We start from the raw sequence: 121896 nt of genomic DNA, 5'->3' as shown, positions 1-121896 counted from the left end.
AAGCACCCCGATGGAGGTCATTATGCGCCTGCGCATTGACAGAGATTGGGTGCTGCATTATGTTTTGCATGTGCGCTGTAGCTCCTGATGACATGTGAGTTCTCACACATGCGCACTGGCATTAGACCAAACGCCTCCCTGAGAGGAGAACCAAAGCACTTCCGCTGTTACCTTCTGGCGCCTGCGCAATGGCATTGTTAGGACGCCGCCTCATTAAGTCCGAGACTCTCTTTTGCTTTGCAAACGCTCAGCTGGTAAGATTTATTAATTGTTCTGTATATATATATATATATATATATATATATATACACGAAGTGTGACTACAGCATAATAATGCACTGACCTTGAGAAAGACACATCACTGTGTCGATACGCGTGGGTCCCGGGTCCCATGTAACCCAGCCGTGTGCTTCTGCTTAGGGGCTAGCTGCTATTACGCTGGGGGAAGGAGTGACTTCACCCTTACCTCTATGGCCTGCTATGTTGGTAATATGCTGTTTTTGCATGGCACTAATCCACTTTGGCCATATTAGATTTGAGTACTTGTGTTATTTAGGAATATAGCTTGTTCTTGCTTTGATGTGATCATGCTATTCATGGCTTTGTACTTAGTACTTTTGTCTGACTGAGGCTCATATGCAAACAGCATACGGATATACTAATGCTATAGCAGAATTAGGGATATAACAGCCAGCAAGTATTTGTTTACAGCACACTGATTGTACGGTTAGCTTGGGGCTCTATGTATTTTACTGTTTGTCTCTTGATTCATGTCTGTTTTTTTCTCAGACTTTTTAATTGATTTTAAACAAGTGTTTGTTTGTTGTGTTCACTGAAATAAATAAATTTGTTGATTTTGACCATATGACTTGGTGGTGATCCCTATATTCTGGTGCATATACCTTTTTCTTGTGTGTTCTCATGTTATTATATGGTAAAGTAATTAAATAGGACTATTGATTACTACATTTACCTTTTACCCTGCTGTCATTGATTGTAGGGCGCTTCTCATGTCTCGCTAATCTCTACAGCAGCTTCATTTAAAGAAAAGGAAAAATGCCGCAAAAAAATATGATGGCGCCATGTGAAATGGGGTTTCACTGTCTACTGTGAAGGCCAAAAGGTTTCAGACTGACGTACTGTACATTTTGGTTTTGACAGTGTTTGTTTTAGTGTTTTTAGATCTTTTAGTCTCCCCAAATCTCAATCCTCAAAAAGCGGGTGGACAAACAAAAACACAGATTGTAATAAACTGCAGGTGCCGATTAAACTATTTTCCCTGTTAAAAGATGGAGAGGCAAATTGGATGCCCGACCACCACTGGAAAAAGCCCAGTGCTCGGCTGCCACATAGGGAATGAATGGAGCAAAGGCATACTGCTTCTCCATTAAAACAGATAAGTTCCCCGTTCTGCTGATCGGTGTGAGGGCAAGCAATCAAGTTTTCACCTCTCCTGTGCATAATTGGGGTTTTAAGGGGGAACATTTCTTATTATAGCAAGTGACATTCTTGACATGCCGGTATAAGGAGACTTGTAGGCCATACAATGCTCCTCTAGGAAATTAAGTATGCAAATAGCCTCTTCAGAAGGAAAGTGATTTGATCTCTGGCATGATCTATTGGATATAGCAATCCTAAAAGTCAATATCAAACTTTAAAGGGTCGATAATGATTTTTAGGATTGTTACATCTAGTAGATGGCGCCAGAGATCAAATCCTCTTCCTTCTGCAGCGGCTGTTGGCGTACTGTGGATAATTGATAACTTATTTTAATCAGACAACCCTTTTAAAGGAGAACCTCCATCCTCTTTAATACCTGATTCATAAGATAACATCTAATATTACTCCAATAACCATACAGGCTTTGTGAATTTGTCACTCTGCACTGTACACTAGTGTGCGATTTAATGCAATTTTGCATCAATACATTATTGGCGTGATTCATCAAAGTGTTTTCTCCAGAAAACTGCCATAAAACACTTCATAAATGTGCTACATATTGGGGCAAAGATAAAGTTGCGCAAAGCTTTTGCAAACTTTTGGTGTTCATATGCCAGTTAGAATTAGCTCCGCCAATATAGATGGAACTGGGGAGTACCTGGGAAGGGTGTAGCTAAGCCCACAAATCAAATTCAGCAAAAGGTGTGGCGTTGTACACCGGAAATGTTACTTAAGTCTTTGTCAAAGACTGGAGTAACATTTCTGGCAAGGATGCACACCACTGATCAGATGTGCTAAATTCATTAAGTGGCATGGGCCAAAAAGTCAAAGTCAACTAAATCCAGAAGATCCAGTGTCCAGCAGAATCTAAAGTTGCCAGTGATAAGTCCACTGATCATAATCATTATTAAAAAAAAAACAAACCCATAAGTGTATGTTTTATTTTTTTTTATTTTAACTACAATCGGTACAATTTTGAGAAGCAGATAATAAAAGTAAATGTTGATTGCTTCAATTATAAGAGATAAAGCATTGGTGAAATCAGAGTTACGATAACTAGTGTATTACAAAAACATTCAAAACCTCTGCACATCTGTATTTATACAATTTTCGTAAAAAAAAGTATTTATCACCCAAATTATGGCATTAATTGCTATTATTGTGCCAACACGATGCAATTTCACTGTCACTTTATGGGAAAAATTAACCTTTTTTTGCCCAAAATAAGTGCAGAAAAGATAAAGCAATGGTAAGTTCACAATCTGTAAACCATACAAGAGAATAACAAAAATCTTACAAGATAAATTTGTCATACATTCATAATGAAACGTCATGAGATTACAGATGTCAGTTCACAATCAATGTAAAACTTTATAAAGAATCAACAGCCAATACATTAACTAACATAAAAAAAGGAAAAAAAACTACTTAGTTTAACAACAAAATATTCTGCATTTTGAAATATCAAAAAAGGAAATCCAGTATTTGGTTATCATATCTAATATGAAGTGTTCCATACTATGACATCTACTAAAAAAGGGCTTAAAATGGGTCATCTTCTAGTGGACAACCCCTTTAGATTTCCCCCAATGTGCTGCATGAAATGAGAAAATAAGCACACTTACCTCCCAGACAAGAGGGCGGCAGCCTTCATATAGCTGTCAGAGCAGATGTCCTCTCTGATGTGAAGGTTGCAGTCCATCGGTGGTTACTGATGGGCTGCAACGCTCACATGACCTATTGTCCCAAGATCATCAGGAGATACAGCTCTTGGAGAAGCTCCGGTACGGGAAGTAAGCATGCTTTTATTCCTTATTCAGCACGCTAGGGGCATTCAAAAGGTGTTCTCCAGTGGTGTACAACCACTCTAGCAAATGTTTCACGGTGCAGTTGTATTGTTCTCTCTGTTGTATTCCTGGAGAAGTGGGTAATTGTGTTTTCCTTTTGCAATGTCTAATCTCTTAGCTGTTAAGATATCTGAAAGTCCAGTTAGTTCTGAGTACACCTAATCCTAATGAGGGAAAGCTCCCTCTGGGTCACATGGCCACAAATGCATAATAGGTCCTTTCTCTTTATAGGGCCTTCAAGATACGGAGAAGTGTAATGTGATCAGGTGTAGGGGGAATAAAGGCAGATAGGGCTATATTTGTACATAAATTCAATATACTGTATATTCTTGTCATCAAATTTTTTAGTTGGTGTATCACCTTGTTAAACTAATTTAAAAAATGAGTACAGAATGTATTGTTAGATTAAAGGGGTTATCCAGGTCTATTTTATTTTTTTTTAACAGTGTGCCTAAGAACTAACAGGCAGTTGTTAACTACCTGCCTGTTGTGCCAGGTTCTGGTCTCTGCTGGCACAGAGTGATCACAGTCCGCTCCTGCCGGCGATTCTGTGGCTTCTGCCGACATCACATCGGCAGAGCTTGGATTTCACTTCTTCTGCGCTGCAGTGGAGCCCGCTGTCAATCAGCATGACTTCGGCAGTGACTTCTTTTGTGTGGTTTTGCTGCAGATTTCCACCTGCTCCATTGTACAAATCCGCAGGTGGAAAACCGCACAAAAAACGCTGTAAAACCACAAAAAAAAGGAAGAAATCCGCAGGAAAAATGCAGCCTCACTCTTACAAACTTACAGTGCACTTTGTAGATCTTTCTATCTATACAGGGTTTACAATTATCAGTAGTCCACCAAATTTTAAGCTGGTCTACAATAACTGCATAATTGTAATTGCCTGGTAATCCTCCATTATGATGGGCAAGTGTGGGATTATTTCTACACAAATTGCAGAATTACATTGTTGTAGGCAAGCTAAAATAGGAGAATTTTTGGCCATATGAGCATCCTGGTTGCGGAGATGTGGCCTAGCCGTGACATGGGAAATTCAAAGCAGTTTTACACCTCTTTTGGATAGTTTAGGTGAATAGACTAAAACCAGTGTTCCATACGCTTTCAGGTGGGATGGTTGGAGTCGTTCCAAGGCATGAAATGGAACATGGGCTGTGGGTGCAATTGTAAATCCCGGGAGAGGACATCTTTCTTCTAAATGCAATTTATGTACTTAAGAATAAAAATCAGGGCATATGTTATGTAACGTGTATGTAGCTCTAGACTGATTGCTGGATATAGTTAAGTAACATTTTTCTTCACCGTGAAACACATTGAGTTTCATTGAAACACATTCACACCTAACATATCGCCCACATGTTTTACTGTGCAGTAGAACATTCTCGGTGCCATCACCCACATTTCCCGTAGCGTTACCAATCCTCATTGTGCGACTATACACGGAAATAAAGTCAGAATACACTGCTGGTACTTACAGCTTCATCGGCTTTGCTAGTTACAGTTTCTTAATCATCTCTTCAATATACATAAACCTTTCCAACAAATCTTAAATGCAGTTTAAAAAAAAGACAATCAACAAAGCCAATACTATAAAATATATAACAAAATGTTGAATAATAGATATCCCTTTTCTAGCAGGTTAATATGGGTTTTCCCACAGAAGACATTTACCGCGTATTCACATGGCATGCCATAAATGTCTGATAGACGTGGTTCCCCTACCCACTGATCCACCCGCTTTGCCGTTTCTAAAACTCCTATAGCCTAAGCAGAGCTGAGGAAATGTGCAGCCATCTCTTCAATTACCCAATAACTGGAAGCCATGTGAATCAGTGGTCAGATTATGTCATAAATGTGTTTTGTGGGAACCTCCTTAATACAACTCCAGTACGTTGGCTGGGGTTTGCAATTTCTTGGTTGTTTATATGCAGAGAAATCTCTTTCTTAGTTGTAAGAAGCATTTTACACAGTGGGATCCTCCACTTCACCATTGGCAGCTGCCACATTTTCAGGAATGTCTTGATATTCTCTGGTTTCTGGAGGCTCAGACACCATAAGGTTCTCCCGAACTGGCTCCTCTGCTGTCGTCTTTCCTCCTGCGTTGGACATGGTTCTGGTAATGAAAGACAATGTTAGGTGACGTTTTGTACATAATAAAGAATTTTTAGTAATGAAATTGGTTTTTGTGTGTATTAAAAAATGTATATATTTGTATGGTGTTAGCCAGTAGATAGAAGAATATTCAGGATTGAGAGTCCTCAGTGGTTGATACCTTTTAATGGCTAACTGAAAAGGAGGTAACACATTGCAAGCTTTCGAGACTACTCAGGTCTCTTCATCAGGCTAGTACGGGCCAAGCTAGTACTTTTGTATTGCATTGTATCAGTTTGGCACTGCTGACTGGCATCTCATTAGGTTCTTATTTTCAGCATTTAATTCTTTTCCATAAAGAAATAGTCGGCACTACCTCCATAAACGCCAATTCAGTAGCAGCTGCAGCAGGCTCCTTCTGACCGTCTGGTGGTGCTCAATATCAAAAATCCACATATAAGTGAAGATTCCAAAAAGAAACTAGATGGACAGACAAGGTACTCGCCAACTGGATCTTTAAATAATCTGAATGGCTTTATTCGGTGTATAAACACCCACAGATGAGAGGAGGCAGAGTAGACAAGCCTATGGCGGTTTTGTGCATTCAGCGCTTTATCAAGGCATAAGGCCATCAGGAATCATACTACACCAAAGCTGGTTGTAAGTGTGTGTGTAATAAATCTACGCAGTGCTACCAAGTTACTGTAATGATAAAATAAAGGCTTATAAATCCTATTACAGATGAGATAAGAATCTTACTGTAGTTCGCTGATCTTTGTCTGCTTCTTTTTGTTCTTCTTTTTTGCAATCAGGAACCAGATGACTGCAGAAATAATGGCTGCCAGTAGTACTGCCCCGATAATTCCTGCTACGATAATCCCTGCCTCCCCTGCAGAAGTGACAGAATGAAGCCTTCACAATATTTCCTCAAACAGTGGGACAGATTTACTAATAATGTCTTAAAATTACAACCGCCTAGAATTAAACAAGAGCTGATAAATTGTTGTTCATTCAGGATGATAAATTTGGCGCATCCTTTAACTCTATACCACCTCTTAGACCATATTACAATGTTTTAGGGGTTTTTTAAGGCCACAGTTCTAACACAATGGGGTTTATTTTCAGCCATGCCTTTGTGACACGATGTTTTCCCTCTATAGCAGGTGTCCCCAACCTGTAGCTCGGGAGCCACATGTGGCTCTCTGTCCCATGAATTGTGGCTCACGGCTGTCTGCCAGCTTGGTGCATTAGCTCCAGGTCTAGCAAACAGGTATGAAGAGCACATCTCAAAATGGTGTGTCCCTGCACAGAAGTACAGATGTGGATGCACATTTACTGGTCTTAGGGGTTTAGAGATGATTTAGGTATGGCACCCTGGAGAATGATACGTGTTAGAGGAGGCGCTCAAAGCTGGCTGTGACAGTGTGTTGGGAGTCCTTGATGGGTGAATACTGAATGGGGGTGTTGTGGGAACCCCTGGATCTCAGTGTACTTCTTTGGAGTGATTTCTGTGGAAATGCTTTGGTTATTATACCTGTAATGGTGGCTTTGGTTGACACTACTTTGAAGGGGGTGGGAGCTGGATGAGGCTCGCTCCCCTCTCTCAGTGCTGAATGTGGCTCGCTACCCTTTCTCTAAGCTGAATGTGGCTCTCAAGGTCAGAAAGGTTGGGGACCACTGCTCTATACTATGCCCTTGGAGGGACCATATAAACAGGCCTGAATAGTCCAGTGCAGCTTTTTGCAACTTTTGGTGTTTATCCCCTTTACCCCCCAAGGGTGGTTTGCACGTTCATGATCGGCCAATTTTTACAATTCTGACCACTGTTCCTTTATGAGGTAATAGCTCTGGAACGCTTCCATGGATCCCGGTGATTCTGACATTGTTTTTCTCGTGACATATTGTACTTCTTGATGGTGGTAAAAAATTCTTTGATATGACTTGCTTTTATTTGTAAAAAAAAAAAACCCTGAAATTTGGCGAAAATTTTGCAATTTTCCAACTTTGAATTTTCATGCCCTTAAATCACAGGGATATGTCACACAAAATACTTAATAATTAACATTTCCCACATGTTTACTTTACATCAGCACCATTTTGGAACCAATTATTTTTCTTTTAGGAAGCTATAAGGGTTAAAAGTTAAACAGCGATTTCTCATTTTTACAACACCACTTTTTTGGGGGACCACATCACATTTTAAGTCACTTTGAGGGGTCTATATGATAGAAAATACCCAAAGTGACACCATTCTAAAAACTGCACACCTCAAGGTGCTCAAAACCACATTCAAGGAGTTTATTAACCCTTCAGGTGCTTCACAGGAATTTTTTGAATGTTTAAAAAAAATGTTGCAGGAAAGATGTATATCTTTGTACAGTGTTAGTCTTTAAAAAAATGAACATTTAACTATTTTTTCACAAAAAAATTATTTCAGATCCAATTTTTTTTTATTTTACCAAGGGTAACAGGAGAAATTGGACACCAAAAGTTGTTGTCCAATTTGTCCTGAGTACGCTGATACCCCATATGTGGGGGGGGGGTGTAGGGAAGGTGAACTGACGGACAGACCTGTCTGTAGTGGGTAGGCGGAGGTGTAGCACAGTGTAGGTGTGAAACCGCTGAGATAAAGGGAAAGGGTGCAGTATTGTACTTTGACCATTAGAGGGCAGTGGAGAGTGTAAGAGTGGGACTGAATAACTGCCATTGGTCAGGGAAACTGTCAGGTGATGGTGGGCAGAGTTTCCAGAGCTGGAAGTATAAAAGGCTGAGGGAAGGTTCTGGAAAAGTCAGTCAGCGATAGGAGCACAGTAGAGAGGAAGTTCTGCTGAGGAGACAGTAGAAAGGCTCCGGAGGGGACTGACAGTTGAGGCGGTCACAGGGGGTAGCCCAGAGGACAGTAGCCGCAGACGAAGACAGCATGGGGGTACCAAGCGGACGGCGTACTCAGAGTGGTGAAGCACTGTGGTGGATGGGCCTAGGGCAGCCACAGTGAAAAGAGCCACGAAAGACGCCACGCCTACAGTGAAAAAGAAGTGAAGGTACCCGGGCCTGTGTATGGAGAAATGTGAAGCTGCTGTGGTAAATTGCTGTGGTCGTCAGAAGGGCGGCCAATAAAAACGGACCTGTTGAATATAAATTCTGTCTCCGTCTCGTGTCTGTCTGCGGCAAGAAGCGGGTCACCCCCCCTGTCGGTTACCCTACCTACAGGGGAACCACTCTTTGGGCACACGGCAGTACTCAGAAGGGAAGGAGCGCCGTTTGACTTTTTCAAACGAAATTTGGCTGTAATTGAGATCGGACGCCATGTTGCGTTTGGAGAGCCCCTGATGTGCCTAAACAGTGGAAACCCCCCACAAGTGACACCATTTTGGAAACTTGACCCCCTATGGAACTTATCTAGATGTGTGGTGAGCACTTTGAACCCCCACGTGCTTCACAGAAGTTTATGACGTACGTCCGTAAACATAAAAAATCATTATTTTTTTTTTTACAAAATTGATCTTTTCGCCCCCAATTTTTCATTTTCCCAGGAGAAATTAGACCACAAAAGTTGTTGTGCAATTTGTCCTGAGTATGCTGATACCCCATATGTGGCAGTACTCAGAAGGAAAGGAGCGCCGTTTGACTTTTCAATGCAAAATTGGCTGGAATTGAGATCAGACGCCATGTCACGTTTGGAGAACCCCTGATGTGCCTAAACACTGCAAACACCCCAATTCTAACTCCAACAATAACATAACCCTAATCCCAACCCTAGGCATAACCCTAACCACAAATCTAACCCTAATTCCATCAATAATCCAAACCCTAACTTTAGCCCCCACCCTAACCCTAACTTTAACCCTAACTTTAGCCCAACTCTTACCCTAATGGGAAAATGGAAATAAATAAATATTTTTTATTTTATTATTTTTCCCTAACTAAGGGGGTAATAAAGGGGGGTTTGATTTACATTTTTTTTTATTTTTATCACTGTGATAGGGTCTATCACAGTGATCAAAATGAACCAATAGGAAAAAATCAATTGTTGCTGGGTGCCGGCCAGCAGATCTCGGTGGGTGCACTGCACATGCTCCCGCCATTTTCTCCCGGAAGAAGCTAGAGACCCGGGGGACTGCAGGGACAACAGAGGTACCGGGGGGGTGACCGGGGGAACTTATTTCTCTTTCCTCTGATGTGCGATCACATCAGAAGAGAGAGAAATGAAATGGAAAATCTGACTTTTTTTTGCGGTTGCCATTATACCGTTAATAACGGCGATCGCAACACCGGGGTCAGTAAAAACCGACCCAAATCATGTCCTCTGCTTGGGGTAGTCGAGACCCCGGAGAAATTTCGATGCTGGGGGCTGCTATAACCTTAAACCTCAGCGCCGTTAAAAAGCAGCGCTGTGGTTTAAGTACCCGTCACTGCCGCCGTTAAAAGGCGTATCTGCAGTCTTTAAGGGGTTAAATGTAACTCATCATTCTCCCCTGGTCACGCCGATCACCAGCAGAGCAGGGAAGAATGATGAGAGCCGTGTTCAGCACCCTGCGCCGGGGAACACACTGCAACGCTTCTTCCCTGATGCGGCACACACAATGCCACACATGTGCCGCAAGTATTACACACACAGACACTGATATCCCCTCTACCGGAAATATCAGGATGTGTGTTTGGTAGCTGTCACACGCTAAAAGACGCTTTTTATTGCCAAAAATAGTTTTTGCATCACCACATTTTGAGAGCTATAATTTTTTCCATATTTTGGCCCACAGAGTCATGTGAGGTCTTGTTTTTTGTGGGACGAGCTGACGTTTTTATTTGTACCATTTTCGGGCGCCTGACATTTTTTGATCGCTTTCTATTCCGATTTTTGGGAGACACAATGAGCAAAAACCAGCAATTCATGAATTTCTCTGAGGGGGGGCGCATTTACACCATTCCACGCGTGTTGTTATTCACGCCAGTACGATTACAGTGATACCTCATTTATATAATTTTTTTTGCTTTGGTGCTTTTATATAATAAAAACTATTTTATAGAAAAAATAGTTTTTGCATCACTTTATTCTGACAGCTATAACTTTTGAATTTTTTCGCTTATGATGCTGTATGGTGGCTCGTTTTTTGCTGGACAAGATGACGTTTTCAGCGTTCGCCGGTATGATGATAAAGCATTGTTTTTTGTTTTTTTTTATGGTGTTCACTAAAGGGGTTAACTAGTGGGATATTGTTTAGATTTTTTTTAATTCAAATATTGATATAATGATAAATAAATATTTTTTTATTTTTTTTTTAAATATTTTTACAATTATTTATTTATTTCATTTTTACTTTGTCCCACTATGGGACACTCATTTTGTACAGGCTGATCGCTTCTATAGCATGCAGATGAAATTGAATATAGAATATCATGCCTATATTTGATCACAAATGGACTTAAGTCCAAAGTAAAGGAAGGGCAACTCAGTACTAAAGCATACAACAGAGACACAATTGAGTTCAAAAACGCCCAATAAATAAGAACTACATTATTCAATATAAAGTACACACAGAATAGTATCTTGTGCAGAAAATATAAATATTTTATTAGATTATTAGGTCATTAAAATATCAGTAATTACAAAATATGAGTCAGTACATTGGTGAAAGACAACATGGCCAGAACACTCGGTATAGTTACGGTGATCAGGTGAATAAGGGCTAACAAAAGGAAATTATAGGGGAGATGGGTATCCCCAAGTCCTAAATTGGGCACATAGTCAAAAGCTATGTATCAATATGGATGCATGTGATGCCCTGACTGGGGTAAGTACTAAAGTGTACTATTACACGGCTCAGTAGCCAACCCATCAGTCCCATAGTAAATTCCTGAGCTCCTAAAAATTCAACCATCAATACAAGACATAAAAGGATTTTTTCTTACCCATAATGGTAATACCGGGGGTCCCGCCACCGCCCCCCCCGGTATTACCATTATGGCGGGACCCCCGGTATTACCATTATGGGTAAGAAAAAATCCTTTTATGACTTGTATTGATGGTTGAATTTTTAGGAGCTCAGGAATTTACTATGGGACTGATATACAAATATACACAATGGAAGTATTTACATTTAGGAAGGGAGTGGAGTATCACACGGTCCTGGTACATCCCTTACATTTACACCCTCTCTCATTACACAAATACACATCACCTGACCTGCTTCATCCAATTAGCACTCACGTTTATTACGTGGCATTGGAAAATCTGCATAAAATGATGATATGGTCAAAATACTCACTTGCCTAATAATTCTGATCACAGGGTTTCACAAGGGGGGAAAAGTGGATTTTGGAGTGTATTGGTGTCCAATTGAGAGGCAACTACATCTACATCTCCTTCCACATTGGAACAGGATTAGTTTGTGATACATTATGATAACATGAAAACCTTTAGGTCTCCACAAAACCAATTACCGTAATTTTACATAACAAAAATAAGTTAGACGAATATGGGAGCAGGAACACAAAAATAGTGATTTGAAAATAAATGGTAACACAAGTTAAATGTGGATAAAAAGAGCAAATAGCCCCAATAACCATACCTCCTGTATGTAAATCCAACTGGCAGGTTACATTGCCTAAGTAGTTGCTTGCTGTGCATTGGTAGTAGCCATCTTCTAACTTACTCATATTACTTATGATAAGGACGCCGTTCTGCTGCTGTCCTGTCAAATGAAAGATTTCTTTGTAATAATGATTGCACACAGGTTGAATGTCCACATTTTCATATCATGACTTGCAAGAATTTGCCCATTTCTTTCAGTAAGCTGAATTTTTTGGCAATGTTTTTTCCACATCATAACCTGTATTAAAAATGAAAAATAGAAATCTTGCAATTCTCACACATACCACTGAGGCTATTGTAGAATCTAACGTCCTGTTATTTTAGAAAATCAAAGATGGACATAGTCACAATGGTCAGATCCAAACACTATCTTTTTAGTGAGGTGTCTAATGAGCATGTGCAAAGATCATTGATAAGGAAGGGGGAGCAGGAGAGCTGTGACACGACCTATTGTGATTGGTGGATCCTGTGTTATCAGCTGTGTATAGAGGTGTCGCTTGTCATTGTAATCCTACCTCCTAGCCTACTGAAAACTGTTCCTGAAAGAACAGGAACTATGTACCTGATTTTTCAAAGCTTTCATGCCAAAATTCTGGCATAAAAGCTTTGAGAAGTCACAAAATGTTGAGGCCACTCCGAGTTTTCATGCCAGTGTCTCTCAGTTCTAACAAAATAGGTGGAGCTGGGATGGTACACCACAGTCTGTCTAATTCACAACAAGCTATGGTGGTCCCCATGCTAGAAATCTCACTCCAGTACCTGACTGGAGTGAGATTTCTGGTGTGGCACACAGAGGCGCACATCAGTTGCTCTAGATTCATGAAGAGACCTCTTCATAAATCAGAAGCATCTGACTCCATCTCGCCCCCTCATCAAGAGTGGCGTGAATAACAGCGGTTTTGATGAATTGGGCCCAATGAGTATTAAAAAAGTCCCTGTACTGAGTATGAAAATTGCAAACAAAAATATATGTAACACAAAAAAATGATTTAAAGGGAATATTTCACCTTTGAAAATGCTATTTACCTGCAGGTATTGTCTTAACATGCAAGTAAATAGCATTACAGTGCAGCCCCAATGGCAGGAGAAAATGAACTTCCTTCCCGGAGCCGCCAGCTTTCAGTCACATGGGCGCAGCTACAGTAAAGGCTGCAGAGCAGCATTGTAACCAGTGATGAGCGAGCGTGCTCGGATAAGGTGTTATCTGAGCACGCTCATGTGGTAGGGTATCTTCTGCGTGCTTGAATATTATGTTCGAGTCCCAGCGGCTGTATGTCACAGCTCTTCGAGAGCTGCAACATATGCAGGGATTGTTTAACAAACAGGCAGCCATGCATGTGTTACCGCTGTTGGACATGTATCCACAGCAACTCGAACATGGTAGTCGAGCATGCCGAAGATACTCTCCCACTTGGATAACACCTTATCTGAGAACATTCGCTCATCACTAACAGTAACACTATTTATCTGCAGATAAATGCTCTAAGGTCTAAGCTTACCTGCTAATCTCCACTCTGGACCATTTCATTCTTTACTCAGATTTTCCACAACCCTGTTACTTTACTTACCTGCAATAATTGGCTTTAGGATTCCGTTCACAACTCTATTCCAGGTGTACACTGGGCGAGGCATCCCCTGCTCAGAAAGGCAGGCCAGCTTTACGGCATGCCCAGTCACTATGTTGCCTTGAATACTGCAGTGTGGAGTTGATGGAGCCACTGTAAAATAAATTGGGACAGCTCATCAAAGAAGAAGCGGCACTAGGTAAAATGACAGGGGGATCGTGATATATTCATCCATGTTCACACACAACCTTGTAGATTTTACAGATCTTACGTGAAGCTATGGAACAAAATATTAAATGTACAATGAAACACTAATTCCACCTTAAATTGCAAATATGTTGAGTTTCTACTAAATATTCTAATGTTCGAACCTGGGGATTTTTTTTCTTTTTTTTTCTTTTAAACTCGGGTTGTGTGTTTTTTTTTTTTTAATGAAGAATAAAAAGAAATATCCTGTCTCCATTCATACCCAATGATAAGGCAATCACTGCATATAAATAGCTCAAAATGTCCGTACCCTGTACAATCAGCTGAACTTGACCTTGACCATCGGGTTCTGGAAAGTTGGTCACGTAACACTTGTAGACTCCAGTATCCTCCGGCTGCATGTTGGAAATAGTTATTGTAAGATTCCCAGTGGTATTGGTACCCGTCACCCTGTTTTTAAATTTTCCCATTGAGTATACTTGGCCATTTTGGACAGCATATACCTAGAAGACCAGACATAAATAGCAAATCATTACTATAGACCATACACCAAAACGCACATGACATGTTATGCTTGAAAGTGTATACTGTATATGAAAGGTACGCAGCTTAGGAAAGTCAACGCTGGAAACTTCACTACATGTGAGCCGGACTGGTACGTTTTGTGAAAGACATAAATGTATCATTGCCTAATAAGATAAATATGGCAGGAGTCAAAAGCAGTTGTCCGGTCCAAATCAATAAGTCAGCTGTCACTCTGTCACTGCAGACTTATGACTCCCCTCAATGCACGCACTGTGCGCTGCAGGGAATTGCTGGTTCCTGACCTGGGACCGGAGGATATGTATGAGTTATACATACTCCCAGCCAGTGGGCACGGCCTCGCTCCATACACTTGTATGGAGACAAGGCCATTCCCCGACTACTGACGCCGGTAGTCAGTGGGCGTGGCCGACTAGAGGGCGTGGCCTTGCGCATTATCACTGCATGTCGCGCCCACTGACCGGAAGTACGTACAACTAACGCACCCTCCGGTCCTGGCAAATCCTTGCAGTGCACAGTGCATCTGGTGGGGGCATTCATAAGTCTGCAGTCACACAGAGTGACTGCAGTTATGAGTTGGGGGCAGGGTCGGACTGGCCCACCGGAGGATTCTCCGGTGGGCCCAAGCATAGTGTCTAGGGCCCCCACTGCTCCAGGGGCCCCCAGCCAGTGGGCAGCTGCTATGGGGGCCCCGTACCATCGGAGCAGCAGGGGGTGCCAGGAAGCAGAAGCCGGCTTCTGCTGTCCCCCCTGTCATGATCCAGGTGGGATCTGACAAGTTAAATGGACAAATTGGGTGCCAAAGTGGTGTGATTGCCCCCGGTGGCCATTAGAATTATTGCACTGTGGTGTCATTTGTTCTTAGTTGCCCCGGTGGTGATGAGCGGTAGTACACTTTAGTTTCTTTGGTTAAGTGCACGTAATTATAGTGCAGGTGTGAATGCTCTATAAAAGAGTGTCAGGTGTATCAATCACTAGTGATATTGATAGTTCGTCATTTGGGAAGCAAGCCTGGGTGAGTATGGAGCTGAATGAGAGTCCTGGGCAGCCCAGCCAGAGGGGTTGAGACAGCTATGGAGTCTGCAAGGAGTGCTGGCATGGATTGGTGGAGTTCAACGTTGGTGTCTGCAAGAAGGGCTGGCATGGCATGGTGGAATCACAGTTTATGGTGTCAGCAGGAAGTGCTTGCATGGCTTGGTGGAGTGGAGACTATGGTGAGAGTTGCACTCAGCATGCTGGACTTGGTTGCTGAAAGCTGGACTCAAGCATGCTTGACTTCTTGGCAGAAAAGTTGGACTCGAGCATGCTGGACTTTTTGGTAAAAGCTGGACTCATCTTTGGGACTCTGTTTACTGAGCAGCTGCAACTGGTGGTGGACTCTGCTCCAAGGCTGCACTAGAGTGATGGATCCGGTTATTGTGATGGATCCGGTTGGAGGAGAAGATGCACGCAGGTGGTGGGCTCTGTTGCTAGGAGCGTACGCAACAGAGCAAAGCTAAGTGGTGTTCCCCCTGTATTGTCATTTTCCCTTATGTGTGTTTGCAGTGGTGGGATTAGTTTCCGCACCGACCAATTCCCTAGTGAGGGTTTAGGTGCAGGGCGAGTCAGGGTTTGAGGTACGCGTGCGTCGCCCGGTGCGGAACCGGCATAGGGAACGTTAGGAGTGCAGGAACACTGGCTTAGAGGAGTACAGGAGGTCTCCTCGTCCCTATTCCATATCGCAGGGCCCACCATTGTTATTGTTACCCAGGTTTCCCCTTTATTATTTAAATTCGCCTTACTGGAGGCGGGGTTTCCAGACTACTGTATATATAACGTGTATTACCTAAATTCGCCAGTTGGAGGTGGTGTATCCAGCTGCACGTTTTATTATTTAAATTCGCCCTACTGGAGGCGGTGTATCCAGGGTCACGCATGTCATGGTGTCATGGGGTCCTTCTCTGGTATCACACAATCAACAGAGCAAGCGAAGAGTGAACAATTCCAAGACCTTTATTCAGGCAAAAATACGAAAAGGTCCATATTCAGTCCACCACACAAAGGATAAGATAGTCCAGAATAAGAATGCAGTCCAGTATCAGGATAAAATGTCCAGGGAAACGAGATTCCAAAACTCTAGCACCAGAGGATAAAATGGGTCCTTCTCTCTCTGAAGTGCTGTCTGAACACAATCCTGTCCACACCGGAACTGACCTGTCCAGCTGCTGTTCTTCCCCCCACCCCCTTCCTTGTCCAGGGGTAGTCAAACAAGTTGGGGCCGGTTTCCAGGCCTCCCAGAGGAGAACAAAGGGCATTAGGGATTAATGCACTACAGGGGATCATCAAGAGACAGATACAGTGAGGCTGTAGACTTACAATGTAATAAGAAAAACACTATGAAAATGACTGAAATAGAACAATAGGAATATACAAAAAAATGATATCCACATAACATATCACACCATCACAACCTCTCCCCCCCATAATAAGTGAGCACGCCATGAAGTCTACACAGACCTCTGGCCTGCTCACTTTAGTCCACATTGCTCAGTCATTTATAGTTCCTTGTACAGTGGCAGGGGTAGGTCGGCCTGGGGAGCCTATGGTTCTTCTTGTCGAGACAGTCCATCGGCGTTCTGGTGTTGGCTTCCCCGCTTGTATTGGATGGAGAAGCTGTAGGGTTGTAAGGACAAGCTCCACCGCAGCAATCTTCCATTGTCCCCTGATACGCGATTCAGCCATGTGAGGGGATTGTGGTCTGTAACAATCGTAAAGTCTCTGCCATACAAGTATGGCTGCAATTTTTTTAGCGCCCATACGATGGCAAGGCACTCCTTTTCAATAGTGGCATATGCAACTTCCCGATCCAGTAGTTTCCGACTGGCAAAAGCAACAGGATGTTCTTCTCCGGCGGCGTTCACTTGGCTAAGTACTGCCCCAATCCCAAAGGTAGATGCATCTGTCTGCACGAGGAACCTGCGTTTATAATCTGGGGCAGCCAAGACAGGAGCAGTGACGAGGGCAGTCTTTAATGCTGAAAAGGCATCCTCGCATGCCGTCGTCCACGTCACATTCCTAGGCATGTTCTTGCGGGTCAGGTCGGTTAGGGGCTTGGCCAAGGTGCTGAAGTTAGAAACAAATTTGCGATAGTAACCAGCAGTTCCTAAAAATGCAAGTACCTGCTTTTTAGTCTGGGGTCTACACCAGTTGCTAATGGCTTCCACCTTGGCAGGCTCAGGCCTTAGTGTCCCACCCCCTACTCTATGCCCGAGTTACTGCACCTCAGCCATCCCTATTTGGCACTTATCAGGGCGAATGGTCAGTCCTGCAGTAAGGATACAGTCCAGCACTATGCCCAAGTGTTTAAGATGTTCCTCCCAGGTTGTGCTAAAAATGGCGATGTCATCTAAGTAAGCACAGGCAAAGTCCTGACATTGTTGTAACAGTCGATCCACCAGTCTCTGTAAAGTAGCGGGGGCAGTTTTCATCCCAAAGGGCATTCCCAGGAACTCATAAAGCCCAAATGGAGTAATGAAGGCTGAGCGCTCCCGAGCGTCCTCCGTTAGGGGTATCTGCCAGTACCCCTTGCTCAAGTCTGACGTGGTCACAAATTGGGCACTGGCCAGACGATCCAATAGATCATCAATCCTGGGCATGGGATAAGCATCACTCTTGGTGACATCATTTAGTCATCTGTAATCAACGCAGAATCGTGTTGTACCATCCTTCTTGGGGACCAGGACAACAGGAGAGGCCCAAGAACTGTGAGATGGCTGAATAACTCCCAGTTGATTCATCTCCTCCAGTTCGTTCTTTATCATGCCTAGAACAGCCTCTGGAACCCGGTAGGCAGCCTGCTGGATGGGGCGTTGTCCGGGGGTTTCCACATGGTGGCTGGTGAGAGTAGTCTTCCCCGGCTTTGAGGAGAAAGCAGCAGCCCTCGGCCTTAGTACGGCGACAATATCGTCCTTTTGTATATCTGATAAATGGGAGCCCAGGGGCACTTGTTCCAGTGATCCTCCCGTTTGGGCAACCTGGAGGAGATCTGGGAGATACTCGTCGGCGGCGGTATCACTAGGGGGGTGGCAGACAGCCAGAACAGGCAGAGATTGGGGTCGTGGTAGTCTTTCAGCATGTTAATGTGGACGGTTTTCTGTCGTCGACCGCTAGAGTCCAGGGCAATAACATAGTTAGTGTCATTAATTTTCTTGACAACCTGATAAGGGCCTTCCCACACTGCTTGAAGCTTGTTGGCAGGGGAAGCAGTAATCATGAGCACTTGCTGTCCTTCCATAAATTCCCGGTTCCTGGCATTACGGTCATACCAGGTTTTTTTGTCTGGACTGGGCCATTCACTGATGTTCTTTAGCAAAGGTAGCTAGCTGGGCGAGACGGTATCTGAGCTCTAGAACATAGGGAACGATGGGCATTCCGGTATCTGAGATGTCTCCATCCAAATGTTCTTTCAGAAGAGTGAGAGGCCCACGGACCTTCCGGCTAAACAGTAGTTCGAAGGGAGAGAACCCTGTGGACTCTTGGGGAACCTCCCGATAGGCGAAGAGGAGATGTGGCAGGTACTTTTCCCAGTCTTTTTCAATGTCAACAAAAGCCCTCAGCATATTTTTTAGGGTTCCATTAAAGCGTTCACATAGTCCGCTGGTCTGCGGGTGGTATGGGGTGGTGCGAATGGCTCGAACACCACAGGTATGCCATAGGGACTGGACCAGATCTGACATGAACTGAGTGCCTTGATCCGACAATATTTCACTAGGAAACCCTACCCGGGTAAAGATGGTAACAAGGGCCTCGGCTACCTTTACTGCTGTAATACTGGACAGGGCCACAGCTTCAGGATACCTAGTGGCATAGTCGACCAAGGTCAGGATATATTTTTTCCCCGACCTGCTGGGGTGGGCCAGAGGACCTATAATGTCGACGGCTACACGTTGAAATGGTTCCTCAATTATGGGCAGGGATTGCAGGGGTACCTTATGTCGAGCTCCTGGATGCCGCATTCGCTGGCACACATCGCAGGTGCGGCAATAATGGGCTACCGACTGCGAGACGCCCGGCCAGTAAAAACTTTGGGAGAGTCTCTTTTCAGTCCTTTTTCTCCCTTGATGCCCAGCCAAGGGGATGTCATGGGCCAGTTGAAGTAGCTGTGCCCTGTACTTCTGAGGGACAATGAGTTGCCTGGTCGTTGCGTCAGGGTTGCCCTGGTCACTTCCCTTTGTTACACGATAATACAGTCCGTTTTCTCGAGTGAAGCCATCCCCATTATCTCCCATGTGCCCAGTTTCTGCCTTTCGCCTAAGGGCTGCTAAGGTAGTGTCACCCTCTATTTCTCGCCTAAACTCCTCTCTGTCCCAAGACTTTCCCAATGTAGTAGCAGCGAAAGTATTGCTTACCGACTCTGATGCGGTTCGTGGTGGTTGCTCCCCGGTGGGGTCCGGATGACGTAGTGCTTGAAGGGCCTGTAGTCGGGTGACTGCTCCCACAAATTGGCACTGTAACTCCCCAATGTCGTTCCCAAGGAGGATATCTGCAGGAAGTCCTCCATAACTCCAATCCAACACAGTTTTTCTCCACAACCATAATCCAAACGCACAGAAGCTCACTGTATATATTTGCGGGCACCCCCCGCCAGGACAATGGGAATTCCCAGACCCTGGTAAATTGCCTCGGGTCGAACCACACGGGGGTCAGCGATAGTCAAGAATGCCTCCGTGTCTCTAAATCCTGACACTTTGTATCCATCAATAAAGACATCCTGCAGGTGGCGTTGCCGTTGCTCTGAGTAGCTAAAGGACAGAGGCCGGAGTCCGTACACTCCAGGAGGGGTATCTATGGTGCCGTGGTCGGTGGTCCACTCTGGTGGGGGTGGTGGTAGCGCTTCCTCAGGTGTGGTGGAGTGTACAAGATGCACTGGATGAGGTGGGCTGCATGGGGCTCCCTCTGAATCCTGGAGGGACAGCCAGACTGCAAATGTCCAGGTTGCTCACACCCATAACACCTCTTCTCTGTGATACCCCCAGGTCGTGGTTGGAACTGTTGGGGCCTAGGATTGTGAGGCGTGATTGTCATTGGCTTGCGACTAGGTGGAAGGGCAGATATAATTGGAGGGGGACGGGGCGCGGGAGCAGGCCGTGGTTCATTGTCCAGAAGCCTCCTCCATTGCGGCCGGATAGTAAGGGCTTCATCGGTCAGGACTGCAGCTCTATCCACGGTACACGGCGTGCGCTCCCGGACCCATTCCCGTACCTCTGCAGGGCACTTGGCAAGAAATTGTTCTATAAGGAACGCCTGTATAACATCTTCCACAGTAAAGGCGTTTTCTGCTTCCAGCCATCTCCGACATGCCTCGGACATCTTATGTGCATACATCCTAAACGATCCCCCCGTGGTGCATGGGAGGTCTCGGAACTTGGCCCTATATGAGTCTGGGGTGATAGCATGGTAATCCAGGATAGTCCGCTTTACAATGTTATAATCCCAGTTCCGCAGTGCATCAATGGTTCGGTAAGCCTCCGCCATGCTTCCGTTCAGGAGCCCCACTAACAAACGCATCCAGCTAGAGTGGGGCACCTCCATCACAGCACACTGCTGCTCAAAGTCTTTGAAGAACCCCTCCACATCTCCAGAAGCCTCATCAAATGGCTTAAACTCTGTCCGGGTGATTCGTACAGGCTCCCGGATTGTTGGGGTTACACTCCACATTGCGTTACTCCATTTTTCAAGCTCCATTGCTTCCTGTCTCCGCTGTGCCCGGCGGGCAGCCTCCTCCTTGTACTCCTGAGAGACGCCGGGGCCCAGAACCGCCATCTCTTCTTCGTACCACACCAACCACTGGCTTTTCTGGAAGGGGATCCCTGTCTCCAGTGCTCGTCCTTCAGACATCTGGGAGGAGGTGGCCGGGCTAGCGCCCACCAGTATATCGATTAAGGCCTCTTTAGTCAGTCCCTGGTAGTTCAGGCCCAGGTCTCTGGCTCTCTCCTGTAAACTGCATACAGTCCAATTTCTGTTCTCACTCTGTGGGTGGTTCTCCATTGGGTTACGCTCTGTTGATCCCACCGCTGCCACCAGTTGTCACGGGGTCCTTCTCTGGTATCACACAATCAACAGAGCAATAGAAGAGTGAACAATTCCAAGACCTTTATTCAGGCAAAAATACGAAAAGGTCCATATTCAGTCCACCACACAAAGGATAAGATAGTCCAGAATAAGAATGCAGTCCAGTATCAGGATAAAATGTCCAGGGAAACGAGATTCCAAAACTCTAGCACCAGAGGATAAAATGGGTCCTTCTCTCTCTGAAGTGCTGTCTGAACACAATCCTGTCCACACCGGAACTGACCTGTCCAGCTGCTGTTCTTCCCCCCACCCCCTTCCTTGTCCAGGGGTAGTCAAACAAGTTGGGGCTGGTTTCCAGGCCTCTCAGAGGATAACAAAGGGCCTTAGGGATTAATGCACTACAGGGGGTCATCAAGAGACAGATACAGTGAGGCTGTAGACTTACAATGTAATAAGAAAAACACTATGAAAATGACTGAAATAGAAAAATAGGAATATACAAAAAATGATATCCACATAACATATCACACCATCACACATGGGTTCGCCTTGCGGTACTCGCTGCGTCCAGACACACGTGACCGTGACACCCCCCTACTAAAGAAAAATTAATATTCACTGTTCTGTGGGAGGAGCCCAGAGAAGTACTCCTCCCAGCGTGACGTCACCACCACTACTCCCAGCTCCGTGCTCACTGCTCATAGAGCAGTGCGGGCGGGCATCACATGTTCGGCTGCTGCAGACTGGGGAGAGCTATTTGTAAGTAGAGTTGAGCAAAACGGGTTGAAAAAATTCAAAAGTCGCCGACTTTCGCCAAAGTCGGGTTTCATGAAACGAAACCCGACCTTAGCGTGAGGTCGGCCACGAGGTCGGCGACTTTAGCACCAAAGTCGCGTTCCAAAAGATGCTTTAGCGCCCTTTTTCAGCCAATCAGGAAGAACGGACACTGTGGGCAACGTGATGACATAGGCAGCGGTCACCACCATCTTGGAGAAGGGCATGCAACTGATTGGCTTGCTTTGTGGGGCGTCACAGGGGGAATAAAAGGGCGTGCACGCCAACCGCCATGTTACTCATGCTGATCTCAGAACAGGGAGAGCTGCTGATTCTGTAGGGAGAGCGTTAGGAAGGTAAAAAGAAAAAAACCTGCTTCTGCTGATAGCACTTTTCACTGTAGTTACTGTGCAGTGAAAGGTGAAGATTTTTGCTTTTGTGCAGCAGCGCTGGTGGTGATTAGCCTGCCTTTTAAGGCTAGCTGCATTGCTGTGTGCACACTGGTGTTCAAACTGCTTTTTTAAAAGCAATCCAAATTGTATTGTTTTGTCCTGGTGTGGTACTGAGCGTTCATTTTTTCACACACCATACAGCGGTGTACGCTCCTCACACAGTACCGTGTAACGGTTGTTATCACGGCCAAATTGAAGCTAAGTGTGTGACTCTGTAAGGAAAAGCCGAGGAGTTTGTCAGTTCTTACAGACCTACACCTTATAGTTTTGACCGTTTTTCAAACAGTTTAGTATATCTGCAGTTTGATTACATTGAAAACTAGAGAGAGACAGCGTGTGTCAGTCCGTATCCAAAAACACGGAGCTTGACAATTTTACATACACCATACAGCGGTGTACGTGTACTCTCCTCTCACAGTACCGTGTAACGGCTGTTATTACGGCCAAATTGAAGCTAAGTGTGTGACTCTGTAAGGAAAAGCCGAGGACCTACACTCTAGGGAGATTCCAATTCTGCCCAATTCTATATACACCTTGTAGTTTGTCATACACTAGGCAATTCCTTCCTGTCACATTGCGGTGTAATATACACAGGGCCTGACAGAATTCAACTGTGTCCTGAAGTCTAGAGAGATTCCAATTCTCCCCAGTCCTCTATACACCTTTCTTACACCATCCAGAATCTGCCTGTCACATTGCGGTGTAATATAAACAGGGCCTGACAGAATCCAACTGTGTCCTGAAGTCTAGAGAGATTCAAATTCTCCCCAGTCCTCTATACACCTTTCTTCCACCATCCAGAATCTTCCTGTCACATTGCGGTGTAATATAAACAGGGCCTGACAGAATCCAACTGTGCCCTGAAGTCAAGAGAGATTCAAATTCTCCCCACTACTGTATACACCTTGTACCTTGTTTTACAGTACCATATAGTTGGTGTTTTTTTGGGTATATTTTCCCCAAAAATGAGGAAGTGTGGTGGAAGAGTCCGTGGAAGTGGGCGGGGGGTTGGCAGCTGGTAATGTTGGTGTTGGTGGTGGATCTGCTGGTAGTGGCAAAAGCAAAATAGCACCTAATGCAGGAGGTGTTGAGCCTGCGTCATCATCTGGCTCCACAAGGCCTCGAAGGCTCCCTTTTCTGGGAGTAGGTAAACCGCTTTTAAAGCCGGAGCTTCAAGAACAAGTTTTGGCTTACATTGCTGACTCAGCCTCCAGCTCTATCGCCTCCTCTTCTGAAGTTTTAAAAAATAAAAGCACTGAGTCATCATTGGAGGCTCATGGTCATGAACCACACCTTTCCTTGTGTCCTTCACCCCAACCAAAATTGAAGGATGCAGCAGGCCACACAACAGATTACTCCATGGAGCTGTTTTCACATACCATGCCTGGGTTATCAAGTCAAATCGTGAATTACCCAGGCCAAGATGAATCTGACATGGAGTGCACTGATGCACAGCCACTGATAGATGATTCTGCTGGTACATTCACTCAGAGCACAACATTGTCCTCGCAGTGTACTGAGGAAGAATCTGACCCTGATGAAACTCAGGTGCCCCTTCCAGCATACAATACCACCATACATGGTGACACAGAGGAAGGTGCACATGACATTGAAGAGGAGGTGATGGATGACCCAGTTGTTGACCCAGATTGGCATCCATTGGGGGAAGAGGGTGCCGCTGCCAATAGCTCAGAAGAGGAGGAGGAGCATCAGCAGCGGGCATCGACATCACAACAGCTGTTATCTGGCAGGCCCGGAGCAGTCCAAAAACAGGTTACAAAAACAAAAAGAGTTGCAGGACAGCTTGGCCAGACGGTCAAAATAGCACAGCGTGCAAGGCCTCAAAATGTCTTCCATAGTAGGAAGAGTGCAGTGTCGCACTTTTTTGAACAAAATCCTAATGATCAGGCAAAGGTTATCTGTAAGAAGTGCGCAAAAACCTTTAGCCGAGGGAAAAATCTGAGAAATTTGAATACCAGTTGCATGCTAAAACATTTAACCACCATGCACTTGCAAGCGTGGACGGACTACCAAACCTCACGTACCACATGTGCAACTGCTCCCAAAGAAGGTAGTCAGCAACACTACATTGTTTCCCCCACTGTAAGTCCACCGGTTAGCACACCACCAGCAGCAAATGTTGAGTTGTCGTCACAAGGGCAAATCAGTCAGGGAATCACACTGTTATTGCAACGAAAGACTGAATCTTGGCCATCAGAAAGAACACCAACTCCATCACCATCATCAACCCTCTCTCAGTCCACCATGTCCACCGCTAGTTCGACCATATGCAGCTCTCAAGCCAAGCTCACCCTACCAGAGATTATGAGTAGGACAAGAAAGTACTCATCCTCTCATCCGCGTACGCTGGGTTTGAATGCCCACATTGCCAAACTAATCTGTTAGAGATAATGCCCTATCGGTTGGTTGAAAGCGCAGCTTTCCGCGAACTCATGGCCTACGCAGTACCACGCTATGACCTACCCAGTCACCACTTCTTTTCTAGCAAAGCCTCCCAGCCCTCCACCTTCATGTGAAAGACCGCATTGTACATGCACTCAAGCAATCAGTGAGTGGAAAGGTGCACCTCACAACTGATGCATGGTCCAGTAGGCTTGGCCAGGGCCGTTACATGTCCATCACTGCGCACTGGGTTAATGTGGTGGATGCAGGGTCCACAGGGGACAGCGGTGGTGGAACAGTGCTGCCTAGCCCACGGTATAGGAAACAGTTGGCTGTAGGCGTTCGACCCTCGTCCTCTTCCTCCTCCAGAAGCGAAAGCTCGTCCACAGAGCGCAGTCGCACGAGCACTCCATCCGCAGCTGCCAGTGTTGCACACGAGGTGTCCCCCTATCGATCAGCTAGTGGAAAGCGTCAGCAGGCTGTTTTGAAGATGATGTGTTTGGGCGACAGACACGCCGCAGAGGTACTGGCCGACTACTTTCAGCGACAAACTGAGTCATGGCTGGGCAGTCTACATCTTGAGGCAGGCAAGGTAGTTAGTGATAACGGCCGGAATTTTGTGGCAGCCATAGCCCTTTCAAAACTCAGACACATACCTTGCTTGGCTCACACCTTGAACCTGGTGGTGCAGTGCTTCCTCAATAATTATCCGGAGTTAACAGGCCTGCTCCAGAAAGTCCGAAGACTGTGCTCGCACATCCGCCAGTCGTATGCAGAAGCTGCAGCGATTGCCCCACCTTCCCAAGCACCGCCTAATTATCGACGTTGCAACAAGGTGGAACTCCACCCTGCACATGGTTGAGCGGCTGTGCGAACAGAGGCAGGCCGTAATGCATTTGTGGGAGGGTACACTGGCAGGCACTTTGAGAGCAGACATGGAGTTGACAGGTGTGCAGTGGTCGAAGCTGAAAGACCTCTGTAAAGTCCTTCAGTGTTTTGAGGAATGCACATGTCTGGTAAGCGCAGACGACGCCATCATAAGCATGAGCATCCCACTTATGCGTCTGCTCATGCAAGTTTTGACGCACATTAAGGAGCAGGCGTCTGCAGCCGAGGATGATGAGGAAGAGGAGGAGGGAAGCCTTGATGACAGTCAGCCATTGTCTGCTCCGGGAACTCTCCTGGACGAGGAGGAGGATGATGATGGGGATTATTATTTAGGGGAGGAGGATGCTTCTTGTTGGGCAAGAGAAAATGTTGGCGTGGCAAGGTCTGGTACAGGGTTTGTGCGTGACTGGAGGGATGTGAATTTGCCAGAAAGTGCTCCTCCACCCAGCACTCGCAGTGCATCATTGACACCGGGAACATTGGCCCACATGTCAGATTATGCCTTGCAGATCCTAAAAAGGGACCCCCGCATTGCCAAAATGATGAACGATGACGACTACTAGTTGGCCAGCATCCTGGATCCACGCTATAAAGGCAAATTCCAAAACATTATGCCACAGGAGAACCTTGACCTAATATTGGCTAACAAACAAGCAACTCTGGTAAACCGGTTGGTTGAGGCATTCCCAGCACACAGCAGCGGTGATGGTTGTCACACGAGCCGTAGGGGCCGGGGGCAACTTGGAAGAGGTGTTGGTGGTGCACACATCAGAAGTGGCGTTGGAGACAGGGGTTTCATGACCATGTTGTGGACTGATTTTTCAAGTCCCGCTCACACGACTGGTAATACTGCATCGACTGAAAGTGACAGGAGACAGCACTTGTCAACTATGGTTACAAACTACTTCTCGACCCATATCGATGATCTCCCTCACAGGTCATTCCCATTTGACTATTGGGCCACTAAACTGGACACCTGGCCTGAATTGTCACAATATGCCTTACAGGAGCTCGCTTGCCCAGCTGCAAGTGTGCTATCGGAAAGAGTCTTCAGTGCTGCTGGATCAATCCTGACAGAAAAAAGGACCCGTCTCTTGACCCAAAATGTGGATGATCTAACCTTCATTAAATTGAACCATGCATGGGTTTCCAAGAATTTTGTCACATCTTACCCTGATGACACATAGGTTGACAGAAAAATGGCTTTCTTTGGTCCGCCTCTTCCTGGGACTTGACCAATTTCGCTTTAAGCAGCAGGTGAATGTCCCACATCAACATATGCCATTTTGTAAACCTCCCTAACTGGGCTGCCTCCTCCCCCCATGGCCGGGGTCACCACCTAGCGCACGCAACCGTGCGAGTGCCGTTGCCCTGGACAGGTGGGTGGGCCGGCTCTTGGGCACGGGCACTGGCACAGGGTCCCTCATAGTGCAATCAAGTGTCTCTGACGGTGGGGGTGCTGTGATGGTATGCCTAGGTTACTTTAGGCTAAAACCCCGGGAGCCCTGCGGTGTCCCTCAGACTAGGGAAAACCCTGTCTGTCCCTCAACCCAGGGTTTACACTGAAGATGTGCCTGCCTGGGCCTCCACCCTGTCCCTGTCTCCTGTCCAGCCCTAAGCTGAACCCACCACCCTCCACCCAGTGAGGGGACCAGACACCAGACCCCACAAATACGTATGGACAGGGGTAAAAGAAACACCACACCGTTAATACACAAGGGAATACAATACTGTGCAAGGGCAACCAAATACAGTGGGGAAAAAAAGTATTTAGTCAGTCAGCAATAGTGCAAGTTCCACCACTTAAAAAGATGAGAGGCGTCTGTAATTTACATCATAGGTAGACCTCAACTATGGGAGACAAACTGAGAAAAAAAAAATCCAGAAAATCACATTGTCTGTTTTTTTTTCATTTTATTTGCATATTATGGTGGAAAATAAGTATTTGGTCAGAAACAAGCAATCAAGATTTCTGGCTCTCACAGACCTGTAACTTCTTCTTTAAGAGTCTCCTCTTTCCTCCACTCATTACCTGTAGTAATGGCACCTGTTTAATCTTGTTATCAGTATAAAAAGACACCTGTGCACACCCTCAAACAGTCTGACTCCAAACTCCACTATGGTGAAGACCAAAGAGCTGTCAAAGGACACCAGAAACAAAATTGTAGCCCTGCACCAGACTGAATCTGCAATAGCCAACCAGCTTGGAGTGAAGAAATCAACTGTGGGAGCAATAATTAGAAAATGGAAGACATACAAGACCACTGATAATCTCCCTCGATCTGGTGCTCCATGCAAAATCCCACCCCGTGGGGTCAGAATGATCACAAGAACGGTGAGCAAAAATCCCAGAACCACGCGGGGGGACCTAGTGAATGAACTGCAGAGAGCTGGGACCAATGTAACAAGGCCTACCATAAGTAACACACTACGCCACCATGGACTCAGATCCTGCAGTGCCAGACGTGTCCCACTGCTTAAGCCTGTACATGTCCGGGCCCGTCTGAAGTTTGCTAGAGAGCATTTGGATGATCCAGAGGAGTTTTGGGAGAATGTCCTATGGTCTGATGAAACCAAACTGGAACTGTTTGGTAGAAACACAACTTGTCGTGTTTGGAGGAAAAAGAATACTGAGTTGCATCCATCAAACACCATACCTACTGTAAAGCATGGTGGTGGAAACATCATGCTTTGGGTCTGTTTCTCCGCAAAGGGGCCAGGACGACTGATCCGGGTACATGAAAGAATGAATGGGGCCATGTATCGTGAGATTTTGAGTGCAAACCTCCTTCCATCAGCAAGGGCATTGAAGATGAAACGTGGCTGGGTCTTTCAACATGACAATGATCCAAAGCACACCGCCAGGGCAACGAAGGAGTGGCTTCGTAAGAAGCATTTCAAGGTCCTGGAGTGGCCTAGCCAGTCTCCAGATCTCAACCCTATAGAAAACATTTGGAGGGAGTTGAAAGTCCGTGTTGCCAAGCGAAAAGCCAAAAACATCACTGCTCTAGAGGAGATCTGCATGGAGGAATGGGCCAACATACCAACAACAGTGTGTGGCAACCTTGTGAAGACTTACAGAAAACGTTTGACCTCTGTCATTGCCAACAAAGGATATATCACAAAGTATTGAGATGAAATTTTGTTTCTGACCAAATACTTATTTTCCACCATAATATGCAAATAAAATGAAAAAAAACCAGACAATGTGATTTTCTGGATTTTTTTTCTCAGTTTGTCTCCCATAGTTGAGGTCTACCTATGATGTAAATTACAGACACCTCTCATCTTTTTAAGTGGTGGAACTTGCACTATTGCTGACTGACTAAATACTTTTTTTCCCCACTGTATATATATATAACAGATAGGAGAAAGAACAACTGAGAGATATACTGCACCAAATATCAGATGCTCCAAAACCACCACTGCTGACCGGTATTGCTAGCACTAGGCAAAAGCTATAGTCGGCGACGCCCATAGTCAGGACGGACTATTTAAAGACCAAGGGCGTGGCCCAGCCCTCAGCCAGCATGACAACCTGGTTAACCCTATCCCGACTGGAACAGAATACCCAACAAAGTCCCTGAGCATACTGTAGTGGAATAGGGTATTACTGCTGTCTGCCGGACACCCTGGTGTGAACAGTGTCCGACATGACAGGTGCACACCCGCCGTCAGACACACCGCCGTACTATGAGGGGCCCAGTGCCAGTACCGACGCCCACGAGTGGGCCCCCCTTGCTTAGGCAGGGCCCCAGAATTTGCAATGTTTACCTCTCCCTGCTCCTCCGCTGTGTAGTCTGGGCTGTCAAATCCTTCATTGGGACTGCCACTACAAATTTGGTGAACTGATAGAAGATGATGGTTAAGACGTAGCTATGCCCTGTCCCGCTGGCCGGGCTCTAGCTTCAGATGATCAATGGCTTCCATTTTTTATGGACGTCCACTCACAATGAGATGCAGTGGTGGTTTCTCATCAGCTTTCACAGTTTTCCTACCCACAGACATGTGACATTCCAGCGCACATTTTTAAATGTGTCCTCTCATGCCAATCCAATTGAATCGCCTACGGCCTGTGGCTTCTGCGTTTTGCACTCCAAAGTTACGTGACAGATCATGATAGGCAGTGAGCACCATGTTTACATCTCTCAATGTGATCAAAATTGGATGGATATGAGTAACGGCGATGGGATCAACGGTACTGCGATACAGCAACACTTTCTTCACAAAGAAAGGTTTTTGCTGTCTCTACACACTAATTAATTGAGGGTCAGCATCGCCTCTGAGAATTGTGACAGAAGTTTTTCCCGTGAATAGTAATACCTAGATTTCTGCAATCACTAGACTTTATGTCAGTAATTGTATGCATCTCATTTCCTATTGCGGAGAGTCTGGACTGTCTTACTGAGACAGAAATATATATGAAGATTTAAAAATACCACCAAAAGTGTATACTGGTGTACGCTTCAAATGCATTTCCTTTTTTCGACTTTTTAGATTGTTGTCTAATCCATACTGAGAACACGGAGATTTTAAATGTTTAAACTATGCTATATATACCTGCTATCCAGTGATAATGTACCCTTTCTCAACTTTGTACAATCTGGTCAAATCCATACCGGACCTGAGAACGTCTGAGTCTGCCTCCTGATCTATAGACATAGGTTTTTAATGTGTAAACTATGGTATACATACCTGCTATCCAGTGATACGGTACCCTTTCTCACCTTTGTCCAATCACGTCTAATCCATACTGGGCCTGAGACCGTCTGAGCCTGCCTCCTGATATATAGACATAGGTTTTTAATGTGTAATCTATGCTACATATATACGTGATATCCGGTGAAACTGTACCCTTTATCAACTTTCTAGAATCTTGTCGAATCCATACTGGGCCTGAGAACGGCTGCTGAGCTGTTAAGCAAGCTACAGCACCTGTGGTTTGGACACGTAATTTTTTGCATTTTTTCAGGAATGCCCGTTAGGCCTAATTCAGGAATTGCGGTTGACCTGCACTTACTGGGAAATCATCGTTCGCAGGGAATAATTGGAATCACAGATCCCCATCACTAACGGTGTTCAGCGGGTTATCTGCACCTGTAAGCGACAAAAGCTGGTCCTCTCAGTGTAGCACGCATGCAGCCCCGGACATGTAAGGCCATGATAGACCTGTTATTGCCAGAGCCTCGCGTATCCCTCTAGTAAGCTTGACGCGTACCGCGGGGGCATGCCGGAGTCTCGTTCGTTAACGGAATAAAGCTGGCAAATCGCTAGCACAACTACAAACGGACATACCACACCACACACAGAATCGACAAAACTTTCAATGTGTACATCTTTTCTTGAGGTGGCATGGTTGTGGTTTCCCGGGTGGAGTCCAATTAAGCCGCAGGCTCCACTCCTGGTGGTGCACTTTGGGACATTCTTTTAAGGTTCAGCTTTGCAATCATACTGCCCCCGGAAAGCAAGCACTTTGCCATCATGGACGCTGTTTGGAAGTTCGTGGGAATAACGCCGCCCGATCGCCAGTTGGCATAATTTATTGGTGGGAAGTCCGACGGTATATGATCGTGTTCGATTTCAGAATTTTTTTTTTTGGTTTGTATTTTACATTTTTATTCCAGCCTTTCTTGACTTCATAAGGGCATGACAAGCCTATATCTGTGTCTCCTCCACCTCCTCCTTTTACTCCACCACCTCTTTTCTAATGTAGTTGCCCTTTTCCATATGTTAAATTTTGTCTTCTGAGCATTTTTTCGGCTTTGGGACACCTTTTAAGGTGTTTTGTAATTGTTTTCTATGTGTTTGTATGTGTTTGTGTTCGCCTGCCATTGTTTTCAATGTGGTTCGACGAACATTCGACAATCTTGCCTCTTGTGCGACGAACCAAAACACTAGCGGGGTGGCTCAACACTACTCCTGATATATAGACATACATTGTTAATGTTTAAACTATGCTATATATACCTGCTATCTGATGATACTGTACACTTTGTCTACTTTTTATATTCTTGTCTAATCCATACTGAGCCTGTGAGCGTCTCTGTGTGACTGATGGAATATATATGGAGATTGACAATTATCCTTTGAGTAAATAGAGCTGTACGCTTCTGATACAGTGCCATATATCTGATGTCATTTTGTGTCTATTTTGTGCTAAATTTTGAAGTTTGGTGGAAGAGGCCGCGGACGTGGGCGTGGGGGGGGGCCAGCTGGTGCTGATGATGGTGGTGCATCTGCTGGTAGTGGCAAAAGCACAATAGCAGCTAAGGCAGGAGGTGTTGAGCCTGCATCATGGTCTGGCTCCGGAACGCCTGGAAGGCTACCTTTTCTGGGAGTAGGTTAACCGCTTTTAAAGCCGGAGCATGAGGAACTGGTTTTGGCTTACATTGCCGAAACAGACTCCAGCAAATATGCCCTCCTCTTCTGAAGTTTCAAAAAATGCAAGCACTGAGTCGTCAAGTGCTGGCTCCTGGTCAGGAAGAACCCCTTTCCTTGTGTCCTGCACCCCCACCCAAAGTGAATGATGCAGCAGGCCACACTTCACATTAGTCCATGTAGCTCTTTCTATCATACCATGCCTGGGTTATCAAGTCAAATCGTGAATTCCCCAGTCCAAGATGAATCGGACATGGAGTGTGGGTGGCCAGCCAGGGCAGTGGGGTTAATCGGTACCGGGCTGGTGTCTCACAGGGATGTGTCACGGTGGCGGTGACCCGTTCTGTGGCCCTGGGCGTCCGTGCAAAGGGGTGAATTACATTTATATGTGAATGATACATGACGCCACCTGTGGTTTCTGATTAGATTGACCAGCGCTGCAGTGTCGCTTCTCTGAGACAGATGTTGTGGTGCAGCTAAGATGTAGAGGCCCTGCACAGGTAGGGCCGTAGTTGCAGGGCAGATGAAAGAGTAGGTAGATGGTGTGCAGTGCAGGATGCAGCAGAGCCGTGTGCCAGGCGCAGGAGAAAGATGACAGACACAGTCGTGCAGTTCCTTTACCTGTACTTGGTAAGTGCCGTCCAGGACCCAGAGTACAGATGGAGAAGGAGTTGGTCAGCCTGGAAGCCAATTTGGAATTCTCTCTCTGCAGATAGGTAGTGTGGCCTCCGTTCTAGCGCTTATTTGAGGTACTCGCAGTGCTGAGTTCAATGAAGATCCCCCTGTTGACTCTATTTTGGAACTTTCTCGTATGGCAGGCAGCCGTAGCCTTTTCCTTCTGGCTCCCACATGTCGCTGCTGGGGCCTCCGAGCCTTAGTTGGGTACAGAGCATTTACAACTGCTACTTCCTCCGGTTTCAGCTGCAGGAACGTCAGTGTCCTTACAAACTCGGAGACCGGAATCCGGACCATGCGCTCCAGCTAGGAGTGAGCCTTAACTCTGCTCATCCTCCAGCTCCCCTTCTCACGTTCACACACTTCCCCTTCCCTGCCCTAACTTACCTCCTCCCGACCACAGAGAGCAGCTCCTCAGCAGTCAGGTTCAGAGGTCTCCCTGCTGGCCTGGAGTGGGAAATGTGTTGTGTGTTGGTTTAACTACTAGAGATCCTTCGTTGCTCCCAAGCATTACATCACACTCCCTAGGAGGAAGGTAATGCCACTGTGGTGACCGTACTCCTGGGGGCGCCACAAGTGCACTGATGCCCAGCCACTGCTAGATGATTCTGCTGGTACATTGACCCAGACCACTACATTCCCCTCACACTCTACACAGCCAGAATCTGACCCTGATGAAACTCAGGTTACCCTTCCCATATACTGTACCACCTTACACGGTGACAAAGAGGAAGGTGCAGATGAAAGTGCAGGTTCGGCCCACCCGCTGTCAGACACACCGCCGTACTATGAGGGGCCCTGTGCCAGTGCCGTCGCCAACGAGTGGGCCCCCCTGCTTGCTCAGGATCACAGCACTTGCAAAGTTGAAATACTTACCTCTCCCTGCTCCACCACCATGACGTCTTCCGCGTTTCCTGACAGTGATATTCTGATCAGAGAGCACAATGACATCATGTCTGTACGCCCAGACTAGTACAGGGATTCCCTAGCGAGGAGACTTATTTTAGGAGACTTATTTAATTGTTTTCAATGTTGGGACAGCAATTTTGGGGTGCACTATACTCTGGAGAATGATATATGGGGCCCACTATACACTGGAGCATTCCAAAGGTGGACATCAGACACTGGAGCAGCATTTACAGGGCCCATTATACACTAGAGCATTAGAAATGGGGCCCATTATTTAAGGAGCATTATTTGGGCCCATAAGACAGTGCAGCTTCATCCATGGGGACCAACATATACTGTAGCATTATGTGGAGCTCATCATATACTGTTTCAAACATTATATGGGACCAATGATTCTGTATGGAGAAATATATGGGCCTTATTACTCTGTATAGCGCACTATGCGGCGGCCATAATACTGTATGGAGTAATATACTGTCCGTTTTTGGAGCTATTGGAGAATTTAAAATGGATATCAGTCATGAGATGTAAAAAGTGAAGTATTTTTCATTGTACTATACCGCTATTTCTCTGCCGTATCGGAGCATCATGAGTTGTGCTATGTGTTAAAGGGGTGCTCTTTGGCCCAGAGCACATGAAAACCTGGAGCCAGCCCTACCCCCCACAAATTTAGCCAAATAACCCCCATTTTTCAGTGCGTAACTAGTATTATGAAATAAATTAAGGTTGAAATGCTTCAGTAATAAGAATTGATGTTTTTGGCATTCAAAAGGGCACTGTAGGTGTGTTTCCTGTCCTCCCCTCCCTGCCGACTCTGCTTCCCCATTGACTTGCATTGGGTTTCGTGTTTCAGTCGGCCTTCGACTTTTCACAAAAATCGTCCGATTTCGTTCAACCCAACTTTTGCGAAAGTCAGGTTTCATGAAACCCGACTCGACCCGAAAAAAGGCAAAGTCGCTCATCTCTAACTCCCTACTACAGCTGCAATGGTTGAAGGAGGGCCCCCTGCCAGCTTAAAAGTAAGTGCAAATGGGGGGGGCCTTTAGTCTGGGGTGAGAGAGGGGGAGGGGCTAAGTTACTTAGGGATAAATCAGGGCCCCATTACCTCATCTCTCCTTTCACTCCTGACTGACTGCACCCCCTCGCTCCGGAATCACCCTGACTACACCCCCTCGCCCCGGAATCACCCCTGACTGCACCCCCTCGTTCCGGAATCACCCCTGACTGCACCCCCTCGCCCCAGAATCACCCCTGACTGCACCCCCTCGCTCCAGAATCACCCCTGACTGCACCCCCTCGCCCCGGAATCACCCCTGACTGCACCCCCTCGTCCCGGAATCACCCCTGACTGCACCCCCTCGCTCCGGAATCACCCCTGACTGCACCCCCTCGCCCCGGAATCACCCCTGACTGCGCCCCCTTGTCCCGTATCACCCTGACTGTGCCACCTCCCTCTGTATCACCCTGACTGTGCCACCTCCCTCTGTATCACCCTGACTGCGCCACCTCCCTCTGTATCACCCTGACTGCGCCACCTCCCTCTGTATCACCCTGACTGCGCCACCTCCCCCTGTATCACCCTGACTGCGCCACCTCCCCTGTATCACCCTGACTGCGCCTCCTCCCCCTGTATCACCCTGACTGCGCCACCTCCCCCTGTATCACCCTGACTGCGCCACCTCCTCCTATATCACCCTAACTGCGCCACCTCCCCCTGTATCACACTGACTGAGCCCCTCTCTCACTGTATTACCCCTGACTGACTGCACCACCTCCCTCTGTATCACCCTGACTCCGCCACCTCCCCTTGTATCACCCTGACTGCGCCACCTCCCTTTGTATCATCCTGACTGCGCCACCTCTCCTTGTATCACCCTGACTGCGCCACCTCCCCTTGTATCACCCTGACTGCACCATCTCCCCCTGTATCACACTGACTGAGCCCCTCTCTCACTATATTACCCCTGACTGACTGCACCACCTCCCTCTGTATCACCCTGACTCCGCCACCTCCCCCTGTATCACCCCGACTGCGCCACCTCCTTCTGTATCACCCTGACTGCACCACCTCCCCCTGTATCACACCGACTGAGCCCCTCTCTCACTGTATTACCCCTGACTGACTGCACCACCTCCCTCTGTATCACCCTGACTCCGCCACCTCCCCTTGTATCACCCTGACTGCGCCACCTCCCCTTGTATCACCCTGACTGCGCCACCTCCCCTTGTATCACCCTGACTGCACCGTCTCCTCCTGTATCACCCTGACTGTGCCACCTCCCCGTGTATTACCTTGACTGCGCCACCTCCCTCTGTATCACCCTGACTGCGCCACCTCCCTCTGTATCACCCTGACTGCGCCACCTCCCCCTGTATCACCCTGATTGCGCCACCTCCCCCTGTATCACCCTGACTGCGCCACCTCCCCCTGTATCACCCTGACTGCGCCACCTCCCCCTGTATCACCCTGACTGTGCCACCTCCCCCTGTATCACCCTGACTGTGCCACCTCCCCCTGTATCACCCTGACTGCGCCACCTCTCCCTGTATCACCCTAACTGAGCCCCTCTCTCACTGTATTACCCTTGATTGAGCCCCTCTCCCCCTTTATCACCCCTGACTAAAAATTTTCTTTCCCTACTGCTAACAAAATGAGGCTCTTCATAAAACGTTATGGTCTTATAGGTGGCAGAGAGATTTCTGTAAAAAGTGTATGGGGGGGATGTGAGGGAAAACTCTTGATATTACTCCAATGTCAGATATAAGTGATTTAGGACCCCCCACCACTAGAAGAGGGGGCATTCACATAATGTATTTGCTGCAGAAATCAAACAGCAAATTAACAGCAAAAACATCCACACAGACATTGTGCAGATATTGCTGCATTTACTATGTAATGTCGCACCTTCACCACTGACCTGATTCTTTGTATTGCAAAGGATGAAATCGGTGGTGAATTTGTTAAAGGGAATCTGTCACCCCATTTTAGCGCTATAAGCTGCGGCCACCGCCATCAGGGGCTTAGCTACAGCATTCTGTAATGCACTTTGTAATGCTGTAGATAAGCCCCCGATATAACCTACACTAACTCCTCATCCCACCCTCCCTCTGTTGGAGTCCCCCAAGGCTCTCTTCTAGGACCCCTACTCTTCTCAATCTACAAACTTGGTCTGGGGCAACTCATAAAGTCCCACGGATTCCAGTATCACCTTTATGCTTATGATACTCAGATCTACCTCTCTGCTCTCCAGAATCCCAGAGTGTCTATCAGCCATATCCTCCTTCTTCTCCTCTTGCTTCCTCAAGCTCAATGTGGACAAATCTGAACTGATTATCTTTCCCCCATCTCACAGATCTTCCTTACCCGACCTTACTATAACAATTGACAACATCACGCTTTTCCCCGTACCGGAGGTCCGCTGCCTCGGAGTAACCCTTGACTCTGCCCTGTCCTTCAAACTGCACATCCAAGCTCTCTCCACCTACTGTCGCCTCCAGCTCAAAAATATTTCCAGAATCCGTTCCTTCCTCAACCCTCAATCTACTAAAATGCTTGTGCATGACCTCATCATCTCCTGCCTCGACTATTGCAACATCCTTTTCTGTGGCCTCCCTGCTAACACCCTTGCACCTCTCCAGTCCATTCTCAACTCTGCCGCCCGACTAATTCATCTCTCTCCTCGTTACTCCTCCACTTCTCCCTCTGCAAATCTCTTCACTGGCTCCCATTCCCTCAGCGTATCCAGTTCAAATTACTAATACTGACCTACAAGGCCATCTACAACCTGTCTCCTCCATACAGCTCCGAACTAATCTCCAGATACCTTCCCTCAAGGAACCTCCGGTCCTCCCAAGACCTCCTTCTCTCCTCCACACTTATTCGCTCCTCACCCAACCGCCTCCAAGACTTCTCCCGAATAGCCCCCATCCTCTGGAATTCCCTGCCCCAACAAGTCCAGATATCAACCACACTCGGATCTGTCAGACGGAACCTGAAAACCCACCTCTTCAGGAAAGCCTACAGCCTGCAGTGATCCCCGCTGCCTCCTCACCACTACTGGAGCTACCGCCTCACCATCACTGGAACTGCTGTAACCCCCCAACCTACTGTCTCCTTCCCCACCATCCTGTAGCATGTAAGCCCGAAAGGGCAGGGTCCTCTCTCCCTTCTATATCAGTCTGTGATTGTTAGTTTGTTTGCTGTAAGAGATATCTGTAATCTGTATGTAACCACTTCTCATGTACAGCACCATGGAACCAATGGTGCTACAGTTGTGGCCAAAAGTATTGACACCCCTGCAATTCTGGCAGATGATACTCAGTTTCTTCCTGAAAATGATTGCAAACACAAATTCTTTGGTATTATTATCTTCATTTAATTTGTCTTAAATGAAAAAACACAAAAAGAATTGTCCTAAAGCCAAATTGGATATAATTCCACACCAAACATAAAAAAGAGGGTGGACAAAAGTATTGGCACTGTTCAAAAAATCATGTGATGCTTCTCTAATTTGTGTAATTAACAGCACCTGTAACTTACCTGTGGCACCTAACAGGTGTTGGCAATAACTAAATCACACTTGCAGCCAGTTGACATGGATTAAAGTTGACTCAACCTCTGTCCTGTGTCCTTGTGTGTACCACATTGAGCATGGAGAAAAGAAAGAAGACCAAAGAACTGTCTGAGGACTTGAGAAACCAAATTGTGAGGAAGCATGAGCGATCTCAAGGCTACAAGTCCATCTCCAAAGACCTGAATGTTCCTGTGTCTACTGTGTGCAGTGTCATCAAGAAGTTTAAAGCCCATGGCACTGTGGCTAACCTCCCTAGATGTGGGCGGAAAAGAAAAATTGACAAGAGATTTCAACGCAAGATTGTGCAGATGTTGGATAAAGAACTTCGACTAACATCCAAACAAGTTCAAGCTGCCCTGCAGTCTGAGGATACAACAGTGTCAACCCGTACTATCCGTCGGCGTCTGAATGAAAAGGGACTGTATGGTAGGAGACCCAGGAAGACCCCACTTCTTACCCCGAGACATAAAAAAGCCAGGCTGGAGTTTGCCAAAACTTACCTGAAAAAGCCTAAAATGTTTTGTAAGAATGTTCTCTGGTCAGATGAGACAAAAGTAGAGCTTTTTGGGCAAAGGCATCAACATAGAGTTTACAGGAGAAAAAAAGAGGCATTCAAAGAAAAGAACACTGTCCCTACAGTCAAACATGGCAGAGGTTCCCTGATGTTTTGGGGTTGCTTTGCTGCCTCTGGCACTGGACTGCTTGACCGTGTGCATGGCATTATGAAGTCTGAAGACTACCAACAAATTTTGCAGCATAATGTTATTTGAGAGACACAAAAGTCACTGTTTCTATATTAGAGAAAATTCAATGGCAGGCTGATTATTCTTGGCTCTCTTGTGATGTAGTAGGACTTTATCCCTCTATCCCCCATCATGTTGCTATAAGCTGTGCTGAATACTATCTATCTAAGTACAGCAAATATCTAGCACATATTCAGACTTTCCTTTTGAAGGCCATACGATTCTTACTAACGCATAATTACTTTTCTTTTGATGAGAGGTATTTTCTCCAGATACAGGACGTGAGTATGGGTGCGAAATTTTCTCCGTCCCTAGCCAACATCGTTATGTCCGTTTGGGAAGAAAAATATATTTATATTGATGATACTCCCTTTAAGGACAACATTATATGGCTGGGACGCTATATTGATGACTTGATGTTTATCTGGAGGGGTGACACCTTATCTTTGGATGAGTTTGTTGTTTATCTGAATAACAATGATTTCAATTTATGCTTTACTAGTTCTAGTGACATGTGTTCCATCAATTTTCTGGATTTATTGTTATTTGGAGACAGCAGTGGGAGTAAAGTTACTGTGGCCCCTTATAGGAAACCCACGGTATGCAACAGCATTCTTATGGCAACTTCTAACCATCCCAAACATGTTATAAAAAATATTCCAGTAGGTGAATTTACTAGATTAAAAAGAAATAGCACCTTGGATACGGACTTTGAGATGGAAGCTAATAAAACCTGCACTAACCTATTAAAAAGAGGATATTCTAAGTGGTCACTTAGCAGAGCTAGAGGAATTGTTAATAATATTGATAGAAATTTACTTCTTCAGGAGAAAACTGAGAGACGTTCAATGAACTCATTTGACTCAAAGGTGGTATTTAGTACTAATTACAGCCCACAATATAATACCATAGTTAGCATTATAAAACGGTACTTGCCACTTTTAACGCAGGATGATGTTTTAAAAAATATTGTAAACAATCATAATGTGGCGTTTGTAGCTAAACGGGCACCTACCTTAGCCTCTTTATTGTCTCCTAGCATGTTTATTGATCAGAATAAGAAGTCCAATAATTGGTTAAAAAATATACAAACTGTGGGTTTCTTTAAATGTGGAGCTAATGTCTGCATCTGCTGTAGCTTTGCTAATAAATCAAAAGTTTTTTCTTCATTTTCTAATAATAAGGAGTTTAGTGTTACATCTTTCATAAACTGCAACACTGAAAATGTGATCTATTTGATCAGCTGCAGCTCTTGTAGACTTCAGTATATTGGTTGTACTATGAATTCATTGAAAACCAGGATGAGAAAACACATATCCGATGCTAAAAATTTACCTTTGGTTGGAGCTTCAGTTGTTTCACGCCATTTCTCTAAAGTCCATAGTGGTAATTTATCTAGTTTTTCCTTCATGGGAATTGAACAAGTAAAAAAAAACCTCTTAGGCCGGTTTCACACTAGCGCATTTTCAACGCGCGCACGGCCGGGGGTAGCTCCGCCCCCGATCCGGCTCTCTGCCCGGCGTGCCCGCCCCTTCCTTGTAGCGCCGCCTCCTAGCGGACAGCGGCGCCTGCGATCGGCGCACCCTATCTTTAGCATAGGGTGCGCCGATCGTGCGCAGGCCGTGCGCTAGTTGCGCTTTGACCTGCGCTGCGCACTTTTGACGGTGCGCCGTGCGCGCCAAAATCCGAAAAGTTTGATTTTGGCGCGCACGGCGCACCGTCAAAAGTGCGCAGCGCAGGTCAAAGCGCAACTAGCGCACGGCCTGCGCACGATCGGCGCACCCTATGCTAAAGATAGGGTGCGCCGATCGCAGGCGCCGCTGTCCGCTAGGAGGCGGCGCTACAAGGAAGGGGCGGGCACGCCGGGCAGAGAGCCGGATCGGGGGCGGAGCTACCCCCGGCCGTGCGCGCGTTGAAAATGCGCTAGTGTGAAACCGGCCTTAGAGGGGGGGGACTTACGCAGGAAGGTTCTAGCTAGAGAAAGCAAATGGATTTTTGAAATGGGTACAAGAACTCCTTTTGGATTTAATAGCCGTACAGATATTATTCTACATTATTGAGCTTTCAGTGGAGCATATTCTTTATTATTTTTTCTTTTTTTTTTTTTTTTTGTACAACTTCTCTGCACTGTTCATTCTTTTTATCATCCTATTATATATCATTATGTCATTATTTAGGACGTTTATTTGTATTTTTCATTATATAAGAAAAAGTTGTCTATTTTGTAGCAAGGCTGTTAGTCAATCCTCAGTAGCGAATTGGTTAAACCCTTTTTCTGCACATACCGTATATACTCGAGTATAAGCCGACCCGAGTATAAGCCGACCCCCCTAATTTTGCCACAAAAAACTGGGAAAACTTAATGACTCGTGTATAAGCCGAGGATGCACAGTGAGTGGCCTCAGTTATCTGCAGTGTGTGGCCCCAGTTATGATGCACAGTGAGTGGCCCCAGATAATGCTGCACAGTGAGTGGCCCCAGTTATGATGCACAGTGAGTGGCCCCAGCTATGATGCACAGTGAGTGGCCCCAGTTATCATGCACAGTGAGTGGCCCCAGTTATCATGCACAGTGAGTGGCCCCAGCTTTGCTGCACAGTGAGTGACCCCAGTTATCATGCACAGTGAGTGGCCCCAGCTTTGCTGCACAGTGAGTGGCCCCAGTTATGATGCACAGTGAGTGGCCCCAGTTATCATGCACAGTGAGTGGCCCCAGCTTTGCTGCACAGTGAGTGGCCCCAGTTATGATGCACAGTGAGTGGCCCCAGCTTTGCTGCACAGTGAGTGGCCCCAGTTATCATGCACAGTGAGTGGCCCCAGTTATGATGCACAGTGAGTGGCCCCAGCTTTGCTGCACAGTGAGTGGCCCCAGTTATGATGCACAGTGAGTGGCCCCAGTTATCATGCACAGTGAGTGGCCCCAGCTTTGCTGCACAGTGAGTGGCCCCAGTTATGATGCACAGTGAGTGGCCCCAGTTATCATGCACAGTGAGTGGCCCCAGCTTTGCTACACAGTGAGTGGCCCCAGTTATGATGCACAGTGAGTGGCCCCAGCTTTGCTGCACAGTGAGTGGCCCCAGTTATCATGCACAGTGAGTGGCCCCAGTTATCATGCACAGTGAGTGGCCCCAGCTTTGCTGCACAGTGAGTGGCCCCAGTTATGATGCACAGTGAGTGGCCCCAGTTATCATGCACAGTGAGTGGCCCCAGCTTTGCTGCACAGTGAGTGGCCCCAGTTATGATGTACAGTGAGTGGCCCCAGTTATCATGCACAGTGAGTGGCCCCAGTTATCTGCACAGTGAGTGGCCCCAGCTTTGCTGCACAGTGAGTGGCCCCAGTTATCTGCACAGTGAGTGGCCCCAGTTATCTGCACAGTGAGTGGCCCCAGCTTTGCTGCACAGTGAGTGGCCCCAGTTATCTGCACAGTGAGTGGCCCCAGTTATCTGCACAGTGAGTGGCCCCAGCTTTGCTGCACAGTGAGTTGCCCCAGTTATCTGCACAGTGAGTGGCCCCAGTTATCTGCACAGTGAGTGGCCCCAGCTTTTCTGCACAGTGAGTGGCCCCAGCTTTTCTGCACAGTGTGTGGCCCCATCAAGTTGCTGCTGCCGCTGCCTCCCTTAAAAAAAAACCTGTATACTCACCTCAGTTGCTGCCCCCTGCTCATCGGCGTTGCGCTTTACAGTAACTGTGCAGGCAGAGAACGATAGCGCTCTCTGACCTGAATGTCACTGCAGAGGACGCAAGACAGCAGAGCGCAGGGACAGGTGAATATGCCTCCCAACCCCCCGTTCATACTCACCGGGTCCTGGCGCTTGTCTCTGCAGCTCCCCAGCTTGTTCCATGTTGTCGGCGCTGCTCTCTTCCTGGTTCAGCGGTCACGTGGCACCCGCTCATTAAATATGCGCATATTTAATGAGCGGGTACCATTTGACAGATGAAGCAGGAAGAGAGCAGCGCCGACAACATGGAACAAGCTGGGGAGCTGCAGAGAAGGGTGAGTATGATCTGACACCCCCTCCCCCGCCGATCCCCCCGGTATATGACTCGTGTATAAGCAGAGAGGGGGACTTTCAGCCCAAAAAAATGGGCTGAAAATCTCGGCTTATACACGAGTATATACGGTATGTTTGTAATCATTTGTACTAATTTTATTCAGGATTGCCTTTTATATGGCTCCACATACAAGGAGCAGATTAGGTTTGGACCGTGAAGAAGGCGGTTAGGTCGCCGAAACGCGTAGTCCCATTTGCGTTTATTTCTGCCATGCACTCTGGTTCCTGATCCTCGTGGGTCGTTTTTTAACCTTATTGAAGAAATAAAGAAAAGCAACATTTTACTCTAATCCTGGTTTGCGGAGTTCTTGCTGGATTTCCTTTTTGTTCTCATATATATATATATATATATATATATATATATATATATATATGTATTCTATGTGTCTATATCTATTCTTTCTTTCTTTATTAAACCTGTCAGTGTGAGTTTACTGTATAGCACACTGAATTGCCGGCTTTTCTAAAAGACACCTGGTGCGTATTTCTCGCAAGTCACATGTGTGGTCCGTGTGTAATGCGGATTTTTAGTGCACCCATAGACTTTCATTGGCGTATTACGGGCGTAGTACGCTGACAATCGCAGCATGCTGCGATTGGCACGGAGCCTAGAATACGGATGAGAAATATACGGCTGTTGGGAGCAAACCCATAGAGAATAATTTGTCCGTGTGTAATGCGTGCTTTTAACGCCTCTCACTCGTCCGTATTCCTCGCCAGTGTGACCCCGGCCGTACCATTTTTTCCGGCACCGGAATTATCTGGGTGTGTGAAACTGCCCTCAGAATGATTAGTCCAAAGGTTACTAAAATGTGAATGGACATGACGTGTCTGATTTGAGATGTCTAGGATTACAAGCTTGTTTTGTCCCTCACAATGTTGTATCTTACCTGTCTGTATATTCTGGTGTATTCATATGGATATCATCTTTCTGGATTGTTGTATCTTATTTTGAAAAGTTTAATAAACACGTTTATGGAAGAAAAAAAAAAATGCATCGGTCAATTCCCACCGTGGATTTTCTCAGCATATGGATGAGATGAGATGTCATAAAATCCCCTCCACTACACTGGTGCTATAACACATTGGCCTAGTGGTTAATAAACACCAGGGAACATTTATCATTGAGTTTGAACCAAAATGTGGACGCCAACCACTGTTATATCATTAAGACGTGTACTACCTTATGTTATACCCTGATATTAGTGTGTTATATTACACAGTTGGTGGCCTTGTATTTATTTCTATGTAGCTACACAGTGGGCCCCAAGAATGATTTTCTATGGTGGGCCCAAGGTGCTCCAGTCCGACGCTGGTTGGGGGGGTTCAGCCTGGTCTACAGGCATAAGCTAATTGTACCAGTATACTGTACATATTCTCATAGACACACAAATGTAATTTTACTCTATATAACAAAAAACTTCAGTTCGTTTTGTAATTGGTATTTCTGTTATAACTTTAATTAGGGCAAATGCAGACGACTGCTTTCTCCACATGCCACATAAGAAAATGCTAATCACAATCTCATCAGACTCTTATCAGAGATGGATCAGAGTGTGATCCAATTTTCGCAGAGGTCAAGAGAAAAAAAAAAGTTTCTCAGGATTCTCTATAATGTCAGTCCGTGAAAATCAGATTGCACTCGATTGCCGTCCGATCTTTTCCACAGCCCGATAGATGTGAATGGGCGAGTGCCATCCGATTCTCAGGGACAAATGTGCAACTTGGTCAGAGGACAAAAATGGTCATGGGCACAGCCCCATAGAATAACATGGGGACCAGAGCTATCCGTCAATACAACGGCTAGGACTCGTCGGAGTTATACATTCGTCTGCATGAGTCCTTACAATCAGAAGTGAGAGGGTATGGGCTAGATTCACACATTCAGTTTTTACTGCAGTTTTTCAAGCCACATACATAACAATACTTTGCAGCAATCATTTCGACCCATTGGACCCCCACAAATCAAATCCAGTTTATACCTGTTACTCTTTCCAAGTTTGAAGCATTTAGTGCATTTACCACTTTAAAAAAGTCAATATTCACAAATCAATTGATTTTCCACTACTTTGATAATTATGACCTATCCTTCAAAGGGGTCTCCAACATCAGATGGGCCGGGGTTCCAACAACCAACTCACCCACAGAACTACTGTATTTGCAACTTCTGCTGCTCCATCTACTGTGTAGTGGCTGTTGTTAGGTACTACAGCTCAGTCCAATTGAAATGATTCTGAGTGGATCTGCAGTACCTGACAATGGCCACTCCACTTATATATTGATGACCAATCCTAAGGCTAGTCCATTTACAGTGGGGAAAAAAAGTATTTAGTCAGTCAGCAATAGTGCAAGTTCCACCACTTAAAAAGATGAGAGGCGTCTGTAATTTACATCATAGGTAGACCTCAACTATGGGAGACAAACTGAGAAAAAAAAAATCCAGAAAATCACATTGTCTGTTTTTTTTTTCATTTTATTTGCATATTATGGTGGAAAATAAGTATTTGGTCAGAAACAAGCAATCAAGATTTCTGGCTCTCACAGACCTGTAACTTCTTCTTTAAGAGTCTCCTCTTTCCTCCACTCATTACCTGTAGTAATGGCACCTGTTTAAACTTGTTATCAGTATAAAAAGACACCTGTGCACACCCTCAAACAGTCTGACTCCAAACTCCACCATGGTGAAGACCAAAGAGCTGTCAAAGGACACCAGAAACAAAATTGTAGCCCTGCACCAGGCTGGGAAGACTGAATCTGCAATAGCCAACCAGCTTGGAGTGAAGAAATCAACTGTGGGAGCAATAATTAGAAAATGGAAGACATACAAGACCACTGATAATCTCCCTCGATCTGGTGCTCCACGCAAAATCCCACCCCGTGGGGTCAGAATGATCACAAGAACGGTGAGCAAAAATCCCAGAACCATGCGGGGGGGACCTAGTGAATGAACTGCAGAGAGCTGGGACCAATGTAACAAGGCCTACCATAAGTAACACACTACGCCACCATGGACTCAGATCCTGCAGTGCCAGACGTGTCCCACTGCTTAAGCCTGTACATGTCCGGGCCCGTCTGAAGTTTGCTAGAGAGCATTTGGATGATCCAGAGGAGTTTTGGGAGAATGTCCTATGGTCTGATGAAACCAAACTGGAACTGTTTGGTAGAAACACAACTTGTCGTGTTTGGAGGAAAAAGAATACTGAGTTGCATCCATCAATCACCATACCTACTGTAAAGCATGGTGGTGGAAACATCATGCTTTGGGGCTGTTTCTCTGCAAAGGGGCCAGGACGACTGATCCGGGTACATGAAAGAATGAATGGGGCCATGTATCGTGAGATTTTGAGTGCAAACCTCCTTCCATCAGCAAGGGCATTGAAGATGAAACGTGGCTGGGTCTTTCAACATGACAATGATCCAAAGCACACCGCCAGGGCAACGAAGGAGTGGCTTCGTAAGAAGCATTTCAAGGTCCTGGAGTGGCCTAGCCAGTCTCCAGATCTCAACCCTATAGAAAACCTTTGGAGGGAGTTGAAAGTCCGTGTTGCCAAGCGAAAAGCCAAAAACATCACTGCTCTAGAGGAGATCTGCATGGAGGAATGGGCCAACATACCAACAACAGTGTGTGGCAACCTTGTGAAGACTTACAGAAAACGTTTGACCTCTGTCATTGCCAACAAAGGATATATCACAAAGTATTGAGATGAAATTTTGTTTCTGACCAAATACTTATTTTCCACCATAATATGCAAATAAAATGAAAAAAAAACAGACAATGTGATTTTCTGGATTTTTTTTTCTCAGATGGTCTCCCATAGTTGAGGTCTACCTATGATGTAAATTACAGACGCCTCTCATCTTTTTAAGTGGTGGAACTTGCACTATTGCTGACTGACTAAATACTTTTTTTCCCCACTGTATGTATAAGTACTGAAAAACTTACTTAAATCTAAGAGCAAAAAACGTTTGCTACGACGCTCGGGCACAGATAACTCCGTCTCATCCAGCATATAAGATTTACCTGCCATTTTCAACAAGGGGAAAAATGATGTTCATGTGAAATACAGTATATTCAGCACTCCTACTGAACATTTCACCTCAAAAACATTTTTACTATTTAAAAAAGAGATTTATGTCATGGGTGAGACTGGGCTACCCATGACCCAGTGCTTTATTTTCTAAAATTTGTTTTTGTTTTTTTTTTCAGATTTTGGTTGGGTAAATGGTGAGCACAATTTTTGACCTAGTCAGAGGTGGAGAACAATCTTTTTAAATTTCTAAATTCATGGAAGAAGTTTATGGTTGGACATTACATTGAATGTTGCATTGTTTAATCTTGATAGCTCTTCCAGATCTGCTGGTTTGGCTTTGATTTGGTGTACACCATCATCCATATTGGTGAGAGTTGTGTGCTGGGTGTCTTCCCTCATTTTAGAATCCCAATTGTTAAAGGGGTTTTCCTTTTTTTAAATAAATAGCCTATTAATTGCTATTTTAATGTCCCCTCTTGGTTTGGAGCTGTCGATCTTGTAGTGATGGTACCATCTTGTTCATCGGTCATGTGACTACAAGAGTCAATCTCTGCCTTTGAATTAGGAAGAATAGCAGAAAAAAAAGATAAGGAAAATAAATTACGTTGTTTGATCCACATCTAGAAAATCATCTTAGTTTGGAGTGATGCTTATCCAGGTTTTTAAGAGAAGGGGACCTAGGATGTATAGGTTGTTCCATAAAGGGTTTCCTTCTCTATTGCATTTGCTCAGATCCCAATGATCACAGGAATCAAGAGAAGAAGGTGAAAGGCCGGATGGGTTAGGACATTTCAAAGTCAACAAATAAGCTTTACCGTGCTGTCAGACCAATTATATTAGGGCAGCGTGGACTTCTTTGTGTCATTTATTTATTACCATCCATCCAATTTTTAAGCAATATTGGCCTTTGAGTTTGTTCAGCTTTAATTGACACCGAATTTCTTCTTCAAGGTAATGAAGTGGGAAAATTTACTCATATGGCTTGCAAACTGTCCAACATATTTAGGGCTCGTCTGGTTTTTACACATACAAGAAAAACTGATTAATCTGTATGGAGTGTGCTCCAAGTATCATCCGTTTTTCTAAAAAAAACAACCCAGTTTCTTCACCTTCTACATTCTGACAGTACGGGAAAATCGGACTACACTCAGATGTCATCCGATTTTTTCACGGACTTATTGACTTGCATTGTCGATATATATATTCGTATATGATAACCATGGAGAGCACTCACACATAAGAATTGGATGCCTGAATGAGCCCTTAGGCACAGTGAGATTTTGGAGAGTCCTCTTTACGGGAATTGTAAGATGTTTTCAGTAGTACAGAGCTTTAGATGGCTTTTCTGATAAATTAGGATACAAAATGACATTACTGTGCACATGTTCAATCTTTGTCACATCTTTTACCTGTGTCAGGTTTCAGAAACCGTGACATGGTCAAAAGACTCAACGTATTCTTTATAGTTTAAAATGAAGAGAAAAGCCGCCAGTGAAGTCGCTTCAAGAAAAGGAGCGCTGGTGTTTTACGCAAGTGGTATCACCTAGAAAGACTCACGATAAAGTGAGCATTGCGTGCATATACCCTAAAGCTGGCCATAACTAGTGTTCGGCAGACTGAAATGTCTCCAGACTAGTCCATATAGAGAAACACACAGTTTGAGTGAGGGCTCACTGATTCATTGATATGTTCTTCAAGTTGAAGCATGGGGAATACTGTTGTGGAGCAGAAATGATCTAAGAACTTAACCAAGACTGTCCACTTCACATAAGTGAACACATGCGGAATCACCAATCATACAAAAGGGGGCAGTGCTTTGGGCGGAGCAAGGTTTCTGCTGCGTCCAAAGCGCTGACAATTGGACCATGGACACATATCCTTAGGATTTCAGTCATGTAGGCGTGAACCTTTGGCTTGCAGTCATGCAGGCTTGAGCCTCTGGCTTTCAGTCATTCAGGTGTGAGCTTTTGGCTTTCAGTCGTGCAGACGTGAGCTTCTGGCTTTCAGTCATGCAGACATGAGCCTTTGGCTTTCAATCACGCACACATGAGCCTTTGGCTTTCAATCACGCACACATGAGCCTTTGGCTTTCAATCATGCACACATGAGCCTTTGGCTTTCAATCATGGAGGCGTGAGCCTCCGACTCAGTCATGCTGGTGGATATGGAGCAATTAGGTCACCGCTCACAGCACTGAGATCTGCGGCTGTGTGCACGCTCCGACACTGACAGCTGGCTTTGCACTGATGCACTGCTGAGCCGGCTGTCAATCAGTCCCATGTGTTTCAGGTTTCCTTTAAATATTGTCAGGATGAAAATTCCAATGTATACTATAACAACTTCTTTTTTAAAGAATTATTCAACTTGTGGAAACAAACTCAATCCTTTTCATGAACACACCAGACTCCTTCTTGAAAACTTGTTGGTTTGTTCATAAAGTGTGAATAAATCTCAAGACTCGATTTACAGGTGTATGATGGCTTTAAAATATTACCCTTTAGTTATACTATGGTAGATAGATTGCTCCTGGGTGTTGATACTACTAAGTCAATATGGAATATTAAACAAAGCAGAATCAAACAGAAAATGATTAATACTAAGGTCCAAAGTCCTAAGAGCTGCACCTCACCCAACTTTTACACACGAGACATTGATAACACAGTATCAGCACCCCAACATTCACTTTAAAATAGACTTTACAGTATAATGAGATCAGTTTTACTTTTGTAACCTCTTATACTGGATCACTGTATTTTGATAGAAAAATTAAAATAAAATAGCATGGTTAAACACTTCACAATTTGTCATTAAAAGAAGCAGTCACTGTAATTAACTGAAAGAAAATTATCAAAATATGACCATGGTCGGTCAAATAAAAGGAACCTGTCATCATGGAAATCCAGACAGAGTCACTCATTAGAGAGATCTGTTTTTGCTCATTACAAAATATCAAACATGATTTTAAAACAAAGCCCAATACATCGAGAAAAGGCTGGACATGCAGAAAAATGTCCTCTTTTGCTTCCCTCCTCCCAGCTTGAATTGATTGACACATCTGACACTATACACAAAGAACAAGAGACCTGCCAGATTAGAGTAACACATACTGTAGCTCTTTGTAAAGAGGGACCTGTTGGAACGCCCTGCTATTTTGGTTTAGGCTGCATGAAGCTGCTGATAGGTTCACTTTAAAGGGGTAGTATCAACTTCTTAAATGAATTAAATTGCAAGGTGTTTGTAAAAAAAAAAAAAAAGTTAAGTTTGCAATTTACTACTTATTATAAATTCAAGAACACATGGATTTTTACTTTTATAGTGTACAGCACATTCCCTAGATTATTGGCCGACCTGCGGTCTCATAGTGGCTCGTACTCTAGGCAAGAAGTGCTGACTGTATTCTTTATAACCTGACTATGCTGCTCTGAAGCTGACCGGATCACTGGATTTGGCCATTTTCAGTCCTCCTATGCTTTTTCTAAGCTGCAGAAGCAAGGCTGCTTCTTTTAACAGCATGGGGGAATGTAGATTTTAGACCAGCGATGTAACGATGTGGCTAATCTGAATTGTCAATCTTCAGGAGAATACCACCCCTGGTACCAGGAATCTGGGAGGCTGAGAAGCAGTGTAACCTTGAAGAGAACTCAAAAAATTAGTTAAAATACCTTATAAAAATCCCTGAGCTCCCTAGACTCTGCAGCATTTATCCTTTTTCCACTGTGTCAATCAATGGTGGAGATAATCACATTTATTGATTTTGAAATGCAGTATGTGAAATCTCTGCTTGCAGTCCAACTGAGTATTTCTCCAGAATTTTCCATGCACTTTACCTTCCAACAAAGATGCTGCCAATTGCAATGTACTGACAGTCTAGTAGTCTCAGACACTGCTGAGCTATAATTGCCAGCATCTGGGAAAATATGTGGTGAAAACACATGCTTCAAAAGAAGTTTTACTACAAGCAGAGATTTCACAAAGTGCGCTTCAAAAGCAACAAATTTGAATATCCCTGCCATGGACTGAAACACTGCAAAAAAGGAAAAAGCTTCCAAATGAGGGGAACTGGTGGCCCTCTGTAAGGTATTTAACTCTTTTTTTTTTTTATCAAGTGACAGGTCATCTTTATGTGTAATATGGGTAAAGTCCTGGAGACCCAATATTTCAGTACTCTAGCCTTAAAAGAGTTGTATAAGATTAAAAAGCATAAAACTATTGTCATCGGGACAAGCAGTTGCGTTCTGTTCAACTGAGCAAGGTTGTAAGATCAGACACATCTCACTAACAAGAGTGGTGCTACTATTTAGGAAAGACACCCAAGGTCTATCGTGACCGTCGCAATTTAATAACTTCGAATTTAATAAATAATAGAAATGTTAACATATGACAAAACAAATAAAATGCATTTTCCTTCTTTACTTATGCCGCTGTAGCTTGGACAATTATTCTGTGAATTGATGAGACAAATTGAAATTTAAATGTGTTACACCAAGAATAAGCGAAAACCTATGAGCAGTTACTGTGTAGAGTCTCCATCTTGTAAATGCTGCTGTTCATATCAACATCAATTTCCTGCCATTATTCTGAGACATTTAAAGGGTATTTCCATCTCAGTCATCCATGCCTATGGATATGCAGGTGGTTGGCACTATGCAGCCCTGAAATCTTGTTGCCGCCACAGAGATGCATAGTCTTATTTTGGACATAAATGGATGATATGGAAACACCCTCCAGGTAGATTTCTGACAGATGCACTCCAATTACTTCATTGATCCCAAGTCTGTGCAGTGTAAAACATGCCTACTGATACGTATCAGTGATCAAATGTTTGTTTCATCCATGTGTCAAACAGTCCAAAACTTTCCTCCTAATCTGAAGCCACTAAAGTTATCAAACATTTTTGTACAGATGTCACGAGTGTGTCACGTCAACCTGGGAGATCTCTGCGTATTGTGAATCACAGATCTTCCACTTAGCCTGTGTGTTGGATCCCATATTAAATTAATTTGGTTTCCTTTGGTGCTGAATAGGTTACAACCCTTTCTATGCTGATCAGAAACTTGCAGCTCCATTTTCAGCTGTGTCTGTTACCTTTTCCTATAAAACCTAGCCAGACGCTGCTTCCTTGCTCTTTGGAGACGCTGTGCTGAATAGGAGTTTGTTGTTGCTATTGGAGATTCATCTTTCTGCGCTGTGTGCTAAAGCTAAGTGTTTGGAGAGTATTTGTAAAGGTATCCTGTTATACGTCTGTGTTTATCGCCTAGTCCCTTTTCCCGTTTAGTATATTCCTCCCTGTCCTTATACTTCTTCCTATTGTTGGTTAATACTTTTGTATGATAAAGGTTTTCTGTTATCCTTGTTTTGTCTTTTGTGTCTTGTTCACATTACATTTCTGTCCCAGGCTCCATGGGGTGGGATTAAAATGAGCATAGTAAGTTCAGAGACTCTTGCCTCTCTACCATCAAGTGTAACCGGGTCCCAGGTCTGTGGACAGTTTGAGCCTGCCCTTTCTAAGACTGTCACAGCGTGACGTCTTCACTGGCTACACATTTTGTACCTTGGCATGGATCCCACAGAAGTCCATGCCAAACAATTGCAGGGCATATTGCTTAAAAAGCCAGACCTGCAATCTAGGGTCTCTCAGCAGCAGACTGTTGGTCTGCACGGCAGTCAGACTGAACCGGAACCTAAGGTGGACCTCCCAAATAGGTTTTCTGGTGGAAGGGATACATTTATGGTGTTCCATGAAGCCTGCAAGTTGTATTTTATTATTCTTCCTCTAAAACCAAGGATCTGTGTGCTCTGAAGAACCGATGCAGTTAGGAGGGGCATCCCCTCGGTACGAGTCTCTTACAGTTTGCCACAAAACAGGGTTGTGTTTTTTTTCTGTGGTCAAAAAGGGCATTTCATTGGGGTCTATTCTTCTTTACCAAAAGCACAAAAAGCCATCAGAAATCTTCTTGCCCCCAGGTTGTGTGGAGGATAACAACCTGAGTGTATGTATCTCCTCCGCATGTGTATTTTTCTTACCGGCAGAAGTAAGACTGAGAAAATATCTATCCTCTTGGATAGTGGGGCAGGAGCCAATATGGTGGATGCTCGGTTTGCACGGGACCTTGGTCTTTCCCGTAGTACTCTGGAGAAGCCCGACCCATATTTGCAATTGACTCCGCGCCTTTCGGTTAGGCAAATTTTCCATCAGTAGTGCTTGGTGTGAACCTGTACATAGGGGCTCTTCACAGGGAACTCCTTTCTAGTTATATCTTAGAAGGTCTCCCTTCTCCTATTCTGTTGGGTGTTCCCTGGTAGACTAAGCATAATCTGGTTATAGACTGGCAGACCAGAGAGATAATTAAGTGGAGTGATCTTTGCAAAAGTGATTGCCTAGATGCTATCTCTAGTGTCTCCACTTAAAACATTCCTTCTTTCCTGTCTGAATTTGAGGAGGTGTTCTGTGAAAAGGTGTGTCAAGAACTGCCTCCCCATCATGTGTATGACTGATATTGATGGCTGAGGGAAGCCCCTGCTAGTCTTGCAGAGAAATTGTTTGTTCCTGTTCATCTGCGTCTTAACATTTTGAAGGCACAGAATATAACTTGGCTCTGGCTGCTTACCCAGGTATTAACTTGACCTTGGACCTCTTTTCTCGTCGTTTTTGGTGGCCAAGGTTGCGTAAGGTTGAAGTTGCCTTTGTGCCTTCGTGTTGTGTCTGTGCACATTCCAAGACCTCGCATACTCGGCCGTCTTGGTCTCTTTTACCATTAACCATTCCTGACCGATCATGGACCCATTTGTCCATGAATTTCATTACCGATCTTCCTTGCTCTTCTGGTAACACTGTTACCTTAGTTATGGTGGATAGGTTTAGTAAAATGGTGCACTTTATTGTTTTACCTGCTCTCTTTAACGCCAAGACATTGGCTCAGGTGTTTGTCATTGGGCTCCCTCCAATGTGATATCAGATCAGGGGACCCAATTTGTATTTAAATTTTGGAGGTTGTTTTGTGCTCGTTCAGGGATGTATCTTTAGACTGAATGCCTAAACCAAAGTTTAGAGACTTACCTCAGATGTTTTGTGATAAAAAGGAGGATAGGTCTTCAGTTCTACCACTGGCTGAGTTTGTGTTAAACAATCGTTGTAGTGAGTCCACTGATAAATCACCATTTGTTGGCGCATGTGGCTTCCATCCCTAATTCTGTACCTTCTGTAAATATGAGTCTTCTGGGGTTCATGAAGAGGAATAATTTTCTTCTTCGCTCTCATCAGTATGGGAAGGGGTTCAAATAATTTAAAGATCATGAGGGACAAATACAAACGTATGGCTGTTAAAAAACAATTGTCAGGTTCAGACCTGGGGGTGATTTAGTATTTCTGTCCACCAAAATATTAAACTGAAAGTTCTTTCTTGGAAATTAAGTCCTAGATTTATTGGTCCTTATAAGGTGGTCACCGGAATCAACCCTGTAGCTTTTTGTCTCAAGCTTCCCCAACTCTCAACATCTAAAATGTTTTTCACAGGTCTTGGTTCTAAAAATTTATTGCGCCTGTGGAACCATCACCTTTACCGCTGCCATCGGTTGTTGTTGATGACAATTTGGAATTTCAGGTAGGGAAAATCATCGACCCCCGCTATATGGTTCGCCACTCTGTACAGTACCATGTACAGTACAGACCAAAAGTTTGGACACACCTTCTCATTCAAAGAGTTTTCTTTATTTTCATGACTATGAAAATTGTAGATTCACTCTGAAGGCATCAAAACTATGAATTGACACATGTGGAATTATAGAATTAACAAAAAAGTGTGAAACAACTGAAAATATGTCTTATATTCTAGGTTCTTCAAAGTAGCCACCTTTTGCTTTGATTACTGCTTTGCACACTCTTGGCATTCTCTTGATGAGCTTCAAGAGGTAGTCACCGGAAATGGTTTTCACTTCACAGGTGTGCCCTGTCAGGTTTAATAAGTGGGAGTTCTTGCCTTCTAAATGGGGTTGGGACCATCAGTTGTGTTGTGCAGAAGTCTGGTGGATACACAGCTGATAGTCCTACTGAACAGACTGTTAGAATTTGTATTATGGCTAGAAAAAAGCAGCTAAGCAAAGAAAAACGAGTGGCCATCATTACTTTATAAGAAATGAAGGTCAGTCAGTCTGAAAAATTGGGTAAACTTTGAAAGAGTCCCCAAGTACAGTGGCAAAAACCATCAAGCGCTACAAAGAAACTGGCTCACATGAGGACCGCCCCAGGAAAGGAAGACCAAGAGTCACCTCTGCTGCGGAGGATAAGTTCATCCGAGTCACAAGCCTCAGAAATCGCAGGTTAACAGCAGCTCAGATTAGAGACCAGGTCAATGCCACACAACAGAGTTCTAGCAGCAGACACATCTCTACAACAACTGTTAAGAGGAGACTTTGTGCAGCAGGCCTTCATGGTAAAACAGCTGCTAGGAAACCACTGCTAAGGACAGGCAACAAGCAGAAGAGACTTGTTTGGGCTAACGAAGACAAGGAATGGACATTAGACCAGTGGAAATCTGTGCTTTGGTCTGATGAGTCCAAATTTGAGATCTTTGATTCCAACGACAGTGTCTTTGTGAGACGCGGAAAAGGTGAACGGATGGACTCTACATGCCTGGTTCCCACCGTGAAGCATGGAGGAGGAGGTGTGATGGCGTGGGGGTGCTTTGCTGGTGACACTGTTGGGGATTTATTCAAAATTGCAGGCATACTGAACCAGCATGGCTACCACAGCATCTTGCAGCGGCATGCTATTCCATCCGGTTTGCGTTTAGTTGGACCATCTTTTATTTTTCAGCAGGAAAATGACCCCAAACACACCTCCAGGCTGTGTAAGGGCTATTTGACCAAGAGGGACAGTGATGGGGTGCTACGCCAGATGACCTGGCCTCCACAGTCACCAGACCTGAACCCAATCGAGATGGTTTGGGGTGAGCTGGACCGCAGAGTGAAGGCAAAAGGGCCAACAAGTGCTAAGCATCTCTGGGAACGGCTTCAAGACTGTTGGAAGACCATCGCCGGTGACTACCTCTTGAAGCTCATCAAGAGAATGCCAAGAGTGTGCAAAGCAGAAATCAAAGCAAAAGGTGGCTACTTTGAAGAACCTAGAATATAAGACATATTTTCAGTTGTTTCACACTTTTTTGTTAATTATATAATTCCACATGTGTTACTTCATAGTTTTGATGCCTTCGGAGTGAATCTACAATTTTCATGGTCATGAAAATAAAGAAAACTCTTTGAATGAGAAGGTGTGTCCAAACTTTTGGTCTGTACTGTATATTGGAAGCGATATGATCCGGAGGAGAAGATGTGGGAGCTGGAATCTGAGGTTAATGCCGGTAGTGGTTGACATTGTTCTTTCATTTGGCCCATCCGGGTAAACCTAGCCACAAGGGTGCTGGAGCCCCTCGTAGAAAGGGGCATTACTGTCAACATGGCAGATATGGGGGTAGAAGATTTCTGTGTTTTGTGAATCGCAGATATTCCATTTAGCCTTTGTGTTTTGGATCCATATTAGATGAATTTGCTTTCCTTTGGTGCTGAAGAGGTTAAAGACCCTTTCTAATCTGGTCAGAAACATGCAGCTCCATTTTCAGCTGCTTTTGACCTGGTCTTTAACTCTTTCTATAAAACCTGGCCAGACCCTCTCTGCCTTGCCATTAAAAGCTCTGCTTCCTTGCTCTTATAAGATGCTATTCTGAATATGAGTTCTTTGTTGCTTTTGGAGATTCATCTTCCTGTGCTGTGTGCTAAAGCTAAGTGTTTTGGAGATAAGTTGTGGAGGTGTTCTGTAGTACATGTGTGTTTTTTCTCCTGGTCCCTTTTCTGGTTTAGTTTATACCTCCCTGTCCCTATCCTCCTCTCTGTTGTTGGTTAATGCTTTTGTATGATAGAGGTTTTCTGTTATCCCTGTTTTGTCTTGTGTATCTTGTTCACATTACATTTCTGTCCCAGGCTCCATGGGATGTGGGAGAAGACAGACCAGGGATTAACAGCAGCACGGTGAAGTCGGAGACTCGGGCTTCTCTACCATCAAGAGTACCCTTAGGACAGGGATAGTTAGAGTCCCAGTTCCATGGACAGTTTGAGGCCTATCCCCCTCCTAAGAAAATCACAGCATGACAGCAGAATTCTGGGACATTTGCTTCATTAATGGGATTAGTTAAGAGGAAGTAACTATTTTTTGGTTCACAGCACATTTAGTTATAGTCTGGGATATTTCTGCTGCAATGTAAGAGATGGGATGACAACAAATTACATTATATCTGAGGCTCATACCCAAAAAAGTAAAAAAAAATTGCAATATAGTCAACTGATGCTGACCAGATATTACATTTTCTGCCTGTATAACTAGTGTTAGTAGAAAGTGGAAAGGAGATATTCTTTTTATTTTAATTTTTAAACTAGAAATGTAATTTGGATACTTTTTATAATAGGGTTGATTACTGTAATTTGCTGCCTTCATGGGGAAAATAGGTACTAAAGTGTGCTTAGCGATTGCATAGATCTGAGAATTCCCCTTCATATTTACCGGGTTACAAGGTATTACAGCAGAGTGCCCCCTCATTCACCAGGTTACAGGGTATTACAGCAGAGTGCCCCCTCATATTCACAGGGTATTACAGCAGAGTGCCCCCTCAAATTCACCAGGTTACAGGGTATTACAGCAGAGTTCCCCCTCATTCACCAGGTTACAGGGTATTACAGCAGCGTGCCCCCTCATATTCACCAGGTTACAGGGTATTACAGCAGAGTGCCCCCTCATATTCACAGGGTTACAGGGTATTACAGCAGAGTGCCCCCTCATATTCACAGGGTTACAGGATATTAAAGCAGAGTTCCCCCTCATTCCCCAGGTTACAGGGTATTACAGCAGAGTGCCCCATCATATCTACCAGGTTGTAGGGTATTTCATCAGGGAGTCCCCTCATATCCACCAGCTTATAGGGTATTACAGCAGGGAACCCCCTCATATCCACCAAGTTACAGGGTATTACAGCAGAGTGCCCCCTCATATTCACCTGGTTACAGGGTATTGCAGCAGGGAGCCCCCTCATATCCACCAGGTTACAGAGTATTACAGCAGGGAGCCCCCTCATATTCACCAGGTCCAGGGTATTACAGAAGAGTGCCCCCTCATATTCGCAGGGTTACAGGGTATTACAGCAGATTGCCCCCTCATATTCACCAGGTTACAGGGTATTACAGCAGGGCGCCCCCTCATATCCACCAGGTTATAGGGTATTACAGCAGCGAGTCCCATCATATTCACCAGGTTATAGGGTATTACAGCAAGGAGCCCCCTCATATTCACCAGGTTATAGGGTATTACAGCAGGGAGTCCAATCATATTTGTAAGGGGAGGCCAGGACTATAGTCGTGGCCAGAGACACTGACGCATCTGTGTCCCGATCTTACCTCACAGAAAACTCCACTGCTCAGCATACCTGCATCTTCAGGTTCGTGTCCCCCTGGGCACTTCCCAAGCGGCAATGACCCTTCTCCGAGGCAACCCCCAGTAATGGAGACACAGTCCAGAGTAATTTGAATGTTTTCTTTACTTAAGACTTCACACATTATATTAACAGTTGGCACATCAAAGGATACTCATTCAACTTCACTTGTTTCCTCAGCTCTCCCTACTGTGCTGACGATTCCATACGGCACATGTCCGGACCGGACCGTCTTAGACTGCTTTTGAGTTTCTTCCTGGCCTAACCTTGCCATGATGACAATTCCTTCTGCCTGTTTCGCCCCAGACTTGAAATCATCCGCCACCCGGTTTAGTTGCCTGTGGAAAAGCATCCGGCCCATCTGTACCGTTCCCTGCGAGGCTTCAACTTCCTTCTGTTCCTCACTCCAACCGACTCCCGCCTAAAGGCGTCCGCTCAGGCTATGAATAACCACATCTTCCTACTATACTGGCTCACTGCAATGATGCCCAGTGGGCGTGGATAATGTGGGCTGTTGCTACTTAATGTTGCGTGGCTGCCGAGCCATCCTGGTCCTATAGCCCATGTTGACACTTCGGGCACCCTGGCCCCGTCTGACTAACTTTCCTTCTGCTCTAACCTTAACTCCTGGCAGCCCCTCCTACACTTAACCCTATACTACCTACTATCTGTTCTGTGTACTAGCGTGCCCCCTTCTAGTGTCCAAACAAGAGCACTATGCTTTCCCTATACTGTACATGAAATGAAGTACACATTATCACAACTATGTGCAAGGAAGAACAGTAAAACGTGAAGACAAGGCAATGGTAATACCCAGAAGGCATAGCAGTACCATATCATACATGAGGTAGTACATGTAAACATGTAGCAATACCAGTTAGCAAAAAGTCGTAAATACAAAAATGAACATTTTTAACATAACCCCTTTACATATTCACCAGGTTACAGAGTATTACAGCAAGGAGCCCTCTCATATTCACCAGGTTATAGGGTATTATAGCAGGGAGCCCCCTCATATTCACCAAATTACAGGGTATTACAGCAGAGTGTCCCCTCATATTCACCAGGTTACAGGGTATTACAGCAGAGTGCCCCCTCATATTCACAGGGTTACAGGGTATTACAGCAGAGTGCCCCCTCATATTCACAGGGTTACAGGATATTAGAGCAGAGTTCCCCCTCATTCCCCAGGTTACAGGGTATTACAGCAGAGTGCCCCCTCATATCCACAAGGTTATAGGGTATTGCAGCAGGGTGCCCCATCATATCCACCAGGTTATAGGGTATTACAGAAGGGAGACCCCTCATATCCACCAGGTTATAGGGTATTACAGCAGGGAGCCCCCTCATATCCACCAGGTTACAGGGTATTACAGCAGAGTGCCCCCTCATATTCACAGGGTTACAGGGTATTACAGCAGAGTGCCCCCTCATATTCACAGGGTTACAGGATATTAAAGCAGAGTTCCCCCTCATTCCCCAGGTTACAGGGTATTACAGCAGAGTGCCCCCTCATATCCACAAGGTTATAGGGTATTGCAGCAGGGTGCCCCCTCATATCCACCAGGTTATAGGGTATTACAGCAGGGAGCCCCCTCATATCCACCAGGTTATAGGGTATTACAGCAAGGAGCCCCCTCATATTCACCAGGTTATAGGGTATTACAGCAGGGAGTCCAATCATATTTGTAAGGGGAGGCCAGGACTATAGTCGTGGCCAGAGACACTGACGCATCTGTGTCCCGATCTTACCTCACAGAAAACTCCACTGCTCAGCATACCTGCATCTTCAGGTTCGTGTCCCCCTGGGCACTTCCCAAGCGGCAATGACCCTTCTCCGAGGCAACCCCCAGTAATGGAGACACAGTCCAGAGTAATTTGAATGTTTTCTTTACTTAAGACTTCACACATTATATTAACAGTTGGCACATCAAAGGATACTCATTCAACTTCACTTGTTTCCTCAGCTCTCCCTACTGTGCTGACGATTCCATACGGCACATGTCCGGACCGGACCGTCTTAGACTGCTTTTGAGTTTCTTCCTGGCCTAACCTTGCCATGATGACAATTCCTTCTGCCTGTTTCGCCCCAGACTTGAAATCATCCGCCACCCGGTTTAGTTGCCTGTGGAAAAGCATCCGGCCCATCTGTACCGTTCCCTGCGAGGCTTCAACTTCCTTCTGTTCCTCACTCCATCCGACTCCCGCCTAAAGGCGTCCGCTCAGGCTATGAATAACCACATCTTCCTACTGTACTGGCTCACTGCAATGATGCCCAGTGGGCGTGGATAATGTGGGCTGTTGCTACTTAATGTTGCGTGGCTGCCGAACTGTCCTGGTCATATAGCCCATGTGGACACTTCGGGCACCCTGGCCCCGTCTGACTAACTTTCCTTCTGCTCTAACCTTAACTCCTGGCAGCCCCTCCTACACTTAACCCTATACTACCTACTATCTGTTCTGTGTACTAGCGTGCCCCCTTCTAGTGTCCAAACAAGAGCACTATGCTTTCCCTATACTGTACATGAAATGAAGTACACATTATCACAACTATGTGCAAGGAAGAACAGTAAAACGTGAAGACAAGGCAATGGTAATACCCAGAAGGCATAGCAGTACCATATCATACATGAGGTAGTACATGTAAACATGTAGCAATACCAGTTAGCAAAAAGTCGTAAATACAAAAATGAACATTTTTAACATAACCCCTTTACATATTCACCAGGTTACAGAGTATTACAGCAAGGAGCCCCCTCATATTCACCAGGTTATAGGGTATTATAGCAGGGAGCCCCCTCATATTCACCAAATTACAGGGTATTACAGCAGAGTGTCCCCTCATATTCACCAGGTTACAGGGTATTAATGAAGGGTGTTTTTGACACAAAAATAATTTTAATAAAACTAAGGGGAGAATCAATAAAAAAAAACCAACCTATCTCACCCCATTAAAAACATACACTCTTTATTAGATATGCATTAAAATTTACATGTACCCTCAGACACAGACAAGTGTGTCAAGACTAGTGTTGAGCATTCCGATACCGCAAGTATCGGGTATCGGCCGATACTTGCTGTATCGGAATTCCGATACCGACTTCCGATATTTTTTCAATATCGGAATTCGGCATCGGAATCGGAAGTTCAGTTGATTGACGGCCTGACGTCATCATGATGCGCGGTGTGTGCGCATCATGATGCGCCGTCATTTCGGGCCTTCCGGGGGTCTCTGCCGGCCTGCCGGGGGGCTGTGCCGGCCTGCCGGGGGGCTGTGTGGACTGCCCGGGGTCTGTACCGGCCTGCCGGGGGGCTGTGCCGGCCTGCCGGTGGTCTGTGCACCCTGTGGGGGTCTGTACCGGCCTGCCGGGGGGCTGTGCCGGCCTGCCGGTGGTCTGTGCTGATGTCCGGGGGTCTGTGCAAGCATCGTCCGATGGGACTACAAGTCCCATCGGGCGATGCCTGCTACCATGACAGTGATTGACACATTAGCCAATGATGGGACAGTAGTAGTCCCATCATCCGGCTAATGTGTTAAATGTTAAAAAAAAAAAAAAAAAATACTACATACATACTACATGCATGCTACATACATACTACATGCTACATACATACCACATATATACTACATACATACTACATACATACTACATGCATGCTACATACATACTACATACTACATACATACTACATGCATGCTACATATATACTACATACATACTACATACATGCTACATACATACTGCATGCTACATACATACTACATGCTACATACATACTACATGCATGCTACATACATACTACATATATACTACATACATGCTACATACATACTGCATGCTACATACATACTACATACATACTACATGCATGCTACATACATACTACATATATACTACATACATGCTACATACATACTGCATGCTACATACATACTACATACATACTACATGCATGCTACATACATACTACATATATACTACATGCATGCTACATACATACTACATGCTACATACATACTACATATATACTACATACATACTACATACATGCTACATACATACTGCATGCTACATACATACTACATACATACTACATACATACTACATGCATGCTACATACATACTACATGCATGCTACATGCATGCTACATACATACTACATGCTACATACATACCACATACATACTACATACATACTACATATATACTACATGCATGCTACATACATACTACATGCTACATACATACCACATACATACTACATACATACTACATACATACTACATGCTACATACATACTACATATATACTACATGCATGCTACATACATACTACATACATACCACATACATACTACATACATACTACATACATACTACATGCTACATACATACTACATATATACTACATGCATGCTACATACATACTACATGCTACATACATACCACATACATACTACATACATGCTACATATATACTACATGCATGCTACATACATACTACATATATACTACATGCATGCTACATACATACTACATGCTACATGCATGCTACATACATACTACATACATACTACATGCTACATACATACCACATATATACTACATACATACAATACATTCATACAATACATACATAGACATACAGTACATATAACATAGAGTAACATACTTACCAATACTTGTCACATTGTTCCCCGAAGCCATTGTCTTTTCCGGAATAAATATTAACATAACAAACCACAAAAATACTCACCCACGATCCGAAGCAGTCCACGAGTGTGTCCCACGACGATCTTGGGTAGAGAACTGCAGCATCAGATGATGCTGCCGTTCTCTACGGGCTGCAGGAATCCAATGACGGAAGGTAGGTATCCTTCCGCACTGTATTCCTCCGCCACTTAAAAAAAAAAAGTCCCTAGTCTCACTTTATGCCATTGCTGTGTGGGAATTTCCCACACAGCAATGGCATAAAGTGAGACTAGGGACTTTTTTTTTTTTAAGTGGCGGAGGAATACAGTGCGGAAGGATACCTACCTTCCGTCATTGGATTCCTGCAGCCCGTAGAGAACGGCAGCAACAGCTGATGCTGCAGTTCTCTACCCAAGATCGTCGTGGGACACACTCGTGGACTGCTTCGGATCGTGGGTGAGTATTTTTGTGGTTTGTTATGTTAATATTTATTCCGGAAAAGACAATGGCTTCGGGGAACAATGTGACAAGTATTGGTAAGTATGTTACTCTATGTTATATGTACTGTATGTCTATGTATGTATTGTATGAATGTATTGTATGTATGTAGTATATATGTGGTATGTATGTAGCATGTAGTATGTATGTAGTATGTATGTAGCATGCATGTAGCATGCAGTATGTATGTAGCATGCATGTAGTATATATGTAGTATGTATGTGGTATGTATGTAGCATGTAGTATGTATGTAGCATGCATGTAGTATGTATGTAGCATGCATGTAGTATATATGTAGTATGTATGTAGCATGTAGTATGTAGCATGCATGTAGTATATATGTAGTATGTATGTAGCATGCATGTAGTATATATGTAGTATGTATGTAGCATGTAGTATGTATGTAGCATGCATGTAGTATGTATGTAGCATGCATGTAGTATGTATATGGTATGTATGTAGCATGTAGTATGTATGTAGCATGCATGTAGTATATATGTGTTATGTATGTGGTATGTATGTAGCATGCATGTAGCATGCATGTAGTATGTATGTAGTATGTATGTAGTATATATGTAGTATGTATGTAGCATGTAGTATGTATGTAGTATGTATGTAGCATGCATGTAGCATGCAGTATGCATGTAGCATGCATGTAGTATATATGTAGTATGTATGTAGCATGTAGTATGTAGCATGCATGTAGTATATATGTAGTATGTAGCATGTAGTATGTATGTAGCATGCATGTAGTATATATGTGTTATGTATGTAGCATGTAGCATGCATGTAGCATGCATGTAGTATGTATGTAGTATATATGTGGTATGTATGTAGCATGCAGTATGTATGTAGCATGCATGTAGTATATATGTAGTATGTATGTTGCATGTATGTAGTATGCATGTTGTATGTATGTAGCATGTAATTTTTTTTTTTTTTTTTACATTTAACACATTAGCCGGATGATGGGACTACTACTGTCCCATCATTGGCTAATGTGTCAATCACTGTCATGGTAGCAGGCATCGCCCGATGGGACTTGTAGTCCCATCGGACGATGCCTGCACAGACCCCCGGAGCCTGCACAGACCACCGGCAGGCCGGCACAGCCCCCTGGCAGGCCGGCACAGCCCCCCGGAGCCTGCACAGACCACCGGCAGGCCGGCACAGACCACCGGAGCCTGCACAGACCCCCTGGCAGGCTGGCACAGCCCCCCGAAAGGCCCGTACAGACCCCAGAGAGGCTGTACAAGGGCAGGAAAGGGTTTTTCTTATTCCGATACCGGAAGTCCCATAGACTTGAATGGGACTTCCGGTATCGGAATCGGCGATACCGATACTTTTTTTAAAGATCGGCCGATACCATCCGATACGATACTTTGAAGTATCGGACGGTATCGCTCAACTCTAGTCAAGACACTATAAGAAGGGCACACACTGAAATGATGTAAGATGGAGCCAAGTATAATGACCTTTATATACCCCAAAACAATACTACTGCTATACACTACACGTTTTGCTTTCAGTCAGGAGGCTCATTGTCACGCTGAGATTATCCACAATAATTAAGGCGCCACGACCGCTGAAACGCGTATGATTTTAAATGCACTTTAAGCCTGTGACTGTCACTGGTAAAGAACTATCCGTTTTTGTATCTCTGGATATAAAGATGGATTTTGGACTAATGTGCTTTTAATGAAAATGGAATAAAAGTTATTTTTTATGGATATCACCCACGCTGGACTTCTGCTTCACCATATCCACATGTTATCTTACAACTAGTGAGGTCATACAGCTATTATTATCAGCGATTGTCTGTTCATCATATTTTTATTCCCTGATAAAGATCCTGAATGAGACGGGAAACTTGTTGGGCATAGCATTACAGGATGCAGATATCTGGATTTTCAAAGGGAACCTGTCAGCAGGATTGTGCACAGTAACCTACAGACAATGTCAGGTTGGCGCCGTTATACCTTGGTTGATGAAATCCATCTTGTGGTTGTTGTTTAATCTTTATTTTCAGTTTTCAGTTAGGCTGTGTTCACACACAGCGTTTTTTTAGCGGTTTTTACCGCGGTTTTCACTATAAAACCGCTATAAAACCGCTAAAAATAAGGTGCACAGTCATTTCTATGCATTTTGCACTTTTTGTGCACATTGATGCGTTTTTTACCGTGAAAAAACCGCATCGTGGTAAAAACCGCAGCATGCACATTAATTTTGCGGTTTTTTCCGCGGTTTAGGCTTCTCCCATGCTTTTAGAAACCGCTGCGGTAAAAAACGCATCTAAACCGCGCAAAAAAAGCACAAAAACCACCGCGGAAAAATAGGTGCGGTTTCTGGGAAGGGATTCAGGTTTTTGTGCAGAAATTTTCTGCAACGTGTGCACATACCCTTATTGATATGCTCGTGCTCCAGGGCGGGTGGGGCTTCATGAGGTGCTCTGAATACATATTTATTAGTATGGCTTCTGACAGCTCACTGACCTGCCTCCTATTTTACATTGTAGTGCAGCGGTAGAACCGTACGCAGTGATGAGGCAGTGACCGACAAAGTTCAAACATAAAACATCTTTAATGTGTTTCCTCACAGCATTAAAGGGCCCACTTCAAACAAGTGCATATAACATCAGTGAATAATTAGTGTCCATTTCACCATTTGCAATCACATATTATACGGCTTCCTTCCATTGTACAGACACTACACACGTCGGTCCTCCTCTGGCTAGTTCCCGTGGGTGTCTGCACGCCATATCAAAGTCTTTATTCACACAGCATTATGTGTCTCAGGCACTACACATGCCAGTCCTCCTCTGACTAGTTCCCGTGGGGGTCCTGCACCACAGTCTCAACTCACAGCCGTACACAGAGTTTGATATCCTCCGGGTTGGAGCCGGGCACCATATCCACCTGTTTGCAGCCATTACACACGCCAGTCCTCCTTTGGGCACAGGACAATCTAATCTCCTGTTCACCTCTGGGCACAAGACCTGTTCACATCCGAGACCAGTTACCGCGGATGGCAGCACTGCTGTGTACCCTGTGGAGTGCCAGGCCTCACTATGCCCTGACACACCTGAGAATCCTGAGACACTCACCAGACTCACTAAGACCCTTTCCTGAAGGGCTTTTAACATAGAAACCTGTGGCTATCAGCCACATGGAAAACCTGGGTGTGGAATGGAGCAGACTACAACACAATCATACTGCAGTCAGTTTCAAACACAACATCCAGAGCAAGTTTTCCTTACATCTGCCTTGGACACTAACATGTCCAAGACTAACCTTATTTATTATTACATTTAACCTGCATTGCAGTCACAGTTAGGCCGGTTTCACACTAGCGCATTTTCAGCGCGCGCACGGCCGGGGGTAGCTCCGCCCCCGATCCGGCTCTCTGCCCGGCGTGCCCGCCCCTTGCCTGTAGCGCCGCCTCCTAGCGGACGGCGGCGCCTGCGATCGGCGCACCCTATCTTTAGCATAGGGTGCGCCGATCGTGCGCAGGTCGTGCGCTAGTTGCGCTTTGACCTGCGCTGCGCACTTATGACGGTGCGCCGTGCGCGCCAAAATCCGAAAAGTTCGATTTTGGCGCGCACGGCGCACCGTCAAAAGTGCGCAGCGCAGGTCAAAGCGCAACTAGCGCACGGCCTGCGCACGATCGGCGCACCCTATGCTAAAGATAGGGTGCGCCGATCGCAGGCGCCGCTGTCCGCTAGGAGGCGGCGCTACAAGGAAGGGGCGGGCACGCCGGGCAGAGAGCCGTATCGGGGGCGGAGCTACCCCCGGCCGTGCGCGCGTTGAAAATGCGCTAGTGTGAAACCGGCCTTATGCCTGTGACTGCCATGCACATCTATGTCCTTCCTACACCTCCATGCATATCCTGGGGAGACTACACTGCAAACCCTACCTGTGATATCGGTCACTGCTTCACCATAGCAATCCCAGCAACACCTGTGACTGCAATGCATTCCCATAGCCTCAATACGACTCCGTGCGTATCCTGGGGAGAACACAGCACCCCCTAGCTGTAACAGAGGTCACTGCCTCACAACATACTGATTATTATATGTATTGAAAAAAAAATCACCTTCAGCAGGCAGGGGTCGGCGGCGGTGCCTCCACTGCAGCATGATCGCATCTATAATGTGCATTAAATTGTTTAACCCCTTACCTACAAGGGACGTAATATTCCGTCCATGTGACCCTGGACCTAATTACCATGGACGGAATATTACGTCCCAGCGATCAGCGTCGCCCCCGACACGTTAACCCCTTGTACACCGCGATCAAACGCGATCGCGGTGTACCGGGGGTTAAAGGGAAGCATCGGCAGGGAGGGGGCTCCCTCCTTGCTTCCCTGAGCCCCCCACGGCAGCACAATGTGCAGCGCTGCTGCGGGGGTCTCTTTCCCTACAGTCCCCGGATCCAAGATGGCGACGGGAGCCTTCGGGGGCCTGTAGGGAGCTGACTTCCTCACTGCCTGCAAAGCGCAGGCATGAGGAAGTCTGCAGAACTGCCTGTGACAGATTGCTGATCTGTCACAGTGATCTGTGATGTGACAGATCAGCGATCTGTCACAGGACAGTGATGTCCCACCTGGGACAAGGTAATAAAGTAAAAAAAAAAAAAAAAAAAGTGTTAAAAATAATTTTAAAAAAAATCGCTAAATAAATTAGTAAAAAAAAAAAATATTCCCCAATAAATCCATTTTTTCAAAATAAAAAAAAAAACAATAAAAGTACACATATTTGGTATCGCCGCGTCCGTAACGACCCGCCCTATAAAACTGTCCCATTAGTTAACCCTTTTAGCGAACCCCTTAAAAAATAAAAATAAAAAACGAAGCAAAAAATAATGATTTATTATCATACCACCGAACAAAAAGTGCAATAACGCGCGATCAAAAAGACGCATATAAATATCCATGGTACCGCTGAAAACATCATCTTGTCCTGCAAAAAACGAGCTGCCATACAGCATCATCCGCAAAAAAATAAAAAAGTTATAGCTCGCAGAATAAAGCGATACAAAAATAATTATTTTTTATATAAAATTGTTTTCAGTGCAAAAAACCGACAAAACATAAAAAAAGACCTAAATGAGGTAACACTGTAACCGTACTGACTCGAAGAATAAAACCGCTTTATCAATTTTATCGCACGCAGAACGGCGTAAACGCACCACCCAAAAGAAATTTATGAAACGCTGGTTTTTGTTCATTCTGCGTCCCAAAAATCGGAATAAAAAGCGATCAAAAAATGTCACGTGCCCGAAAATGGTACCAATAAAAACGTCAACTTGTCCCGCAAAAAATAAGACCTCACATGACTCGGTGGGTCAAAATACGGAAAAATTATAGCTCACAATATGTGGTGATGCAAAAACTATTTTTACAATAAAAAGTGTCTTTTAGCATCTGACAGCCGCCAAACATAAAAACCCGCCATAAATAGTAAATCAAACCCCCCGTTATCACCCCCTTAGTTAGGGAAAAATAATAAAACTAAAAGAAAATGTATTTATTTCCATTTTCCCATTAGGGTAGGGTTAGGGTTAGGGCTAGGGCTAGGGTTAGGGTTAGGGCTAGGGTTAGGGTTAGGGCTAGGGTTAGGGTTAGGGCTAGGGTTAGGGTTAGGGCTAGGGTTAGGGCTAGGGCTAGGGTTAGGGCTCAGATTAGGGTTAGGAGTGTGTTGGGGTTAGGGTTGGAGTTATAATTGGGGGGTTTCCACTGTTTGGGCACATCAGGTGCTCTCCAAAGGCAACATGGCGTCTGATCTCAATTCCAGCAAATTCTGCGTTGAAAAAGTCAAATGGTGCTCCTTCCCTTCCAAGCTCTGCCATGCGCCCAAACAGTGTTTCACCCCCACATATGGGGTATCAGCCTACTCAGGACAAATTACAAAACAACTTTTGGGGTCCAATTTCTCCTGTTACCCTTAGGAAAATAAAAAATTGGGGGCAAAAATATCATTTTTGCGGAAAAAAATGATTTTTTTATTTTCACGCCCAGGCGTTATAAACTTCTGTGAAGCACTTGGGGGTTCAAAGTGCTCACCACACATCTAGATAAGTTCCGTGGGGGGTCTAGTTTCCAAAATGGGGTCACTTGTGGGGAGTTTCAATAGTTTAGGTACATCAGGGGCTCTCCAAACGCACATGACACCCGCAGACCAATCCATCAAAGTCTGCATTCCAAAACGTCACTACTTCCCTTCCGAGCCCCGACGTGTGCCCATACAGTAGTTTTCTCCCACATATGAGGTATCAGCGTACTCAGGACAAATTGGACAACAACTTTTGGGGTCCAATTTCTCCTGTTACCTTTGGGAAAATAAAAAAATTGGAGACTAATTGATCATGTTTGTGGAAAAAATACGATTTTTTTATTTTCATGCCTGGGCATTATAAACTTCTGTGAAGCCCTTGGGGGTTCAAAGTGCTCACCACACATCTAGTAAGTTCCTCAGGGGGTCTAGTTTCCAAAATGGGGTCATTTGTGGGGGGTTTCCACTGTTTAGGTACATTAGGGGCTCTCCAAAGGCAACATGACACCCGCAGACCATTCCATCAAAGTCTGCATTCCAAAACGTCACTACTTCCCTTCCGAGCCCCGACGTGTCCCCATACAGTAGTTTTCTCCCACATTTGGGGTGTCAGCGTACTCAGGACAAATTGGACAACAACTTTTGGGGTCCAATTTCTCCTGTTACCCTTGGGAAAATAAAAAAAATGGGGACTAAAAGATGATGTTTGTAGAAAAAATACAATTTTTTTATTTTCACGCCCGGGCGTTATAAACTTCTGTGAAGCACTGGGGGGTTCAAAATGCTCACCACACATCCAGATAAGTTCCTTGGGGGGTCTAGTTTCCAAAATGGTGTCATTTGTGGGCGGTTTCTACTGTTTTGGTACATCAGGGGCTTTCCAAACGCGACATGGTGTCCGATCTCAATTCCAGCCAAAAACGTCAAATGGTGCTGCTTCCCTTCCGAGCTCTGCCATGCGCCCAAATAGTGGTTTACCCCCACATGTGTGGTATCAGCGCACTCAGGATAAATTGAACAATATCTTTAAGGGTCTTGTTACTCTTGGAAAAATAAGAATTGAGGGTGAAAAGATCATTTTTGTGGAAAAAATATGATTTTTTAATTGTACAACTGTATGTTATAAACTTCTGTGAAGCCCTTGGGGGATCAAAGTTCTCACCACACATCTAGATAAGTTCCTTGGGGGGTCTAGATTCCAAAATGGTGTCATTTGTGGGGGGTTTCCACTGTTTTGGTACATCAGGGGTTTTCCAATCGCAACATGGTGTCCGATTTCAATTCTAGCCAAAAACGTCAAATGGCGCTGCTTCCCTTCCGAGCTCTGCTATGCGCCCAAATAGTCATTTACACCCACATATGGGGTATCAGCGTACTCAGGACAAGTTGCACAATAACTTTTAGGGTCCTGTTACCCTTGGAAAAATAAAAATTGGGGGTGAAAAGATCATTTTTGTGGAAAAAAATATGATTTTTTAATTGTACCGCTGTACGTTATAAACTTCTGTGAAGCCCTTGTGGGTTCAAAGTTCTCACCACATATCTAGATAAGTTCCTTGGGGGGTCTAGTTTCCAAAATGGGGTCACTTGGGGGGGTTTCCACTGTTTAGGTACATCAGGGGCTTTCCAAACGCGACATGGCGTCCGATCTGAATTCCAGCCAATTTTGCATTGAAAAAGTCAAACGGTGCTCCTTCCCTACTGAGGTCTGCCATGCGCCGAAACAGTGGTTCCCCCCCACATATCAGGTATCAGCGTACTCAGGACAAATTGCACAATAACTTTTACAGTCCAATTTCTCCTGTTACCCTTGGTAAAATAAAGAAAATTGAACCTGAAGTATTTTTTTTGTGAAAAAAAGTTAAATGTTCAATTTTTTTTTAAATAATCAAAAAATTCCTGTGACGCACCTAAAGGGTTAATAAACTTCTTGAATGTGGTTTTAAGCACCTTAAGGGGTGCAGTTTTTAGAATGGTGTCTCTTTTGGGTATTTTCTATCATATAGACCCCTCAAAGTGGCTTCAAATATGATGTGGTCCCTAAAAATAAAATGGTGTTGCAAAAATTAGAAATCGCTGGTCAATTTTTAACCCTTATAACTTCCTAACAAAAAAAAATTTTGGTTCCAAAATTGTGCTGATGTAAAGTAAACATGTGGGAAATGTTATTTATTAAGTTTTTTGTGTGCCATATCTCTGTGATTTAAGGGCATAAAAATTCAAAGTTGGAAAATTGCGAAATTTTCAAAATTTTCACCAAATTTCCAATTTTTTCACAAATAAACGCAAGTTATTTGAATGAAATTTTACCACTAACATGAAGTACAATATGTCACGAGAAAATGTCAGAATCACCGGGATCCATGGAAGCGTTTCAGAGTTATGACCTCATAAAGGGACAGTGGTCAGAATTGTAAAAATTGGCCCGGGAGTTAACGTGCAAACCACCCTTGGTAGTGAAGGGGTTAAAAAAAATCTCTCAAAATGGCGCCGGACGCATTGGCGCAGTAGCATTTATAGGCGATCCAATAGATGCCAGTGGAGGGATTTGCAGAGGGGAGAGACAGGGGAGTAGCGAGGAGAGAGGTGGATTAGTCAGGCAGCAGAGTTGAGGACAGACTGGAGTGGTGCAAGAGAGTTAGCAGGGAGGCCACAGAGGAGTGTTGCAGTAGTCAAGGCGGGAGATTATGAGGGTATGTACAAGAGTTTTAGTAGATTGAGGGCTGAGGAAGGGACGGATTCTGGAAATATTTTTAAGTTGGAGGCGGCAGGAGGTGGCAAGTGTTTGGAGGTGTGGTTTGAAGGACAGGGCATAGTCGAGAGTTACTCCGAGGTGGCGGATTTCAGGTGTGGGAGAGAGCATGATGCCATTTACCATAATAGATAGATCGGATAGGGAAGATACTTGAGATGGAGGAAAGATAATGAGTTCAGTTTTGTCTACGTTGAGTTTTAGGAAACGAGAGGTGAAAAAGGAGGATATGGCTGATAACGTTGGCGATTCGATAGATGCTTCTACGCAGGAGCTGCCGGCGCCATCTTGGCGCTGGCTCCCAATTCACCAACAAATCCAGTTCAAACTACTAACACTGACCTACAAAGCCATCCACAACCTATCCCCTCCCTATATCTCTGAACTAATCTCCCAATATCTTCCCTCACGTAATCTTCGATCCTCCCAAGACCTCCTACTCTCATCCACACTTATTCGTTCCTCACACAACTGCCTCCAAGATTTCTCCCGAATATCCCCTATCCTCTGGAATGCCATGCCTCAACACGTCCGATTATCCACAACCCTCGGATCCTTCAAACAGAACCTGAAAACCCATCTTTTCAGGAACGCTTACAGCCTGCAATAACCATTCTGCCACCTCACCACTGCCCGAGCTGCCGCCTCATCACCACCAGAGCTGCTGCACCCCCGACCTTCTGTCTCTTCCCCACTATACCATAGAATGTAAGTCCGCAAGGACAGGGTCCTCTCCCCTCTGTATCAGTCTGTCATTGTAAATTTGTTGTGGAAACTTGTTTATTGTTAACGATATCTATAACTTTGTATGTAACCACCCTTCTCATGTACAGCACCATGGAATTAATGGCACTATATAAATAAATAATAATAATAATAATAATAATAATAATAATATAAATCAACTAACTAATACGTTAAGTCTCAATTAAGGCCTAAAATAATCATGTCGGCTTTCTCCTCAGCCAGCAATGGATGCGCTGGGGGGCACTGTAACAGCAACGCGTTTCGATCCAAGCAGGATCTTTTTAACAGCTGCAGAATGATATAATGACGCAAATCTTATACAAATCAGGAACCAATACAAACAGAGAAATCTATCACATGATCAGACTTTAAGGTCCTGTGTACATTTCTTGCAGAAATAAATATTTGCGTTTTACCTATATATAAAACCACCATTTAAACAGCAATACATAAATTAAAAGAAAATATAGAAATAACCTGTTAATAGTGGTACATGATTTCAGTTCTTTTATTCAAACCGCTTGGATGTCTGAACCCTAAGCAAAAAATCCAAAACACCTCCCTTGTGAGAAGGCGTCTTTTTGTATCTCTCCCACGTTTTAATTTTCCAACACTTTCTATTCCTGCCACAGACATAGCTTCCATACTACCATTATGATGCGTTAAAAAATGTTTTGAGGCCATGGATATACTGCGTGTATTTATACTATTATTTTCCACATCTCTAATATGCTCCAAAATATGAGTTTTGTATTTTATAAACTACATTTTCTGTATTGCAGTTGATAAATTGTTTAATACTATATGTCTGAGTATTACTTGCATCATTAAACTTTTTAAACCTTTGTGCATATCTACACATTTTGCATTTATTCTGACCACATCTGAAAAAACCCGTGGTTTTTAACCAATTACCAGAGGATTGCGCTGATGAAAATAAACCAGGGGAAATTATGTCACCAATTGTAGGAGCACGTCTAGCTATAATATGTGTGCCAGTTTGTAATATTTTAGCCAATGTTTCGTCCTCATATAGGATTGGTAAACATTTAAAAAAAAAATCTCCCTTATCCTGTTAAATTGGAGACTATACTCCAAACTGACAAACATTTTTTTTAACTGCATCCCTCTTTGATTTATTTTGATTTGAGGAGTTACGTAAAAAACTAAAAAAAAGCGGCTATCCGAACTGGATGCTAGAAAGAGCAAAAATTAAAGCAGAAAAAAGGGATAGAACTACTTTGTTGGAACCTGGAAATAAAAATGAATAACAGAACTGAAATCATGTACCACTATTAACAGGTTATTTCTATATTTTCTTTTAATTTATGCATTGCTGTTTAAATGGTGGTTTTATATATAGGTAAAACGCAAATCTTTATTTCTGCAAGAAATGTACACAGGACCTTAATGTCTGATCATGTGATAGATTTCTCTATTCGTATTGGTTCCTGATTTGCATAAGATTTGCGTCATTATATCATTCTGCAGCTGTGAAAAAGATCCTGCTTGGATCGAAACGCGTAGCTGTTACAGTGCCCCCCAGCGCATTCACTGCTGGCAGAGGAGAAAGCCGACATGCTATATTTTGCATTTTAATCTTTAATAAAGCTAGAAATGTTTAAGAAGCTGGAATGAATCTTTTTTTTTCTCTATCTTCAATCAATGATTCGTTGGTGTCCAGATGAGGTTCCGTGCTCCAGCTGTGGTTGGTGAGCTGGCTAGGGCTTTTTATAGGCCATTCTTTGTATATTTGTGCTAAAATAACCAGCCTAAATATAACAAGTAATAGTACATAGGTTACAAGGATGGCATTACCTTGTTTCTTATAGCATGAAAAAGAAGTGCAGGTGATCTTGACGGTATCCCCCCTGCGCCCTGATGCGCATTTCGCCCTTTGCTTCTTTCGGGGGCTTGACCATAAGGGTTAGGAGGGTCCTTTTTATGCTAATCACTGGCCAATGATCGTGCCAATAACCGTGGCATGATACGGAGTGCCGGAAGTCAGGAAAGGACTCCACGGCGAATGAGGCCATCATACTTCCTCCAAAGTGCCATTTTGAATATAGATGGGGACAACATTTTGACTAATTGTGCTCTGAATAGGCAGCAAACAAAATGACAAAGTTCAGTAGAATGAAGTGAGCTTTGTCATCTCGGTCACTGCCTATCAGAGCAGTAGCCAATGACCAACTTAATCTCCAGTACTGTGCTCTACATAAGCAGAAACAGAGATTACTTAAGGATAGCATGTATTGTGCAGTGCACATGATTCAGTACTGAATTCATTCATTTTTATCAGTTGCTTTTATATTTTTACATCGTTTTTAAACCCTAATGAGGATAAGGGTTAGGGCTACGGATTGGTTTAGGGTTAGGCTTAGGGTTAGGCTTAGGGCTAGGCTCAGTGTTAGGGATAGACTTTGGGCTAGGGTTAGGGTTAGGTTATTAAAATTGTTACATAAAAAATGTAATTTAAGAAAAAAGCAAAAAATATAAAAATGTATAACTTTATGTTTTTAAAATGTTATCAAAAAGTAGAACAAACTAGGAGGTTAAAGTGGAAACTATAATTACATCAGTATTTTCCTCTAAGGCCGGAGTCACACTACAGCGAGATACGGCCGAGTCTCGCAGGTTAAAACCAAGCTCTGGCACCGGCACTCCGGAGCGGAGCGTGCAGCTCCATGTATTGCTGTGCGGCTGCACACTCCGCTCCGGAGTGCCGGTGCCAGAGCTTGGTTTTAACCTGCGAGACTCAGCCGTATTACGCTGTATGTGATCCCGGCCTTATTACAATACATGTGCTTTGGAAATAATGGGTTCATTAGTGATCTGGTGGAAGGAACTCCGTGAGTGCTAATGGTTCATGGGCTATGGGGCTCAAAACACTTGCATGCCCCAAGCGTTGACAACTCATGCTGCACCAATGATTAAATGTATTACAAAAACTAACCAAATTATATTTCTAGTTTCAAAATTGAAAAAAAAAAAGTTTAGTTAGTCTTTAAAGATAAATCTTTTCAATTTTTACATTGTACTACAAAACTTTCTGCGAATCAGCACAAGTATCGGCATTTTAATTTTTTTCCTTATAAATCCGTAGTACAAATGAAAATAAGAAACTTTGTAATGTATGTTATTAGAGAAAGATGCTTATTTTTCCTTCTGATAACACTCTTAATATATGGGCAATATTTGTCTTCAGTGAATACAGATTTTCCCATTACTGAGATAGGAGATGGCAGTTGGTGCTCATAAAGTTCTATGGAGAATTGTAACTGCCATTTATTTTCAGGAGAACAAGCAGCATAATGTCTATATCTGCCTAAGAACTATTGTATTGGTGAAACAAAATTAAAAATGGAGGTCACGCTGCAATTTAAAGGGCATCTGCCATACATTCATTGCTGCCATTTGTGAGAACAGCAAGAAACTCTGCCTTGCGTTAAAATATGCTATTATTCAAAGTGTTTTACACCAGTTTTTTGGCATAAACACTTAGATGTAGCGGCCCCAGTGTGTTTTGGGTGACCATGGAGTCAGATCTTTGGAGTGTTTGACCAGTTCTGTAAAGAAAGGCCTCACGAATTAGGTCTCATTCTCTGTGTATAGGCAGTACTTGGGCTCTGATACATGGACATCTGATGAGACCTAAGGTGTGGATTTTGGCCAGATCTTCTGAGTTGCGGTTGCCTCAGGGAGTCACTTTGCCTTGGCCAGTGTTTAGATACCAGGCTAGGGCAGCGAAGAGAATTTGTACACTGGGTAAAAGGATCTGCAATGTATATCAGTAATAAGATTAAGTATCCTGTATACTTACCGTTATACCATCCTGGGTGTGGGCTTCTATAAAATCCCATTGTGCTATAAGATTGCGAGTGCTGGACTCCGAGAGAGTGTATGTACAGGGGAGAATTGCAGTCTGTCCCACTGTTATGTTCACCACAGAATTGGGTATAGTGACCTGCACACCGCACACCACTCCTAAAATAGGGAACACATGTATTACATTTTTTGTTAATCACACAAGTTATTTTTCATCCATCTTTTCTATGTCAAACAGTTATATCAAAATATAGGTATAAAGCGGGTGATATTGTACATGAGGATTTTTCAACATGTGTAAGACTGGCGCATAAAATAAGCACTCTGTAAGAGGAATCTGTGTTACGGGGGGAATCCAGCCTCAATGATCTTCTGGTTTCCAGTGCCTGACTATCGTTACATGCAGGTATCTTGCCTTTATACATCACATCCCCTGTGGCTTCCATTCCGCTTATTTTTTGGGAGTTTCTGTCCTTAGGTATTCTAAAGTTAACTCAGAAAAGTCCTCTCCCCCGGCTACAATTTTGTTTAAAAAAACAGTCTCCACTGCTGCTCCGAGTATGTTATTGTCTGCAGCGCTCACGTTCCATCAACAGCACTGCAGCTAATCAATGAGCTTAGCGTAACATCAGCGCTGCAGACAATAACACGACAACGGTAGCAGCGGTGGAGACTCAGCGCTGGACCAGGGGAGGGTGAGTCTAAAGAACAGATTGCTTTTTAAATAAACTGTTTCCAGTGTTGGGATTTCCGGGATGTCTAGATCAACATTCTTCATTGAATGGGTTTTAATCGCTATAAAATATCTGGAAAGTATTGTAAACTCAGATTTTAATTATTTCTGTGCAATGGTTTTCTCTGCCTCTTCCCAGAGATGTAGAAAATTATCTTTATCCTGAAATTGTAAAACTCTATGCTGGCTGGATAGGTTGGCAGCTGACAAGATGAACACTTTTTCCAAGGATATATTTTTTTCCTTAAAAAGTTATTTTCTTTTCCAATAATTTTTATTGAACATTTAAATACAAATAAGAAAGGAGGGGAGTAGGAGGGGGGAAGGGGGAAAAAGGGGGGGGAGGGGGAAGGGTAATAACAAGGAGAGGACCACAAGGTCCGAACAGGCTCTATATAGTGTCTACATTAAACATATAATCATATAGTCCTACAATCATACAAACATGTAATCAGATGGCTTGAAATTAGTTTGGTGCACATTAATAAACTAGTTCAGTGCGTTGGATACGTTTCCAGCCACTTCGCCCATTTCTTGGCATATTTGTTGAAATAGTCATGGGTAATAGCAAACCTATACTCATATGTTTTGTGTATTTTCTAAGCTCAGATTAGATCCTTCATGAAGAAGTCGCAGAGTCCATGATTAGCTTACATTCTCTACATTGCATGGAAACAGAGGCTACTGTAAACATGTGTATGTTAGATTTGTCATGCTACAATGACTAAATAATGGGTATCCATTGAGTCTCAGTTTTCTTCCAGTCTCCCCACAGCTTTGGCTTGGCTCTGTCCACCGAGGAGGCTGTTGTCGCTGACCTGCTTAATCTCACTCTTCTGCTGGTATCGTACTAATGGCCAAACAGGGCTTACATCTTCACCTGGGCACCATACCACATTATTCGATAGCCTCTAGTTTCAGATAGGTGGACAGAGGCCTCTTGATCTTGACATCACCATTTCTCAGCTTCCTCATCTACACCAGGTCCAGAGAACAACAGGTTTGAAAGATCTTTCCCCCTTCGTCTCAATCGAAGGTAGAGACTAGCAAATTTGCACCAAGCTATCTCAATATTATAAGATCCAACACAACCAAGGCCAACTCTTCCAAGCTTTAACCAGCGTTGAGCATGCCTTCGACCCACTCCACCAATGCACACAGCATCTGCAGTCTATGGGTTGCTGAGGCAGACCTGGGCAAACATCACTGATTCCGAGAGGACCCAAATTTTCCAATTGACCCATAAATTATCCTTCACACCAAGATAGCATGGACAGACTGCACAAGATTTTCCCTGCTGTACCTGATACATGTTAAAATGCAAAAATAATTGGTGGTCATGCCTCTTAACGCAATAAGGGCTTTACGTGTTTGGTAATATGCTGCTTTTTTTCTTTGGGATTGATCTGTCACACTCAAATCGTGGGTGATATCTGTATTGTATTTGGTGACAATAGATTTTCCCATTATTAAGATAGGAGGTGGCAGTTGGTGCTTTTAAAATTCTATGGCAAGAGGAGGAGCTAGAGGCAGAATCAGACATTCTGCTGAAAGTTCTCCTGAAACAGTTACAGTTCTCCATAGAACTTTTCGATCACCAACTGTCATCTCCATCCTTAGTAATGTGATAATCTGTATTTACTGAAGAAAGATTTTACCTTAAAATTGAGAATTTTGTAAATGAAAGATTAGGACAGGAGGAGGAAAAAATAATTCTCTGATAAGATATATTACAAAGATTCTTATTTTCATGTGTAATATTGAGTAATACAAAAATGACAGTTTAATGGCTCCATCTCTGTGGGATACAGTAGTAGTGCAGCTTCCTGCTGTTCCATTAGTGGTACATAAGTGCATATCCTTTGGCAGGAGTTTGGAGAAGGCAAATGGCTGGACAACAAAATAAAGTCTTTTTTTCTTATTTAGGTAAGGATATGCGCTTAGGACTGGAATACAAATTTCCTTAAAAATATTAAAGCACTTGGGTATTAAGTTATTAATCTGAACCAATGGCGAACATTGAACAAGATCACGGGATCTCTCCTACATGTCTAGATGTAGTTTATGAAAAATAGTTTATCACTAGTGTGAAATTTTGGGTACTTGTATATGAAAAGATGCACTGTAGAGGCTTCAGAGGCGGGTGACCAAGTGACCAACGTATTTAGGAGAACAGATCAGGAGAAAACAGCTCAATTGCAGAAGTTTCTGTGCAGAAACAACAGCTTGAATGTGACCAAATTATTGAGTGAACATACAGATCCAAGGCAGGAAAATATGGAAAGACGACATCCACTATGTCTTGAGGAAAGAGGCCTTCACCATCAATGAACATAGTAGGACTGTGGACCTCTTCGCCATAGGCTGTTGGAAGAGCTAATTTCCCAAATTACTAGTCTGGACTAAAAGGTCATAGTTTATAGGATTAGATGTGTATAACTGCACTCCAAGATTAAAGCAAATGGACATATGTTGACTATAATGGCTAAATATTGCAGCTTCTAAAATGTATCACCATGTTCTTGATCCGGCGTATTTCTAGATATTTTTTTCAACGCAAGACTACAACTGCAGTAAGCTTTTGTAATGCAGTTTTCTTCCAAGGGATTAAAAGGGTAGAGACTATTCTATACATATTGTGAAAACAAGACCGATTCCAGCAATGGAACAGATATCTTTTTCTAGATTGCATTTTTTATAAATTTTCTGCTTACCTATAAAAGTCCATAAGAGTGCAAAAATCCGCAGAAAAGGAGGCAACATCCTGCTACAATATCCAAAGCGCGAAGCACCAGATACTGCCTTGGTCTAGTTTGAGTCAGTTGTGATTTCTACCCAGTATTTCCTCTTATCGCTGCGCATCAGCGAGTCAACAAGGGTTTTTCACAGCTTTATCAAAAACACTCCTCCGACGGCTCCGAGTAAGGCTCTGTGGGTTTTTGTATTTTCAGCTGAATTATATTTCAGGGAGTGTGCACCTGGGATATCTGTGTTCTGTGTTAACCCCTGTGAGTTATTGGAGGACATTACACACTCATTGAACTGTAGCCCATTGTAAAACCTTAGGGGTATGTGCACTTGTGACTTAATTCAGCAGCCAATTACCTAAAGAGAACTAAACGTTTTTTTTTTTCATGTTTTGGCCAACATGGAAAGTTATGACAGTTTGGAATTCACTTCATTAGGGGATGTATCTTAATCCCTATAAATTAGTGATTTGCTTTCAAACCCCCGTTTTCTCTCCATCTATTTGCCTGCCTTCAGCTGCATTGATATCAGAGCGCACTCCTTTGGAGTACAGATGATGGCAGTGACAGGAGATAAGATGAAGCATGAGGTTGTTCTGATAAACACAACATTCAGAGGAGGAGTAAGGTGCTCACTCTTTCACTGCCATCATTTGTACTCCAAATGAGTACATTCTGATATCAATGCAGTTGAAGGCAGGCAAATAGCCTGGGGGAAGTGTCGGTTTAGAAGCCCCTTATATGACATTTTTTTTTTTTTTTACAAGATTGAAGGCAAATCCCCTAATAAAGTTATTTGAAAGTTTCATAACTGGCCTAGCCAGTCTCCAGATCTCAACCCCATAGAAAACCTTTGGAGGGATTTGAAAGTTCGTGTTGCCCAGCAACAGGCCTCAAACATCACTGCTCTAGAGGAGATCTGCATGGAGGAATGGGCCAACATACCACCAACAGTGTGTGCCTACCTTGTGAAGACTTACAGAAAATGTTTGACCTCTGTTATTGCCAACAAAGTATATATAACAAAATATTGAGCTGAACTTTTGTTAATGGCCAAATACTTATTTTCCACTATAATTGGCAAAATAAATCTTGCCAAATCAGACAAGGTGATTTTCTGGATTTGTTTTCTCATTTTGACTCTCATGGTTGTGGTCTACCTATGATGTCAATTACCGGCTTCTCATCTTTTTAAGTGGGAAAATTTGCACAATTGGTGGCTGACTAAATAGTTTTTTTTACCCACTGTAGATTGTATAAACACGTAGACTTATAGTGAGCAAAATTGCAGTGGTTATCAATGTTGTATTAGGGCTGGTTTAGACGTCAGTGACGTTCTCTTTTGATAGAATTGGTCCTAGCTTCATCTGTGTTTTGATCAGTTTCAACAGTGTCATCTGAGTTTCATCAGAATTTGCTCAGTGTTTCGTTAGTTTTCATCTGATGAGAAAATAAAATGTTTCTCCATCTATTGTTATCAGTCCATCAAAAACGAATACATCTGAATGCTGTCTGATTTTTTTTTCTCACGAACCCAAAGATTTTCATTTACGAGTTTGATCTGACACCCAAACTAATATTGGACATGTTGGACATGTTTATGCAATTTTACACAGACACGCACATGTGAACAGCCCCATAGACTGTCCTAGGTTCGAAGGCTATCCGTGAAAAACACAGGTAGTACAACACACTTACGTGACAAACAGACATCTGAATAGGCCCTAAGAAATACGCTCAACTCTGGCAGGAAAACACACAACACTGATAGGTAAAGTATGAAAAAAATCCTCAGTGAATTAAATGATTATTGCACTTGAAATTAAAGAGATTGTCCACTACTTTTACACTGATGCCCTATTTCCAGGATAGGGCATCAATATCTGTTTGGCCGAGTTCGGCACTCAGCACCCTGCCGATCAGCTGTTATCGATGTTGGCCAGATGTTCTTGTTTGCAGAGCTTGGCCGTCTCCTTGGAGTGGCCATCCGCTTCCTATTCAATTTAATAGGAGGCAGATGTGCAATAACAAGTAGACCGCCAAGCTGAGCAAGTAAGTACTTCCGACACCGATAATAGCTGATCGGCGGGGGTTCCGAATGCCGGACCCCAACCGATCAGACATTGATGCCCTATCCTAAGAATAAGGCGTATATGCAAAAGTAGTGGACAACTTCTTTAATTATTATTTTGGAAACAGAGCCAAATCTGAATTTGAGACGGAATAACTTAGAACATCTGATTCTAAATTTCTGCTTCATTTTCCTGCTGTATCCTCCTGTGTCCTCATCAGAACATTTCTAGCAATTTTGTTTTGCAATTTTTTTCCCCTGCCTGTAGCTTTATGTATTTTCTTCTGTTACATTCAAAGGAAATTTAAAAAAAAGGCCCGAACTAATAATATAACATGTCTTTTAGTTATTAAAGCTCCTACAATGTTGTTTACTGTCCATTTAAAAAAATTAAAAACATTCAGTGTGTCTCACTTTTCAGGCTCCCTAATGAAACGCTGTAACACACATAAATTGTATTAAGTCCATATTTGCATTCTCATGGTCACATGTCTACTAACTTCTCTGTCTGCCTTTTTTAATGGATATTTGCAACACTGAGAGAATCAAAAAGAGAAGCTAGCAGTCACATGCCCATTACAATGCAAATTGCATATGAGTGGTCAGGTGATGACTGCGCAAATCATAAGGCAGGGCAGAATCTTAGCAGCGTGTATACTGCACACTGCTGGGTGTCTTTGCGTTACAGTGGTTGTTGAAGTTGTTGCCTGGCCCTTTAAATGGCAGTCTTTATAGGAAAATATATGAACGTCTTACATGGGCACTATCTTCTATGTATACTGTATGGAAGGTGGTAGATCAGCTCATTCGGCTGCACATAGCGGTAGACACAGGAACGCTGTCTCTTTAAATCTACCACTGGTTTATTAAAGGTAATGCATAAATCAGGGCAGAGTTAGCAAAATAACATGGCCTTTCAGGGCTAATGGGAAAACAAAACAAACATATGGCACAGTCCATGTTGCTGCATGGATCTGCCCACTCAGGAAACAAACATAAAAAGTTTCAGCTTTCCTTATCACAAAATACAGCTCTGGAGCACTGATCTAAAGGCACACCCAATGTTAAATGAGCCAAAATGCTGTGCATTTACCTTCTGGACTCCACCCTTCGGTGGAGATATGGTGTAAAGCCTCCCACCTACTCTTCAGATGTTCACTAAACCTAGCCCTTAACATGGCCAATTAACCCCTCTCAGCACTTAGTGTGCTGTTGCATTTTCCTAGGTTCATATCTCTGACGCTAATATCCTCAGTGACACATATAGCCCCTCCAGTACTTTGCCAGTACTTTTGTCACAAGAGGTATTGGGTATTACAATGTGGTAATATTTGGACACTGAATTGTTATATGATGTGAGTGTAAGCAGAAGGATCGGGCTAGGGGTACCTTTCTTGCCCCAGGTCCAGAACTGTCAGGGCTGTCTCCTCTGTTGTCCGGAGGAAAGCTTAAAGAACCGGACCAACCTTTGCACTTGATAGCAGGGGGTGTGTCTGAGGTAAAAAGGCAAAAGTGCGAGTGGAAACTTGGCAGGAACTTATAGCGCGAAGCAGGGGGAGGTGGGTGCGCCGTTCCTCGAGCACTGTAGCAGCGCAGGCTTGCGCTCCAGCATCCCCACTGCTGACTGCAGAGACTGTGAACAGAGACGTACCATGAGCCCGTTGGCCCCCGTAAAGCAAAGTGCCAAACATTCCGGGATCGTGAGTATAGCGTGCGTGCTGCCTAAGAAGGAGCTGCTACCTTGGATCTAATCCTTACAAACAGGGAGGAAATGGTTGAGGAGGTAAAAGTGGCTGGGACCCTAGGAGGTAGCGACCATGCTCTTTTAGAATTTTGGATAACTAGAGGAGGAAGACCTGTGAAGACTCAGACGTCAAGGTTAGATTTCAGAAAGGCAGATTTTATGGGATTCAGAAAGAGAATTGGAGGGATCCAATGGCTGGATATCCTTAAAGACAAAAATGTCCAGGAAGGATGGGAAATCTTGAAAAATGAAATTCTCAAAGCACAATTGTTAACAATTCCGAAAAGAGGGAAGAATAGGAAGCATTTAAGGAAACCAGGAAGGATGAACACAGAACTTAAGCACATGCTAAAAAGGAAGAAAAAAATGTTTATAAAATGGAAAGAGGGAGGCATATCTAAAGAAGAATATAATGCTGTCTGCAGAACCTGCAGGGCACAAATCAGATTATCTAAAGCTGAAAATGAATTGAGGCTTGCAAGAGATGTCAAAAGCAATAATAAAGCATTTTGGGGATATGTCAAAAGTAAAAGAAAAGTCAAAGATGCTATAGGATTTTTACAGGATGAAAATGATGAAATGGTAAGACAGGATGTTGAGAAGGCTGAACTTTTAAATTCCTATTTTGCATCTGTTTTCTCTCAGAAAGGAAATGTAACATCAACTGTTCTTCACTGGCTTAGTGATCGGACCCAAAGAGTAGTTGTAAATGGCTGCACATCCAGTTGGAAGAATGTCTCAAGTGGGGTACCACAGGGCTCTGTCCTGGGCCCTGTATTGTTCAACATCTTTATCAACAATTTAGATGAAGGAATTGAGGGTAAACTGATTAAATTTGCTGATGACACAAAGCTAGGAGGGATAGCTAATACTAGAGAAGAGAGAGAGAGGATTCAAAAAGATATAAATAAACTGGAGAAGTGGGCAGCAACTAACAGAATGGTTTTTAACAGGGAGAAATGCAAAGTATTACATCTGGACAATAAAAATGAAAAAAGCATATACAGAATGGGAGGAATAGGGCTAAGTGACAGCACATGTGAAAAAGACTTGGGTATACTAATAGATCACAGACTGAATATGAGTCAACAGTGTGATGCAGCAGCAAAAAAGGCAAATGCAATTCTAGGATGTATTAACAGAAGCATACAGTCTAGATCACGTGAAGTCATTATTTCCCTCTACTCCTCTTTGGTCAGACCTCATCTGGAATATTGTGTCCAGTTTTGGGCACCACATTTTAAAAAAGACATCAACAAACTGGAGCAAGTTCAGAAAAGAGCGACCAGAATGGTGACCAGTCTGCAAACCCTGTCTTATGAGGAAAGGTTGCAGAATTTGGGAATGTTTAGTTTGCAAAAGAGAAGACTGAGAGGAGACTTAATAGCTGTCTACAAATATCTAAAGGGCTGTCACATTGTAGAAGGATCAACTTTATTCTCATTTGCACAAGGAAAGACTAGAAGCAATGGGATGAAACTGAATGGGAGGAGACACAGATTAGATATTAGAAAAAACTTTTTGACAGTTAGAGTGATCAATGAGTGGAACAGGCTGCCACGAGAAGTGGTGAGTTCTCCTTCAATGGAAGTCTTCAAACAGAGGCTGGACAGACATCTGACTGGGATGATTTAGCGAATCCTGCTTTGAGCAGGGGGTTGGACCAGATGGCCCAGGAGGTCCCTTCCAACTCTACGATTCTATGATTCTATGATTCTATGACCGGGTGTGTGACCGTGAGCTGTATCCTGACCCCCCGGTGCATATTTGTCAGGCCATGTTGGATTCCGACATTGCTGTGCCTTACCCTCCACAGCACCCACTGGACTCAGGATCCCGCAGGAGGCATCAGAGACTCACTGCTGCTGGAAGGACTCAGCTCGTCGTTGTCTTCAGGACTACACCAGATTAAACCCGCGCTGACCGTTGGTGCCAACGCTTGTTTCGTGGACTTTACAGTCTGGAAGTTGTCGGATTAGATAAGTTTTACCTTAAGAACTGCTACCATCATTTTCCTGTAATGTCACGGGTGACTCGATACTTCTCCTCCAGCAGGGCGAATTTACAGAGATAAGGGAAACTGATACAATGGAAGGCCCTGCAATAGGGAACAGGGACGTGGAGACCTCCTGCACTCCCCTGAGTCAGTGTCTCTACACTCCTGACGGTCCCTAGGCAGGTTCCGCACCTGGCGACGAGCAGGATACCTAAAAACCCTAGCTCACCCTGCACCTATCCCTTTCTAATGAATTGGACGGTGCAGAAACTAATCCCACCACTGCACTAAAACACACATAAGGAAAGTTACAAACAGGGAAAAACCATTTAGCTTTGCTTTGTTGCTATTGCTCCCAGCAACAGAGTCCAGCACCTGAGTGCAGCTTTCCTCTTGAATAGCTGCTACTTCACCAAAGCTCTGTCAGAGCTGCAAGGAACTCCTCACTGTTGCTCCTTCCACACCAGGACTCTGACTGAGCTGAAAGGAACTCTTCTCTAGCTCCTTCCTCCACCAAGGATGGTTGGAAATGACCAATATCACCAACAGTGAGTGAGACCACCTGACTCTCATTTATATGCAAGAGCCAGAGCAATCACACCTGCTAGTAATTCCCGTGTAATAATACTAGCCACCACCGGGGGCAAAACTAGAACTGAAGACACCACTGTGTAATGACCCTCATGGCCACCGGGGGCAAAACTAACTTTAAGCAAACAGCTTAAAGGGAAAAAAAAAGGTTACATGTGCTTTTATCTGTCACAATCCAGCATGGATCGTGACATTTCCCCTGCATTTTCCCCAACCGTAATGTCACAAGAGGACTGGCAAGTAAACTGGGACCAGGGGCAACTTTCCTGGTGCTAACATTAAGGGGCGTCCTAGCATGCCCTGTTCCCTGGGATACCTCAGATGGCGAGTATGCCGGGGCCTCCGCCCTTACCCTGTCTCCCATATCTCCCAACCGTCCCAGATCTGGCAGGACAGTCCTGATTTTGACTGCCTGCCCCACTGTCCCACCTGGGAGCTTATTTTTCCCACATTGCACTGAGCCGCCATGCCACCCCCATGCACCGACCCCATCCTCGCCCTCCCAGACAGACCCACTGGCTACCGCAGCCCCTCACTGATAAATCCCAGCAATGACGTCGCTGGGCTGCTCTGTGCGCACAGGACCTGTGATGAGGTCACAGGAGGGGAGGAGTCAGGGGTCACATGATCAGGGCCTCGGTGTATGCAGGACTCTGCTGTGCTGGTTGTTGTCATGGTGCTGGATGGGGGAAGTAAGTGTTGGGTCAGGGGGGTTTACAGGGTGGATGTAGCAGAGCCGTGTGTATGGGGTGTGCAGAGCGGAGCCGCGTGTGTATGAGGTGTATGGAGCGGAGCCTCGTTTTTACGAGGTGTACGGAGGCGGAGAAATGTTTTTATGAGGTGTACGGAGCAGAGACGCGTGTGTACAAGTTGTATGGAGCGGAACCGCGTGTGTACGAGGTGTACGGAGCGGAAACGCATGTGTACAAGGTGTATGGAGCAGAACCCCGTGTGTACGAGGTGTACGGAGCGGAACCGTACACCTTTCTTTCTCTCAATCTGTTCTTTCTTTCTTTCCCCTCTTCCTTTCTCTCTCTCTGTTCTTTCTTTCGCTCTGTCCTTTCTTTCTTTCTTTCTTTCCCCTATCTAATCTTTCTTTCTCTCTCTGTTCTTCCTTTCTCTCTGTTCTTTCTTTCTTTCCCATCTTTCTTTCTTTCCCATCTCTGTCTTTCTGTTCTTTCTTTCCCCTCTTTTTCTGTCTCTCTCTGTTCTTCCTTTCTTTCCCCTCTTTTTTTCTTTCTCTCTCTCTGTTCTTATTTTCTGTCCACTCTTTCTTTCTCTCTCTGTTCTTTTTCTTTCTTTTTCTTTTCTCTCTGTTCTTTCTTTCCCCTCTTTCTTTCTCTCTCTAATCTTTCTTTCTCTCTCTAATCTTTCTTTCTTTCTCTTTCTGTTCTTTCTCTCTTGCTCTGTTCTTCCTTTCTTTCTCTCTGTTTTATTTTTCTTTCTCTGTTCTCTTTCTTTCCCCTCTTTCTTTCTCTCTGTTCTTTCTTTCTTTCACCTTTCTTCCCCTCTTTCTTTCTCTCTCTCTCTGCTCTTTCTTTCCTCTCTTTCTTTTTTCTCTCTCTGTTCTTTTTTTCTGTCCCCTCTTTCTTTCTCTCTGTTCTTTCTTTCTCTGCTTCTTTCTTTCTCTCTAGCTCTCTGTTCTTTCTCCTTTCTTTCTCTCTCTGTTCTTTCTTTCCCCTTTCTTTCTTTCTCTCTGTTCTTTCTTTCTTCCCCTCTTTCTTTCTCTGTTCTTTCTTTTTCTCTCTTTCTTTCTCTATTTCTCTGTTCTTTCTCTCTTTCTTTCTCTCTGTTCTTTCTCCTCTTTCTTTCTCTCTCCCTCTCTGTTCTTTCTTTCCCCTCTTTCTTTTTTCTCTCTCTCGGTTCTTTTTTCCTGTCCCCTTTTTCTTTCTCTCTCTGTTTCTTTCTCTCTATCTCTCAGTTCTTTCTTTCTTTCTCTCTCTGTTCTTTCTTTCTTTCAGCTCTTTCTTTCTCTCTCCCTCTCTCTTCTTTCTTTCCCCTTTCTTTCTTTTTCTCTCTCTGTTCTTTCTTTCCCCTCTTTCTTTATCTCTCTGTTTTATCTTTCCCCTCTTTCTTTCTCTCTCCTTTTCTGTTCTTTCTTTCCCCTCTTTCTTTTTTTCTCTCTCTCTTTCTGTTCTTTTTTCTGTCCCCTCTTTCTTTCTCTCTTTGTTCTTTCTTTCTCTCTCTGTTTCTTCTTTCTTTCTCTTTCTCTTTCTTTCTTCTTTCCCCTCTTTCTTTCTCTCTCTGTTTTATTTCTCTCTGTTGTTTCTATCTTTTCCTCAGTACCAGTGTGCCCACAGTACCAGCCACTATGCCCATAATACCAGACACTGTGCCCTCAGTACCAGTCAGTGTGATCAGCAGTGCTAAATGGGTGCGATTGGGGCATTGACATGGCTGTGACTAGTTGTGAAATGGATGTGGTCGGGGTGTGGCCTAAAATTTTCCAAACAGTCACACAATAAACTTTCCAGATCTTCAAACACCAGCTTCTCCCTCTCCAGATCTATGTAGCAAGTGCTAACTCTGACAAGGATCTGGCCAGCAGGTCTAGCTTTTATAAAAGAGAGGAGTGGTTAACCAAGCACAGCTGAATGCAAGGATTTCCACATGGCCGATTAACCCCTTTCCTGCTGCAAGAAACCAAACACATTCAATACACCAGAGAATTGCTTCTTCTCAGCGGTGAAGCAGGAGCCATCAGACGCTGCTGTCTTCTGGCTCTGCTCTGTCGCGGTAACCCCCGTGACACTTATATCCTTTATTACCTACTACCTGCATTATCCCTGTTTAACTTTTTTTCTCCCTGCGTGGAGTACCTACACTACCGTTCAAAAGTTTGGGGTGACCCAGACAATTTTGTGTTTTCCATGAAAACTCATACTTTTATTAATCAAATGAGTTGCCAAATGAGTTTAATATCTAGTCCAGACATTGACAAAGTTCGAAAAAAAGATTTTAATTTGAAATAATTTTCTCCTTCGAACTTTGCTTTCGTCAAAGAATGCTCCCTTTGCAGCAATTACAGCATTGCACACCTTTGCCATTCTATCAGTTAATTTGTTGAGGTAATCTGGAGAAATTTCACCCCATGCTTCCAGAAGCCCTTCCCACAAGTTGGTTTGGCTTGATGGGCACTTTTTGCGTACCATACGGTCAAGCTGCTCCCACAACATCTCAATGGAGTTGACATCTGGTGACTGCGCTGGCCACTCCATTACAGATAGAATGCCAGCTGCTTGCTTCTTCCCTAAATAGATCTTGCATAATTTGGAAGTGTGCTTTGGGTCATTGTCCTATTGTAGGAAGAAATTGGCTCCAATCAAGCGCTGTCCACAGGGTATGGCATGGCATTGCAAAATGGAGTAATAGCCTTCCTTCTTCAAAATCCCTTTTACCATGTACAAATCTCCCACTTTACCAGCACCAAAGCAGCTCCAGACCATCACATTACCTCCACCATGCTTGACAGATGGTGTCAGTCACTCTTTCAGCATCTTTTCAGTTGTTCTGCGTCTCACAAATGTTCTTCTGTGTGATCCAAACACCTCAAACTTGGATTCGTCTCTCCATAACACTTTATCCAATATTCCTCTGTCCAATGTCTGTGTTCTTTTGCCTATATTAATCTTTTCCTATTATTAGCCAGTCTCAGATATGGCTTTTTCTTTGCCATTCTGCCCTGAAGGCCAGCATCCCGGAGTAACCTCTTCACTGTAGACGTTGACATTGGCGTTTTGCGTGTACTATTTAATGAAGCTGCCAGTTGAGGACCTGTGAGGCGTCGATTTCTCAAACTACTGACTCTAATGTACTTGTCTTGTTGCTCAGTTGTGCAGCGGGGCCTCCCACTTCTCTTTCTACTCTGGTTAGAGCCTGTTTGTGCTCTCCTCTGAAGGGAGTAGTACACACCATTCTAGGAAATCTTCAGTTTCTTGGCAAATTCTCGCATGGAATAGCCTTCATTTCTAAGAACAAGAGTAGACTGTCGAGTTTCACATGAAAGTTCTTTTTTTCTGACCATTTTGAGAGTTTAACGGAACCAGCAAATGTAATGCTCCAGATTGTCAACTAGCTCAAAGGAAGGTCAGGTTTATAGCTTCTCTAATCAGCCAAACTGTTTTCAGCTGTGCTAACATACTTGCGCAAGGGTTTTCAAGGGTATTCTAACCATCCATTAGCCTTCTTACACAGTTAGCAAACACAAAGTACCATAAGAACATTGGAGTGATGGTTGTTGGAAATGGGCCTCTATACACCTATGAAGATATTGCATTACAAACCAGACGTTTGCAGCTAGAATAGTCACTTACCACATTAACAAAGTATAGAGTGTATTTCTGAATGATTTAATGTTAGCTTCATTGGAAAAAAACTGTACTTTTCTTTCAAAAATAAGGAAATTTCTGTGACTCTAAACTTTTGAACGGTAGTGTACTTGTTAAATAAAATACGTTTACCCTTGCTCTGTCTCCTGTCCGTCATTGCATCCCGCAACCTGCTCACATGAGCACCGTGATTTTTTTTCTTTTCTCGTTGTATGGCTGAATAAGAGGTGCAGATTCTCTTGGTCTGGCTGATATCATACAACTAAACTTATTGTCAGCCCCTAGCCTTATGGTATGTTCATGCTCCATGATTTTCTGCTGGTCAAAAAAATCTGTCTTTCAAGTAGAAGATGTAAACCCGAAGTATCTTTTTTTTTAGAGTGGTTTTTTTTTTGTGATTTCCTGAGCACTTTTTAATAATTTTTTTCTTGCTGCCATCATTTTTCAGTGTTCTTTAGGCATCTTTTTTACCAACGTTTGACAGATATTTTTTAAAATCCATTATACCATGAAGATATCAATAGCATTTTTTTAAAACAAAAACACTGACAAAACGCTCAAAAATACAGCCAGAAGTCTTTTTAGCTATCCTATTGACTTAACTGTAAAGTATTAAGATTCGTCCTACTGGAAAATTTCTGTCACTAAGGAGCAATTAGAGAGTAGCCACTACCATACTACATGCACACTAACTTATGGCATGACATTTAGTCTCTTGATAGGAAGGTAGAAATCTATTTGGACATTAGGCTGTGTGCACACGTTTGCGGATTTTTGGCCGCACGGATTCGCATCTAATCTGCAGTGTAGTGCACAGCCAATGTTAGTGAATGGGAAATTCGGGTTTGTTGTGCACATACTGTGGAAAAATCCGCGCAGATTTGCAGCGTTTTTTTTCCGTAGCATGTCAATTATTTTTGGGGATCTGCAGCGTCTCTGCGACCCATTGACTTCCATTGTGTCAGGCACATCCACAGCAAAACCGCAGCTGTAAAAAAGATCTGCGGATTTGTTGCAGATGTGGGTACTATAAACGCATATTTGGAGGATGGAAGTGTGTGGGCGGAGAATGTGTGCGTGTCTGTGTGCGGGGGTCTGCGTTTAGTGTGTGTGCGTGTCTGTGTGTGTCTCTGTGTGTGTGCGTGTGTCTGCGTGTGTCCCTGTGTGTGTGCATGTCTGTGTAAGCAGTCATTGTCTAATGGGACTACTGTTCACAGCTATGAATGCTGATAGCATTGCCAATGATGGGAAAGTAGTCCCATCAGACAATGCATGTGTTCAGTAGTAAAAAAAAGAAAAAGCATACAGAACATACAGTACATACATATAGCATACATTACAGACAGTACATACAACATATAACAGAGTACATACTCACCAATCACCTAGTCCCCGAAGCCCTCGATCTCCTGTAACCAAAAAATAAACCAACCTATACTTACCTTTCCACCGTAGTCCAGTTAATAACGATTGTCCCATGACAATCTCCAGTGTAGAACACTGACATCAGATGATGTCAGTGCTCTACAGGGGCTCCTATGATGACCTGACAGGTAGAGGTAATCCTCCGCGATGTATCCCTCCGCCGCCGGGAGAGAGGTCCCCTAACCCTAACTTCATTCTCTCACCTGCAACACTGTGTGAGAAAACTCTTAAGCAGCATTGCTGTAAAGTGAGAGGATGAACTCAGGTAACCTCTTCAGTGATGCACTGCAGGAGCCATTGTCTCCTGTCAGTGCATCATGGGAGGCCCTACTGAGCAGTGACATCACCTGATGACACTCGTTATTAAAATCACTGCGTCGGAACAGGGAGTATTTGTTTGTTTTATTTATTTCTTTTTGCAGGAGATCGAGGGCGTCATATGGATTAGGCGTCTAATAAATATGGCAAAACTGTGTAGTGTTTTATTTCATTAAAATACTTTTTTCTGACTATGTCTTTTTTTAACAACTATAGGATTAGTAATGGATAGGTGTCTTATTGACGCCTCTCCATTACTAACCAGGCTTGATGTCACCTTACAATATAAAGGTGACATTAACCCCTTATTACCCCATATGGCACCACTACAACGCAGTGGGAAGAGAGGCTAAGTGACGCATTGGCGCACCTTAGAGATGAGCCATTTCTGGGGTGGCTGGGGGCAGATGTTTGTAGCCAGGGGGGCCAATAACCATGGTCCCTTCCTAAGCTATAAAATATCTGTCCCCAGTTGGCTTTACCTCTCTGGCACAGAAAATTGGGAGGGAGTCCACGCCATTTTTTTTTCCCTTTTTTTTCAAAATTAAAAATATTGTTCATTAATAAACATCGGCCTTGGTATTATATATCTATCTATAGATATATGTATAGATATATCTAGCTATAGATATATCTCTATCAATAGATAGATAGATATATCTATAGATAGACATAGCTATCCATATATCTATCTACCTATATACTCAAGTATAAGCCGACCCGAGTATAAGCCGAGGCCCCTAATTTTGCCACGGAAAATTGGATAAGCTTATTGACTCGAGTATAAGCTGGGTGTACATTGTCCCCTCATCCCTGTCATGCTCTGTGTGGCTCTCCCCCCTCCCAGTATGCATGGCTCGGCTCCGCTGTCCCATCCTTCTATGTATGGCTCAGCTCCCTGTCCTCCCCCGCCCTCAGTTCTCCCCCGTCTTCCTCCATGCTCCTCAGTGCACCCCTGTCCTCCTCAAGGCTCCCCCCGTCCTCCTCTGTGCTCCTTCGTGCCCCCCCATCCTCAGTGCTTCCCTGTCCTCCTCTGTGCTCCTCCGTGCTCCCCTATCCTGCTCCATGCTCCCCGTCCTCAGTGCTCCCCCGTCCTCCTTCGTGCTCCCCCATCCTGCTCCGTGCTCCCTGACCTCCTCAATGCTCCCCCTGTCTTCCTCCATGCTCCCCCATGCTTCCCTCATCCTCCTCTGTGCTCCTCCGTCCTCAGTGCTCCCCCATCCTCCTCTGTGCTCCTCCATGCTCCACAATCCTGCTCTGTGCTCCCCCATCCTCCTCTGTGCTCCCCCTGTCCTCCTCTGTGCTCCTCCATCCTGATCCATGCTCCCCCATCCTCCGTGCTTCTCCCATCCTGCTCTGTGCTCCCCGTCCTCCTCCGTGCTTCCCCCGTCCTCTGTCCATACTCACCCTGGTGTGCTGAACGTCCCTGCATCCTCCGCTGTCCTGGTGCGGCAGCTTCTTCCTGTGTTGAGCGGTCACGTGGAACCGCTCATTAAGGTCATGAATATGGACGCCATGACTATGGGAGTGGAGTTGCGTCCATATTCATGACCTTAATGAGCGGTACCATGTGACTGTTCAATGCAGGAAGAAGCTGCCAGCCCTGGAAAACGGAGGATGCAGGGGTATATTCAGCGATGCACAGGAGGGTGAGTATGATGTCCCAGCCAACGGCCCCTGCCGCCGCTCCCCCTCCCCCGCTGGTTTCTTCACAATGACTCATGTATAAGCCGAGGGGGAATTTTCAGCACAAAAAAAGTGCTGAAAATCTTGGCTTATACACGAGTATATACAGTATATCTATCTATAGATCTACTGTATCTCTATATATAAAAATGAATGTATGTATGTGTGTATCACCAACCAATCACGAAGCATCTTCGATTTCACCAGAGCTGTTCAAAAGAAGCTCAGCTGTGATTGGTTGCTATGATCAACAGTTTTCCTTCCAACCAATCACTAAGCATCTCTCATTTCACCAGAGCTGGTTAAAAGTAGCTGAGCTGTGATGGTTGCTATGAGCAAGTTTTCCCACTTGACAACACCTCAGCAGACACTGACATGGTGGGAGAAATCTAGCATCCCCAGGAACATAAGCTCCCAGCCATTGTCTGCCCCCCAGAAAGGAGCACAGAGCACATGACAGAAATGAATCCCCCCTCCCGTGGATCAATGGTATGCAAGTTAGGGCAAATCCACTCAGCGTTTTGGTACTGACCCCAGGCTTCTCTTAAAGGGATCTCCGGTATGGAAGGCAGGGCAACTCCATCCAGTGCTTTGGTTCTGACCCCATGCCTCTTAAAGGGATCCTTGGTATGGAAGGCAGGGCAATTGCCATCAAATGCTCTGGTACTGACCCCAGGCTCTCTTAAAGGGAATCTCCTGTACGGAAGTTAGGGCAAATCCCTCAGCGCTCTGGTTCTGACCCCAGGGTTCTATTAAAGGGATCATTGGTATGCAAGTCAGGGCAAATCCACTCAGCGCTCTGGTTCTGATCCCAGGCTTTCTTAAAGGGATCCCCGGTATGGAAGTTAGGGAAAATCCACTCAGTGCTCTGGTTCTGACCCAAGGCCCCTCTTAAAGGGATCCCCGGTATGGAAGTGAGGGCAAATCCAATCTGCACTTTGGTACTGACTCCAGTCCTCTCTTAAAGGGATCCCCGGTATAGAAGTCAGGGCAATTGCCTTCAAATGCTCTGGTACTGACCCCAGGCTCTCTTAAAGGGATCTCCTGTACAAAAGTTAGGGCAAATCCCTCAGCGATCTGATTCTGACCCCAGGGTTCTATTAAAGGGATCATTGGTATGCAAGTCAGGGCAAATCCACTCAGCGCTCTGGTTCTGATCCCAGGCTTTCTTAAAGGGATCTCTGGTATGGAAGTTAGAGTAAATCCCTCAGCGCTCTGACTCTCATCCCAGAGTTCTATTAAAGGGATCATTGTATGGAAGTCACGGCTCTGGATCTGACGCCTGGCCTCTCTTAACCCCTTCACTACCAAGGGTGGTTTGCACGTTAACTCCCGGGCCAATTTTTACAATTCTGACCACTGTACCTTTATGAGGTCATAACTCTGGAACGCTTCCATGGATCCCGGTGATTCTGACATTGTTTTCTCGTGACATATTGTACTTCATGTTAGTGGTAAAATTGCATTCAAATAACTTGCGTTTATTTGTGAAAAAAACGGAAATTTGGCGAAAATTTTGAAAATTTCGCAATTTTCCAACTTTGAATTTTTATGCCCTTAAATCACAGCGATACGGCACACAAAAAACTTAATACATAACATTTCCCACATGTTTACTTTACATCAGCACAATTTTGGAACCAAAATTTTTTTTGTTAGGAAGTTATAAGGGTTAAAAATTGACCAGCGATTTCTCATTTTTGCAACACCATTTTATTTTTAGGGACCACTTCACATTTGAAGCCACTTTGAGGGGTCTATATGATAGAAAATACGCAAAAGTGACACCATTCTAAAAACTGCACCCCTTAAGATGCTTAAAACCACATTCAAGAAGTTTATTAACCCTTTAGGTGCATCACAGGAATTTTTTGAATATTAAAAAAAAAAATGAACATTTAACTTTTTTTCACAAAAAAAATACTTCAGGTTCAATTTTCTTTATTTTACCAAGGGTAACAAGAGAAATTGGACTGCAAAAGTTATTGTGCAATTGTCCTGAGTACGCTGATACCTGATATGTGGGGGGGAACCACTGTTTCGGTGCATGGCAGACCTCAGTAGGGAAGGAGCGCCGTTTGACTTTTTCAATGCAAAATTGGCTGGAATTCAGATCGGACGCCATGTCGCGTTTGGAGAGCCCCTGATGTACCTAAACAGTGGAAACCCCCCAAGTGACCCCATTTTGGAAACTAGACCCCCCAAGGAACTTATCTAGATATGTGGTGAGAACTTTGAACCCCCAAGGGCTTCACAGAAGTTTATAACGTACAGCGGTACAATTAAAAATCATATTTTTTCCACAAAAATGATCTTTTCACCCCCAATTTTTATTTTTCCAAGGGTAACAGGACCCTAAAAGTTATTGTGCAATTTGTCCTGAGTACGCTGATACCCCATATGTGGGTGTAAATGACTATTTGGGCGCATAGCAGAGCTCGGAAGGGAAGCAGCGCCATTTGACGTTTTTGGCTAGATTTGAGATCGGACACCATGTCGCGATTGGAAAACCCCTGATGTACCAAAACAGTGGAAACCCCCCACAAATGACATCATTTTGGAATCTAGACCCCCCAAGGAACTTATCTAGATGTGTGGTGAGAACTTTGAACCCCCAAGGGCTTCACAGAAGTCTATAACGTACAGCAATACAATTAAAAAATCATATTTTTTCCACAAAAATGATCTTTTCACCCTCAATTCTTATTTTTCCAAAAGTAACAGGACCCTAAAATATATTGTGCAATTTATCCTGAGTACGCTGATACCCCACATGTGGGTGTAAACCACTATTTGGGCGCATGGCAGAGCTCGGAAGGGAAGCAGCGCCATTTGACGTTTTTGGCTGGAATTGAGATCGGACACCATGTCGCGTTAGGAAAGCCCCTGATGTACCAAAACAGTAGAAACCCCCCACAAATGACACCATTTTGGAAACTAGACCCCCCAAGGAACTTATCTAGATGTGTGGTGAGCACTTTGAACCCCCCAGTGCTTCACTGAAGTTTATAACGTCCGGGCGTGAAAATAAAAAAATCGTATTTTTTCCACAAACATCATCTTTTAGTCCCCATTTTTTTATTTTCCCAAGGGTAACAGGAGAAATTGGACCCCAAAAGTTGTTGTCCAATTTGTCCTGAGTACGCTGACACCCCAAATGTGGGAGAAAACTACTGTATGGGGACACGTCGGGGCTCGGAAGGGAAGTAGTGACGTTTTGGAATGCAGACTTTGATGGAATGGTCTGTGGGTGTCATGTTGCCTTTGGAGAGCCCCTAATGTACCTAAACAGTGGAAACCCCCCACAAATGATCCCATTTTGGAAACTAGACCCCCTGAGGAACTTATCTAGATGTGTGGTGAGCACTTTGAACCCCCAAGGGCTTCACAGAAGTTTATAATGCCCAGGCATGAAAATAAAAAAATCGTATTTTTTCCACAAACATGATCAATTAGTCCCCAATTTTTTTATTTTCCCAAAGGTAACAGGAGAAATTGGACCCCAAAAGTTGTTGTCCAATTTGTCCTGAGTACGCTGATACCTCATATGTGGGAGAAAACTACTGTATGGGCACACATCAGGGCTCGGAAGGGAAGTAGTGACGTTTTGGAATGCAGACTTTGATGGCATGGTCTGCGGGTGTCATGTTGCTTTTGGAGAGCCCCTGATGTACCTAAACAGTGGAAACCCCCACAAGTGACCCCATTTTGGAAACTAGACCCCCTAGTGAACTTATCTAGATGTGTGGTGAGCACTTTGAACCCCCCAGTGCTTCACAGAAGTTTATAACGACCGGGCGTGAAAATAAAAATATCGTATTTTTTCAACAAACATCATCTTTTAGTCCCCATTTTTTTTTATTTTCCCAAGGGTAACAGGAGAAATTGGACCCCAAAAGTTGTTGTCCAATTTGTCCTGAGTACGCTGATACCTCATATGTGGGAGAAAACTACTGTATGGGCACACGTCGGGGCTCGGAAGGGAAGTAGTGACGTTTTGGAATGCAGACTTTGATGGATTGGTCTACGGGTGTCATGTGCGTTTGGAGAGCCCCTGATGTACCTAAACTATTGAAACTCCCCACAAGTGACCCCATTTTGGAAACTAGACCCCCCACGGAGCTTATCTAGATGTGTGGAGAGCACTTTGAACCCCCAAGTGCTTCACAGAAGTTTATAACGCCTGGGCGTGAAAATAAAAAAAACATTTTTTTCCGCAAAATTATATTTTTGCCCCCAATTTTTTATTTTCCTAAGGGTAACAGGAGAAATTGGACCCCAAAAGTTGTTTTGTAATTTGTCCTGAGTAGGCTGATACCCTACATGTGGGGGTAAAACACTGTTTGGGCGCATGGCAGAGCTTGGAAGGGAAGGAGCACCATTTGACTTTTTCAACGCAGAATTGGCTGGAATTGAGATCAGACGCCATGTTGCCTTTGGAGAGCACCTGATGTGCCCAAACAGTGGAAACCCCCCAATTATAACTCCAACCCTAACCTCAACACACCCCTAACCCTAATCTGAGCCCTAACCCTAGCCCTAACCCTAGCCCTAACCCTAACCCTAGCCCTAGCCCCAACCCTAGCCCTAGCCCTAACCCTATCCCTACCCTAACCCTAACCCTAGCGGGAAAATGGAAATAAATACATTTTCTTTTAGTTTTATTATTTTTCCCTAACTAGGGGGGTGATAACTGGGGGTTTGATTTATGATTTATGGCGGTTTTTATGTTTGGCGGCTGTCGCACGCTAAAAGACGCTTTTTATTGTAAAAATAGTTTTTGCATCACCACATATTGAGAGCTATAATTTTTCCGTATTTTGACCCACCAAGTCATGTGAGGTCTTATTTTTTGCGGGACGCAGAATGAACAAAAACCAGCGTTTCATGAATTTCTTTTGGGGGGTGCGTTTACACCGTTCCGCGTGCGGTAAAATTGATAAAGCGGTTTTATTCTTCGGGTCAGTACGGTTACAGCGATACCTCATTTAGGTCGTTTTTTTATGTTTTGTCGGTTTTTTGCAATGAAAACAATTTTATATAAAAAATAATTATTTTTGTATCGCTTTATTCTGCGAGCTATAACTTTTTTATTTTTTTGTGGATGATGCTGTATGGCGGCTCGTTTTTTGCGGGACAAGATGACGTTTTCAGCGGTACCATGGATATTTATATGCGTCTTTTTGATCGCGCGTTATTGCACTTTTTGTTCGGTGGTATGATAATAAATCATTATTTTTTGCTTCGTTTTTTATTTTTATTTTTTAAGGGGTTCGCTAAAGGGGTTAACTAATGGGACAGTTTTATAGGGCAGGTCATTACGGACGCGGCGATACCAAATATGTGTACTTTTATTGTTTTGGGTTTTTTTTATTTTGAAAAAATGGATTTATTGGGGAATATTTTTTTTTTTTTTTACTAATTTATTTAGCGATTTTTTTTAAATTATTTTTAACACTTTTTTCTTTTTTTTTTTTACTTTATTACCTTGTCCCAGGTGGGACATCACTGTCCTGTGACAGATCGCTGATCTGTCACATCACAGATCACTGTGACAGATCAGCGATCTGTTACAGGCACTGCTGCAGACTTCCTCATGCCTGCGCTTTGCAGGCAGTGAGGAAGTCAGCTCCCTGCAGGCCCCCGTCACCATCTTGGATCCGGGGGCCTGTAGGGAAAGAGCCCCCCGCAGCAGCGCTGCACATTGCGCTGCCGTGGGGGGCTCAGGGAAGCACGGATGGAGCCCCCTCCCTGCCGATGCTTCCCTTTAACCCCCGGTACAACGCGATCGCGTTTGATCACGGTGTGCAAGGGGTTAACGTGTCGGGGGCGGTCCGTGACCGCCCCTGACACATTGTGCCGGGTGTCAGCTATGATAATTAGCTGACACCCGGCCGCGATCAGCGGCGCTCACCACGTGGGCGCCGCTGATCGCTGGGACGTAATATTCCATCCATGGTAGTTAGGTCCAGGGTCACATGGACGGAATATTACGTCCTTTGTAGGTAAGGGGTTAAAGGGATCCCCGATGTGGAAGTTAGGACCGTTCCACTCTGCACTCTGGTTCTGACCCCAGGCTGACGGGATGATGTGGGATATTAGGGGTAGTAGTCCGGTAGCTCTGGTTGACGGGATGATGTGGGATATTAAGGGGAGTAGTCCGGTAACACTGGCTGACAGGATGATGTGGGATATCATAGTGAATGTGGCTATGCGGAGTGGGCAGGGCTATACACTCAGCTTTATATATATATAGATATAATCATTATAATTTGTTATAACTAACCGTAGTTAGTTACTATGCCCGGGCAGCGCCGGGCTCTTCAGCTAGTCTATCTATATATTTCAATGGAGTATGCAAAATAAGAGGATGGACAAAGAAATTACATCACAACTCTTTTTTTTGTTAAATAATAGATCTTTATTTAGCTCACAAAGCCGCATCAAAAACGCTTGGATTTTTACCTGCGTTTTCTGCCCAGAGATGCAGATTCTGTGCAATAAATTCTGCAGGCCAGTCTGCAACATGTGCACATAACCTTAGAGTTCTACTAATTTAATGTGCTTAAGTTCCTCCGTACACATTAGTGTAATGATGGTTGAACCTGCTAATATCAACAGCTAAGCCGACTGTCTAATGTGTATGGGGGCCACAGACAATTTTTTGTCAGGGGAGATATCAGTCCTGAATGTCAAAATTCCGACAACTGATCCATTTGTTCTTCGAACAACTGATCCATTTATTCTTTGGACTATTGATCCATTTGTTTTTTGGACTATTGATCCATTTGTTCTTCGGACTACTGATCCATCTGATCCATTTGTTCTTCGGACTACTGATCCATTTGTTCTTCAGACTACTGATCCATTTCTGTGTGAACATATAACCCTTAAAAATACATTTATTTAGGCTATTATAAAAAAAACACCAACATTTCTCTCAATTGTTGAACTCCTCAACACTAACTGTATTGGTTTAAAATTTACATGTGAATGGAATGAAAGGGAAATTGTCTTCCTGGACCTTACCATATGCAAGGAAGCTGACGGCCGTCTTAAGGGGGCTTTACACATAGCGATATCGCTAGCAATATCGCTAAAGCGTCACCGATTTTGTGACGCAGCAGCGATATTGCTAGCAATATTGCTACATGTGATACTTCCCTCCGACCGGCTCCCCCGCTGGCTATCGCTGATCGCGTGAGAACGTCCTGGGCCATTTCTCGTCGGCGGCTTTCTGCTGGTGCCGACGAGCGACGCGTGGACGCGGGTGGAGGACATCATCATCGCCGCGTCTGACAAGTAGGTAACGACCGCTGCTGCGTCGCTGCTGAGGTCTGCCTGTTTGGCAGCTCACTCGCGACCATTTAGCGATGCACCAGCAATCCTGACCGGGTCATATCGTGGTCGGGATCGCTGGTGCATCGCTAAATGTAACGGGGCCCTTAGCCCACGCACATATTGTAAACCAACTGCAGCTGATAGTTTTCTGAAATTAACCAGCCACCACCCACCAACCCTCAGGAGGGGCATACTGAAAGGGCAGTTTCTCCGCATTAGGAGGAACTGTACCCATACAAGCGAATTCAGGACACAGGCATGGGATCTTCGCAGACGGTTCGTTGATAGGGACTACCCGCGATCTGTCGTTGAAAGATGTTACTCCCACGCAATGGTTAGAAATAGGTGATCCCTCCTTCTTGAACAAGAGCCAAAACAGGGCAACCCGGAGAACACTCCAACCAATGGCATCAGCGTCATAGGTGTTACGGTACTGCAGCACAGGACTAGGGTAGGAGGGGGGAAAACTGACCCTGCGTTGCGACTAGGCTGATACCCTACGATGGAGTGGGCGACCAATTCCTTGTGAATAGACCCACCGACGATCCTAGGTTAATCTCAAGCGAAGACCTATAGATAGGGGGAAGGGGGTCCCTGAAAGATCTAAGGACTGGGTACAAAAACAGGTAACCTCCTAATAGAATACAAAGAGAAGGCTGCAGAAACAAACTGAAAACAGAAACTAAGAATAGCAGAACCAGAGGTCCCAGCACTGTACTAATTACACACACAGAAGGCAAAGCAAGGCTCCAAGCCAGACTTAAAGCGGATTAACACTGTTGTCCAGCAAGGAAAGGGAGACAGGTGCAGGTTAATAAAGGGTGATACAATCACCTGACCCAAGACAAACCCAGCACCAGGGGAAAAAGACCAGCAGCCAGAACACTACAAGAAAATGGCGGATAGTAACAAACTGAACAGATTCTAACAGTAGGTACATATGACAGTCAATCAGGGTGTTTAACGTATTGAAGAAACACTGGAGCATTCTGTTAGCGCTTCTGAATCTCAGCAAACTGGTTCCACCAACCCCGAAGGTAGCTTAACGTAGGGGAAGATCTGTGTGGTGACAGACTGATGCATAGCCTGTATTCCAGACCACCAACAACAGGTACCTGGTTAGACAGGAAAACATGTGGCTCATACAGATGTGGCAATTGCTGTAACTGCGAGTGGATGACACCTTGTAAGCATCTGGGAAGGTTTTCTCAATAGGGAACTTCGGCAATTGTAAATCGTCGAGCCTGGTATACAAGGCCACCTGTACCTGTCCCTTGGATTACATTGGGAAAACCAGGAGGGAGCTGAGGAGGCAGGTGGGTGAACACCTGGGAGACATTAGAAACAAAAGGGATAATGCGATAGCGAGACATATGAATAACGCACATGATGGCGCCTACGCGATATTACCTTTTGTATGGTCGAGCTTGTTAAACCCTTGATTAGAGGTTGGGATTTGGACAAAATAATTCTCCAGAAGGAAGCAGAATAGACCTTCCAAGGGAAACAACAAACAGATCCTATACACTTGATTTCTGTAAAGAGTGTACCTTGCTGATATTTTCTCCCATTCAATTTTGGATCTTATTGTTATTATATTTGAAGCTGGAATGTATCACTGTATGTGATACCTCTATTTAGAGTTTTGTATCTATATTTTTTCTTTATGCACACTAACAAGTGGTATCTACGATATGAATTGCAAGAGAACCCTGGCCTCATTAAGCTTTATTTAATCTTTCTTGCCCTGTTGAACTATCCACTAGTGGGCTATAACTCCCATCTACACTTCTCAGATCAAATACACGCCAGGAATTTCAGCGAGTATGAAACAGCCGCTGCTGCTCAGTGATCCAGGGTGGCACCAGATACCGCTATTGCATGGCCTCTTGATCGGGGCAATTCCCCTCTTCACCACTGCACAATAGGGCGCTCACGGCTATGCATTCCAGCCTGGAGCGCATCGGTGGCCTCCAGCAGAAGTATCTTATCCCTGCGCATGCCTGGAACGCACCACCAGCATCCAGCGGAAGTACTATTTTCCTGCGCATGTGGAGCACCCCACAGGGCCTTAGGTTACTCGGTACCGGGCCGGTCAGGTTCTTTAAAGGGGATGTCACGGTGGCAGTGACCCGGTCCGTGGACCTGCGCGTCCAGTAAAATTAAAGAATAGTTATGTGGTGTTTAATCGTGACGCCACCCGTGGTGTTCGGCAATGGGTGGCCGACGCTGTGGTTTTGGTCCACTGGGTGACGCAGCAAAGATGGCTCAGCTCCCCATGGGTAGAGCGGGGGCCCAGGGCAAATATATTTGGTTGTTCAGATGGTGGTCAACGTTGGGGTGCAGAGAATAAGTGAAGGACACAGAGAGGTGCAATTTTCTTTACCTTTTACTTGAAAGTAGATGCAATCTGGGGTACCAATTACAGATGACGGATTGAGTCCGGCTCGCCTGGAGGCATTCAGGGGATCCACCCTGCCAGATGGGGTTGGGGACCTTCCTTCTGCGCTGTTTTTAGGTCCCTGCTGCTTGTAGCTAAGCTGCGGCCCTCTCGTGAGTGATGATTGCTAACCTGTATGGCAGACAGCATGAGCCTATATCACGGGCACTATCCTGTTCACTGTCAGCCCCGGGTTCTTGGTCTGCTGCCGTGCCTTCAGGTGTTCAGTGTGGCTAAGGAACTTGCAGTCCCCTGCACTCCAGATTCGGCTGTCAGGGCATACAGCTCCTGCCCAGCCAAGGACTCTGGCGTCCCTTTTTTTATCAGGGCTTCGCTCTGGGGTCAAAGATACACAATTTTAGTTCCCCAGAGCCCCTTGTCTCTGCTCCTGTCCCTTCCATCTCCACAGACCAACTGTAACTGTCTTGTCATGAGCTCCAACTGCTCCCGTTACCAACTGACTCTTTCTAGAATGATCTACCTTTTACCTCAGCCTTAACTCCGCCCATCAACTGTCACTGATTAGATACCCTCTCTCACACCACCTCTAAAGCTCCTCCCCTTCTACCTACCTTTCCCCAATGACTCCCCAACACCCTTTCCTAGCCAGCCTGGGATGAGGGCATCCTCCCGAAGGGTACACCCAGATACCCTAACTGAACTAGCGTGTGTTGGGTGCAAGTGTTGGAGTCCTAGGTGGTGCTCCCTCCTTACCTGACACTGGGATACTATACCTCTGGATGAGGTGCAGTACCTCTGTGGTGACTGGACCCTCTGGGGCGCCACACATGCACGGCTGGTATCTATGTGTTCCAGTATGGAACGCAGATCGTTCCGGTCCCGGGAGACACCACACATCAGCATGTGAATGCTACACCATGGTGTCACTCCGCATCACAGGACTAAGTATGGGAGATATGGGCCATCATAATTGTAAAATCAACTTCATCCTGTATATACAATGGGACACCACCTCTCTGTGTACTGGGGGAAGGAGGGGCCTGACGGACAAGCCAGACCCTTCCATGTATTTAACTTTTAGCCAGGTGGATTAGAGGACAGGCCTTGATCTATAACCTTTCACGGTGGGTGGTCACTAGGCATATGGGGCCTTATTTAAGAAGCACATGCTGCATAGTCAGGCACACCACCATGGGCCTCTAATCATCTTATGAGCACCTATAGGCATCTATACCTCTCATGAATATACCAGCCTCCTGATGAACCACGGAAGGAGAAACGCATTGAGGCTGGGGCATAGAAGCATGTAATATCCATCTGCATCATCATGATAAGTATGTTTATCTTTGTTTACCATGTGTAACCCAACTTCCCAACCTGACCCTTAGCCTAGTTGTTCATTGTCTGGTCTAGGATCCCTGCATGTATATTAAGCACAGGGCCTGCAAGGTAAGGGACAGCCATCGTGGAGCGGGGGCGCCAAATATCTCTTTCTAGGGTGCCAATCTCCGCTGACAGGTAAGGATGACAGTTAACACGTATGGTTTCCTAGGCCATGTGTGGTTGTACCTTTGAATTTTTTCAGATAGAGATTCTCTAGCCCGTTCTGTCCCCCGGCCTCTCCATGGGCCCGGTATCCTTGGCCTGTGGGGAGAAGGAGGAGACAACACAGTGGCTCTCTATTGGAACATATGTTTGACTGCTTTAACCTTATGATGTATCTGAGCAGTCACACATGAAACATATCATTTGTTCTATTAGTGAGCCTATCATAATTTTGTACACTTGGGTTTTCTTTTGGTGTTATTTTTATAATGGCCTAAATAAACATTTTTTTAATTGTTATATGTTCACACTTTCAATCCCATAATATTATTTATATATTCTTCTAGTACTGATCCATTTCTCTCATAGATATCACAGGAGCATGGGCTGAAGGAGTGCTCTTGTGTATGGGAGAGCTGGCCTACATGGCTGCTGGCCAAACGATCGGCCAAAGCATCGATCGGCCGACTGCCATCTCATGTATATGGCGGTCTTTAGTTTCCTAGTCCTAGTGCCTGACCAAGCTGTTTCTCACTTAAATGTAATTTTATTATTCATTTTTAGTATTAACATAAAAAAATCTGAATAATAAACCATAAAATTTCAGGTCTTTCATACATTCATGCACACATCAGTTTGGAGTCAAGTAATGAAATGACTCAGCTTGTAGTAGGCGGGAAAATTAATTGTTATCCATTTGGAAATGGTTGGTACCAGGAGCCGTGTGACTCAGCGAGCAGTTTCACATAGAGATCTGATAGCCGTCTTACTGTGTAACCAAAGGTGTGAGGGAGATACTGAGCCAGAAATATCCTGCCTGTCTGTATGACTCTAGCACTTGATAATTGTGTGCTGTTTTCATATGTCTGGTTACTACATGCAAATTGGATTCCCTTATCGAATGCAAAATTTATTATACTGAACTTTATTTAAATGCACAATGATCTATGGAAATCATAGTCTTGTTTAGCCCATCAGTGTCCTCAACTGCCAGAACTACCAAAAGGAGATAGGAATGTACAATGGTGCAGTTCACTTTTCTTATCCAACCGTGACTATAGTTTACTGTATATCTGATCTATAAATGTGACAGAAACTCAGACGTATTGTACGTCAGCCCTCAAACACATAAGACTAATGTCGGTCGAACCTGCCAATACCGACGGGTTTTGCCAATTGTCTATGGTGTATGAAGGCACTGGTTGACTGATGAGATATTGAACAGGCATGTCCGATTTTGGACTACTGATCACATTTGTTCTACTGGAGATAAGCTGCAGGCCAACGTGTCAGTCGTCGGTTTACTCATAGAGAACGTAAAAGCGCTCAGCCAAATAAGAATAGGCTGAGATGGCTGTCAGCCGAACAATTGCCTGAAGTATCATTGAAATGGATCTAGCAGCAATCAGCTACCTTAGCAGGGAAAAAAGTTATGTTGACACAAATTGCTGTCCAACTAAAATAACGAATTGCAACTGGATTTGTTTTTTTTTCTACATCACTTAAAAAATGTATGATTACTGGACATATGAATTGTTAAACGGTTACTTAATGTCCTGTTTACACAGTCTGACCACACTCTCGAAGACACTGAATAAATTTATAATAGATTGATCAGTGCGCATAGGCTGCCATTGTCCTTTTTACACAGCATGATGTGCTGTCGAGAGCAATAATTACATTAGATGTAGAACAAACAGGTAAAAAAAACTAAATGCTCACATGACTGTATCAACAACGTTTTGTAAAAGTTAAATACCAGGAAGTATCAAAAACAAAGTTTTTTTTAAAATATGACACACCAAAAAGGGACAAAACCCGCAGAGTCAAAAGCGATATAAAAAAGCAAGTAAATAAAACATAGATAACCTAATTTACCTAATAGGTTCGGTAATGCTGCAGAAAATCTGCAACATCAAAAATGCATCAAATATTCATTGTGGAAACATGGCCAATAGATAAATACCACCAGATCATTACCAAATATCACCAGCAAATACAGAACTTATAAGGCCAGCGTTACACTACCGTAGAATATGGGCGAGTGCTATTGTGAGAAAACATCGCATAGCACTCGGCCCAGTGTTAATCTATGGGGCAGCTCATATCAGCGTTTATTTTTTCGCTGATGCAAGCCTATGGGTGCGAGAAAAAAATCACGCAGCACTCGGATCGTGTGAGAGCAGTCCAAATTTTACGCACCGGTGTCCTTTGAAAAGCCGACAATTCATATGCCACGTACAGTAATATCACAGAGTGACAGGTTAGAAAACAATAGATAGAATACATATATTCACATAGAATGCATAGATATATAGATATCAGAGACACCCGCATTTATATATATATGTATTTGTGGCACCCCAGGAGTCCAGTTGCCACAGTGGCATTGCCTCACGGGGGTGATGTCATGCTTGGAAGCAAGGAGGGGTCCCCTTACCAGGTAACACCAGCATCCAACACTTGTCCTGACTCCAGACCAGAAGGGGGAGCTCTAAAACCTGGTTTTAGGGGAGCTCCCACTAAAGTTCTTACCTGGAGGCGAGGTAAGGCAGTCTGAGAGAGTCAGAGAGAGAGCAGCAAGGGAGGAAGAGGGAAGATCGAGGAGAACCTTGAGAGTGGAGCTGTAACCAAGCTCACCCCAGAGCTGAGCACTAGAAACCGGACGCCAGTGTCCGTGGCTGCGCAGGTACAAAAGTCCCAGCAGCTACAGTTGTGGCCAAAAGTATTGACACCCCTGCAATTCTGTCAGATAATACTCAGTTTCTTCCTGAAAATGACTGCAAACACAAATTCTTTGGTATTATTATCTTCATTTAATTTGTCTTAAATGAAAAAGCACAAAAAGAATTGTCCTAAAGCCAAATTGGATATAATTCCACACCAAACTTAAAAAAGAGGGTGGACAAAAGTATTGGCACTGTTCAAAAAATCATGAGATACTTCTCTAATTTGTGTAATTAACAGCACCTGTAACTTACCTGTGGCACCTAACAGGTGTTGGCAATAACTAAATCACACTTGCAGCCAGTTGACATGGATTAAAGTTGACTCAACCTCTGTCCTGTGTCCTTGTGTGAATCACATTGAGCATGGAGAAAAGAAAGAAGACCAAAGAACTGTCTGAGGACTTGAGAAACCAAATTGTGAGGAAGCATGAGCAATCTCAAGGCTACAAGTCCATCTCCAAAGACCTGAATGTTCCTGTGTCTACCGTGCGCAGTGTCATCAAGAAGTTTAAAGCCCATGGCACTGTGGCTAACCTCCCTAGATGTGGACGGAAAAGAAAAATTGACAAGAGATTTCAACGCAAGATTGTGCGGATGTTGGATAAAGAACCTCGACTAACATCCAAACAAGTTCAAGCTGCCCTGCAGTCCGAGGGTACAACAGTGTCAACCCATACTATCTGTCGGCGTCTGAATGAAAAGGGACTGTATGGTAGGAGACCCAGGAAGACCCCACTTCTTCCCCCGAGACATAAAAAAGCCAGGCTGGAGTTTGCCAAAACTTACCTGAAAAAGCCTAAAACGTTTTGGAAGAATATTCTCTAGTCAGATGAGACAAAAGTAGAGCTTTTTGGGCAAAGGCATCAACATGTAGTTTACAGGAGAAAAAAAGAGGCATTCAAAGAAAAAAACACGGTCCCTACAGTCAAACATGTCGGAGGTTCCCTGATGTTTTGGGGTTGCTTTGCTTCCTCTGGCACTGGACTGCTTGACCGTGTGCATGGCATTATGAAGTTAGAAGACTACCAACAAATTTTGCAGCATAATGTAGGGCCCAGTGTGAGAAAGCTGGGTCTCTCTCAGAGGTCATGGGTCTTCCAGCAGGACAATGACCCAAAACACACTTCAAAAAGCACTAGAAAATGGTTTGAGAGAAAGCACTGGAGACTTCTAAGGTGGTCAGCAATGAGTCCAGATCTGAATCCCATAGAACACCTGTGGAGAGATCTAAAAATGGCAGTTTGGAGAAGGCACCCTTCAAATATCAGGGACCTGGAGCAGTTTGCCAAAGAAGAATGGTCTAAAATTCCAGAAGAGCATTGTAAGAAACTCATTGATGGTTACCAGAAGCGGTTGGTCGCAGTTATTTTGGCTAAAGGTTGTGCAACCAAGTATTAGGCTGAGGGTGCCAATACTTTTGTCTGGTCCATTTGTGGAGTTTTGTGTGAAATGATCAATGTTTTGCTTTTTGCTTCATTCTCTTTTGTGTTTTTTCATTTAAGACAAATTAAATGAAGATAATAATACCAAAGAATTTGTGTTTGCAATCATTTTCAGGAAGAAACTGAGTATTATCTGACAGAATTGCAGGGGTGTCAATACTTTTGGCCACAACTGTAAATCCGGAGGGCAGGGGACTGTAGGTCTCCTGGCCCCATCAAACACCTGTTGGCATAGCAGCACCCCAGAGCCCGGAGCCGCCACGAAGGAGTGACACCTGTAGTAGGCTCAAGCTGCCTGCCATACAGGCAAGGACTTACGGACAAGAAGGAAAAGAGGCCCGAGCATAGCTTTAGGCAGCAAGGACCTCAGAGAACAGCGCAATAGGAAGGCCTTCAAACCCATCTGGCTTAGTGGATCATAAATTGCTTCCAGGCTGCCCGGATCGCCATTACCATCTGTTATCAGTGCTCCGGTCTGCACCTCGAACCATCAAGTAAAGGTAAAGGAAACCACAACCCCTGAGTCTTGAGTCATTCCTCACTCCCTCAGTCCAGCACCCCAATGTCCACGATCCATTATAAGAACAATACTGGTAGCCCTGGGGCCCCACTCTACCTGTGGGGAGCAGAACCATCCCAGCTGCCTCACCATCAGCCCCAGTGGACTCCTTAAGCAGCGTCGGTTATCCATTGCCGAACACCACAGGTGGCGTCACGTTAAATACCCTGTAAACTTTCCCTCAGTATTTTATTGCACGCCTAGGGCCATGGACCGGGTCCCTGCTGACGTGACAATCCCCTGGAGGATTGTCCAACTCAGACCGAGTACCCCACGGCCCTATTGGGAATCGCAATTTTGGCATCACGAACAGGATTTTGTAGCCGGGCATTACCGGGTACTGTGTGCCATAGACTTTATTGAACTATAAAATCGCCACCATTACTGTGTCACACGGTGCGTGAGAAGAGAGGGGCGTGCTGTCATGGGCGGTACCAAAAAAAAAGGGGACCGAAGTGAAGCTCAGGCCACGCCCTGTCATCCGCGGGCAAAAAGCAGGAAGCCCCGACTTGGAAATCTTAAGGAGCTCTATCCACCCTGCCTGTGGAGCAGCCGCTTACTACGGTAAGGATACTCAGTGCCTGGCTGAGGTTTACTAGGGGGGAAGAATACGTTCAACCCGGGTGGAGATCCACTGGCGGCCGCAGCCCCAATAATGCCACTGTCAATGCCGTACGTACTGGGTTCGGCCTGGTTACCGCAGTACTCAGGGGAGTCGCACATCCTAAGCGATATCAAGGAGAGACTATGTAGTTTGTTTGAAGTGTACCCTCTGTCTGAGAGTCAAAAAGTCAACATCCTCACTGGCCAGTTAACTGGTGCAGCCCAGAGGGAAGTAAAGTCCTGGCTGGACACTGATAAAAGAACTGTCAAGCAAATCTTGGCCAGGCTGAAGGACACCTTTGACACCAGCACTGCAGCAGAAGTAAAAATGATATTATTTGGGCGCAAACAAAGGGTGCAGGACAGTATATGGGACTATGCCCTCAACCTTCAGGAAGTGCTACGGGTCATAAAGCAGGTTGACCCCGACAGCGTGCAAGACGAGGATAGGTTGCTAACGGAGCAGTTTATTGAGGGACTCGTGTCTAACACCCAAAGGACACAGCTGCGCATAATGGCCCTACAAAACCCTGACCTGGACTTTGCGCACTTTAAGGATCGGGCCATCCGGGTGCTGCGTGAACCAAATTCCAGCGAAACAGCGCCCCTAGGCTCCCAGCAATTACATACCAGCAAGAGGCAGCATCCTTTCCCCAGACCCCCGTTGAGGCCGACATACCGACCCAAGATAATGACTCATCTGCAGGCCTACGTCTCCAGGTCCAGGAGCTAATCAAAAGTGTGGCTGCACTAACTAAAACTGTGCAGTGCATGCAAGTGGCCTTAAAAGAGAAGATCCAGCTCGCCTCCAGTCCAGATGACGTCCCGTGGCGACGGCAGAGGAGAATCCCACTGACTAGAGAGAGAGACACGATCGTTACGACCAGGACGGACAGCCCATCTGTCGCCGCTGCAATTAGGCGGTGCACATTGCAAGATTCTGTAATTTAAACAAGCAACCCTGGTGTAGAGGGCCATCCCCCAGGAGTTAGACATCCATGCCCACAAAGCTGGCGAGACAAGTTACATTTGTGGCCAAAAGTATTCACACCCCTGCAATTTTGTCAGATAATAATCAGTTTCATCATGAAAATGATTGCAAACACAAATTCTTTGGTATTATTATCTTCATTTAATTTTTCTTAAATGAAAAAACACAAAAGAGAATGAAGCAAGAAGCAAAAAGCAAAATGGACCAGACAAAAGTATTGGCACCCTCAGCCTAATACTTGGTTGCACAACCTTTAGCCAAAATAACTGCGACCAACCGCTTCTGGTAACCATCAATGAGTTTCTTACAATGCTCTTCTGGAATTTTAGACCATTCTTCTTTGACAAACTGCTCCAGGTCCCTGATATTAGAAGGGTGCCTTCTCCAAACTGCCATTTTTAGATCTCTCCACAAGTGTTTTATGGGATTCAGGTCTGGACTCATTGCTGACCACCTTAGAAGTCTCCAGTGCTTTCTCTCAAACCATTTTCTAGTGCTTTTTGAAGTGTTTTGGGTCATTGTCCTGCTGGAAGACCCATGACCTCTGAGGGAGACCCATCTTTCTCACACTGGGCCCTAAATTATGCTGCAAAATTTGTTGGTAGTCTTCAGACTTCATAATGCCATGCACACGGTCAAGCAGTCCAGTGCCAGAGGCAGCAAAGCAACCCCAAAATATCAGGGAACCTCCGCCATGTTTGACTGTAGGGACCGTGTTTTTTTCTTTGAATGCCTCTTTTTTTCTCCTGTAAACTCCATGTTGATGCCTTTGCCCAAAAAGCTCTACTTTTGTCTCATCTGACCAGAGAAAATTCTTCCAAAACGTTTTAGGCTTTTTCAGGTAAGTTTTGGAAAACTCCAGCCTGGCTTTTTTTATGTCTCGGGGTAAGAAGTGGGGGTCTTCCTGGGTCTCCTACCATCAGTCCCTTTTCATTCAGATGCTGACGGATAGTACAGGTTGACACTGTTGTACCCTCGGACTGCAGGGCAGCTTGAACTTGTTTGGATGTTAGTCGAGGTTCTTTATCCAACATCCGCACAATCTTGCGTTGAAATCTCTTGTCAGCTGAAAAGAAGAAATCGGTAAACCGCGCGCCGATTTTGACTCATTTTGTCATTGCTTTGAAATCTCTTTAATAATAACAATATGGAAAAGGCCAGGAGCCATTTGGTGAGCTGCATTTCTTGCTACATGTTCACAGATTCACCAGTGGAAAAGCCAAACTTCACATGCCACAAATGCAAGCTTGTGTCCCTGTTGGAGGAAAAGTTGCAAAATTTCGAAGAGAGGTTGGCTACATTGAAAATCATTAAGGAAGGTGAAGAGTTCTTAGACAGAGCAGAATTATCTCTTCATGTTACAGAAAGAGAAGAAATTCGAAGTGCACCTGAAGAAACAGAGGAATGGAAAAATGTGACCCAGAGAAGCAAGAGAATCGGGAGGCAGTCAGCACCCATACTGCTCAGGAATCAGTACCAGGCTCTTACACAGGAGAACGATGAAGAAATACATCAGGATCAGACTTTGCCCACAAACCGCAAACTTGTACGCCCTCAGAGTCGTCCTGGATGGAGAAAGAAAAATGTTGTGAAGAAGAAACGGAGAGTGGTGGTCATGGGGGTTTCCCTGTTGAGAGGAACAGAGGCCGCTATCTGCAGACCAGATATAACCTCAAAGAGAAATGTGCTGTCTTCCAGGTACAAAAATTAAAGATGTGTCTGACAGGATATCAGGACTCTTCAGACCTACAGATGACTACCCATTCCTGCTAATACATGTGGGGACAAATGACACAGCAAAAAACGACCTGGAAACCATCTGCAGAGACTTTGAAAACTTAGGTAAGAAAGTGAAAGAACTGGGAGCGCAGGTGGTCTTCTCTTCCATCCTCCCAGTGGATGGCCATGGAACAAGGAGGTGGAATAAGATTCTGCAGGTGAACAACTGGATACGTCGATGGTGCCGTCAGCAAGGATTTGAATTTCTGGATCACGGAGTGAATTACCTATACGATGGACTACTTGCTAGAGTTGGAGTGCACCTTACGAAGACTGGAAAACATGTATTTGGAAGTCGCCTTGCTACAATCATCAGGAGAGCTTTAAACTAGAACAATGCGGGAAGGGAAGCAAAAGGCCAGAAAAAGCCATACACCTGACGAATGCTATTGAGAAATCTGCTATTAGAAGTGGAAATGAAGAACAAAGACAAAAGAATCTAAATAATAAAAATATTGTAGAAAGAGAAACCAATCACAAACTAAAATGTTTCTATACTAATGCACAAAGCACGGGCAACAAACAAGGAGAATTGGAACTACTAACGCAGGAAAAGAAATATGACGTCATTGGAATCACTGAAACTTGGTGGGACAATACACATGATTGGAATACAAGGCTAGAAGGGTTCAACCTATTTGCAAGAAGCAGACTTGATAAACGAGGAGGAGGTGTCGCATTGTATGTTAGAAACACGTATATCTGCACAGAGATTGAAGCTTCAGAGACTGGGAGTTCTGTGGAAACTGTTTGGGTAAGAATACAAGGACAGAACAATGGAAAGGACACCATTGTAGGCATTTACTACAGGCCGCCTGTGCAAGCTGAAGATATGGATGAACTCTTTATGCATCAAATGGCCGAGATCTCCAAAAAATATGACATAGTTGTCATGGGTAGAGTTGAGCGACTTTTGCTTTTTTAGGGTCGAGTTTCGTTTCATGAAACCCGACTTTTCCAAAAGTCGGGTCGAGCAAAATCAGCCGACTATAGGGAAAAGTCGGGCGGTCCGACCGAAACACGAAACCCAATGTAAGTCAATGGGGAATTAAAGTCGGCAGTGAGAGGAGGACAGGAAACACACCTACAGTGCCCATTTGAATGCCAAAAGCATCAATTCTTCTTATTTAAGCTTGTCAACCTTAATTAACTTCATAATACTAGTTACGCACTGAAAAATGGGGATTATTTGGCTAAAGTTGTGGGGGGGGGTAGGGCTGGCTCCAGGTTTTCATGTGCCCTGGGCAAAAGAGCGCCCCTTTAACACATACCACAACTCATGATGCTCCGATACGGCAGAAAAATAGCGGTATAGTACAATGAAAAATACTTCACTTTTTACATCTCATGACGAGGCCCATCTATTTCTCCATACAGAATCATTGGTCCCATATAATGTTTGAAACAGTATATGATGAGCTCCACATAATGCTACAGTATATGTTGGTCCCCATGGATGAAGCTCCACTGTCTTATGGGCCCAAATAATGTTCCAAACATAATGGGCCCCATTTCTAATGCTCTAGTGTATAATGGGCCCTGTAAATGCTACTCCAGTGTCTGATGTCCACCTTTGGAATGTTCCAGTGTGTGGTGGGCCCCATCTATCATTCTCCAGAGTATAGTGCTCCCCAAAAATTGCTGTCCCAACATTGAAAACAATGAAATAAGTCTCCTTGCTAGGGAATCCCTGTACTAGTCTGGACTCCTCGTCGTCCCCATCTTCCATCTCTCTGCACAGTATTTCAACCTTGCAAGTGCTGTGATCCTGAGCAAGCAGGGGGGGCCCACTCGTTGGCGACGGCACTGGCACAGGGCCCCTGATAGTACGGTGGTGTGTCTGACGGCGGGTGTGCCGAACCTGCACTTTCATCTGCAGCTTCCTCGTTACCGTGTAAGATGGAACTGTATATGGGAAGGGTAACCTGAGTTTCATCAGGGTCATATTCAGGCCGTGTAGCGTGCGAGGGGAATGTAGTGGTCTGGGTCAATGTACCAGCAGATTCATCGAGCAGTGGCTGGGCATCGGTGCACTTGTGTCGCCCCCAGGAGTACGGTCGCCACAATGGCATTACCTTCCTCCTAGGGAGTGTGATGTCATGCTTGGGAGCAACGAAGGATCTCTCTAGCAGGTTAACTTATTGGGCGGCGTTATTCCCACGAGTCACAACCCTCCAAACAGCGTTCATGAAGGCAAAGTGTTTGTTTTACGTGGGCAGTATGGTTGCAAAGCTGAACCTTAAAGGAATGTCCAGAAGGGCACCACCAGGAGTGGAGCCTACGGCGTAATTTGACTCAACATGGGCAACCGAAACCATCCAGCCACAAAAAAGATGCACACATTGCAAGCTTAATTCCGTTAACGAACGAGACTCCGTCATGCCCCGCGGTCCGAGTCCGGCTTACTAGAGGGACACGCGAGGCTCTGGCACTGTGAGATTGGCCAATAACTGGTGTGTCATGCCCTTACATGTCCGTGGCTGCATATGCGCTACACTCAAAAGGCCAGCGTTTGTCGCTTACAGGTGCAGATAACCCGCTGAACAACGTTAGTGATGGGGATCTGGGATTACAATTATTACCCGCGAACGATGATTTCCCAGTAAGTGCAGGTCAACCGCAGTTCCGGAATTAGGCCTAACCGTCATTCCTGAAAAAATGAAAAACTTACGTGTGCAAATCACAGGTGCTGTAGCTTGCTTAACAGCTCGCCAGCCGTTCTCAGGCCCAGTATGGAATACACGTGATTGCACAAAGGTGAGAAAGAGTACCGTATCCCCGGATAACATGTATGGATAGCATAGTGTACACATTCAAAATATATGTCTATAGATCAGGAGGCAGGCTCAGACGGTGTCAGGCCCAGTATGGATTACACGTGATTGCACAAAGGTGAGAAAGGGTACCGTATCCCCGGATAACATGTATGGATAGCATAGTGTACACATTCAAAATATATGTCTATAGATCAGGAGGCAGGCTCAAACGGTGTCAGGCCCAGTATGGATTACACGTGATTGCACAAAGGTGAGAAAGGGTACCGTATCCCCAGATAACATGTATGGATAGCATAGTGTACACATTCAAAATATATGTCTATAGATCAGGAGGCAGGCTCAGACGGTGTCAGGCCCAGTATAGATTTGACGGCCCAGACTACACAGCGGAGGAGCAGGGAGAGGTAAAGATTGCAAACGCTGGGGCCCTGCCCAAGCAAGGGGGGCCCACTCGTGGGCGTCGGTACTGGCACTGGGCCCATCATAGTACGGCGGTGTGTCTGACGGTGGGTGTGCACCCCCACCGTCAGAGACACTTGATTGCACTACGAGGGACCCTGTGCCAGTGCCCGCGCCCAAGAGTCGGCCTACCCACCTGTCCAGGGCAACGGCACTCGCACGGTTTCGTGCGCTAGGTGGTGACCCCCGCCATGGGGGGGGGGAGGCAGCACAGTTAGGGAGTTTTAGAAAGTGGCATATGTTGATGTTGGACATTCAGCTGATGCAAAAGGCGAAATTGTTCAAGTCCCAGGAAGAGGAGGACCAAAGCAAGCCATTTTTCTGTCACCCTATGTGTCATCAGGGGAAGGTGGGACAAAATCCTTGGAAACCCATGCATGGTTCATTTTAATGAAGGTTAGATCATCCACATTTTGGGTTGACAGACGGGTCCTTTTTTCTGTCAGGATTGATCCAGCTGCACTGAAGACTCTTTCCAATAGCACACTTGCAGCTGGGCAAGCGAGCTCCTGTAAGGCATATTGTGCCAATTCAGGCCAGATGTCCAGTTTAGCGGCCCAATAGTCAAAGGGGAATGACCTGTGCGTGAGAACATCGATATGGGAGGAAAAGTAGTTTGTAACCATAGTTGACAACTGCTGTCTCCTGTCACTTTCCATCGATGCAGTATTACCAGTTGTGTGAGCGGTACTTGAAAAATCAGTCCACAACATTGGCATGAAACCCCTGTCTCCAACGCCACTTCTGCTGTGTGCACCACGAACACCTCTGCCAAGCTGCCCCCGGCCCGTACGGCTCGTGTGAGAACCATCACCGCTGCTGTGTGCTGGGAATGCCTCAACCAACCGGTTTACCAGAGTTGCTTGTTTATTAGCCAATATTAGGTCAAGGTTCTCATGTGGCATGATGTTTTGTAATTTGCCTTTATAGCGTGGATCCAGGATGCTGGCCAACCAGTAGTACCGTATATACTCGAGTATAAGTCGATCCGAGTATAAGTCGACCCCCCTAATTTTGCCACAAAAAACTGGGGGAACTTATTGACTCGAGTATAAGTCTAGGGTGGGAAATGCTCCATAGATTATTCCCCCATATGGTGTCCTCAGAAGAAACTCCATAGATTATTCCCCCATATGCTGCTCCCATAAGAAGCTCCATAGATTGTTCCCTCATATGCTGCCCCCACAAGAAGCTCCAGATTATTCCCCCATATGCTGCCCCCACAAGAAGCTCCAGATTATTCCCCCATATGCTGCCCCCATAAGAAGCTCCATATTGTTCCCTCATATGCTGCCCCCACAAGAAGCTCCATATTGTTCCCCCATATGCTGCCCCCATAAGAAGCTCCTTAGATTATTCCCCCATGTGCTGCCGCTGCTGCTGCTGCATGTAAAAATAAAAAAAATGACATACTCACCTCTCCGTCGCTGGGTGTCAGATTCTCACCTGTCCTGCGTCCATGGCTGCTCACCGCTATCTGCACGTCATCAGTCAGTGACGTTCAGACTGCAGGGGGCGCGGCGCGCACTAACCACGTCACCGCGCCCTCTGCTGTCTGAAGTCACTGACCGATGACAGACAGCAGCAAGCAGCCGTGGACGCAGGACAGGTGAGTATCGCTGTACTTACCCGTCCTGACGCTGTCTTGAGCCCCCAGCTTCTCCGCGCTCTCTCTTCCTGCCTTCAGCGGTCACGTGGTGCCGCTCATTAAAACTCATCAATATGCGCATATTGATGAGTTTTAATGAGCGGCACCACGTGACCGCTGAAGGCAGGAAGAGAGAGCACGGGGAGAAGCTGGGGGCTCAAGACAGCGTCAGGACGGGTAAGTATGACCTGAAACATCCGCCCCCTCCGACCCCTTTGTATATGACTCGAATATAAGTCGAGAGGGGGACTTTCAGCCCAATTTTTTGGGCTGAAAATCTCGACTTATATTCGAGTATATACGGTAGTTATCGTTCATCATTTTGGAAATGCGGGGGTCCCTTTTTAGGATCTGCAAGACATAATCTGACATGTGGGCCAATGTTCCCGGTGTCAATGATGCACTGCGAGTGCTGGCTGGAGGAGCACTTTCTGGCAAATCCACATCCCTCCAGTCACGCACAAACCCTGTACCAGACCTTGCCACGCCAACATTTTCACTTGCCCCACGAGATGCATCCTCCTCCCCTAAGTTATCATCCCCATCATCATCCTCCTCCTCTTCTTCCTCCACCTCGTCCAGGAGAGGTCCCTGAGCAGACAATGGCTGAATGTCATCAAGGATTCCCTCCTCCTCGTCAACATTGGCTGCAGACGCCTGCTCCTTAAGGTGCGTCAAAGTTTGCATGAGCAGACGCATAAGTGGGATGCTCACGCTTAGGATGGTGTCGTCTGCGCTTACCAGCCGTGTGCATTCCTCAAAACACTGAAGGACTTTACAGAGGTCTTTCAGCTTCGACCACTGCACACCTGTCAACTCCATGTCTGCTCTCAAAGTGCCTGGCCGTGTATCCTCCCACAAATGCATTATGGCCTGCCTCTGTTCGCACAGCCACTCAACCATGTGCAGGGTGGAGTTCCACCTTGTTGCAATGTCGATAATGAGGCGGTGGTTGGGAAGGTGGAGCAATCGCTGCAGCTTCTGCATACGAATGGAGTGTACAGGCGACCGGCGGATGTGTGCGCACAGTCTTCGCACCTTCTGGAGCAGGGCTGTTAACTCTGGATAATTGTTGTGGAAGCACTGCACCACCAGGTTCAAGGTGTGAGCCAAGCAAGGTATGAGGCTGAGTTTTGAAAGGGCTATGGCTGCCACAAAATTACGGCCGTTATCACTAACTACCTTGCCTGCCTCAAGATGTATACTGCCCAGCCATGACTCAGTTTGTCGCTGAAAGTACTCGGCCAGCACCTCCGCGGTGTGTCTGTCGCCCAAACACATCATCTGCAACACAGCCTGCTGACGCTTTCCACTAGCTGCTCGATAGGGGGACACCTCGTGTGCAACAGTGGCAGCTGCAGATGGAGTGCTCGTACGACTGCGCTCTGTGGACGAGCTTTCGCTTCTGGAGGAGGAGGAGGAGGGTCGAACGCCTACAGCCAACTGTTTCCTATACCGTGGGCTAGGCAGCACTGTCCCACCACCGCTGTCCCCTGTGGACCCTGCATCCACCACAATAACCCAGTGTGCAGTGATGGACACGTAACGGCCCTGGCCATGCTGACTGGACCATGCATCTGTTGTGAGGTGCACCTTTCCACTCACTGACTGCTTGAGTGCATGGACAATGCGGTCTTTCACATGATGGTGGAGGGCTGGGATGGCTTTGCGAGAGAAGAAGTGGCGACTGGGTAGGTCATAGCGTGGTACTGCATAGGCCATGAGTTCGTGGAAAGCTGCGCTTTCCACCAACCGATAGGGCATCATCTCTAACAAGATTAGTTTGGCAATGTGGGCGTTCAAAGCCAGTGTACGCGGATGAGAGACTGAGTACTTTCTTGACCTACTCATAGTCTCTGGGAGGGTGAGCTGGACTTGAGAGCGGCATATGGTCGAACTAGCGGTGGACAGGGCGGACTGAGAGAGGGTTGATGATGGTGATGGAGTTGGTGTTCTTTCTGATGGCCTAGATTCAGTCTTTCGTTGATATAACAGTGGGATTCCCTGACTGCTTTGGCCTTGCAACGACACCTCAACATTTGCTGCTGTGCTAACCGGTGGGCTTACAGTGGGGGAAACAATGTAGCATTGCTGACTACCTTCTTTGTGATCAGTTGCACATGTGGTACTTGAGGTTTGGTGTTGTGTCCACGCTTGCAAGTGCATGCTGGTTAAATGTCTAAGCATGCAACTGGTATTCAAATTTTTCAGATTTTTCCCTTGGCTAAAGGTCTTTGCGCACTTCTTACAGATAACCTTGGCCTGATCATGAGGATTTTGTTCAAAAAAGTGCCACACTGCACTCTTCCTACTTTGGAAGACATTTTGCGGCCTAGCACGCTGTGCTATTTTGACCGTCTGGACAAGCTGTCCAGCAACTCTTTTGATTTTTGGAACCTGTCTTTGGAGTGCTCCGGGCCTGCCAGATAACAGCTGTTGCGATGTCGATGTCTGCTGTGGATGCTCCTCCTCCTCATCGGAGCTATTGGAAGCAGCACCCTCTTCCCCCAATGGATGCCAATCTGGGTCAACAACTGGGTCATCCATCACCTCCTCTTCAATGTCATGTGCACCTTCCTCTGTGTCACCGTGTATGGTGGTATAGTATGCGGGAAGGGGCACCTGAGTCTCATCAGGGTCAGAATCTGGCTCATTACACTGCGAGGACAATGTAGTGCTCTGACTGAATGTACCAGCAGAATCATCTATCAGTGGCTGTGCATCAGTG

General features: G+C 44.7%; 1 protein-coding gene across 1 annotated transcript; it reads right to left on the bottom strand.

The window, feature by feature from the left end:
* Nucleotides 1-4937: 4937 nt before the first annotated feature.
* On the bottom strand, nt 4938-80808 carry VSIG1 (V-set and immunoglobulin domain containing 1). The gene is made up of 7 exons (XM_073547636.1): nt 80703-80808; nt 77251-77414; nt 14056-14248; nt 13542-13691; nt 11951-12073; nt 6141-6270; nt 4938-5403 (listed from the first exon to the last, which is right to left on the bottom strand). The coding sequence occupies exons 1-7, from the start codon at nt 80749-80751 to the stop codon at nt 5253-5255; spliced, it is 960 nt and encodes a 319-aa protein (XP_073403737.1). The 5' UTR covers nt 80752-80808; the 3' UTR covers nt 4938-5252.
* Nucleotides 80809-121896: the final 41088 nt, after the last annotated feature.

This window comes from Dendrobates tinctorius, unplaced genomic scaffold, assembly GCF_039654945.1.
Source record: "Dendrobates tinctorius isolate UK_male_01 unplaced genomic scaffold, ASM3965494v1 ptg000154l, whole genome shotgun sequence".
NCBI lineage: Eukaryota > Metazoa > Chordata > Amphibia > Anura > Dendrobatidae > Dendrobates > Dendrobates tinctorius.
This window is presented reverse-complemented; position numbering and strand designations above follow the sequence as displayed.

Bases quoted from the DNA above. Each gene is read 5' to 3' on its own strand.
- VSIG1 (XM_073547636.1), bottom strand. From the start codon at position 80,751: ATGTTGCCTCCTTTTCTGCGGATTTTTGCACTCTTATGGACTTTTATA. The intron at 77,415-80,702 runs GTAAGCAGAAAA...TCCCTATTTTAG, and splicing joins ACTCTTATGGACTTTTATAG to GAGTGGTGTGCGGTGTGCAG. The intron at 6,271-11,950 runs GTATGGTTATTG...TCACTTCTGCAG, and splicing joins GTTGGATTTACATACAGGAG to GGGAGGCAGGGATTATCGTA.